The sequence below is a fragment of the Oncorhynchus gorbuscha genome, linkage group LG11, assembly GCF_021184085.1.
Source record: "Oncorhynchus gorbuscha isolate QuinsamMale2020 ecotype Even-year linkage group LG11, OgorEven_v1.0, whole genome shotgun sequence".
Taxonomy (NCBI): Eukaryota; Metazoa; Chordata; class Actinopteri; order Salmoniformes; family Salmonidae; genus Oncorhynchus; species Oncorhynchus gorbuscha.
The window spans coordinates 48,389,299-48,533,477 of record NC_060183.1 but is presented as its reverse complement, the minus strand read 5'-3'; the positions used below and the strand labels follow the sequence as shown (position 1 = coordinate 48,533,477).

Genomic DNA, 144,179 nt, shown 5'->3' with positions numbered 1-144,179 from the left:
CAATTGCACACTCCCTCAAGACTTGAGACATCTGTTGCATTGTGTTGAGGGACAAAACTGAACATTTTAGAGTGGCCTTTTATTGTCCGCAGCACAAGATGCACATACTGTATGTAATGATAATGCTGTTCAATCAGCTTCTTGATATGCCAGCTTCTTGATTATCTTGGTAAAGGAGAAATGCTCACTAACAGGGATGTAAACAAATTTGTGCACACAATTTGAGAGAAATATTATTTTTGTGCGTATGGAACATGTCTCGTATATTTTATTTCAGCTCATGAAACATGGGACCAGCACTTTACATGTTGCGTTTATATTTTTGGTCAGTATAATATATCATTGAGTACCTTTGTCATGTGTGCAACCCCTTTCTTGTGTTAAATCATGTAATGATGAACCCAAATGCTTGCCTGGCTACCCAGACTCCTTGTTCCGGCCAAATTCTCCGCAATAAGTCTGGATCTGAGTAGCCAACCCTTCACCGAATGCGAACACATTTGGAGCTGTCTGATTGGTCCAGAAACCGATGGATTGGGCCAGGACACACGTGGGTAGAGAGTCATTGGCTTTGATACTCTGATTGGTTAGAGACGATCCAATCGTTGATGTTTTTGTTTTATACAACGCCCCTCGTGCCCTTTGTCACGACAAATGACTTCAATGTTAGCAGTCTCAGTCTAAAGCATGGAGTGAACGACAAAACAGGGGGAGAATTTAGTGCGAGTCGTCAGGCTACCCAAATGCAACTTAGTCTAGAGAATTTGTCTGACGCTTGTCTGAGTAGCCTATCTACTTAGGTGAGAGAGAGGTACATGCCACCTTTGAAGGTTGGTGGTGAGTCGTGGAGGAACAAGGACTGAAGGAGTTCCTTTTGTTCTCTCTCAAGGTTAAAGTCTAGCCTTTGAAGTAGCTCTACCCCGCATCCATCCCTGCATCCCAAGAACAGAGTACATCGTCAGGACAGGCTATGTGTAACGGATGTGAAACGGCTAGCTTATATGGACGGTGCCAGTATACCAAGGAGAGGTCAGTGCACATCTTCTCTTATCGACAAGGCCTTGCCACTGATCACAGTGAGAGTGAGACAGTTGAAGACATCTGCCGCTGCTCCACGCAGACTTTAGTACTCGGGATAGCAGTCTGTCAGGTTAATACTAGGTGTACCACAAGGACTTACAATCTATCAGCGTGACACAAATGGCAATGAGTGCCATCACACACACACCCACACACACAGTCGCATACGCATACACTTATCTTCACACCAACTGGCAGGCATTCTGTATGTAGTTACTGCAGATATTTTGAGTCCATTACCTTCTTCTTTGAGTCCATAAGGAGTGTATTGGTCAACGTGGGTGAAAAAAGAAGCAGACAAAGACAGAATGTCTGTATGATTGTGTGCACGCTTTTGTGAACACTGTTTTATCAGGCGCAGCTACATACTGTAAATGTGTCTCTGCATGCATTATGGGCATGTGTCTGTTTGTGTCTGGACTTACGTACAGCCTGCCGGCTCTCAGCGAAGCCCTTGCGTAGAAAGATGCAGGCAGGCCCCAGTACGTTGTGCATGTTGCCTCCGTTCTGAGCCATAGCCACTAGAGGCTCAAGATAGGCCCCCCCAGTCCCCTCCTCACAGGACTGCACTGCTCTGTAGTTCTTCTTCTGGTCCTGGGGCCACAGACATCCAGGTTGTGGGGCCAGGGCATAGAGGTGCAGGGGCAGAGACAGGGACACAGACTGTGACTCAGCTTGTGGATGGACAACATGGAGTCAGACTACAAGAGGCTAGCTGGCATGAGGGTGGGTGGATGGAGGTGGAGGTAGAGAGGCTGAGGTCTGCTAGTCCCTGTGAGGTCAAAGGTCAGGATGGTAATAGGGCTGGTCGGGGTGTCAGTCATGTGAAAAGAACGCAGTCAGGGGCTGGGTTCAGTGAACCGGGCACTGAATGCCACCCATCCATCCATCCCAAAGATGCTCTCTGTGCAGCTGGGGACACTTATTTGACTCAGCACTCAGCACATACAATCAAAGAGACACAACAGCTAACTAAGACAATCAGACCAATCCACGCGAGAACACGCAGGAAGACGCAAACCAATATCTGCAAGCCATTCTGCTTTTAATAGACACAGTTTAGTGTTCCGTGTGACAGCGACCCCAAAAATGGTCACACTCATTACTGGTTAAAGATGTAGGGTTGTCAATACATCATTTAGTCTAATCTCCATTTAACCTTTAAATACAGGGTTTAGTTCATGATAGGAAAGCCACTTGCATATGAAAGCGATGGATGGCTTATTTGAGCTCATTCCAATTAGCCATTGTCCCAATGGAAGGAATCAAATCCATCCAGCCATTACATTATAATGACCAATTAGTCTGTGGACCACGGGGCAGCGGCAGGCCACACAATGCCCAGCCCCAATTACAGACAGAGCCTCAGGTTAATTAAAGAGGGGAACATCAGCCCCCATTGAAACCTTTACAAATATTAATCTGCACCAAGGCAAATAAGGGCCAACCTTTCTGCAGTCGAATGACAGACCAACAGAAAAGTGGCATCAGTGGACAGAGCTGAGCTGTGTTTAGAGACCGGAACGCTGACAGGCGTATGACAAAAGTGTCACTATACAAGGAACACTGAGCTGGCAACTTAAGAAGGACATGCTTCTATTTCCCCCCATTGTTTGTTTCCCCCCAAAATATCCTTTCTCAGCAGCGAGACAGCTCTCTCTCTCTATCCCTGCCCCACTATCCTTCCTTCCCTCCCTTGGTGGGATTGTAATTAGCTTGGTGGGATATTTTGGGTGACCTTCATACTCCATCTGTTGCTGTGGAATTTCTAGTGCCAGCTCCTGCCCTGCTACAGTGCACCCCATCGCACTGTCCACTGGGTAATCTGAGCGAGTGATGCATGAAGCAGTGCAGATTTTCTGAAGGTCCCGTGTGTCACCAAAACCACTACTAACGCGCAGACGTTAGAAATGATGACGTTGAAATGGCAGCTAGAACAATATTGGAATGTGAGAAGCAGTCGAGAAGTAACTTCCTATTTACCAGATGGCTTCAACTGTTGCTTGTCATATTGTACTGTACACGCTGAAGGATGTACAGCTGCCGAAGGGGATTTAAATCCCTGATGCATGGTGTCCCAGCGCTCCCACTGAACATGGAATCCTGTCTTTATTGTGCAGTTATCATTGCACTAGATAGCTAAAGAACTGTGGCTGTTATTGTTGTACGCAGACTAAGCATGTCGCGCTGGCAGATACTGTAAAACTAAGTCAAATGTATCCATTCTATAGATACATGCCGATCAGTCAAATCCAGTTTGTAGTCCACGTATGGAACAATGAACATCAGCCGGGTGCAAAAACAACCTGCGTCAACAAGGTTTCTGCTAAGATCAGGTTATGGTTCGTGGCGCTCCTGCAGGCAGGGTTAAACAGGATAGCGCCACCTGTTGGTTTGTCCGCGCCACTGTATCCCCTCTGAAGGGGTGAAGTGGTGACGCTGGTTTGGGGCTAAGTTCTTTGACTCATGTGGTTGATCTTGACATGAACCTGCTCATTGACACCACTCATCCCAGCGAGCGGGTTCCAGGACACCACTGGACACAGTCGACCACAGTTGAGTGACGGTTAAGCATCATTGGCTACACTGAGGACTCCAACACAGTCACTCCAGCTCAACTGACATTCAGTAGGGAAAAACAGTTGTATGTCCATCTGGTATATATCTATGACAAAGAAATATGGAAAAACAGACACAATACAGTCCTAATGTGTGGTGGAGTGGTACTGTCGTCCTCCAGTCCACAAATGATTTCAAGCATCACAGTCGGTATTCTATTCTGGTCAGCGGACTATTTTTAGTTACAGTGGTTCAGTGGGGTGGATGAGACAACAGCATGACACACTAGGTTGTCCTGTCTCCTCTAATATTCACAACTAGCCTATAAGAGCGGGAACACTGCTCCTCGGAACAGAAGTCTGACTGAGATGTCCCACAGTCAATACAGCAGTGTGCTCTAAAACCGAGTCTCCCACAGTCAATACAGCAGTGTGCTCTAAAACCGAGTCTCCCACAGTCAATACAGCAGTGTGCTCTAAAACCGAGTCTCCCACAGTCAATACAGCAGTGTGCTCTAAAACCGAGTCTCCCACAGTCAATACAGCAGTGTGCTCTAAAACCGAGTCTCCCACAGTCAATACAGCAGTGTGCTCTAAAACCGAGTCTCCCACAGTCAATACAGCAGTGTGCTCTAAAACCGAGTCTCTCACAGTCAATACAGCAGTGTGCTCTAAAACCGAGTCTCCCACAGTCAATACAGCAGTGTGCTCTAAAACCGAGTCTCCCACAGTCAATACAGCAGTGTGCTCTAAAACCGAGTCTCCCACAGTCATTACAGCAGTGTGCTCTAAAACCGAGTCTCCCACAGTCATTACAGCAGTGTGCTCTAAAACCGAGTCTCTCGCTCCAGTCATTACCATGAGCCTGTTCTCCACAGTGAAGGTGCCACAAACCTCCCATGACACAATCCCAGGGTCAAAAAGGTCCAGTGTGGTCCAATAACCTCCAGTCAACTTAAGGACACATAGTGAGACATGCACCACAGACAGTCAGGGGTTCAGGTGGACCACAGCCAGTACACAAAACCTTACCTTCTTGGAGAAGTGAGATTTGACAGAGTTCCCCATGGTGAAGTCCCTCTCAGTGTGTGGTGCGTCTCTAAACGTGTCTGTGTTAGTATGCCTGTGTGGTGTGTGTGCATGTGTTTGCGTGTGCGTTTGCATGTGCATGTGTTCCTATGCATGGGATAAAGAGAAAGGGGATCCAGTGGGTCAGAAACCAAGAAGAGGGAATTTAGGGGGAGCGAGAGACGCACAGAGAAAGAGTGGGAGAGTGAGGTTGCACAGGATCAACATAGGACCTAGAGGGAAGGACACTGGGAGTCACAGGAAGAGAGGGAAGAGGGGAGGTAAACCTAAATGGAGGAAAGCAAAGAAATACTACAAAGAATGAAAGATCAAAGTGACAAAGACATGAGAGGGAGAGGAGGCAGGCATGTCTTAGCGAGATGCATGCGCTCAAAGCAGAAAATGCAAGATTGCTTTATTCATTGGCTGACCGTCCTCTCTCTCTCCCATCTCTCTCTCTCCCTCTTTCCCCCCCTCCCTCTCCCATCTCTCTCTCTCCCTCAGTCTCTCCCTCTTTCCCCCCTCCCTCTCCTGTCTCTCTCTCCCTCAGTCTGTTGCACTGTTTCAAACCATCTCTGCAAAGAGAAAGTGGTGAAAAAGCTCATTAACATATTACCTTCCCCCGAACAACACACTGGAGACACTAATCCAAATACACACACATGCATACACTGGATTAAACCCACACATGCATACACTGGATTAAACCCATACATGCATACACTGGATTAAACCCACACATGCATACACTGGATTAAACCCACACATGCATACACTGGATTAAATCCACACATGCATACACTGGATTAAACCCACACATGCATATACTGGATTAAACCCACACATGCATACACTGGATTAAACCCACACATGCATACACTGGATTAAACCCACACATGCATACACTGGATTAAACCCACACATGCATACACTGGATTAAACCCACACATGCATACACTGGATTAAACCCACACATGCATACACTGGATTAAACCCACACATGCATATACTGGATTAAACCCATACATGCATACACTGGATTAAACACACACATGCATACACTGGATTAAACCCACACATGCATACACTGGATTAAATCCACACATGCATACACTGGATTAAACCCACACATGCATATACTGGATTAAACCCACACATGCATACACTGGATTAAACCCACACATGCATACACTGGATTAAACCCACACATGCATACACTGGATTAAACCCACACATGCATACACTGGATTAAACCCACACATGCATACACTGGATTAAACCCATACATGCATACACTGGATTAAACCCACACATGCATACACTGGATTAAACCCACACATGCATACACTGGATTAAATCCACACATGCATACACTGGATTAAACCCACACATGCATATACTGGATTAAACCCACACATGCATACACTGGATTAAACCCACACATGCATACACTGGATTAAACCCACACATGCATACACTGGATTAAACCCACACATGCATACACTGGATTAAACCCACACATGCATACACTGGATTAAACCCACACATGCATACACTGGATTAAACCCACACATGCATATACTGGATTAAACCCACACATGCATACACTGGATTAAACTCACACATGCATACACTGGATTAAACCCACACATGCATACACTGGATTAAACTCACACATGCATATACTGGATTAAACCCACACATGCATATACTTTATTAAACCCACACATGCATATACTGGATTAAAGCCACACATGCATACACTGGATTAAACCCACACATGCATACACTGGATTAAACCCACACATGCATACACTGGATTAAACCCACACATGCATATACTGGATTAAACCCACACATGCATATACTTTATTAAACCCACACATGCATACACTGGATTAAGCACACACATGCATACACTGGATTAAACACACACATGCATATACTGGATTAAACCCACACATGCATATACTTTATTAAACCCACACATGCATATACTGGATTAAACCCACACATGCATACACTGGATTAAACCCACACATGCATACACTGGATTAAACACACACATGCATACACTGGATTAAACCCACACATGCATACACTGGATTAAACCCACACATGCATACACTGGATTAAACCCACACATGCATACACTGGATTAAACCCACACATGCATACACTGGATTAAACCCACACATGCATACACTGGATTAAACCCACAGATGCATACACTGGATTAAACACACAGATGCATACACTGGATTAAACACACAGATGCATACACTGGATTAAACACACACATGCATACACTGGATTAAACCCACAGATGCATACACTGGATTAAACACACAGATGCATACACTGGATTAAACACACAGATGCATACACTGGATTAAACACACACATGCATACACTGGATTAAACACACACAGATGTGGGGCTATGGAGCTAAAAATACAACACACGCTCTCTCTTCCCCCTCTCTTTTTCTCCTCCCCCTCTCTCCTCGCTCTCTCCCTCCTCTTTCTCTCTTCATGTACATTTTAGTCATTTGTCAGATGCTCTTTTCGAGTGCAATTTACAGGAGCAATAAGGTTAAGTGCTTGCTCAAGGGCACATTGACTGATTATTCACCTAGTTAGCTTGGGGATTCTAACCAGCAACCTTTCGGTTACTGGCCCAACGTTCTTAACCAATAGGCTACCTCCCCCTCTCTCGTACACACACATGTACACACACAGAAGAGTGCGCTCATCACAAAGGCATGCTAAACTAGAAGGGACAGTATTGAGATCAAAGTCAAAGCTCTACAAAATATGCACGAAATGAACATAAAAGGCATGTGAATGATGGACCGACCACACACACACACACACACACACACACACACACACACACACACACACACACACACACACACACACACACCACAAATCACTGCATATACTTGCTAGACAGCTACAGGGGTCTCAGCTTTTAGAAAGCAAGCACCACAGGGATGCTGATGCTGATAGCAATCCCTGCAATCCCCTGCAGTGGCTGCCACTGGTCACATAATCAACGACATCATTTCCTGTTTGACTTTGTCAATTGTTTCCCATAGTTACACACACCAAGGTTCTATCTCTCGTCTATCCTCTCTCTTCCATTCATTTATTCTCACTCTGCCTCTCCTCTCACAATGAGCCCCCACGGAGGCTCATTGTGAACATCAGAACACATTAGAAATCAGACTCAGGAGCCGTCGGCTCTCATAATGTCAGTGCAAAGACACAGCACACACACACACAGCTTATTAAACCTACATAATGGTGACAATTCACATAAACAATAATGCTCACTGCATTCACACACCTCCTGATGTAGACTCATCCATACAAAAATCCCTCTATAATGTGTGCTAATAACAATGCACACCCACAGTCATTACACAAAGGAAAATATGTATTAGTATTTCAAGAAGCCGCACACATGCAGACACACTTGCACACACTCATACAGTTTGTCACGGGAGAGACAGGCAGCTAATTCCAATAGGAAATGTCATGTTAATAATTGCATTCGCAGTTTAAGGAAGATTTGAGCTGGGAGAGAAGGGAGAGGGGTCTGGGACTGGAAGGGCTGATAACGTCATCTCTCATGATGCCGTCATGGCATGCCTTTTCTCATTCCATGTTTGTACTATACCCCATGTACTATACTATGGTACTGTATGTGAGTGTGGGCTCATTCTGTAACCCCTATACAACAATGAACATATTAGTCTCACAGTAAAAAGGTTGTACCTCCTCCAATGACCTATAATTATTACTGTACATTATAACGCTACATTGCCTCACATAACTATTCACATACAGATGTTCTTCTGAGAAAATAGATTCATAATGTGCTTTATTCTTTGTATTTTTGTTTCATCTGGGGGGTAAATACTGAAGAATGGATAACCCTTATCTCTGTCTCTTTATGGAGGAGTGCTGAGCCTGGAAAAAAACAGTTGAATCGGGACGATGACCTTGTAGCATGTTCGCAGCCTCACAGCTCTGTATGTGAAGATCACCAGAGGAGCATTCATTCAGTGACCTATAAAAGCGCCCCAGGCAGAGAGAGGCTATGGTGACCTTCATGGTGACAGGTCATCTCCTGAGGTAAAATATAACAGTCGTTTTAATTCAAGTGTGAATAATTGATTAGGTTGAATTGGTTGTTATTTTATGGCAAGGAAACTATCATCTTTCATTTGAGACTGATTCATTCCGTGCTAGGGATAGTGAAGAGAGAAGCTCGTGACAAAAGGAGAATGGAGGGGGAGTAGTTTGCTGTCAACGTTTCAAATAGAAAAGCACATAGTATTTTATACAACCCCAGCCAATATTACACTTCTCTTTTTCTTCTGCATCTAATCTGCTTTAACCTCTGTGTCCCCTTTCTCTCTCTCTCCTCTCTCTCTATCTCTGATTTCCTCTTTCACTGGCTACAGACAGCATCAGGTTACGATGAATATTAATAATTAATATTCACACACAAACACACGCGTGCACGCACATGCGCACGGACACAGACGTCATTACACAGTCTCTTGAATTTCACGGTCTAATCCTTCCCATTTTAATGAGGATTTAACTGAATAGTGAAAACATCTAGCACCTTCACAACCATCCGTTAATGGACTGTATAAATAACCATCCGTGGCTATAAATAGTCTTTGGGCTATAAACATATTGAAAACTGAAATGACATGGTTCATACGACAATACCTACATCATAGCAGCTTATCCACACCTCCTTTCCCTTCCCCCTTTTCTCTCTATTTTCTGTCACCCACGATCTCTCTCCATTTTCTCTGCCCCCCTCTATTCTCTTTCCCTTTCAGACCTCATCAAGGTCAGTATGACCCTGGCGGGAGAGAGGGAAGGGGGAGGGAGGTAAAACGGGAGGGATGGAAAGATGGTCAGAGAACCAATAAAAAAGGGAAAGGAAGGAGACTGACAAGAGAGAGAGAGAGAGAGAGAGAGAGAGAGAGAGAGAGAGAGAGAGAGAGAGAGAGAGAGAGAGAGAGAGAGAGAGAGAAAATATGTTGATTCAGTGGAAGAGTGACAAGGGAAGGTAGGGAGGAGGGAGAGAGAGCAACAGCAGGAAAAGGGAGCAAGGGGAAAAGGAAGCCTCAGCTGTGATTTTACCAGAGAGCTGTCAGATGCTGTGACAACAGGGAGCTGAAGAGGAAAAATAGAGCCCTGTGTTTTCCTTACATAACCCAGGTCTATTAGCATGCCCGTCCACCTAGCTCGGATCCCTCCTCCTATTTATCCAATTCCTTAAATACCTGCTTATATGACTTGGTTTGACAACTGTGGATTTGCTCATGTGTGATTGTCAAAATCGTTAACACACAACACAGTTTAATAATGAGTAACTTATTAGCTCAAGCTGGATTAAGTGCAGAACCAACTCACAGCCTGTTATCAGACACGGATGTACACACAAATACACCACTCTGAATACATTGAAAATGCTTTGTGTTTGTATCCACGGTTTATAGTAATGCAAATCCTTGACACGTATCTTACAAACAAACGCACACTCTCTGTTTGACAAATTGTAAGCAGTCACCTCCATCTGGTGGTGTCATCTCAGAGGTGTTTTCTCATTGTTGAGAAACTATCGTCTATTTACTTATTTTCGAAGACTTCCACTGAATATTTTCCTTTCCTCAGAACAGGTCTCTTTAGGTCAAATAAAGTACTCAATACAGCAGTGAAAGCTGCGAATAGACTGAAAGAAGAGTTTGGCCCAATCGTGGCTAAGAAGCGAGGCAGAAGGTCATTGGTGTTAATCCCAGGTGGGACACAGACCCAATGCTGTTCTGTCCATGTCCAAGGTGCTGCTGCTACCTGGATTGGTCTATAAATGAATAGTGACGGAAAATGTAGCCTATATACTGTAATTAATGTGTGACGACATCAACATACAATCTTGCTAGGTACAACACAGATGGATTGAACGTACGAAAGCAGTTACGTGTGTGATAATTATGTTTCCCATGAACTGAGAGTGTGAGTGTGAGTATGACGTTATCATGACTGCCCAAAATGTGTGCTGTTTTATTTATTCATGCGTCTAGACCGCGATGTTGTTCTTAGATCAAGATGTTCCTCTACTGATTGGAATCATTCCTCATTAAACACTCATTAGTCTCATGACCTCATCTCCCCCCTAATTCAGTCATTCCTTCTGATGAAAACGAAAACCTGCTATTTATACGGATGCTTGAGATACTACGTTTGCTTATGCAGGAATCCCTGCTTAAGTCGCCAACTTGCAAACGGGCTTTGTCAGGTAGCGCATTAGCCAAAGGATTTGAATATTTTTACTACCACCATAAAAGGCTGCTCTCCTCTACTCTCTTATAATCAGGTCTTGGGAATGCTATATTTAGCTTCCACTGGCAGAAAATAAGTTCTGTAAGGATTGTATGCAGACCTTGATGGAAATATGAAATGTAGAATCTCAGTGGGTATAATTCTCACTCCGTATCAAAACATGTATTCAAAGTCTACTTGTACCAGTGCCAATAATATAAACACCATCAGATGTGACATATACATGTGGAAGGCAGAGTCCTCTAATAGAGTATCACAACCAAAGACCCAAACATGCACATTAGTGCAAATACACACAGAGAAGTACAAACCCACGCGCGCACACACACGCGCGCACACAGACGACCTTTGTATCAGACAAACAGAACATCTTGCAATATCTAGGCACCCAACTCTCAGGTGCATTGAAACTTTGCAACGACTTAATTGGACTCAACCATACTGCATATCCAGTTAGAGGTGTGATACCACTGAAAGCGTCTGAGAGCATTGTGACAAGTCTCTGATTTTCAGTCACTAGCATCAAGTGACACAGTCACCTTGCACACTTTTTCTACTTGAAAACTCCTCCAGCTGAGCAACTTCACAGACATGCAAGTGTTAACAGATATTGTCATTAGAGGTCCTTCTGTATTCCCATTTCAAGGCATAATGATTGGATAGAGTGATAGAGGGCTACTGTCTCACTACGGAGCAGATTGAGATAGGCAGTATAGAGCACAGCGGTGCTGCATAGATTGGGGCTTGCTGCCTGGAACTCCTGTGACTGATTAGAGCTCTGGCCTAGATTGAGTGGTTATTTCTGGCACTAATTAACACATGGGGAAAGTATTGCCTCCTGAGCTTTATATCTTCTTCAGCACTGAGACAAATATTTCAAAGCACAGAAAGGAAAACTGGATATCCTATACGAAGAGCAACAGAGGCACAGTAGGAATGAGACTATTGTATGAGGACTTTGAGGAGGGCTCTGGTATTTGTAGATGGTAGAGGAGATGGGATGCAGGAATGAAGAGATGGAGAAGCACCCTCCTTTTACCATCCACCCTCACCTCTCCATCTGCAGGTGTACATCTCCAAAGTATAGCGTAGATTATACCTTTACCTTCCCCAATTTCTCACAGTGTTATCACTGTTCAATGTCACTTTCTTTTTTAAACACTTGATGTGAGTGTGACTTACCACAAATAGCTGTGTGTGTGTGTGTGTGTGTGTGTGTGTGTGTGTGTGTGTGTGTGTGTGTGTGTGTGTGTGTGTGTGTGCGTGCGTGCGTGCGTGCGTGCGTGCGTGCGTGCGTGCGTGCGTGCGTGCGTGCGTGCGTGCGTGCGTGCGTGCGTGCGTGTGCGCAGTCGGGTGTTCAGCACAGCTACAATTTCCACAGGATTGGAAAGTTTATCCACCTGACAGACAGGATGAGAGTATCCTTATTCATACCGCTACGCATGGTGGTCTGCCAACCCCTCCATCAAACTAATTATCAGATACACGGAAGTTCAATTTGGACTCAAAATGTGCATACATTTTTAATATGGTCAGCAGGGGTGAATGGGTGTCCGGTCACATTTTGGCTTGGGTTGCTGCTCTACCTGTCCCTCACCTTTGACCCTACCAGACCAACCTGACACTGTGAAGCATTACATTTTTCTCTAGGTGTGTATATCACGCATGTGTGAGCTGTCTGAGCCATATCATCTAACTTATAGACTACTATTCATATGTCTCAAACTGTCTTGTTTCAAATATAGTAAGGCATTGGAATCTTGGGGGCAAGTTCGAGACATTGTGTAGTGCACTGTGCAGTTGGAAAAATCCATAATACCTTCTCTGTTGTCATGCGTTCTACATTTCTGTATCATGAATTACTGTTCAAAAATTGTTCAAAAACATGATTTCCTGTGATTATATATATATATATTTCCACCCTATGAGGTTGAAACAATACTGTGAAATTGTGAACATTATGATAAATAATTTTAGGTGTAAAAGAAAATACCACGTGAAATTTCATCCTGTTTTGGTGGGATGCAGTTTTGGCTTGCCTAGTGACATCACGGTAAATGTGTCAATAGACCAATAAGAAAGATAGTTCCAAACCTCTCTGCCAATAACAGCTAGTTTTCCGTTTTCCCCTCCAAACTCAGACCACTCCCAGACAGTCCAAGCAAAATTCTTGCTTGAAAGCTATTTTTGTTTATTTGACCATTTTTGACCATTTTAATTGAAAACAATCACAGTAAGGTACTTATTTGTTACCCATAAATGATTTGATATTGAGATAAAAAACAACAACAGCTGCATTGGACCTTTAAACGTGTCCCCCCCCCCCATCTCTTTGTTACACAACAAACACCTAGGCGTTTATTCATAAGAGTGCGGTTTAAACCAATGCAGTAACGGGACAACGGTGTAAATTAAGTTGAATCTTTTTGCATTTTGTTAGAGACTATCAGTTTTACAGTATAGTGATGGTGTAGCCTATGAGGGTTGTCTAAAATGACAATTAGAAATTACCCATGAATTAAAACAATACATACATTCCTATTGAATAAATAGGAGACTTCTGTCACGCGCCGTTTTTTTGGCAATGGGCGTATGTATTGATAATGACTATTAATCCCCAGTCTAATTGACTTGTTGAATCCTTGTGCTGACTTTGAATGTTTGTTCGATAGTAATCATGTGTTGTAGTTCTGTCTAGACACGGGACTACTACGTACCTGTCCGAAGACTGATTTCACTATCGGGTGCAGATTGGAGTCATGTTCAGATGGAGCTGTGCTGAGTCTTTTGGAGGTGCGGCTGGTAGCGGGGCCGGTAACTGACGTGTACGTTGCGGGTGGGACCGAGTTTAAACTCGTGGACGACCCAGTATTTATTCTGTCTTTCGATTCAAAAAAGTACGCAGTATCGTCGGATTGTTTAGTATAGGATGGAGTTGGCGAGGACCTCCGCCCCGGACGTGCGTTGCCGTGGTGATGAGCTGGCGGCAGGTCACCTCTTGAGTTGTGGTGGTGGTGGTGGTGTGGGTGTCTAGACGACTTACTGCGGTCTTTCCCGCTCCGATCCACCCGCTCTCTAACTTCTTCCTGGATGTAGCCGTCATTGTAGTGGCTGCTTTGTTGGTGGGAATGTCCCCGTTTATCACATCCATTCCTGTCTGTCCTGCCACCAGCATGCCTCGGTTGACAAAGGGGTCTGCGCGCGCTTGCCTCGCACTCATCGGTCCAACACGGCTCGTCAGGTACATCTTTACCTCCGTCGGGTTGATGGATGTGACTACAGTGGCTGCGCGACCCGTGATGCTCAGAATGTTCGGACCTCCGACTCACCGGCACGGCCGGAGCTCTCAGCAGAGAGGTGGTAGATTCGCTTTTGGGAAGAGAGGAGCTCATTGTCCTATGCCGTTCCCTTAATGTATTACTGTGTGCAGATACCAGGACTAGACAGGAGGTCGTTAAGACAGATGCACCTGTGTGGTCGTGCTGAGCATTTAGCCAATGTGTAGTCAGGGCAGCCTATTGGATCACCCCTGAGTAGCCTATTCGCGCGTCTCTAGCCTAGGCTACAATGTAAACTAGGAACACACACCTACACTCTCACTTGTGAAATGATAAAATTCTGAATGCTACCTGCTCGCGCAATTGTAAATATGTCCAGGCGATGTGAGGAATCAGTCGCTTATATAGTAGGGGACTAGGGGGTAATTACCCCCCCCCCTAAGAACAATGTCTAATTGCTGACACAAAAAAAGCTCGTTTTGAAAAAAATTGGTATGTGGATGAAGATCATGCTTAGGCGAATACAATAGTGTTTACACTTTTTTTTTGTTATTTCACGAAATGTTGTTTTTAAGAGAAGCGTCGTTACCCTGGTAGAATAATATGGCATAGAGTTTCACACAAAAGTGTGTTAAAAATCCATTTGATTTATTTTATTTAGAAATGGTTTGGTAAGTAATACTGAAAAGCTGTCTAGTTGTCTTATTTGAATGATTTACATAACATATGGGGAGGGGGTTAATGGTGTTGCACCTCACCATTAATATCCTCACTATGAGGATATTTGATGTAAAGTCCCTCTTTTTAACTCGCCTGCACATTCACTTTCTTTGTTCTTTCTTTGTTGTTCCTTTTCCATACAATCCATTATGTCCAATTGCACTAAATATGATTTGAATAATGCAAGATTTTAAATTCCAGCAGTCTTTAAAATTACATTCAGGAGCAAAAGGTTTTGAATAGTTGTTTTTAATTAATATAAAATATCTAATATTGGAATGGAATGAAAATAATAACGCTGGAATATAACATTTAATTACAATAACTAATTTACTCAGTGTAACATTGATGTGGAAACTCTATTATGCTATGCTATTGCACGATTCTAATTTTAAAGACAGGTGGTAAGGGTAGGTAACAACTTGAGGTCGACCGATTAAGATTTTTCAACTCCGACACTGATTATTGGAGGACTAAAAAAAAGTGGATATTTGATTTGATTTATTTATTTATTTGTAATAATGACAATTACAACAATATTGAATGAACACTTATTTGAACTTAATATAATACAGCAATAAAATCAATTTAGCCTCAAATAAATAATGAAACATCTTCAATTTGGTTTAAATAATGCACAAACAATGTGTTGGAGAAGAAAGTAAAAGTGCAATATGTGCCATGTAAAAAAGCTCATGTTTAAGTTCCTTGCTCAGAACATGAGAACATATGAAAACTGGTGGTTCCTTTTAACATGAGTCTTCAATATTCCCAGGTAAGTTTTAGGTTGTAGTTCTTATAAGAATTATAGGACTATTTCTCTCTATACAATTTGTATTTCATATATTGGATGTTCTTATAGGCACTATTGAGTATTGCCAGTGTAACAGTATAGATTCTGTCCCTCTCCTCGCCCCTACTTGAAACGTTATTAGCGCGCACCCCTCTAACTAGCTAGCCATTTCACATCGGTTAGACCATCCTAATCTCGGGAGTTGATAGGCTTGAAGTCATAAACAGCTCAATGCTTGAAGCACAGCGAAGAGCTGCTGGCAAACGCACAAAAGTGTTGTTTCAATGAATGCTTACGAGCCTGCTGCTGCCTACCACCGCTCAGTCAGACTGCTCTATCAAATATCAAATCATAGACTTAATTATAACATAATAACACACAGAAATACAAGCCTTAGGTCAATAATATGGTCAAATCCAGAAACTATCATTTTGAAAACAAAACGTTTATTCGTTCAGTGAAATAGGGAACTGTTCTGTATTTTATCTAACGGGTGGCATCCATAAGTCTAAATATTGCTGTTACATTGTACAACCTTCAATGTTATGTCATAATTATGTACAATTTTGGCAAATTAATTACGGTCATTGTTAGGAATACATGGTCTTCACACAGTTCGCAACGAGCCAGGCGACCCAAACTGCTGCATATACCCTGACTCTGCTTGCACGAACGCAAGAGAAGTGACACAATTTCCCTAGTTAAAAGAAATTCATGTTAGCAAGCAATATTAACTAAATATGCAGGTTTAAAATATATATACTTGTGTATTGATTTTAAAGAAAGGCATTGATGTTTATGGTTAGGTACACATTGGTGCAACGACAGTGCTTTTGTCATGAATGTGTTTGTTAAATCATCACCCGTTTGGCGAAGTAGGCTGTGATTCGATGAGAAATTAACAGGCACCGCATCGATTATATGCAATGCAGGACACGCTAGATACACATGGATGATGATATTACTAGTTTATGTAGTTAACTAGTCATTATGTTAAGATAGATTTTTTTATAAGATAAGTTTAATGCTCGCTATCAACTTATCTTGGCTTCTTGCTGCACTCGCGTAACAGGTAGTCAGCCTGCCACACAGGCTCCTCGGAGTGCAATGTAAGGCAGGTGGTTAGAGCATTGGACTAGTAACCGGAAGGTTGCAAGAACGAATCCCCGAGCTGACAAGGTAAACATCTGTCGTTCTGCCCCTGAACAAGGCAGTTTGTAATGATCTTCGTCTGTTGTTTGTAGAAAGTCAGACCGAAATGTAGCGTGTAGGTTACTCATGACTTTTAATGAAGCTAATGCAGTACATGAAATAACTGAAAAATACGAAAACAACAAACGAGTGAAACTAATTACAGCCTATCTGGTGACTAACACAAAGACAGGTACAATCACCCACGAAATACAACGCGCACTCAGGCTACCTAAATACGGTTCCCAATCCGAGACAACTAGAATCAGCTGACTCCAATTAGGAATCGCCTCAGGCAGCCAAGCCTAACTAGACACACCCCTAATAATACACGCTCCCAATTAATACAAACCCTAATACGAAATACAACATATAAACCCATGTCACACCCTGGCCTACCCAAACATATAACAAAAACACAAGATACAATGACCAAGGCGTGACACAGTTAACCCACTGTTCCTAGGCCGTCATTGAAAATAAGAATGTATTCTTAACTGACTTGCCTAGTTAAATAAAAATGTTTTTAAAAAACGGCCGCAATCAGTGTCCAAAAATGCTGATTACCGATTGTTATGAAAACTTGAAATCGGACCTAATTAATCGGCCATTCTGATTAATCGGTTGACCTTGAGTAACAACGCATCCGCCACGCTGATCCTAAGCACGGGGGCCCCTTAGGGGTGTGTGCTCAGTTCCCTTCTGTACATCCGGTTCATTCATGACTGCATGAGACAGCCTATAGGGAGGAGAACAGAGACCTGGCCATGTGGTGCCAGGACAACAACCTCTCACTCAACGTGATCAAGACATAGGAGATGATTGTGGACTACAGGAAAAGGAGGAACGAGTACGCCCCAATTCTCATCAACGAGGCTGTAGTGGAGTAGGTTGAGAGCTGCTTTGTTATCCACATCACCAACAAACTATCCTGGTCCAAACATACCAAGACAATCATGAAGAGGGCACGACAAAGGCATGGGTCCTCAGATCCTCAATAAGTTCTACAGCTGCACCATCACTGCATGGTATGGCAACTGCTCGCCCTCTGACCACAAGGCACCACAGAGGGTAGTGCGTATGGCCCAGTACATCACTGTGGCCAAGCTTCCTGCCATCCAGAACCTCTATACCAGGCGGTGTCAGAAGAAGGCCCTAAAAATTGTCAAAGACTCCAGCCACCCTAGACATAGACTCTTCTCTCTGGTACCACACGGCAAGCGGTATCGGAGCACCAAGTCTAGGTCCAAAATGCTTCTTAACAGCTTCTACCCCCAAGCCATAAGACTCCTGAACAGCTAATCAAATGGCTAACCAGACTATTTGCATTGCCCGCCCCTTTTAAGCTGCTGCTACTCTCTGTTTATTATCTGTGCATAGTCACTTTAACTATTACCTCAATTACCTCGACTAACCATTGCCCCCGCACATTGACTCTGTATTGGTACCCCCTGTATATAGCCTCACTATTGTTATTTTACTGCTGCTCTTTAATTATTTGTTACTTTTATTTTTTATATTTTACTTATCTATTTTTTACTTAACACTTACTTTTCTTAAAACTGCATTGTTGGTTAAGGGCTTGTAAGTAAGCATTTCAATGTAAGGTCAACACCTGTTTTATTCAGCACATGTGACAAATAACATTTGATTTGATTTGACCTGTAGGTCACAATTAAAGCTATCCCCAGTACAATTGGAGCTCATGAGCTCACCTCCTGCACTGCTCACACCTAATCCAGTCCTCACCTGTGACTGAAAACAGGGGGTGAGATACCAATTGAAAAGCTCTCTCTTAAAAATGTAGATAGCTATCTAGCTATATTATATAACATGCTGTGTAAAATAGCTAAATGGCTATACATTTGCATTAACTGTAAAGCTATCAGTCACTAGTGGAATCGTTTGCAACTGAAATTAAGTTACTTTATCTTTTTATTAATGTATTTTACCTCAGACGATTGCTAGCTATTACTCCTAGCAGCTTATGCTAACTAGCTAGCTGGCTAGCTTTTTACTTCTGTTGAAGTTGCTAGCTAGCAAGTTAGCATAAACAAGCACTAACTGAGCTAGTCATTGTCTAAATGACAGGTAGAAACACATTCATTACCTTAAGGGGGTAACTGGTCCCCAACACACTCATCCAACATATTACTACTTTACAAAAAAATTCTCAAAATGTTTCTCTTTTAACAAGTCGATAATTTATCTTAAGGCTTTTTTTTACTTGTATATTTAAAAAAGAATATATATATATAGATCTAACTTCATTGGAATATTTATATTGAAAACTTTCTCAAAATTGAATTTTTTTAATCAACTTAATACAAAATAATTTTGTTGAAATATCTCACAAAGTTGTGATGACACAAAGCACATTTTTTGTTCAACAAGAACAGTGACAGTCGGGGAAAGTTTTGGGTTGACAGTGATTGGTCAGTGGCAGAACACTGACCAATCACTGTGCAAAGTATTTTGGTCAGTTATTGATTATAGGCAACCTAAGTGGGACTGCATCTCTTGGACAAATACATAAGGCCTATTCATGTCAAACGAAAAAAATATACTGTAATGTTCATTCCTCTACCATAAGCTGCCTTCAATGTCGTTTTAGAGAATTTGTGTTAAGAGTAAATGAGTGAAGAGGTGTGGAGTCAGGCGCAGAGAGCAAAGGATGTGGGAAAAACAACACGCTTTAATGTCCTGGAACATAACATGTACAAAAGTGGAAACACAAATGAACAGAAATATAAACGGACAGCGTGAAACCCAAAATGCCAACAAAAATACACTCAAACAAGGAAACAGGAGAACAAGCCCGCACGAAACAGAAGCGGGCTGAACAGACTATATATAACCCTATCCTAACACTCAAACTAGAAACAGGTGCTACCAATTAGACAAAACTAAACGAACACAGAACAACGGATCGGCGATAGCTAGTAGACCGGCGACGACGACCGCCGAGCGCCACCCGAACAAGAAGGGGAGTCACCTTCGGTAATATTCGTGACAATTTGGCAGCACATCCAACTGGCGTCACAACCGCAGACCCCGTGTAACCAGTATTTCTGTCTGTAATAAAGCTCCTTCGTGGAGAAAAACGAATTCTGATTGCCTGGGCCTGGCTCCCTAGTGGGTGGCCTGACTTCCAAGTGGGTGGGCGTATACCCTCCCAGGCCCACCCATAGCTGCACCCCTGTCCAGTCATATGAAATCCATAGATTAAGGCCTAATTTATTTATTTCAATTGACTGATTACCTTATGTGAACTGTAACTCAGTAAAATCTTTGAAATTGTTGCATATTGCGTATATATTTTGTTTGGTATACATTAATATCATCACAATATTTGCAATTTCATAATGAGTCATACTGCAGGGAAGGAATTGTCTCTTCTCTCCTCTACATATTTTGTCTAGTATCTTTCAGAGGACCATCGGGAACAGGCCATTGTAGCCTACCACAGTAGAAAGTTGACAGCCTGCATGTAATTCCGAGCCAAACTCCCCTTCCCCGGTCCTATCTAACTATGTCCCAGCTTTCCATACATCTTGTATAGCCTAGCCTACACTAAACATTTTCAAATGATCGAGCTGATGAAACCCTAGAGGCTCAATGGCCTCAAAAGAAATCTCTATATATTCATTTTCATCCACAATGTCTAAATAGGCTATTACCACTCCTGCTCTTTTTCCAGTGACCTCAGTCATTCTCTGGCCTCTCCCCCTGTGTGAGCCCCCTTTCTCTCTAGGGTAAACAGATGCTCTCAAGCTGAAAGTGTTATGTAACATTGTACATTGTACATTCACCTTTCAACCCAATTACCACACTGTAAAAACATATTTATTGACTCAATTGACAACAGTTTGTTACAAGTCCAATCAGGATTTCATGTTGAGTTAGCTTAATTGAACTTGATTGAATATGTTTTTGACATTTTGAGTGAGTTGAAGTCAACTCAATTTTTGAACAAAAGATAAACTCAACTAATTTAGTTGACTTGGCTAGTTTAAATGTGTCATTTTGACTGAATCCTTATATCCTTTTTTACAGTGCATACATTTTTTTAATGGTAAACTAAAATTGACATGACTAAGACAAACCCTTCATAAAAGATGAAGTGCTATCAGTGGTTGAAATTGTGTGATCGTTTGTGGTTGCTGAAAATAATGGTGTTATAGGTAGCTGTTATAATTCAATCAATACAATATAAACTAACTGTCTTTGCAACTTTTGGAAAGCCTTTATAAAGATACAACAGGTGAGGGACAGTAGATCTGAGGCTCTTTATCAATAGCAGTTCTTCAGATAAGAAACTTATAACCTATTTCTGTTTATGATTGCATCATTACATAATGAAAGAAAAACAATGTTGTGTAGCCAGATAGTTGCAGTAAAACCTGACAGTCTTGCAAACCCATCTGCATGCCCATGGTCTTGAATCAGAGCAGATGCCCAGGGATTCAGGACAGAAGTCCATATGTGAAGGATTTTTATATAGAGACCCAATTAGACATACAACCTCTCCCTCCTAACTGTGTTTGAGTGTGCAGTCCTAATCCAGGCTCTTGTCATCTCCTTTCTAGACTACTGCAAATCTCTGTTAGCTTGTGCCATCAAACCCTTGTAACTTATCCAGAATGCTGCAGCCCACCTGGTGTTCAAACTTCCCAAGTTCTCCCATGTCACCCGCACCTCCGCACACTCCACTGGCTTCCAGTCGAAGCTTGCATCTACGACAAGCCCATGGTTCTTGCCTATAGAGCAGCAAGGGGAACTGCCCCTCCCTACCTAGGCTATGTTCAAACCCTAAACCCGAGCACTCCGTTTTTCCACCTCTGGTCTCTCGGCTGTCCAACCCCTATGGGTCAGTTCCCGCTCAGCTGGTTCCCTAATGGTGGAACCAGCTTCCCCCTGAAGCTAGGACAGCGGAGTACCTGCCCATCTTCGGAAAATGCCTGAAACCCCACCTATTCAAACAGTATCTTAAATGACCCCCTCCACACACACACACACACACAAAAATATATATATATTTTCCTACTGGCACTGACTTTGCTGATAACTATTTTGTTGAATGGAAATGTACTTGCTATGACTGTAGTATGTGTTTGTCTCACCTAGCTATTTTAAGAGGAATACAATCTGGATAAGAGTGTCTGCTAAATTACTAAAATGTAAATGTAAACTGTAAGTGGACTCTGCCTCCCCCATCTTCCCTCCCTCTGCCTCCTGTCTCTCTGACATCTGTTTCTCTGTCTCCCCCATCTTCCCTCCCTCTGCCTCCTGTCTCTCTGACATCTGTTTCTCTGTCTCCCCCATCTTCCCTCCCTCTGCCCCCTGTCTCTCTGACATATGTTTCTCTGTCTCCCCATCTTCCCTTCCTCTGCCCCCTGTCTCTCTGACATCTGTTTCTCTGTCTCCCCCATCTTCCCTCCCTCTGCCTCCTGTCTCTCTGACATCTGTTTCTCTGTCTCCCCCATCTTCCCTCCCTCTGCCTCCTGTCTCTCTGACATCTGTTTCTCTGTCTCCCCCATCTTCCCCCTCCCTCTGCCTCCTGTCTCTCTGACATCTGTTTCTCTGTCTCCCCCATCTTCCCTCCCTCTGCCTCCTGTCTCTCTGACATCTGTTTCTCTGTCTCCCCCATCTTCCCTCCCTCTGCCTCCTGTCTCTCTGACATCTGTTTCTCTGTCTCCCCCATCTTCCCCCCCTGCCTGCCTCCTGTCTCTCTGACATCTGTTTCTCTGTCTCCCCATCTTCCCTCCCTCTGCCTCCTGTCTCTCTGACATCTGTTTCTCTGTCTCCCCCATCTTCCCTCCCTCTGCCCCTGTCTCTCTGACATCTGTTTCTCTGTCTCCCCATCTTCCCTCCCTCCCCCCTGTCTCTCTGACATCTGTTTCTCTGTCTCCCCATCTTCCCTCCCTCTACCCCCTGTCTCTCTGACATCTGTTTCTCTGTCTCCCCCATCTTCCCCCCTCTGCCTCCTGTCCTCCTGTCTCTCTGACATCTGTTTCTCTGTCTCCCCCATCTTCCCTCCCTCTACCCCCTGTCTCTCTGACATCTGTTTCTCTGTCTCCCCCATCTTCCCTCCCTCTGACATCTGTTTCTCTGTCTCCCCCATCTTCCCTCCCTCTGCCTCCTGTCTCTCTGACATCTGTTTCTCTGTCTCCCCCATCTTCCCTCCCTCTGCCTCCTGTCTCTCTGACATCTGTTTCTCTGTCTCCCCCATCTTCCCTCCCTCTGCCTCCTGTCTCTCTGACATCTGTTTCTCTGTCTCCCCTGCTCCAGGGATAGGCAGCAGAATATCTCGCTTATCTTTTCGTCTCTTTCCCATCCCCTGTTTTCCTCGCCTTCTTTTCTTGTTCTTGTTCATGCTATTTCTAGTCCTCTCACCCTCCCTGTCTTTCCTGTTTCTATGTGTCCTTCTTTCTTTGTAGAAAGTCTACAACCCCCTTGGAGTACTTCATACTTTATTGTGTTGCAAAGTGGGATTAAAATCGATGTAATTGTCTTTTTTCTTCAATGATCTACATAAAATGCTCTGTAATGTCAAAGTGACAGAAGAATTCTAACATTTTGTAAAAAAATGTATGAAATACAAAACACTAATATAACTTGATTAGATAAGTATTCACCCCCATGAGTCAATATGTTAGAAATACCTTTGGCAGTGATTACAGATGTGTCTTCATGGGTAAGTTTCATAAGAGCTTTGCACACCTATATTGTGCAATATTTTCCCAAGCTCTGTAAGGGTGTTGAGGATCATGGCTAGACAGGAATTTTCAGGTCTTGCCATAGATTTTCAAGCAGGTTTAAGTGAAAACTGTAACTTTACCACTCAGGAACATTCACTGTCTTCTTGGTAAGCATCTCCAGTGTAGATTTGGCTTTGTTTTGATTCCGGGCTGTATCACAACCAGCCGTGATTGGGAGTCCCATAGGGCGGCGCACTATTCGCCCAGCATCGCCTAGGTTAGGTTTTGGCCAGTGTAGGCCGTCATTGTAAATAAGAATTTGTTCTTAACAGACTTGACTAGTTAAATAAAGGTTAAATGAAAAATTCTAAAAAAATATATAGTTATGTGTGGTGGATGATACAGTATGTGTGGATGGTGTTTGTTGTTGTCCACGTAGCCCTCTCCCTGCTGTCTGTCTCTTATAATAATAATATATGCCATTTAGCAGACACTTTTATCCAAAGCGACTTACAGTCATGTGTGCATACATTCTACGTATGGGTGGTCCCAGGGATCGAACCCACTACCCTGGCGTTACAAGCGCCATGCTCTACCAACTGAGCTACAGACCACATTTTGCACCTCCATTAACCCAGTCCCCTGGCACAGTTTGGTAGCCCTGAAACATTTATCAGTTGCTTTATTAATTAACCACACACAAGTTTATGGCATATACAATGAGGACAGAATGTGAATGGACACTCTTATCTGATACTTTGCTCCTCAGGTAGAAGCAAATCTCTATGGGTTGAAAAGACACTGAAAGTGACGTTAATACTAAGTGCCTGCATGTGCTCACAAATAATGATTACTGCAATGTAACTTACTGATTAGTTTAGAGGGTTTTAGTTTATATTGTACTATATCATGATTTATAATTGAATGAACCATTCACTTCTACTTAAAATCATTTTTTTAGTTCAGTCCTTCAGTAGCTTGTTATTTCTTTCACACTGTTTTGTGTACTCTGTTTCTCCACTGCCACAGGTTCTAATCTTTCTCTCTCTCTCTCTCTCTCTCTCTCTCTCTCTCTCTCTCTCTCTCTCTCTCTCTCTCTCTCTCTCTCTCTCTCTCTCTCTCTCTCTCTCTCTTCCCAGGAGTGACTCAATTGGGCAAATATTATTTCGGAACTATATATCCGCCTCAATGGACGAAGAGCTGATTTTTGCTCACTCATCTGTTTGGCTGTTTATCTGTTTCCAAGTACACTCGGAAGTAATGCTTGTTGGCATCTCATTAAAAAATATCCCAAATTCCCAGAAAAACAAAAGAGCAAACAATATTTTGTAAGTGTTGAAGAGAGGAGAAAGTGGTATATTATTTACGATTAACGGAAGAAGTGAAAGGGGATTGAAAACTGACAACGACAGGAGAGGTGGGTAAGAAAGGGGGGTTGGTGGAGATTTAGAATGACGCAAAGAGAGCAGAATAATAACTAGTACTATATATAGAATCACAGAGACCTTTGTCTCTCTGCTAAAACACATACTCCTACCCCATCTCTGGGTGTTCTTTTGAATGGTAAATAATGCATGGGGCTTGCAGATACCCTCGTTTTAATGATACTAGGTTAACACAGGGGCAATTCACTTTGTAATTATACTATTATAGGGGCTTAATTACAATATTTACTTCAATTGAAAGATTTTTGTTGAGCTAAATCCTACAATCTCTCTGTAAAAATGTCAGCCTTAAATTGTAAGGTGCAGATCACCATCTTGTGCATGTTCCCAATTAAAAAGCTACACACCATCTCCCCCTGGTGTCAAGATCCCATTTCAGAGTAGTCCAACAGAAAAATGCAGTATAGGTAACTGACAAAATAATGGAAACACTTGCAGAAATGAGGGCTACGAAGTATACTGACTGCAGGTGCTTCGACACAGGTGTGATTCCTGAGGTAATTAAGCAATTAACATCTAAACATGCTTAGGGTCATGTATAAAAATGCTGGGCAGGCCAATGCTTTGGCTACCATGGCTGTGCCCCCATAGGATGACATCGAACCCATCCACAGGGCACGAGTGGGCACTGAATGGCTTGATGAGCATGAAAATATCATATCCCAAGGCCGACTCAGTCAGCAGTTCTCAACCCAATTGAACCCTTGTGGGAGGTTCTGGAGCTGCGCCAGACATATCGTTTTCTACCACCATCAACAAAACACCAAATGATTGAATTTCTCATGGTAGAATGGTGTCGCATCCCTCCAATAGAATTCCAGACAATTGTAGAATCCATGCCAAGGTGCACTGAAGTTCGTTTATGCTGTTGTTGCTAGCGATATTCATATATATAATGTAATGAAAAAGGTAGGCAGCAGGTCTCGAACACTCGACCTTCTCGCCCGAGGTCCGGCGCGCTATCGACTGTGCCGCAGAGTCGATTTCCGCGCTTATAAACCCAGGGTCGTTACACTACTCCCTCCTTCCAAAGAGCGCGTCCTCGCGCTAGCTTGCGACTTTACGTCTTACAGGAACGCGCTCACCGGCCAAGCACACGCACTGTAGTGGATACAAGGTCAGATCACTTCTGACACCAGTGTAATGAAACAGGCAGGGAGCAGGTCTCGAATCCTCGACCTTCTAGCCCGAGGTCCGGCGCGATATCGACTGTGCCGCAAAAGCATGCTCGTGCGGCAGAGTCGATTTCCGCGCATATAAACCCAGGGTCGTTACACTAATATATGTATTTATTTATTTTTTCGTGGACCCCCTGCAGTGCTTCCGTCTGCGGACACCCGGTTGAACACCCTGCTTTAAAACATGGATGAAGACAAGCCTATGAAATGTATAATATGCCACATTCCCTATAAAGTCATCTAATATCTGACGTCTCAAGAGAATAACATATTTACGTTAACTTCTTAAGGACTGATTTCTTCTTTTTTTTACGCCTGGGGGAGGGGGATTTGGTGCATAGATAGGAGGGCTCATTGGCTACTGTACCACGCGCTCCTGTGACGGGACTATACAATACCATTCTCCGCTGGGCAGAAAGTGCTCTTGGGAAAGTTTTACTCCTGAAAGTATGGCCAGATATAAGCCCTGGCAGTTTGGTTGCTGTCTCTGTATTGGTTTATTGGGTGCTATAATATCCATTTGTCTCTGCATAGCCTTCGATGTATTTATCCACCGAGGATGCTCGGAGGACACCTTCAAGAACGCGGCGGTTTCTGCGGACTCTCAACTTTGCTCAGAGATTGGCAGGTGAAGTAGAGTACGGTTGCTTTGCTTAGTTAGATACGCTCTTAGAAAAAAAAGGGTTCCAAAACGGTTCTTCAGCTGTCCCCATTGGAGAATCATTTTTGGTTTCAAGTAGAACCCATTTTGGTTCCAGGTAGAACTCTTTTGGGTTCCATGTAGAACCCTTTCCACAGAGTACTACATGGAACCGAAAAGGGTTCTTCCTGGAACCAAAAATAGTTATTCAAAAGGTTATCCTATGGGGACAGCTGAAAGCACCTTTTTTTCTAAGGTACAGCTTGTGAGGTACATCTTATTTGAAGTTTTCACTGTTATCAATAGGTGTTTGGTCTAAACAGGTGGTCCTTCTGTAGCTCAGTTGGTAGAGCATGTCGCTTGTAACGCAAGGGTAGTGGGTTCGATCCCCGGGACCACCCATACGTAGAATGTATGCACACATGACTGTAAGGCATATTATATTATTATTATATTATATTTATATTATAGGTGTTTGATGGTTCGGTAACATGGCTCAACTGGTCTCTTTCGGCTACAGGTTCAAGCCATGTGCCTTATCCTGTACTGTACAACATAAATTGAAATGTCAATATTGCAGGGATACTCAATCTTTACTGCAGGCATTAGAATCTTTGTAGACTATTTATTTTTAACCGAGCCAAGGTGCAGTGAGATATAAGATGTAGACTAGTGAACTGTAAACGGATTAAGAGATTTGATAGTCTGTCATGGAGATTATGGGCTGAAGAACATTTCATTGAATTGCATTGAACCCAAGTGACTTGATTCAACTGTGACTGAACAGATCTATAGCTTTACTCGTATATAAAAATAATAAAAATCAAGTGTGCCAGTCAACGGCAATGTCTGTAAATTCAGAAAATGTCCTACAATAAACATTTGTTGTTTTTTTTTATCTGTGATTTTTCCCATGTATTTTAAGCACACAGACATGTTTTGTGTATTTAATGGCTTGAGCTTTACATTCCTTCGATATAATCCCTAACTTTGCATTACCATTTTGTTAATGTGAGGGCTACCATGGCCTTAAATAAGTAGCATCAAATCAAGCTTCAAGTCAGCTCCCCAAGCAACAAAAAATATTAAGCTTTTTTAGCTGAACAGGTAGTGGTAGAGCACACACCATGCTTTTCTGTGTAGATATGTCCCCTATTGGCGAGATGCTTCCAGCGAGCAAATAATTACAGGAAAGGAAAAATGAAGTGAGGAAAGTGTGCTAGGAAAGGTGGAAAGGAGCTAGGACAGAAAAGTAGATAAGGAAAGGGAGGAAAAGGAAGCTTGAAAAGAAAGGAGATAAGGAAAGAGAGTTGGGGAACGAGGAGAGGAAAGGGAGGCTGGGAAGTTGAAAAAGATAGATCCCATGCTTTTAAACGCTCTGGATAAATTATGTAAATGAGTTCTCATGTATGTGATAGGGATTAACCACAGCCAGTAAATGGTGATATTATAGGTTATAGTGACAGGCTAGTTTTAGTGACAGGTTGCTGCGGTGCTGCAGCTAGATACTATTACGATCGGCTGCAAAGGTTGTCGCTCTTCAGCAATCCATTTCCTTCTTCAGTTGTGTGAAACTATCTTTATCCCTCACAAACAATGAAGAAGACACTCTAGGGGTTCAGATTACCCAACATGCACCGCCTGACTGGAGGAGAGAGGTTGTAAGGACTGTTATAGTTGGACATACTTCTGTTTGGTGGGACATTTGCACTGAATGTACATGTATAAACCAAACAAGCTGTGTGATGACAACATGGCCTCAGATCCCCATACGGTCCCCTTTATTGTTGTTTAACAAAGAGAGGAAATTCAAAAGGACACAAGGCTTTTAATACCCGAGTCATAATATTTTTATGACCCTATTTTAATGACCTGGAAAAGTCCCGCCAGACATCAATAAGGGGTCCTGGCTTTCATCTGGATTCACTTTTATCATGGAAAGAACCAGTGTTCTTATTGTTCTGTATATTCAGTGTAGATGTAGGATCTGTTTCACCAGTGAGCCCATGCCAAAAATGATGTTCCATTAACAGGAAATGGCGAGAAAACAGTAGAAACAGATAGAATTGCAGTGAATGCTTCACTTGACCCTGTGTACTTAGACTGAGGAGAAAAGTCTTCAAAAGTTTTGAATTCTACTCCCATAGAGAGAGGTTATATAGGCATATTCGATTATTTTACTGGGTCCTCTTTGCTTTCTATCTGAAATATCTTTTTTTTCTGAATTCAATGACCCCCAGGCAAATTCATCAGTTGGCAAATGTTTGTCATCCTCAGTGATCATCTTTAATGTAACCCTGATCAAACCTCTGATTTAAAATATCCATATGTAAAAATAAAAAAACTCCTCAAGCGACCAAAGTGAAAACAAGGACCCATATAAAAGTAACGTGTTAGATATGATGAGAGGTATTCAGAAATCGTCGGTTTCCTCTGTTAGCTGTGCTCTGGGGGTTGAGACATGGTGCATGGCCCAAACTTGCCTCCTAGCATGGGATTTGTCATTCTGACTTTCTCTTGAACATAACTTAAGTTTCAGTGAAATGACTCAACTGCAGGAAGCTGTGAAGAGCGTGTGTGTGCATGTAGCCTATGTTCACACAGTCAGTGTTACCCTGTCAAGTATTGTTTATAGTGGAGCATTGAAGTTATACTGTAATGCAGGGTATCCCAAACTCTGTCCTCAGGACCCCAAGCGGTGCATGTTTTGTTTTTGCCCTAACACTACACAGCTAATCAACTAATCATCAAGCTTTGATCATTTAAATAAACTGTGCAGTGCGTAGTGGAAATTCGAACCAATAAGGAGAGACTTTGTTATTTCTTCAAACAATCATACTTACAACATTGATTAATTATAGAAATAATGGAGCTGGTCAACGAACCACCCCATAGATGATTAGTTGAGAGCCCGATGATACAGGAAATGCTGATGTGTTATATACTAGACCTAAAAATGCTAAGTCATGGCTCGTTCCACCCCTCCCCAGCAGACCAGGGCATCGTAAGCTACCTTGTTTTCTTCTTGTGGCTGTGTGTATCGGGTGTGTGAGGTCATAGCGCACAAACAAGTGATAACGTTAGTTCTGTTGCTCCTCTCTGTTCAAGCCAGCATCTGTTCACCTCATATCTCCACACAGAGTCTACGTGGAAAAATGCCTTCTCCTTCTTACAAGACAGTGGAAATTTACAGCACATGAGCATAACAAAGTTAACCATTAAGAAATATTAAATTCATTACATTGTCTCTGCTAAACAGGCTTAAAAAGGGTATACAGGATTTTTCTCCTTACAAGTGTTAGGGCAAAAACCAAAACATGCACCCCTTGGGGTCCTGAGGACCGAGTTTGGGAAAAGCTGCTGTAATATGTGCTGTGTTTCCAGAGACATACTGCTAGAAGGAGGGTCGGCAGTAGATGGGGCCATTGCAGCTCTGTTATGCACCTCACTGGTCAACCCTCAGAGCATGGGCCTGGGAGGAGGCTCTATATTTACTGTTAGGGATACATTTGGTGAGTCTGTTCTTCACTGTTCTTTGCTTCTGTGTTACTGTACCGTGTAGGGTTTAGACAATAATGTTTGTGGTGGAATTGTGTGACCTCTACATCTCTTTATCAATCTATTCTCAGGTAAGGTGAAAACCTTCAGTTCGAGAGAGACTGTCCCACAGTTATTCAAAGCTGACCTGCTGAAGGGCTGTCCCACATCTATCACATTTATCACAGGTAGGTAGACATGCCAATCGGTGGAGGAATGAATGAATGGCTTGACGGAAGGATCAGTATTCAGTATGAATATATAAACATTGCATGACAACAACTGATTCAAATTACTCCAAGACCACTAAAGTAGAAATGTCTTTTAGTCTTTCACATCAAATGTGAACAAACCACAAGCCCATTTCTGTAACCCTTTAATATTGCTCTCTGTCCTGGAGTGTGGCATCACATGTCTCTTCTCGCTTTTGTGCTTTACGCCTCTTCTGACTCTGTGGCCCCTGGTAGGTAGTCAATGGATTGGCGTTCCTGGAGAGTTGCGTGGGTATGAGGTGGTTCACAGACAGTATGGGAAGCTGCCCTGGGCCCGGCTGTTTGAGCCCACCATTAGACTGGCCAGAGAGGGATTCCCTCTGCCGCCCTTCCTGGGACGCCTCCTTAACTTCCCAATCATAGAAAACCTGGTGAAAGCAACATCACTCTGGTAGTACAACATCTCACACTGACACACAGGATCTCAAATGTGTTCCATTTGTTTTCATTCTAACTGTACTCCTTCCTAAAACAGGCATTTTCCCAAATTGAAAAGTCAACAAAGTTGTCTCAAAGTGCATGTATCTCAGTCAGAGAAGTCCAGATATCCTGCCAGATATCCTGTCCTATTACCCTAGCAATGAAGCTAATAATAAACTTGCTCTGCTGTAGTCTTTATCTGTTGGCTCAGACCAAGTTCTCATCCGTACGGTTGTGCGGTACTATACACAGACATACTGCAGAGGCTTTCCTAAAGCCCAGCCCTGGGATTAACATCAAAGGGGGTTGTCTCCCCTCAGCTCCCCACTCTCCTCCCCTCTCTCCTCCTCTTACAGAACAGAAGTCTAAGCAGTAGCACAAGATCTGCATAGAGAAAGTGCCCTTGGCACCCCGGCAGATGGACAGGGGGATTCACATATACTCAGGGATAATTTGAGATGCTAATGAGTTTCCACAAGCTGCTTAGGAAGGGAGATATTTATGAAATTAGGTGGTAAACAGAGATGTAATGTTTGTTGGCGGTAGCTACTTCTCTGTTCTATCTCTGTAATCCAGTGAAGTCGCTTAACATCCAAGTAATAGGCTATGGCATTGGCTACATGTGCATGTTTATGTTTGTTCTATTGTCTTCTCCCAGTTTATGGTTGCTATGGTATAATGAATGCATTCCCCTCTTCCAGTGAGGTGTTCTGCAACAAGAACAAAACGGTGCTGGGCATGGGGGACATATTGAAGTTCCCTAAGCTGGCGGAAACCATGGAAACCATTGCAGAACAAGGAGCAGATGCCTTTTATACTGGCCAAATTGGACTTGACTTGATCCAAGATGTAAAAGCAGCAGGTGGGTGAGGTTTGTATGTGTAAATGAGAGAGAGCGAGAGAGAGAAGGAAGGAACCAATTATATCCCCCAAAAATGTATATGAAAACTCCAGCTTGTTATGTTTTCTTGTCTGGATTGCTCACATGGATAGACATACTTTGTTCCCCATTATCATTTAGGTGGGACCCTAACCATGGAGGATCTGAAGTCATTCCAAGTCAGAGTGGAAGATGCCTGGACTGTTCCTCTGGGAGATTACCAGATGCACATCCCTCCACCTCCAGCAGGGGGAGCCATGCTTGCCTTTATTCTCAACATAATTAAAGGTGCATGATCAAATACTTTCTCAAGTCTTTCAACTCAAATCATCGTGGTAGCTCATCATTGAACAGTTCCAAAATGTCCCTTCATCGAGTAGTAGAGATTTTAATGGCTGTTTGTGACCTTTCTCAGGGTTTCATTTCACCCCCAGGTCCATGGAGGGGGACCAGAAGGTCCTAACCTATCACTGCTACATTGAGGCAGCTAAATTTGCTACCGGACAGAGGAGACGCGTCCGCGATCCTGTCTTCAACCCAAAAAATGTAATGATCTGAGAAGAACGGCCTCTCTTTAAGTGTAATTCTGTACTTTTCACCCACTAATTTGTGAAATATTTTTTTTTCATGTAGGATGCATCGTATATGGTGGACTCAGATTTTGCTGATCGGATCAGGTTATTGATCAGTAAAAACCGTACCTATAACAACTCCTACTACAACATCACACCTTCCCCTGACCGCTTTGGGACCACTCACGTGTCAGTCCTGGCTGAAGATGGATCTGCAGTCTCTGTCACAAGCACCATCAACCAAATGTGAACCTCTACCCTCGCTGAGATAGAGAACATTACAGAACAGTAGCTACATCCCTCTAAATAGAACACTGTCTACTGTATTAGAACACAATCTCCTTCTAAATATGAATAGGAGGACAGTCCTGACGGCAAACGAACCATCTAACACTGCAGCTTTTGGAGTTGTGTACTCTTCACTTGGCTAACAAAACAGTCTTTCTTTCTCTCCTCGCAGTTTTGGTGCAGCGATTTACTCTCCTAGAACAGGCATCATCCTTAACAATGAGCTGGCGGACTTCTGTTTTAGAGCAGAGAGAGTCAGTGCAGGTAGATTACATGTTTTTAAATGAATGTATCACTTAGGCCTACCTGTCTAACCTCTAACTGGTATTCATGGGGTGACATCTAATTATATAAGTCTATGGGTGATATCTGTGTATATGATTATATCTCATTTCTCACAGGTGAACAACCTCCCTCTTCAATGGCTCCAGCTATACTGAGCTCCAGCTCTGGAAAGAATACCCTTGTAATTGGGGGATCTGGGGGCAGCATGATCACCACCGCCATGGCCCTGGTGAGTCTAAATTACATTTCTACCAGTTTTACAAGTCTGACCGTTCCTTCTCCACCCATTACCTTCTGAAAAACTGAGAAAGGGATCCATAGGGCCTCATCAAATCCATCCATCTCGCTCTCTCTCACGCTCTCTCTCTCTCGCTCTCTTTCTTTCTCTCACCTTTCAGTCAATCATGAACCACCTTTGGTTGGGGATGAGTTTGAAAGAGGCCATTGCTGCTCCTGTAGTGTTTGTTGATGGCAACAACAACGTGAACTTTGAGCCTGCCTTTGATAAGGTAATTCCCATGTTCGTATCCTCTCAGTAAACCAATGAAAATGACAGCCAAGGTCACTGCAATTGACTGCCTGAGAGCAGTGACCATTTGAGAAATGTAAGGATCTTGTATGTCAGCCCTGTATTAAAGAACATAAATGGTTAAAGAAAAGTTTGATAAATAAAAACAGATACCAATTTCAAGAAACATTCTCTCCGCAATATTAAGCTGATCCACCTCTTAAAAAAAAACGTTTTTTTAAAAATGTACACTGACTAAGTGTTGCTTCATCGCAATCAAACCATAACGTGGAATAGGTAAGGATTGCGAGTGGTGCTTGTTTTACCCTAACTAACTAACTGTCTGTCCGTGCTTTCAGTCTGTGATAGAGGCCCTAAAGGTAATTGGACACAGAGTGACAGACTACCCATACTTCTTCAACGTGGTCAATGCTGTGGCCAAGGAGGACAAATGCATCACAGCCGTGTCAGATGGCAGAAAGCAGGGCAAAGCTGCTGGCTACTGATCAATAGAAAACCAGGACGTTAAGAGGTTCCCGGGACAAGGTGTTGCCTTACTCAGGTCTACAGCCAAATAGTGGGCCTCAGTAGATCACTGCAGTAGATCCAAGGGGATCATCATTTTAGTGAGATGTATTTTTATAGTTCATTTATTTTTAGATATTAAACCAACAGTCCAAGAGCCTTATTCTAAACCAACAGTCCAAGAGCCTCAAGAAGAATCAAATGTGCCTCTTGACATAATAGTTTGGGCTTTTGTGGGGGGGAGGCTCTCACTTTGGCACTCAAATGGATGGAGTTTCACATTTTACAAAGTACATACAGTACATATTTGTTCTTGAGGACTTACTGCACAGTACACATACAGTATAGTGAGGTCCTGAAGGAAGTGACATGGGAACAGAAGGACAGTACAGCCTGTCAGCCTGTGGTATCATGAGGCTCTTGCTGTGACCACAAGGACCTGTCAGATTCAGGCAGAACATGTAACAACACAATCCTCCAAGTTCATTTATTAGTCCTTCTCTGGAGTGTAATAGCAATACTCTGAGACTCACACATTCATTAAGATAAAACAGGTTTTCTGCAGCCCCCTTTCACAGTACATTGTAATAGAATCAACATCTGAAATAGCAAGTAAATCGGTTAGAGGGGCTGCATGAATTATGGTGCGATAGTGATTAGTGTGCAATCTTGCAAAAGCTTTAATGGCGCGTATTACCAAAATGTGAAAAGTAATGAGCACTGATATTGATACTGTGAGAGTACTGTGATAGCTTTTTATGTATTTAATTGACCTCACCAGGGCCTGTTGTCACAAATGTACAGATTTACATAGGTCCCCTCCAGGTCTATTAAAACTTCAACCAGTGTTAACTTTCAGCATGTTGTGTCTGAGATGAATACTAATTAGTTCTATTTTTTCTGTTTGCCCTAAAAGAGGTGAGAACAGACCCACCCCCCCTCCCCCCGACGGAGACAAAGGCAATAGTAATGATATGTGTTTCAATAGTGGAGCTTATGAATGAGTAATGATCTCCGAAGTGGATCCTCCCAGGCGCTAGATGTGAATTATGAAAACATGCAAATCTGCTATCCAGTGTTAGGTGCTGGTGTCTGGTGTTCATGTGGGATAATTTGGAGTAAAGGAGCTCAGTCTTTGGTATGTGGTAGAGTGTATCATCAGGTTTAGCCAAATGATAGTAAGGCTCTCGTGAATCAGACCATCTCGAACACCCGTGGAAGTGCTTGACTAAAGCCTTAATCAACTCTCCAGTGCAGCATATTCTCTGTCCAGGGCATGCCAAAGCTGTAAAATAGTTGTTAAAAGCTTTGCCTCACAGTGTCTCTTTTGTATCCTGCTCTCCAAAGGTTTAAGTGCTTTTATGGTCCTTTCCCTCCAATAATACAGTGAGAGATGTGGTATGACCCTGTCAGAGGAGACAGTATTGTTGAGGTCATGTCATGAGCGTTTACTGAACTCTTGTTGGTGGGAAATGATTGTTAAAGTCATAAACTGTAGCTCTGCAGCACTTTGCCCCTTTGTCCATAGTACGTCACATAGACTATGTCCAAAACATGACGCTAAAGACAATAGATACAGGTTCAATATTTTCTGACAGACCTTGTCCCTTTTTGTTTGCTATATTTGGTCATAGAGTATATGGTCTATGCTACACATTCACTATATCCCTGATATGGTGCCACTGAGAATAGTTTCAGGTTTGGTTTACATTCGTTTTCTTGTTATCCTCTATGCTATTATGACATAATGGTTTCATTTTTACTGTCCAAATAACATGCATCAAGTAAACACATGCAATATATAAAAACAATTAAAGTGTGGGGAAACAGCTATGTAACACTTAGCCTTACAAGATAAAAAATGATCATCAATAAATATGTTGTCATGGTATAGGCAATGTGATGCAGAAACGTTGGTGGTTTAGCAAATAGATTTCTGGTAGCTTATACAGTGCTTTTTCTCTCCACATTTCTTAACGTAAAAGCCTTGTTTAAAATGTATTAAATTGTTCCCCCCCCCCATCAATCTACACACAATACCCCAATAATGACGAAGCAAAAACAGGTTTTTAGAAATGTTTGCAAATGTAAAAACTCAAATATTACATTAGCATAAGTATTCAGACCCTTTACTCACTACTTTGTTGAATCTCCTTTGGCAGCGGTTACAGCCTTGAGTCTTCTTGGGTATGATGCTACAGTACAAGCTTGGAACACCTGTATTTCTCCCATTCTTCTTTGCAGATCTTCTCAAGCTCTGTTAGGTTGGATGGGGAGTGTCACTGCGCAGCTATTGTCAGGTCTCTCCAGAGATGTTCGATCGGGTTTAAGTCCAGGCTCTGGCAGGGCCACTCAGGGACATTCAGAGACTTATTCCAAAACCGCATTGTCTTGGCTGTGTGCTTAGTGTCGTTGTCCAGTTGTAAGGTGACCATTCGCACCAGTCTGAGCGCTCTGGAGCAGGTTTTCATCAAGGATCTCTCTGTACTTTGCTCTGTTCATCTTTCCCTCCATCCTGACTAGTCTCCCAGTCCCTATCGCTGAAAAACATCCCCACAGTATGATGCTGCCACCAACATGCTTCAGCATAGGGATGGTACCAGGTTTCCTCCAGATGTGACGCTTGGTATTCAGACCATAGAGTTCTAACTTGGTTTCACCAGACCAGACAATCTTGTTTCTCAAGGTCTGAGAGTCCTTTCAGTGACCTTTGGCAAACTCCAAGTGCTGCCATGTGCATTTTACTGAGGAGTGGCTTCCGTCTGGACACTACCATAAAGACCTGATTGGTGGAGTGCTGCAGAGATGGTTGTCCTTCTGGAAGGTTCTCCTATATCCACAGGGGAACTCTGGAGCTCTGTCAGTGACCATTGTGTTCTTGGTAATCTCCCTGACCAACGCCTTTCTCCCCTGATTTCTCCCCTGGTGGTTCCAAACTTCTTCCATTTAAGAATGATTGAGGCCACTGTGTTCTTGGAGACCTTCAATGCTGCAGAAATGTTTTGGGACCCTTCTCCAGATCTATACCTCATCACAATCCTGTCTCGGAGCTCTACGGACAATTCCTTCAACCTCATGGCTTTGTTTTTGCTCTGACATGCACTGTCAGCTGTGGGACCTTTATATAGACAGGTGTGTGAATTTACCACAGATGGACTCCAATCAAGTTGTAGAAACATCTTAAGGATGATAAATGGAAACAGGATGCACCTGAACTCAATTTCGAGTCTCACAGCAAAGGGTCTGAATACTTATGTAAATATGGTATTTCTGTTGTTTAAAATATATATATAATCAATTTTAGAATAAGGCTGTGGGCGAATCTATTTATTAGTATAGCCTACATGGTGTATTTTACCAACATAAATTAACAAATGGCAAACAAACATTGCACTTTGCAGTCGTATCATGAGAACAATTGAACCATGAAGTAAGCCCTCTGTTATTATTTTAAACTTTGTTTCTGTCTTCCTGTGTTTTCATTGTTGGTCAATGCTTATAAGATTGTTGCAGTCTTGTTAACATTACATCATAAAACTGTTATATGGGAATGGCTTGTGAATTATTAATATTGAATCTTCTCAAAAGCAACACAAATAAAATAAAAACATTTTTTTACAGAATATAATATTTGGTTTAAGGCAAACAGTGATTATAATAATCTATTATCTCAAAATGAAAATCCTGACTGAAAATCCATGAAAGATTGCAGTGAAAGATGACAGGAATCTGAATGTTTTTCTCTTGGTTTGTAATATAGTCTATAGAGTAGGGCCAGGATGATACCAGTATCGCGAAGTGGATTAACTTCTTCAGGAAAACAGCCCTAATGTTGGAAACAAATATCATTATGTTGTCATCCAGAGTCCGATGTATATGTTTTCTATCTACAGCACACAATATTTCACATACAGTACAGCAGGTTTGTAAAGGACCAAAGAGAGATCTGCTTCGTGTATTTATTTTTGCCATGGAAAAAATATTGCGATACTGGTATTGTCACAGCCTTATTGTAGAGGTGGCTTTCATCTGAATCAGAAGCCCAATCAGCCAGCCTGTCTGTGGGAGCAGAGGTGTGTGGTTTGCCTCAGTTCGTGGGAGCAGGGGTCTGTGGTTGGTCTCAGTACCCAGCAGCGTAGCCCCATTTCCTGGGGTCGGATTCAGCATGGAGCCGGTCTCCCTGGCGCACCACTGCCTGAACCACAGCCCCTGAGGCTGTCAGGAACTCTGTCTCATGGTTCTTCAAAGCCAGACCTGCCATCACCATCTGTAAGGAAAGCTTACTCATTGTGACACTCCTTTTTATGCACTGTAGAGTATGTGAATTCACTGTCGTCAATCTTCTAACCCACCTCGTCAAACCCGGGCTCTCCCAGTGTGGTGTTAGGACTCAGCTGGTTGTGGATTCTAGGATCTGCCACAGCTTTCTTCAGGTCGTAGTTAAAGTACAGCGTGTTGAGAATCACCTGCAGAATGAACAGCCAACAATTCAGTCACAGACGACAACTTGGTAGAATGCAAAGAAAGTATTAGAGTACTTTCACACAGCAATGAAAGGGCATTGTAGCCTGATGTACCGTGGCAGTTGCCGTGGTGATCTTTGTTCCTCCTGAGCCCCCCACCACCATCTTGACATTGTTGCTCCTCTTGTCAAAGAGAATGGCTGGACACATAGAAGACAAGGGCCTCTTACCTGGGGAGAGATAACAAGGCAGTTAGGCCCATCCTTATCCACCACTAAGTACCAATTTCTGCTATTAGAGCCGGGTGGTGACCGGAAAAGTGTGGCGTCTGTACAGATGGAGCCCTTACCTGGTCTGATGAAGTTGTTTGGTGAAGGAGGCACTCCAAAGCCATTGGTGATGAGAGGGGAGCTGAAGTCGTCCATCTCATTGTTGAGGAGGATTCCTGTAGATTGTGACATGACTTTGGAGCCAAAACTAAGGAGGAAATAGAAAAGAATGATAATGAGGACCAGCTCCAGTTAATTTTTCTAATGAAATGTTTAACTGGGACATGATTCCTACAATTGATTGATGGTGCTGGTGGCTGCCACTGCACTCCCGTCCTCTGCCACCACAGACAGATGTGCTGTCCCGTGGTTCTCGGGGACAAAGTACTCTGGCTCATAGTAGTTCATGTGATGGGTGGTATCATCTGTAATCTTCTGACGGAGGGCATCGGCAAAGTAGTCTGAGGTCATGTTGCGGATGAGCTGAAGAGGCGAGGGGACAAGAGAATGAGTCTCAAATGAATGCCCAATACTAAAACGAACCATTTAGAACAGTCTAGAATGATGAAGCTGTACTGGTTTGCATTTACAGAAATTCCAACACAGCACCTGTACAAATAGTCTCTTGGTAGACAGAAGTTCATTTCAATCAATAATCCAATCAACTCTCTTATATGAGCATATTTAATAAAAGGGCTTACCAAGAAAACAGGATTTCAATGTTGCTTCATCTATGATCAGGCTATTAGCTGGCCAAATGTAGGCTACATTAAAAGTGCAATACTTTTAATATAACCATAACCATGTGTTAGTGTGGGTTTTCAGTGAATTTATGTAAATCACGAAGCTCATCTGTATTTCCTTTGGTGCAGGAATAGGGGTTAAACTATGATTTTTCATTGTCCTCGTTTCCATAATGTTGCCATTATTGTTTGTGTCTCTCTGCCGCTGTTTTCACAGACACCCAAATATCACCTTTGTTTATGGGCCTATTAATCAACGAGACACCTGATATTTGTTACTATTATTCTGTGTTATTATTAGCCATTGACACTGTTATTGTTTTTATTTGATTTATTCCACCTTCATTTAACCAGGTAGAGGATTGGTACGATGGTCAGTTTTACAAGGGTATGTTTTGCAGCATGAGTGAAGGATGCTTTGAAAAAATAGGAGTTGAGTGCAATTGTTGGGTCAGTCACCTGTAACTGCTCATCCAATGGATTAAAGCTGAGAAAAACAAATCGCTGCCTTTTTTTGGTTGAGTGCTCCAACTCCTTTCTACTTCGAATTAATCCTTCTGTAAGTTTTTCTTGGCAAGCCCTTTTGTTGGATTTCTTGACATTGTTACCAAGCATCCCTCTTGTCTCTATTTATTTGCTGTAGCTCGGAGGCCTACCTGAAATCATATCCATATTAACTGTCTCCAATGAACATGAACTTATTGACCCATGACATTCCAACACATACAGTACTATGAGCCGTTGATTGAATATGATCAGTAAGTGATTGAGAGTACTATTGAATATAAACTCTGGGGAAGATGGGAGTGAGACTTACATCAGAGATATTGAGGAAGGGGAAGATGGGAGTGAGACTTACATCAGAGATATTGAGGAAGGGGAAGATGGGAGTGAGACTTACATCAGAGATATTGAGGAAGGGGAAGATGGGAGTGAGACTTACATCAGAGATATTGAGGAAGGGGAAGATGGGAGTGAGACTTACATCAGAGATATTGAGGAAGTTTGGATCTCCCAGCATGCTTCGCTTGGCGTAAGCAAATCGGAAGGCCTCAACCATGCGGTGGTACGTGAGGATCTTCTTCTCAGTGCTGGAGACACTGTCTGAGGTGAAGTTGTATCCTGAAAACAGTAACCAGTTCAACCATAGCCACCATCTTTACATGTATTAAACAATAATAGAGTACGTTCAATTTGATCAGGTGAAGTTGACATTCAAAGGGTGTTACTCTCGATATAAAAGTTCTGTTCATTCTGTTTCCCTATTCCAGACTCTCAGTGTTAGAACTGTTTTAGTTCACAGCCATAGAGGAGGAGAGGATGGGGAAAAAACGAAAGAGAACTGTAACCAAATGGAATTGTTTGATGAATTTCAGCTGACAGGCAGTAGCAGAAGTCATGGTGAACTGTCAGGATGAAGGGCTTGAGCGGGCCCTGGCATGCCAGTGTTATGTGATTCCCCCACCACTCGTCTGTGTCCAATTAGAGGTAAATTGGTCAGATTAGTGTTTGCGGTAGAGGCAGAGAGCCACTGTAAGTGGGGCGGCCAGGCAGAGGAGCCACAGGAAGAGATGGTTTAGTTTAATTAGGTAGTTTAAATACTCTGGATTAAAGTTTTCATCTAATCCCCTGACAGACACTGTCATATTATATAGCTACTGTACTGGGAACCAGCAGAGAGAGGGAGTCTGGAGGAAGTACTCTATTGACTAGATATCCAATAGACCCCGGGCATTAATGTGAAGCTGAAACAGAGCTGGGGATGAGAAGAGGAGATGTATTTTTACACCCCAATTACTGGTCAGTCAGCAGCACCACCACCGAACAGAAGGTGGTTATCTATCTGAATATGCATGGTCAAGAGAGAGAGACATGGAGCATACAGTAACGGGATGAGATAGACCAGGGCTGCTATAATGGTAATGAACAGTTCAGCATCATTTTCCGCAGTTAACAGTGCTGACGGAGCACCAGGCCTGCAGAGCAGAGTGCCTCGGGTGTGATGGCTCAGAAAACAATTCTCTTTGGTTCTTAATTACTCCTATCTGGAGCAGCTGCCACATCTCTAATACATTTGTACTGTAGCACGAGAGTGACAGGCTGTCCAAATGTGACTCAAATATTTTTCCAAACCTCCTTAAATAGAACAGCCACAGTTTGATGTTGAATTACAACTCTGTGTCATCAGGTTGAAGACTTACCATCCAGGATGTTGAGCATGAGGGACAGGACAGGGCCACTGGCTGGGGCGTTGGGCACATACATGATGTACTCCCCCACATTAGAATTGAGAGGACTCTCATCCAAAAAAGGCTTGTAGTTCTTTAGGTCGTCCAGTGTGATGATACCATCTGAAACACATACCGGTAAACAGACAATAAGACACTGTTTCTGTTAAGATGTTCAGCCAGCAGACCCTGAATGAAATTCAATCAAAAGTGCGGTTTGTTAATATTTGGTAGATATAAGGGAGAAGCCAACCTGCTGACTGAATGTCCCTCACAAGGTTCTCTGCCAGTGGGCCCTCGTAAAAAGCATTAGGCCCCTCATTTGCTATTGTTTCATAGGTGTCAGCAAGTTTAGTAAAGGTGATGGTGTCGTTTTCCTTCAGGATGGTACCATTTTTGTCACAAAACACCTCACTTAAAGAGAGACCAAAAACAGAGATGTCAGAGACAACATATGAGACACTGAGCTCTCATGCTTGGTAATAAGGGCAAAAATCATCTTAAAAGGGGAGTATCTCCTCACGTGAAAATTTGACCCTCTGTACAGTAACTCAGATCACCACTCCATATTATGCCCCCCTTATAGGCATTCTTACCATAAAGCTGTGTCACTAGTGATGGTTTTTCTGTTCTTGGCGATAGCAGTGGCCAATGCCCTGCCCAAAGGAAAGCCCTTCCGTGCCAACTGGATTGCAGGCTGGAACAGCTCTCTCCATGGCAATTTTCCATGGCGATCGTGTGCCAGCTCGTACCCACGGATCTCCCCTGGTATGGCGATGGACAACCCTCCTGCCAAACGTTACTGCCATACATTACTGCCAAACGTTCCGGTACAACTTATCTCTGTATCTTTGACTCTTATCGCAAGGCCATCACTCATTGTAAACGTACGCCTTTCAACCATTTTCTGGTGTTAGGTAACTGGTAAAACATTACCTTTCTTGGCTAACTGAGTGCTATTCCCAAACATGTCCTCTGTCGCGGTGGCGGGAGCCGTCTCCCTGGAATCAATGGTCTCTACCTTTCCTTTGAAGGAAGTCAAAATCATCTTTTGAACATCACACCAAGGTTTTACATTTCCTGTTTTTAGTTCAGGCGTCATTGTTGACATAAATAAAGATAAATATGGTGTAGTTTTAAGTCAAGGATTAGGGCTCTGACTGTACCAGTTTTGGCATCATAGATAGTGAAGAAGAGTCCTCCACCAATGCCCATGCTGTGGGCGTTCATCAGCCCAACACACAGCAAGGCAGCAATAGATGCATCCACTGCAGAGCCACCTTTTTGCAATGTGTCTCTGAGATTTACAGACACACCCACGCAGAAAAAAGTTTATATTCAGTGGCCCTAATTTGCATACAAATGCACTAGTTCATAAAGAAACAGCAGGCAGTTTACACAGACAAAATGAATTATCATGAAAAATGGGAAGGATTTGAGATGACGGATGAACATAAATAGACTCAGAAGCAGGAGCATATTTGTATGTTCAGACCAAGAAAAACTTATTAGGCCTGCTTGGAACAGCATGCTTTGAAACCGGTATCTTTGTGTCTGGATGTCTACAAAAAACATTTAAATGAGTAATTTGTTGGTGTGGAAATGTATGAGTCTGGTACTGTATATACTGTATGTGTTTGCGTGAGAGTTCTTACCTGCCGATTTCTGAGCATGGGCCAGCATCAGCTGCCACGGCAGCCCTGGAGTAGGAATGGTCATTTGAGGTCGACCTGCTCCCCAGCCCAAAGAACACACCCACGAAGGTGCTCACGGCAGCCACCAGCAGCACCACCAGACCCACCACTATGGACTTGTGGACCATCTTTCTGTCAGGGAAACACAGGACATCATATTACAGTCAATCTCAAATGAAGGGAGTTATATAAACACATAGAAACACCCCCACACAAAAGTACTCTCAAAATTGCAAAACACATGAGCAAAGGCAAAAGACAGTGCATCACAATTGTACAGTGTGAGTTGTTGGTCAATTCTTACATTCTGTTCAGATATGAAACCATGCCATTACTACTCACCTCACTCCTCACTGACACAAATGACTGATGACTGGCTAAAATTCATTTATAATAATATGATTGTGGTAGCTTTTTTGTTGGACTTCAGTGCAGCTTTTGATATTATTGCTAATAACCTATTGCTGAAAACACTTAAGTGTTATGGATTTACATCCTCTGCCTTATCATGGATTGAGAGGTAACTATCTAACAGAGCACATAAGGTTTTCGTTAATGGAAGCCTCTCTAATGCAATTACAGTTGAGTGTGGTGTACCGCATGGCAGCAGGCTTGGGCCATTATTGTTTTTCTGTTTTTACTAATGACTTCCCACTGACCTTGAATAAAGCCAGTGTGTCTATGTACACTGACAATTTAGCAGCATACATGTCGGCTACGACATTAAAATAAATAACTGACACCCTTAACATAGAGCTCCAGTAAGTTTTAGAATGGGTAACTAGCAATAGGCTGGTGCTAAATATATTTTAAAAAGGCAATGTTTTTGGAACAAATCACTCACTCAAACCTAAACCTCTAGATATATATCTAGATATATTATTGAATAATGTGGTGATTGAGCAAGTTGAGGAGACTAAACTGCTGGGTGTAACCCTAGATAACAAGATGTCATATAGACTCAATGGTTGCTAAAATGAGAAGAGGTCTGTCCATGATAAGGCTTGCTTTGCTTTCTTCACATTGCTTTCTTCACATCTCAGTCAACCTATTTTTGTTGCACCTGGCCTACTGCCCAGTTGTATGGTCAGGTGTGGCAAAGAAGGACATAGGCAAACTGCAGTTGATCCAGAACAGAGCAGCAGGTATTGCACTTAGATGTAGTAACATGAGAGTGAATGTCAGTAACATGCATGTCAGTCTCTCCTGGCTCAAAGTTGAGGAGAGATTGACTGCATCACTTTTGCTCTTTGTGCGACGTGTTGATATGTTGAAGGCACCGATCTGTCTGTTCAAGTAGTTGGCACACAGTTCGGACACTCACTCATTAAATATATTTTTATTTAACCTCTCTAGGGAAGGCGTTCTGCTAGCAGAAACCCTCCACCTTTTTCTGCTGAAAAGGCAACATGCAAAATTCAAAAATATATATTTTAAATATGTAATTTTCACACATTAACAAGTCCAGTACAGAAAATGAAAGATAAACATCTTGTTTATCTACCAATTGTAGAGCGAAAGCACAACATATGATTATGTTAGGTCATAGCCAAGTCAAAAAAACACACAGCCATTTTTTCCAGCCAAAGAGAGGAGTCACAAAAAGCAGAAATATAGATCAAATTAATCACTAACCTTTGATGATCTTCATCAGATGACACTCATATGACATCATGTTACACAATACATGTATAATGTGCATATTTATATCCAAAACCTCAGTTTACATTGGCGCCTTACGTGCAGTAATGTTTTGATTCCAAAACATCCAGTGATTTTGCAGAAATACTCATAATAAACATTGTTAAAAGATATAACTGTTATTCACAGAATTAAAGATAGACTTTTTCTCAATGCAACCACTGTGTCAGATTTTTTTTTAAACTTTACGGAAAAAGCATAATCTGAGGACGGCGCTCAGAACCCCAAAAAACCAGAGGAATATCCGCCATTTTGGAGTCAACAGAAGTTAGAAACAACACCATAAATATTAACTTACCTTTGATGATCTTCATCAGAAGGCACTCCCAGGAATCCCAGTTTGACAATAAATGACTGATTTGTTCTATAAAGTTCCATAAAGTCCTTAACTTATGTCCAAATAGCCACTTGTTGTTAGCGTGTTCAGCCCAGTAATCCATCTTCATGAGGCGCAGGCACTTTGTGCAGACAAAAACTCAAAAAGTTCCGTTACAGTCCTTTAGAAACATATCAAACGATGTATGGAATCAATCTTTAGGATGTTTTTAACATAAAACATCAATAATGATACAACCGGGGAATTCCTTTGTCTGAAGAAAAGCACTGGAAAGAGAGATAACTCTGTCGGGAGTGCGCGTCATGAGACTAAGGCCAAGGCCAGACCACTGACTCAAAGAGGTCTCATGAGCCCCTCCTTTATAGTAGAATCCTCGATCAAGTTTCTAAAGACGGTTGACAACTAGTGGAAGCCGTAGGTAGTGCAATTTTGTCCATATCTCAATGTGTTTCTAAAACTATTTTAGGTAGGTCAAGCTTTGAAAAACTTTTTCTCAGGTTTGAAAAAAAAAATCTCAGGTTTTTGCCTGCATATGATTTCTGCTATACTCACAGACATCATTCAAATGGTTTTAGAAACTTCAGAGTGTTTTCTATCCAATACTAATAATACTATGCATATATTAGCATCTGGGTTAGAGTAGGAGGCAGTTCACTCTGGGCTCGCTAATCATCCAAAAGTGGAAATGCTGCCCCAAAAAAGTTTAACTAAGTAAGTCAGTTAAGAACAAATTCTTATTTACAACGATGGCCTAGGAAAAGTGGGTTAATTTCCTTGTTCCGGGGCAGAACAACATATTTTTACCTTGTCAGCACAGGGATTCGATCTAGCAACCTTTCAGTTACTGGCCCAACACTCTAGCCACAAGGCTACCTGCCACCACAGCTTGCACTGTACTGTATAGATATTGGACAAATAGTGCATTCGGAAAGTATTTAGACCCTTCGCTTAATCCATATTTTGTTACGTTACAGCCTAATTCTAAAATGGATTAAATATTTTTTCCCCTCATCAATCTACACACAATACCCCATAATCACAATGCGAAAATTGTATTATTTATTTTTTATACAGTAATTACACAAATATTCAGACACTGTGCTATGAGACTTGAAATTGAGCTCATGTGCATCCTGTTTCCATTGGTCATCCTTGAGATGTTTCTACAACTTGATTGGAGTCCACCTGTGGTAAATTCAATTGATTGGACATGATTTGGAAAGGCACACACCTGTCTTGATAAGGTCCCACAGTTGACAGTGCACGCCAGAGCAAAAAAACAAGTTATGAGGTTGAAGGAATTGTCCGTAGAGCTCCGAGACAGGATTGTGTCGAGGCACAGATCTGGGGAAGGGTACCAAAAAATGTCTGAAGCATTGAAAGGTCCCCAAGAACACAGTGGCCTCAATCATTCTTAGTTTGGAACCACCAAGACTCTTCCTATATCTGGCCGTCCGGCCAAACTGAGCAAACAGTTGAGAAGAGCCTTCGTCAGGGAGGTGACCAAGAACCCGATGGTCACTCTGACAGGGCTCCAGAGTTCCTCTGTGGATATGGGAGAACCTTCCAGGAGGACAACCATCACTGCAGCACTCCACCAATCAAGCCTTTATGGTACAGTGTCCAGACAGAAGCCACTCCTCAGTAAAAAGCACATGACAGCCTGCTTGGAGTTTGCCAAAAGGACTCTCAGACCATGAGAAACAAGATTCTCAAGTCTGATGACACCAAGATTGAACTATTTTTCCTCACTGCCAAGTGTCACATCTGTAGGAAACCTGGCACCATCCCTAAGGTGAAGCTTGGTGGTGGTAGAATCATGATGTGGTGATGTTTACCAGAGGAAGGGACTAGGAGTCTAGTCAGGACTCAGACTGGGGCGAAGGTTCACCTTCCAACAGGACAACGACACTAAGCACACAGACAAGACAACGCAAGAGTGGCTTCAGAACAAGTCTCTGAATGTCTTTGAGGGACCAAGCCAGAACCCGAACGCTCCCGATGCAACCTGACAGAGCTTGAGAGGATCTGCAAACAAGAATGGGAGAACCTCCGAAAATACAGGTGTGCCAATCTTGTAGCATCATTTACATTTACATTTAAGTCATTTAGCAGACGCTCTTATCCAGAGCGACTTACAAATTACATCATATCCAAGAAGACTCTAGGCTGTAATCGCTGCCAAAGGTGCTTCAACAAAGTACTGAGTAAAGGGTCTGAATACTTATGTAAATGTAATATTTCCGTTTTTTTTTTTTTTTACATTTGCCACCATTGCTAAAAACCTGTGTTTTCATTTGTCATTATGGGTTATTGTGTAGATTGAAGAGGGGGGAAAACAATTGAATCCATTTCAGAATAAGGCTGTGACGTAACAAAATGTGGAAAAAGTCAAGGGGTCTGAATACTTTTGGAATGCACTGTACAGTACTGCATAGAGCTGCGACAATTTCTTGACGGCAGCAACTTCTTGATTTTAGGAATCTTTACTTTAGAATCCGAAACCATCTCCAAATGAATTTCCTGGTGTTCCATAAGTCAAAATCTTATAGTCCCCCTTTGATGCTCTTTCCATGACGAAGACTGACCAGGTGAAAGCTATGATCCCTTATTGATGTCACTTGTTAAATCCACTTCAAACACTGCAGATGAAGGGGACGAGACAGATTAAAGAAGTATTTTCAAGCCTTTAGACAATTGAGACATGGATTGTGTATGTGTGTCATTCAGAGGGTGAAAAAGATGTAAGCACCTTTGAACAGGGTATGGTAGTAGGTGCCAGGCACACCGGTTTGATTGTGTCAAGAACTGCAACGCTTCTGGGGTTTTCAATCTCAACAGTTTCCCATGTGCATCTAGAATGGCCCACCGTCCAAAGGACATCCAGGCAACTTGACACTACTGTGGGAAGTATTGGAGTCAACGTAAGCCAGCATCCCTGTGGAACGCTTTCGACACCTTGAGAGTTCATGCCCCGACAAATTGAGGAAGGTGTTTTGTACACTTTGTGTAAGTAATAACAGCAGAGCGAATAAGTAGGCAAAATTAAAATGGGGGAAAAACAGGCACTCTTCAAGTGTGACTATTTCAAATCAACCAGTCATAACCCACACTATACAAGACTGACCAAGAGATTACATAATTTTTTTTTTAAATAAGAAAAGCTTTGTTCTGTGCCCATTCAGTAACACATCTATTTTTTTGGTGTGGTTTATTGTGTTTCTCTTTGTGTTTGAAGAAGCACTTTTGAATTGCGAATAAAAAAATGTTTTATTGATTTATATTATTTGAATTAGCAGCATATGATAAGCAACATGTGATAAGCATTTTTCTTTCTTTCTTTTTATTTTTGAGCAACATGTAATAAACAACATTTATGGGGAATGTCTGCCTCTGTGTTGAATACAGAGCAGATTTGATACTTTAACAACAACAACAGTCGATGAAAATGATCTGCTCTTTATCGCTGTGTCACATCCATCGGTAGATACTAGCACCAGGTGTAGGTGAGTTACTGTTAAATGTAGAATGATAAATTCACATACAGACACATCTCAGCTCCAGTGGGCAACAGTGAACAGTCACCCACGCACCAAACTGCCCATTTAGTGTTGCCAAAAGATATGACCCATTCTAGCTGACCATAACTCTCTCACCATTGCACATGATCACAACTCACATACACAACCCCCATCGTTAAATACTGTCATCTGCAATGCTTTAAATAACATAGAAACACATTATGTTTTCAAACCCTTTTTCTTTGACAAATGTCATATTATAAGCTACTAATTACCCATCATTGTTAAGGAAGAATATTTCCACTGAGATGCAGACTTTTTACAAAGACTGACTGACACTATTAGCTATTTAGTTAAGGACATTTGGTAAATATATAGACACTGAATCATTTATTGACTTGACTGTTTCCCAGTAACAGAGAGACCTGTTAATTGTTAGAGAAGCGCGGATGTGTTGCCTGCATCAAACCCTACCTCACTGCAGAACTGTAGCTACAATATATGTGAGCACACTGTAATGCAGCACATCCCTCTCTGTGAAGCTTGTGCTGCCTGCAGCCAACAAAATTAAACCAGCAACACAAAAGACTGGAATTTCTCAGCCAGATAATACCTCCCTTCAGTGCTATGTATTTACTGCCATGCAAATTCCTCAGCCTTCAAAGCAACAGCGTTCAACGCGTGTAACATCTCTGGACACTTCCTTTAGCTTGTGTAGCACAGGTGCAGTTGATGAAAATACACAAACCAATCAGTTATTCCCTGTCCTCACTCTTTATAGCATTTTTGTTGTTGTTGTTGCCACGATTGAGCCGTCCATCACCCAAATAATAAAAGATCAGATCCTTCTCTTACCTTGGTGTCTCTCAGGCCTCTGGAACAGACTGGTTGCCAGTGGGTTTCTCACAGTCCTCTGAACAAGTTTGAGCAGTACATAGCACCATATAGGCAATAGCTCTCAATGTGTAACTATTACAATGCCATTAAACATTAACCTACGCCTCCATAAAAGCACATCATCGGTGGTACTGTGGCAAAAGCAGACAGGAACATTCAGAAAACATAAAAATAAGACCCACCTCTCTTATGAGGGAATTCATTTACAAATTAACATCAACATAAAACCATCTATGATGCTGTTTTGTTGCCCCAGATACTGGATATCTGACCAATAGGACAAATTATCTCTTTAACAAATAGACTGCTCTTGTGCTTGGCTGCACACATGAAAGATTAACCACATGAAGCAAAATGGTTGTTGGAGATGAATTCAAACAGGTTAACTGCCATGATTTGAATGTTTAATGTGCTTCTAGAAGCTCTATGCTTTAGCACATTACCAATGCAGCATTCTACCACACGAAAAGGTATAGAAGTGTGGTACACTGCCTGTAGATCTCTTCTCTTGTAGTCTTTTCTGAGAACAACACAGCTGGATTGGTTTTAATGTTTAAGTTCAATGGGTGCAACAAAGGTTGAGATGGTATAAAAATCTTTAATAACACTCCTATATTGCTGAGTTTTATAGATTCTTCATTTTTTTTAAATTCGAGAATGACATAACATCACCTCATTTCACAACAGAATTGTGGTTTTATTTCTTCTTGACACGTAGAATATATTATACAGTAACTGCATCATTGAGTTTCTCGTTAGGTTTAAACTCGCCTATTAAATGGGAATACCAATAGTTAGTTAAATTCTTTTCATTTTACATATTGACTGCATGGGAGTGTCATTACCAGCCTGATTCACGGCTCATAATAAACATTAATTGATATTATGTGAGTATGGAGTGGAAGACACGTTTCCTTTATATTGTATAGTTTGTATGCATTGTTGGACTGTATAAACAAAACAAAAACATCTACATTGATTAGCCTATGTGATAATATGGATTATGATAATTCATATCACAATTTACATTCCTGCACTCTAAAAAATGCTGGGTTAAATATAACCCAAATTGGGTTATTTGGTAACTCAGCGCTGGGTAAATTATGGACAGAACACAAGCTGGTTATATTTACGTGTTGGGGTTGCTTGGATTACCCAAACGGTTAATTTAACCAACAGTTTTTTTTACCATCAGTTGGGTCGACCCAGCAGCAAGGTCTTTTTTAATGTAATCAATCTGTTATTTTAGGGGGCGTGGCCTAGTAGGGGCGTGGCTTTCACATTATTATTTTTGGCCACCCGTAAGAGTAAATGTCATTCCTGTTCATCATTTTAAAGGTGCTACACCTAGAATCTCTCTTAATTTCTCCCCTATGTGGAAGCTAGGTGAATTGCAACAGCACTAGGCTATTTTCAAAACAAATCTCCCCCTATTCCGCCTCCTATTACCCCGTAACATGGTGGAGACTCGTGCTTGAGCCTTTTACTTTCGGTTTTGTTCCACCAGCTTCAAAAAGCTGTTAAAACTATATTTGTTGTTATTGAAAATATATTTCACAGCGATTTAGATGATACAATTATTCCCTACACTATTCAATGATTGTTTTCTCATCAGGAAATGAGTGATTTCTACATTGGCCACTCAACCTAATTTCCACTGGATAGCACAGCCACAAAGTCAAAACAGCTTTTCCATTTTGACAACAGATGCCGCGCCGGGAATATCACACCCAATCACAACACTGGCAGGTAAGTAATACAGTGAAATACTATAATTCCACTGTTACTGCAGATATATTATGGACATTTTTTTCTGAAAATACAATGCAAAATTGAATATATCCTATATGTAGCGTAGCACCTTTAAGTTTGTACACTGCAAATTTCAATTTTCCTTGAATATTTTTTCACGTTACATATTATAATATAACATTCATAACAATATTATTTACATATCCCAACACTGGGATATGCATAGGCTCCTGGGGCCCGATTCAGAACTGGAAACGTAGCGCATTTCCTATTCACGTCTTTCCTATGCACTTCCCAATAGTTGGTATTCAGACTTACCTTAACTGATTTTCTCGTGGAGTTTTTATTCAATAGGGTTTTCACTACATTTATCTAAAGCCATCCATTTGAATTTGGTGTACCTTTAATTAGAATTTTCTCACCAGACTCACTAGAATATAGGGAGAGAACGGTTCAGAATACGAGGTGAAAGAAAACAGCCATCTAAATATATGCATAGTTGTCTCCGTTTCAGCATTTCTGATTTAAAATACTCTGATCTTGTAGATTATTTGGGCAAATTTCAGGGTTAGGAAAGTATGTATGAATCATAAAATAATTATTTGGAGAGCCTTTGCGCATGACATATATTGATGAATCAAATATATTGATGAATCAAATATACAGTGGTTTGATTCATCTTGAAAGTTGCCATATTCAAGTTCAATCCATTAAATATTGTAAGGTGAAAAAAAGTACACAAGGGGTTTATAACCATAGTCCTATAAATCTGACGTCCTGTGTGATCTTATGTACGCTCCCTCTAATTCTCCCATCTCTCTCTCTCTCTCTCTCTCTCTCTCTCTCTCTCTCTCTCTCTCTCTCTCTCTCTCTCTCTCTCTCTCTCTCTCTCTCTCGGAGGACCTGAGAGCCCCAGGACCATGCTTCAGGACTACCTGGCCTGACAACTCTTGGCTGTCCCCGTCCCAAGTCCACCTGGTCACGCTGCTTTCTGCTGTTCGAAACCTGCTGTTTCGACCCTCACTCTCTCTCTCTCTCTCTCTCTTCTCCCCCGCACCTGCTGTCTCGACCTCGGAATGCTCCGTTATGAAAAGCCAACTGACATTTATTCCTGAGGTGCTGCCCTGTCGCGACCCTCTATAAGCACTGTGATTATTATTTGACGCTGCTGGTCATCTATGAAAGTTTGAACATCTAGAAGAACAATCTGGCCTTATACTCTCCACCCGGCACAGCCAGAAGAGGATTGACATGTACACTACCGGTCAAAAGTTTTAAAACACCTACACACCTATGCTTTTCCTTCACTCTGTGGTCAGAATCATTCTAAACCATCTCAATTTGGTTGAGGTCAGGGAATTGTGGAGGCCAGGTCATCTGAACTCCAGGTCATATGCGCTCCATCACTCTCCTTCTTGGCAAAATAGCCCTTACACAGCCTGGAGGTGGGATATCACTGGATGGGATATCACTCCAGAATGCTGTGGTAGCCATGCTGGTTAAGTGTGCCTTGAATTCTAAATAAATCACAGACAGTGTCACCAGCAAAGCACCCCCAGTCCATAGCACCTCCCCCTCCATGCGTCACGGTGGGAAATTCACACCAACCCAAAATCTCAAATTTGGACTCCAGACCAAAGGACACATTTCCTCCGGTCTAATGTCCATTGCTCGTGTTACTTGGCTCAAGTAAGTCTCTTCTTATTATTGGTGTCCTTCAGTAGTGTTTTCTTTGCAGAACTCGACCATGAAGGCCTGATTCACAAGGTCTCCTCTGAACAGTTGATGTTGAGATGTGTCTGTTACTTGAACTTATTTTTGGTTGCAATTTCTGAGGCTGGTAACTCTAATGAACTTGTCCTCTGTAGCAGAGGTAACTCTGGTTCTTCCATTCCTGTGGCAGTTCTCTTGAGAGACAGTTTCATCATAGTGCTTAATGGTTTTTGTGACCTTCCTGTCTTAAAGTAATGATGGGCTGTCATTTCTCTTTGCTTATTTGAGCTTTTCTTACTAATGAAGCCGATTGAGAGAATGCCAAGTGTGAAAAGCTGTCATCACGGCAAAGGGTAGATATTTGAAGAATCTCAAATATAGCATATATTTTGATTTGTTTAACACTTTTTTGGTTACTACATGATTCCATATGTTATTTCATAGTTTTGATGTCTCACTATTATTCTACAATGTAGAAAATAGTAAAATAAAGAAACCCTTGAAAGAGTAGGTGTTCTAAAAATTTTGACCAGTAGCGTATCTAAAACCCCAGAGAGCAAGAGAGCAAGCAATGCAAATGTAGAAGCACGGTGGCAAGGAAAATCTCCCTAGAAAGGCAGGAACCTAGGAAGAAACGTAGAGAGGAATCAGGCTCTGAAGTCAACCTTCAGAGCCTGGTTCCACTCTATGTTACTTACTCCCTAGGTTCTGTCTTTTCCAGGGAGTTTTTCCTAGACACCATGATTCTGCATTGCTTGCTCTCTGGGGTTTTAGGTTCGGTTTCTGTTTAAGCACTCTGTGACAGCTGCTGATTTAAAAACGGCTTTATAATACATTGGATTGATTGGTTGATTGAGGACCCCCTACTGGTGAAATAGTCATGATTCCACAAGCCTCTCTTTCACATGTCATTCCCAATAAAGGGCTTATTGGAGCTGTCATTTGTGATTGAGACTTGTAAAAGCATGCTTTAAACAATGTACATTTGTTGATTGCTAGGCCTACAAATATGATTATTTCTTGGTACATTTGACGAGATTGTGAACGACTCTTGGCGGAATGCATTGCTTGACTGCTGTGACGGTGATAAGCACAAAATCATTGGTGAACCGCAGCACCCCAAATAATTTGTTCTTGAGTTTGCGTTTGTTGAGCAAAGGCTGTGTAGGTTTAGGTTCTACAAAGCGGTGTCCATCATAATAACATTCAATAATCAATTAATTGCATTCATTCTTGCACAATGCGATCAATTATCAACCCAGAGCTTGAAGAAGTATCATGTGCAAATATTGAACAATCCAGGTAATGAATTTAGAGATTTAACCAGAAAGACTCACAGTTGTAATTGATGCCAAAGGTGATTCTAACATGCATCATGAACTGGGTGATTCGAGCCCTGAATGCTAATTGGCTGACAGCCATGGCATATCAGACTGTATAACACGGGTATGACAAAACAATTTTGTTACTGCTCTAATTACATTGGTAAACAGTTTATAATAGCAATAAGGCACCTCTGTGGTTTATGGTATATGGCCAATATACCACGGCTAAGGGCTGTATCCAGGCACTCCGCATTGGGTCGTGCATAAGAACAGGCATTAGCCGTGGTATACTGGCCTTATACCATTGTTGCTTGATTGACTCAGGGGTGTGCATACCTATGCAAATGAGATATTTCTGTATTTCATTTTCAATACATTTGCAAAAATGTCTAAAAACATGTTTTCACTTTGTCATTATAGGGTATTGTGTGTAGATGGGTGAGAAAAACGATTGAATACATGTTTAATTCAGGCTGTAACACAACAGAATGTGGAATAAATCAAGGGGTAAGAATACTTTCTGAAGGATATGTCTGACAAGACAGTTGACCGTCAGAGCACGTCTCCAGAGGAGCAAGTATAGACATGGACAAGTTACCTGACAACATCACGAAAATGATGAGTGTGCTGCAATGGGTGTTGTTGTGATTCTGGATGGCCAGATAGCTACTGTAGCAACAATTCCAAGAATCGTAGGAGGATCGTTTCAGCAAGTTTTTACCTCGTCTTGATACCATGTCTTATTTTGAGGTGTTTTGTTTGTGATAATATGGCAAAATTCGCTAGCTAGCTAACCAACAACTGTAAGGATGTATTTGAGACAAGTTCTCATTGTGCAAATTAATTTATGTTTTCAATAAACACTGACGACGAAGTATAGTTTACATATTGTCAACAATCTAAGCCAATTATGTCTGTTTTGTACCCATAGTTACGCACGCATCGTTTTTGTTGCTAAACAACCTGTCAATTAATCCTGCTGTAGAATTCATTGCAGCCAAGTAGGTCAAACAAAGGACTGAACGAGTCCCTCGGAAAACCGAATCAAACCTGTCAGTCACTAAAATGAGTTGTTCAAAACGAAGAAATCGTTCATGACCGACACATCACTACTCAATAATCCAGCGGTCTTTAAAGAAAACAGCCGAACTAAGTAACCCATAGCCTGCAACCCAGCAGTTGGGTCAACCAAACAACCAAGCATTTTTGTGTGTACAAAATGTACAAGCATCGATCTCTCAAATCGAGTTAGTTCGTCGTGAGTTAAACAACAAAATTAGCCTTGGACCTGTATGAAGAGAGAGTAATCGCGCGACCCTGATCTAGGCAGCGCGGGTTCTGATTGGACGCAAAGACCACGAGCTCCGTGTGATATTGTATTACTGCACGAGCTCTGCTGTGGCAGTGCGTGGTTATTACTGGAAGACGATGGAAACTATTTGAAGACGAATTACGAATAGAAAGCTATGCAATACTGACGGTGTGATGCTCTATATTTAATATAATAGAGAATATAGTCATTTATCAACCTCTGCTCATATCTTCTCCCTTTGTTTTCATACTGTAAAGATAAAAGTACATGCGTGCGTTACTCAATTTCCCAAGTTTAGGCTACTGTGCAACTGTTATGGCTACATTCAGCCAAACGTTAATGATACATAGTGTCAAGGAGCCGTTGTTCAAGTGAAACATTATTCTGTGAAGTAATGGGTTCTAAGTTGACCAGGCAGAGTAGTCTGGACCAAATAGAAACCACATTTTCCAAGAGGAGACGCCAGCGGCATGACAGCTCCAGAGAAACCGAGAGGAGTGGAGGCAAGGGTGGCGGGGACTTCTTGTTTACATCCCTGATGGTCAAGTCCGAAAAGCTTCCAGGGATGCTACGAAAGACCAACCACAGCCCCTACGTGAGACGGGTGGCATGGATCCGGGAAATACAGAAGCTTATCCGAGAAGAGAAACAAGAACAAGCAGTCGAAGTGCTCAAATTGCTAAGAAAGGTAAGAGAGAATGTTTAACACTGAATATTAACTTCTCAACTTCATAAGACGTGCTCTCTGTCAGTCACCTTCAGAATATGATGCTGCTTGTTCAGCAGTATCCACAGGTTGTCACTCAAGTCAGTGCCTGATAAATTATTACAAATGTACTGGTAAAAATGCTGCATCTATTATTAGTATTAGATTATTATACTGTATGTTTGTTTTTACGTTAGGCTGGGGTTCCTTCTTATTTTGGGGTTTCCCGCTTAAAATGAGTTACTGTATGTCTTTAAATATTTTGGTTCATTTCATTGTCAACCTTTATTAAGTGTCTTAGCTTTATAGTTTACTCTGCTCCAATTATTCAGTGGCTTGGCCCTTATATAATCTCAGAGCAAAGGTGTATTTGCTTTGTCAGATTGCTTGCCTCAGGCTCAGGTACAGTGCCTTCAGAAAGTATCAATTTGAACATTTTTGTTATTTAGCAGATGCTCTCATTCACACCCGTTTACTTTTTCCACGTGTTATTGTGTTACAGCCTGAATTTAAAATGGATTCTATTCAGATTTTTGGTCACTGGCCTAAACACAATACCCCATAATGTCAAAGTCGAATAATGTGTTTCATAATTTTTACTAATTAAAAATGAAAAGCTGAAATGTCTTTAGTCAATGAGTGTTCCACCCCTTTGTTATGGCAAGCCTAAATCAATTCAGGAGTAAAGATTAGCTAAACAAGTCACATAAATTGCATGAACTCACTGAAAAACAGCTTCTATCTCAAGGCCATCAGACTGTTAAATAGCCATTACTAGCCAGCTACCACACTGTTACTCAACCCTGTTAAAGTCAAATGGACGGAGGGCCAAATAAAAAATTTAGCTCAACCCTGCACCTTAGATATTTTCTATTTTAGCAAAAGTGGGCTAAATTTACTTCAAAGAAAAAACAATAATAGCAATTTTCTATCATCCACTCAACTGGCTGCTGCCCTATATACATAGACATGGAATCACTAGTCACTTTAATAATGTCTTACATACTGATTTACTAATTTCATCTGGAGAGAGTTTGCTGCACTGAAAGTAAAGGGGCTGAATAATTTTGCACGCCCAATTTTTCAGTGTTTGATTTGTTAAAAAAGTTTGAAATATCCAATAAATGTCGTTCCACTTCATGATTGTGTCCCACTTGTTGTTGATTCTTCACAAAAAAATACAGTTTTATAACTTTATGTTTGAAGCCTGAAATGTGGCAAAAGGTTGCAAAGTTCAAGGGGCCCGAATACTTTCGCAAGGCACTGTATATACTGTATTCTATTCTACTGTATTTTAGTCAATGGCACTCAAATATATATTATTTCTATATTTCTTAATTCCATTATTTCACTTTTAGATTTGTGTGTATTGTTGTGAATTGTTAGATATTACTGCACTGTTAGAGCTAGGAACACAAGCATTTCGCTACACCCACAGTAACATCTGATAAATATGTGTATGTGACCAATAATATTTGATTTGTGTGCAATAGTGTTTAACATGATTTCTGAATGACTACGTCATCTCTGTACCCCACGCATACACATTACATTTACATTACATTTAAGTCATTTAGCAGACGCTCTTATCCAGAGCGACTTACAAATTGGTGCATTCACCTTATGACATCCAGTGGAACAGTCACTTTACAATAGTGCATCTAAAACTTAAGGGGGGGCGATTACTTATCCTATCCTAGGTATTCCTTAAAGAGGTGGGGTTTCAGGTGTCTCCGGAAGGTGGTGATTGACATCTTGAAGGTCCCTCACTTGAGCAGTAAATTTCAAACACAGATTCAACCACAAACGCCAGGGAGGTCGCAAAGAAGGGCACCTATTGGTAGATGGGTATAAAAAAGCAGACATTGAATATCCCTTTGAGCAGGGTGCAGTTATTAGTTACACTTTGGATGGTGTATTAATACACCCAGTCACTACAAAGATATAGGCGTCCTTCCTAACTCAGTTATCGCAGTGGAAGGAAACTACTCAGCGATTTGACCATGAGGCCAATGGTGACTTTAAAAAAGTTACAGAATTGAATGGCTGTGATAGGAGAAAACTGAGGATGGAGCAAGAACATTGTAGTTACTAACCTAATTGAAGTGGGCGAAGTGGGAAGTTCCTGGTGGAGAGCCGGACGCATTCACCTGGATGGAACACGGGCGCCTCACTGCGGTGGATATCCGCCTGCTACCTGGAGAGCGGTAGGGAGACTAGAGGAATGAGGATGCCTTTTTGCGTAGGTGCAGTGATGATAAAGGGTAGGCTTTTCTGGTGCCACAGTGAGGGTGAGTGGTGCTGTCCTCCAGGACACACCCGCTCACACCACCAGGTGTGACATTTCCAGATCCCAGTGCTCGACCATCCAACGCTTGAACCGGAAATGGAGAGAAGAGCGGGTGTGAGGTGATGTTAAGTGAGGAGGCAAGGGCCTGGTCAATGAAATTCCCTGCGGCACTGGAGTCCATTAGAGCAGTATATACAATATATGAGGGACAGCCAGCTAGTGATATTGATACTAGAAAGGGTTTGTCGGAAAGTGAGGATGGTGGAATATTCATGCCAAACCCAGGAGAGGGATGATCACGGGACTGTCCCTCTGCTCTTGTGAACCCCGGGTTGGGACATATCGGACATGGCTGAAGCTGTGGCCCCTCTTGTCCGCAATAGGGACAGCCCCAGCTGTCTCTGGCAGTGTCGCTCAGCCGTGGGGAGGCACGTGGCCCCTACCTCCATGGGTTCAGGCTCTGACTCAGATTGGTCAACGAAGGAGGCAGAGCGGTGATGGTGGTTTCCGACGCTCCCGCAGACATTTTACAATGCGTTCTGGGTGTCACGTAACATAACTTTGTAAGTACTGTGTTTGTGAAGAATGTTTCTTTGAAAAAACTGTGTGGCCAGCTCAAACGCTGACCGTTGCATCAATCGAAACTGGACGTTCTAAATAAGCTTTCTAATCACACCGGTTTGAGTGTACGCTGCAGGGACCACTGTAGAATGATCACACCCATTTGTTGGTACATGTGAAAAGGTTCATCTTGCATTTTACCAGAGAAATATAGGCTGGCTACACGAGAAACGTATTGGAGGCAAGTAGCTTCACATCAGTCAGAGCGCTGTCTGCTGATAGAATTCTCAGTCATGAATTCTCATCCGTGTTTAGAAGTGCAAGGGAAGCACAACATTATTCTGATGCTGAGCAGAAATTACAATAAGAAGCCTTTTAGATCTGTGTTTACAAAATGCAGCAAGCTATTTTCTATGCATAAAAAAAATCCTGTGGAAAACGCAGAATTATGTGTTAACACGACCCAGAGTTTAACTTGCTATCTAAGTAATTGGCTGAATCAATAAGGTGACGGAGCATCGTATTTTGTTAGCTTTCTGCTGTGCTTGAGAAGGCAAAGCCCTTTGGATGAGTTATTTGACCAGCTGCCACTTATATCTTGATTTTCATGCAATTTTTATTCTATTTGTTCTCAGCCCGTCTGCTCTTCCCCACTCTTTTCCAAGCAGAGCAGGCCTGTGACTCAGACTCCACACAGACACAGCGTGTAGACATGCCAGTACTGCATGCATCAAAATTTTGTTTGTTTGAACAATGTCTCTCGTTCACATTTGCTTGAAAATGTCCAAAATCACAAAAAATGACATTCGGTAGTAGCTCCTACCTATATATGAAAACTTTATGAGCTTGATTGCCTGACTTTGCAATTCATTTATTTTTGTTTGGGCTTGTTAGCATATTTAGCTAGCAGCCTCCATGTAAATGTGCTATTACTTGTGTAGATTTTGTTAGCATTCTGGTAATAGATGCCAAATTAGCTTTTTTATTGGGTTTCCTGGCGCCCCCTTGTGTATTAAACCGGTAATACCATATATCCCTGGGTGAGAGAAGGACGATATGAAAATGTGGATACCGCCCAACGTTAAATCCTTCCCTAACCTTTACCATTTATCCTAACTCCTAAACTTAACCCTAACCCCTAGCCTAGCTAATGTTAGCGAGCTAGCTATACATTATGCAAATTTGTAACATAATATACATTTGCAAATTCGTAATATATTGTACATTTTGTAAATTCGTAACATATACTGTAATACGAATTGTAATTTGTGAGATATCATACGAAATGGGTGATGAATATCCTCAAATTCATACATACCATACGAAACGTAACATATACTAAATGGAGTGGGCATATTTACGTACAGAATAATACAAAATGCTCTGAGACCAGGTTGGTCACACAATAATCTTTGCCAGTGTGTGTGCATGTGTAGGCTACCTGCCCCTCGCTCTCTCCCAACCCGCAAAGTTTAAGTAGCATCTCGCGCCTACACTTGTCTGACCATCACGTATTTAAACAACTAGCATGCATGTTCCATGGCAAACTGCTCTATCCACACTGATTGGTGAAGTAATTTAATGAGCTAAATGGAAAAAGCTGTAGATTTCACAGGTTTAAAAGGAACAGAAAGGAACAATATAAACCAGTCCTTTTTTGGGGTTCAAACCAGTTCAGCACTTTATTTTGCTGGTCGGAACAGTGGAACGGTACGGAAAAATTGTGGTTCTGTTCAGAACGCTACGATTGGAAAGTTTTGGTTCCAACCCCTGATTGTGTTTCCATGCAGAATGGGTCATGTCTATTGCACAAATTAATTAACTATATCTGAGCCACGTGCCACACATCAAACCTTAGCACCAGCAAAAAGCATAACCTTGTCTAAATGACGTCACACTGACACTTCAGGATGAATCATTTACACACACCCCCTGCGCTACATTCACCCCTCAAACTTACTCAACAGTGACCCCAGCGTTGAGCTGAGTGTAACTGTAAATCCGGATCACGGCACCACTTCTTGCTTAGCCAGTACCACATCCTCCTGATTCAGCTCACACTGAGGCTCAAACCTTGGACCTCTGCCTTGCTAGCACACGAGACCGCCCTCCTAAAGCATCTTACCAGTCAGCGAGACACTTCAGGCTGAGTTTCACACATCTACATGTGCTACACTTGCACTGATCTGCTTCCCTGTAGCACTGAAGTTACATTAATTAAAACATGCTCAGCTCCATCTTCTCTTGTCAAGTCTTTACTTTTCACAGATTCGTCACACAACTAACAGTGGGTATTTAAAATCAGTGTCTGTAATTAATGAATCTGGGCCTTGCTGTGGGTTTTATTGCGCTTGGGTAACCACTTATATTGATCTTACAGGAAAGCCTCTTAAAGTTCAGAGATCAAGACAACTCCTGTTGAGAAGACTCCCTCCCATCATTAACATACCACAGAGGAGACAAATAGTACTGTACTGCCATACAGTATATGTCCTTATCTGAAGAATACTATGTATCTATTAGGCAGGGCAAACATATTATCACGATTTCACATACGGTACACTGTATATCATGACAATCAATACATTATAGCACGCTTTTTTTTGCTCATTCAGTAGTTTATACCTAATTAAGTAGTTATTATCTTAAAATAATATTTTATATTTCTAAAACATAAGTTTAACTTGATACTGTGGCTGCTTCCTGTTTTCATGAATATTACATGTATAGCCCAGTGTCAAAACACTGGTTTTAGATGTCCAAAATCAAAATCAATATGTTGAAATAAACTGTGATGTGTTGAAGACAAGGAAAATGACCCTACACACATCACACTTGTAAATTAGTACCTTGTAAACTGCTTTCACCACCAATTTTTACCAGGGGCCACTCTAGACTGGAATTGATTAGCTTGTTCTACTGTAATCAATAACGTGTGCATATTAATCACAAACATCAATATTTGTATTGAAATCAATGAAACTGGTAAAACAAAAACTGTGTAGATATGTACCGCTTGCGCTCTTCTAACAGGCAAAACTCAATGGACTTGGGTATACTACATATACCAGCAGATAAATGAGAGCCTGTTGCAGCCATTTATTAACTCATATCTCTGTGAGAATTTTTTTTTACGGCAGACAGCCAATACGAATAAGGTATCACAACACTCACTTTTTGACTGAACAATTTCAAGGGAATCAACACCTCACATTGGTTTCTAAATAGCGACAGGGGTTGGCTTTCATTTAAATGATAGCTTAACCCTCAAATCTGCAAATTCATGTGAGGCCAGAGATATTTATACATAATTTTTTCTTGCCACTATGGCCTTAAAGTCCCACTACAGATAGAAACACTGGTACTAAACCAAATACATTGATTTGTTTTTGTAAGATTGTGATGATTAGAAACTTTTATACTAACACCACCAATCTGAGGTAAAAAATTATGTGTTTTTCCTGTCATTTTTGTGTGGTGATTGTACTAAGACGTTCTGTCTACCATGGGGAATTTAGCCTAATACATTGTTTTAACGTATGTCAAAATAATTCAATATTTAGATTTAAGATTAATCACACTCACAGTTTTACATCTATTTCTTACTACTTTAACATGGAGAGAGTTTAAGAATGCTCCTAACCACAATTTAACAGGGCACTCTAGACTATAGCTTCCATAGTGATTGTGCAGCAGGCTGAACGTTTGACATCTCTATATCTATTCTGCACAACATAGATAGACAGTTAGTCTCTTCCCACTTGCTGTGTCGACCCATTACACCTTTGATCCGATGATAGATCATTTTAATGAACACATCAATGCAACTTTATAAGAAAACCGCCCACTAGATAAAAACACTGGTCCAGTCAGGTGGGAATGAAACCTATATCAACTCACACTGATCCACTTTAACAACACAGTAGTTCTTGTAGCTCTGCTGTTTTTCCTCAATGAGTGGAAAAGCTGTTTTTTCTTTCAGGGAAGGCTGGATTTGGAGTTAACACTTTGAGTCCCATGCCTGCGTGTTTTAGTGATTCAAACTCCTTTTAAATATTAAATGTTTGAGCTATAAACTGCTGCTTTTTTGCATTGGATTTGTCTATTTCTTTTGCTTCCGCGGATACCAACCATTAGCGTGTGCGATTAATAACAGGGGCGTTATTTGTGAGACAAGGGAGGATGTCCAATGATCTATGTAAAATAACCCTTACCTTCTAACGACTCGTGTGACTTGTGAGCGTCATAGAGCAAGACTGACTAGCGTGTTTTGTGAAAATCTAAAGCTGAGATTCTCACAAAACACGCACATCTGTCTTGCTCTATGACGCTCACAAGCCGCACAATGGTCGTTAGAAGGTAAGGATTCTTTTACATAGAAGATCTTTGAACATCCCATGACATAGTGTCTATCATACCGTCATGCTTTATGTACAGTACCAGTGAAAAGTTGACACCTACTCATTCAAGGTGTTTTCTTTATTTTTATTATTTTCTACATTGTAGAATAATAGTGAAGACATCAAAACTATGAAATAACAGATATGGAATCATGTAGTAAGCAAAAAAAGAGTTAAACAAATCAAAATATATTTTATATTTGAGGTTCCTCGAAGTAGCAAGCCTTTGCCTTGATGATAGCTTTGCAAACTCTTGGCATTCTCTCAACCAGCTTCATGAGGTAGTCACCTTGAATAAACTTTGATTAACTCTCAACTTCTTTGGGATAGGGGGAGTATTTTCACATCCGAATGAAAAGGTTGCCCAGAGTAAACTGCCTGCTACTCAGACCCAGAAGCTAGGATATGCATATTACACTCTGAATTTTCTAAAACTGATTGAATGATGTCTGTGAGTGTAACAGAACTCATATGGCATGAGAAAACCTGAGAAAAATCCAACCAGGAGGTGGGAAATCTGAGGTTTGTAGTTTTTCAAGTGATTGCCTATCCAATATCCAGTGTAAATGGGATCAGATTGCACTTCCTAAGGCTTCCAGTAGATGTCAACAGTATTTAGAAAGTTGTGTCAGGCTTCTATTGTGAAAGGGGAGCGAATAAGAGCTGTTTCAACAAGTGCTCAGCCTGAAAGCCATTAGTTGTGTCTCGCGCGTGAGCGCGACGGTCATTCTCTTTCCCTTTCTATTGACAAAGGAATTGTCCGGTTGGAATATTATTGAAAATTTATGATAAAAACATCCTAAAGATTGATTAAATACATCGTTTGACATGTTTCTACGAACTTTAATGGAACTTTTTAAAACTTTTCATCTGGACTTCGTGCCCGCGCTTTGTGCATTTGGATTAGTGAACTAAACACGCAAACAAAAAGGAGGTATTTGGGCATAAAGACTGACTTTATCGAACAAAACAAACATTTATTGTGGAACTGGGTTTCCTGGGAGTGCATTCCGATGAAGATCATCATTTATAAAGCTATTTCTGACTTTTGTTGACTCCACAACTTGGCGGGTATCTGTATGGCTTACAGCTGAGCGCTGTACTCAGATTATCGCATGGTGTGCTTTCGCCATAAAGCTTTTTTGAAATCTGACACAGCGATTGCATTAAGGAAAAGTTTATCTTTAATCCTATGTATAACACTTGTATCTTTCATCAAAGTTTATGATTAGTATTTCTGTAATTTATGTGGCTCTCTGCAAATTCACAGAATGTTTTGGAGGCAAAACATTACTGAACATAACGCGCCAATGTAAACTGAGATTTTTGGATATAAATATGAACTTTATCGAACAAAACACACATGTATTGTGTAACATGAAGTCCTATGAGTGCCATCTGATGAAGATCATCAAAGGTTAATGATTAATTTTATTTCTGTTTCTGCTTTTTTTTACTCCTTTCTTTGGCTGGAAAATGGCTGTATGTTTTTTTTGTGACTAGGCGCTGACCTAACGTAATCGCATGTTATGCTTTCGCTGTAAAGCCTTTTTGAAATCGGACACTGGTTGGATTAACAAGAAGTTTCTTTAAAATGGTGTATAATACTTGTACGTTTGAGGAATTTTAATTATGAGATTTCTGTTTGAATTTGGCGCCCTCGCAATTTCACTGGCTGTTGTCAAATCGATCCCGTTAACGGAATTTGATCCGTAAGAAGTTTTAACAGGTGTGCCTTGTTAAAAGTTAATTTATGGAATTTCTTTCCTTTTTAATGTGTTTGAGTCAATCAGTTGTGTTGTGACAAGGTAGGAGTGGTATACAGAAGATAGTCGTATTTGGTAAAAGACAAATGACAATCTGTAGCTCAGTTGGTAGAGCATGGCGCTTGTAACGCCAGGGTAGTGGGTTCGATTCCCGGGACCACCCATACGTAAAATGTAAGCACACATGACTGTAAGTTGCTTTGGATAAAAGCGTCTGCTAAATGGCATATATTATTATTATTATTATATTACAATCCCTCATTACTTTAAGACATGAAGGTCAGTCAATGTGGAAAATGTCAATAACTTTGCAAGTTTCTTCAAGTGCAGTTGCAAAAACCATCAAGCGCAATGATGAAACTGGCCCTTTATGAGGACCGCCACAGGAAAGGAAGACCCAGAGTTACCTCTGCTGCAGGAGATAAGTTCATTAGAGTTACCTGCACCTCAGATTGAAGCCCAAATAAATGCTTCACAGAGTTCAAGTAATAGACACATCTCAACATCAACTGTTCAAAGTAGAGGTCGACCGACTATGATTTTTCAATGCCAATACCGATTATTGGAGGACCAAAGAAAAAGCCAATACCGATTAATCGGCCGATTTGTATTTATTTGTAATAATGACGATTACAACAATACTGAATGAGCACACTTATTTGAACTTAATATAATACATCAATAAAAATCAATTTAGCCTCAAATAAATAATGAAACATGTTCAATTTGGTTTAAATAATGCAAAAACAAAGTTTTGGAGAAGAAAGTAAGAGTGCAATATGTGCCATGTAAGAAAGCTAACGTTTCAGTTTCTTGCTCAGAACATGAGAACATATGAAAGCTGCTGGTTCCTTTTAACATGAGTCTTCAATATTCCAAGGTAAGAGGTTTTAGGTTGTAGTTAATATAGTACTCATAGGACTATGTCTCTCTATACCATTTGTATTTCATATACCTTTGACTATTGGAATACCTTATAGGCACTTTAGTATTGCCAGTGTAACAGTATAGGTTCCTTCCCTCTCCTTGCCCCTACCTGGACTCGAACCAGGAACACATCGACAACAGCCACCCTCGAAGCATCGTTACCCATCGCTCCACAAAATCTGTGGAAGGGGAACAACTACTCCAAGTCTCAGAGCGAGGGATGTTTGAAACGCTATTAGCACGCACCCGCTAACTAGCTTGCCATTTCACATCGGTTACACCAGCCTAATCTCGGGAGTTGATAGGCTTGAAGTCACAAACAGCTCAGTGCTTGTAGCACATTGAAACACATGAAAGTGCTGTTTGAATGAATGCTTACGAGCCTGCTGCTGCCTACCATCGCTCAGTCAGACTGCTCTATCAAATATCAAATCATAGACTTAATTATAACAACATAACACAGAGAAATTAGGCTTTAGGTCATTAATATGGTCAAATCCAGAAACTATAATTCTGAAAGCAAAACGTTTATTCTTTCAGTGAAATACGGAACTGTTCCGTATTTTATCTAACGGGTGGCATCCCTAAGTCTAAATATTGCTGTTACATTGTACAACCTTCAATGTTATGTCATAATTATGTAAAATTCTGGCAAATTAGTTCGCAATGAGCCAGGCGGCCCAAACTGTTGCATATACCCTGTCTTTGCGTGCAATGAACGCAAGAGAAGTGACGCAATTTCACCTGGTTAATATTGCCTGCTAACCTGGATGTCTTTTAGCTAAATATGCAGGTTTAGAAATATATACTTCTGTGTATTGATTTTAAGAAAGGCATTGATGTTTATGGTTAGGTACAGTCGTTCAACGATACGGGCTTTTTTCGCATATGCGCTTTTGTTAAATCATTTACATTACATTTAAGTCATTTAGCAGACGCTCTTATCCAGAGCGACTTACAAATTGGTGCATTCACCTTATGACATCCAGTGGAACAGTCACTTTACAATAGTGCATCTAAATCTTAAGGGGGGGGGGTGAGAGGGATTACTTATCCTATCCTAGGTATTCCTTAAAGAGGTGGGGTTTCAGGTGTCTCCGGAAGGTGGTGATTGACTCCGCTGTCCTGGCGTCGTGAGGGAGTTTGTTCCACCATTGGGGGGCCAGGGCAGCGAACAGTTTTGACTGGGCTGAGCGGGAGCTGTACTTCCTCAGTGGTAGGGAGGCGAGCAGGCCAGAGGTGGATGAACGCAGTGCCCTTGTTTGGGTGTAGGGCCTGATCAGAGCCTAAATCATCCCCTATTGGCGAAGTTGGCTGTCTTTGTTAGGAAGAAATAGTCTTCACACAGTTCACAACGAGCCAGGCGGCCCAAACTGCTGCATATACCCTGACTCTGTTGCAAGGGAAGTGACACAATTTACCTAGTTAAAAGAAATTTATGTTGGCAGGCAATATTAACTAAATATGCAGGTTTAAAAATATATACTTGTTTATTGATTTTAAGAAAAGCATTGATGTTTATGGTTAGGTACACGTTGGAGCAACTACAGTCCTTTTTCCGCGAATGCGCATTGCATCGATTATATGCAATGCAGGACATGCTAGATAAACTAGTAATATCATCAACCATGTGTAGTTAACTAGTGATTATGATTGATTGATTGTTTTTTACAAGATACGTTTAATGCTAGCTAGCAACTTACCTTGGCTTCTTACTGCATTCACGTAACAGGCGGGCTCCTCATGGAGTGCAATGTGAGGCTTGTGGTTAGAGCGTTGGACTAGTTAACTGGTTGCAAGATTGAATCCCCGAGCAGACAAGGTAAAAAAATCTGTGGATCTGCCCCTGAACAAGGCAGTTAACCTACCGTTCCTAGGCCGTCATTGAAAATAAGTATGTGTTCTTAACTGACTTGCCTAGTTAAATAAAGGTGTAAAAAAATAACAATAATAAATCAAATTCGGCCAAAAATACCGATTTCCGATTGTTATGAAAACTTGAAATCGGCCCTAATTAATCGGCCATTCCGATTAATCGGTCGACCTCTAGTTCAGAGGAGACTGCGTGAATCAGGCCTTCATGGTTGAATTGCTGCAAAGAAACCACTACTAAAGGACACCAATAAGAAGAAGAGATTTGCTTGGGCCAAGAAACAGGAGCAATGGACATTAGACCGGTGGAAATCAATCGTTTGGTCTGATGAGTCCAATATTTGAGATTTTTGGTTGCAAACGCCTTGTCTTTGTGAGATGCAGAGTAGGTGAACAGATGATCTCCGCATGTGTGTTTCCCAACGTGAAACATGGAGGAGGAGGTGTAATGGTGTGTGGATGCTTTGCTCGTGACACTGTCTGTGATTTATTTAGAATTCAAGGCACACTTAACCAGCTTGGCTACCACAGCAATACGCCATCCCATCTGGTTTGCGCTTAGTGGGACTATCATTTGTTTTTCAACAGGACAATGACCCAAACATTTCTCATGAAACTGGTTGAGAGAAAGTGTGCAAAGCTGTCATCAAGGTAAAGGGTGGCTGCTTTGAAAAATGTGTTTAACACTTTTTTGGTTACTATCTGATTCAATATGTGTTCTTTCATCTTTTGATGTATTCACTATTATTCTACCATGTAGAAAATAGTAAAAATAAAGAAAAAACCCTTGAATGAGTAGGTGTCTCCAAACCTTTGACTGGTACTGTATATATATATATATATATATATATATATATATATATTAGGGGCACTGTAGATGTTATTTATCTCTCTATACTGCTCCTATGGAATGCTAGCCTAGCCATAGCAAGCTAGCTAGGCGGCTAGTGGTGTCCTGTTAGTGAGAAGGTAGTGAGAAAAACTCAGGACAGGAGGTGTAGAGTGACACAACAACAGATATAAGGTTCTCGAATAATGTTGGTTTACTGACAGATGCGTTGGTACAGAACGTCTTGCACTAGTATCACGTGTTATCACAGATAGACCGTGATCAGAGCTAATGCGAGCACACACCATTATTGTTTCATCAACCAGATAAGGGGGCCAACATCACACCCGGAAGGTGAGTAATCAAACACACATGTAGTCCCACTGTAACAATACTGTAATACGTTCACATAGTTGCTATCACAAACTCCACACAGTTGTCACTGAGTAGTTGGAAATAAATATCCAACTTATCCAACCATTTCTGTACTTACAGCATTCTTATACATTTATTTTCTATCAGGTTTTTGCTTGGCAGACCTTATTTTTAGATTTACGTTTGTTAATAAAACTCATGAATGCAACTGTTTATGTCAAATTGGTTTGTGTTCTACTTTTAGCCCTGGTTGTCTAGAAAATAAAATGGTAAAACACTTCAATGTGAGGCTAAATGAGGGCAGAGCAAGCAGATAAATGAAAGTAATGAATTTCAGGTTTTTCACTTCGGGATTGCCTGGGTTTAATAAGGTTTTAATCTACTTGAGATGGTGGATGATATTGGAGCATACTTGATGTCTCCTTCAGAGCACAGCACAGGAAGTGATTACACAGAGGAGATGCACAGAGGAATCAATGAGACCGGACTCTTATCTCCATCTCCAATCTCTCTTCTGGGCTATTATTGTTAATTACTTTGGACTTTTCTCTATGTTCATAAACAAGGAATCAGCAAGCAGGCATTAAGATTAAAAGCATTAACACAGAACATGTTTAGTGATTTTTTATTTATTTTACCTTTATTTAACCAGGCAAGTCAGTTAAGAACACATTCTTATTTTCAATGACAGCCCAGGAACAGAGGCAGAACGACAGATTTGTACCTTGTCAGCTCAGGGGTTTGAACTTGCAACCTTCCGGTTAGTAGTCCAACACTCTAACCACTAGGCTACACTGCCACCCCAGTGATGCAGGAAGCAAATACTAAAGTGCCCCTGAGGTTATAAAAGGCCAGGTAAAATGACCATTGGAATGAGACTTAATAGTTCATTTACTACCTCAGTTGTGTTTGAGAGGATTAGTGAGTCACCGTTGTTTGAAACGTAATGTGAGGTGCCACTTCTCCTGATAGTTCGATGTTAAGGAATAGGCTACCTTGTTATGCAGGTGAGTGAGGACCCAAAAGCGACTTAACAGAAACTGAGTTTATTAAAGTCCAAACAGAGAAAACATAATCCTCAATCCTTAACAGGAAATGTCCAAACAGGGAAAACATAAATCCTCTTAGTTGGGGAGAGTTGCAGGGCTTGCGGCAACAGACTGCAGGTCCCTCCGGGTAGGCGCGGGCCGTAGAGGATAGAGACACCTGCTCACACGCAGTATCTGAAGACGAGGCAGAATACAACAGAACGGAACAAGGATACAGCAAACGGCAAACAAGAATCCGACAAGGACAGAAGCAGAAACAGAGATAGAAGTAGAGACTTAATCAGAGGGCAAAATAGGGGACAGGTGTGAAAGAGTAAATGAGGTCGTTAGGAGAAAGAGGAACAGCTGGGAGCAGGAAAGGAACGATAGAGAGAGAGAGGAATAGAGAGAGAGAAAGAAACCTAATAAGACCAGCAGGGGGAAACGAAGAGAAGAGAAAGCACAGGGACAAGACATGACAATACAATACATGACATACCTACCAATAATGTATTATACATATGTACAGGTAATTCGGAAATTATTCAGACGCCTTGACTTTTTCCACATTTTATTATCTTACAGCCGTATTCTAAAATTTTATGAATTACGTTTTCTCATCATCAATCTACACACAATACCCCATAATGACAAAGTGAAAAGTTTTTTTTATTTTTTAAAGTTTGCACATTTATTACAAATAAAAATACAGAAATACCTTATTTACATACTGTATATCATACACTACAGTTGAGGAACAATTGGAAAGTAATTCTGCTTTGAAAGTTGACACATTTGTAACCTCTCTTTTAAGAACATGGTTCTTTTGGTACCTACTGGAGAGCTCTTTGTCTACACCCATTCAGCATCGTTCACACCCTCTTAAGCTTTAGCCCCACCCATCTCTTTAAGGATTCACATGTGAGGCTATGTACTAAACAACCAAAGATTTCAAGACTAAAGGCTGGTTTATACTACGTATATACACACCGTTTGTAAATTTGACCTGGAGTGCCAGAGTGTGCTCTGGCCTTTCGTAAACTCAGAGCGATGTCAGATTGTCTGTTCCTAAATTCAGTGTGTTTTTCTCTCAGAGCGTTCAGAGCACACACTGGACACTCTGGCCTAGGAGTAAGGTTGATCCGAGCATTCTGATCTAACAGCAGTCAAGCTAACGTTGGCTAGTTTGCTACCTATTTCCAGACACAAATGAGAAAACAGCTCACCATTTTACTCGCATTAGCAGAGCTGCTTTGGCTATTTTTATGTTATTCAGAGTGTTGGTGATTGCAACTGTGCTGCTGGCAACAATTTCATTGCGCTTTTTTCCAACGTTTACTGACACCGGCCATATTCAACGGGTGTTGAGCGTTCGTAAATGTGTCAGTTATTCTGTGCTCTGGCACAATCAGATCAGAGTGCTCTGAAATCGGAGTAGATAGCAAGAATTGACCAGCTACAGCAATCGACAGTTGTCGCAGTGACATCATAAACATTCTATTGAAATAGTTACTAGCATAGCGGAGTCTTTTGTTTAGACATGTAGCTAGCTAGCTAAACAGTGAACCATAATCCCAACTCATAATGTCTGCATGAATCTGCAGGTAGATAACCAACCGGGTTCAATGTTAGCTAGCTAACATTAGGCTATAACTAACAATGCAAGTGGCTCTGAGATACAACTACTATTACTACACAGATCTTACACGTAACATTAGATAGCTAGCCAGCCAGCTAACATTAGCTAGGTAGCTAACAGTACACTTTAACTTGAAATTAAAACAACTTTCTGACGAAATTAGAAATGTGTAATATCTGAAAATGTAGCTAGCTACACTATCTTACCCGTATGCATGAATGGACACTTCTCACTTACGGATGTCATGGTAGCCCTTAGTTTGAAGATGTAATCTGGAGACAGGTGTTTTATACAACAGCCTTCGGTGTGTTCTCTTTTCGACTCTTGATTGCAAATATGCAGACAACGCCATAATTTTCATAGCTATCATACTCTTTCAAAACTCAGTCCTCCAGAAAGTGAAGAGCAACACTTATGCAGTTGTACTACGTGAGATTGTTCAAAAAAGCAGTGTTAAAAAGGATCACTTACACATACTGGCCAGCAGTGTTGTAGAGAGGAGCGTGCTACATGGCAGACCAATCCAAACTCATCTCTCGCATGTCCAGCCCACTCATTATCTCAGCCAATCATGGCTAACGGGAAGGCTGCTGTCTTTTTCTGTAGCTAATCCATCTAGGTTCTTAATTTAACCTTTTTGTTCTCGTATTTACAGATGGCATACAAGTTTGTTATTAAGGAACATGATAGTTCATATGTTCCAGAAGGCATTTCTGCCAAAAAACTAATTTTACATTTAAAAAAAAAGTTTACGTTGAAATGGTGCTTCTGTGAATTCATGTCACGTTCGTCGTAACGATGAGACCAAGGCGCAGTGTGATAAGAATACATTCTTCTTTAATTAACAAAGAACACTTAAACAAACTAACAAAACAACAACAAAACTCTATGATAAACCAAGTGCTGACATGCTACACATAGACAATAGCTACACATAGACAATAACCCACAAAACCAAAATGGCAAATGGCAACCTAAATAGGATCCCCAATCAGAGACAACGATAAACAGCTGTCTGATTGGGAACAAATTCAGGCCACCATAGACCTACAAATACCTAGACATACCAAAACCCAATAGAATTACAAAAACCCTAGACAAGGAAAAACACACATACCACCCTCGTCACACCCTGACCTAACCAAAATAATAAAGAAAACAAAGATAACTAAGGTCAGGGCGTGACAAGTCGTGACGTGCCTCGTTTCCTGAAATGAGTCACAAATGAGATATTTCAGTTGTTGTTTTTATTATTATTTTGATAACATTTCTAAAAACCTGTTTTAGCTTTGTCATTATGGGGTATTGTGTGTCAATTGATGAGATAGAAAATATAATTGAAAACATTTAAAAATAAGGCTGTAAGTAACAAAATGTGGAAAAAGTCAAGGCTTCTGACTACTTTCCGAATGCACTGGATATTAAACATCTACATTATACATCTCTCATATAGAGGCCAAATTGGACTGGTGTGGAGATTACGCCTCTTGCCCTCTTCTATGTTGCACCACAATCAGTTACATTAAATTCCTTGCTCTAATTATTTGGTAGCCTTCTGCCATTCATCCACAATTAAAGACTTGGGTGTATGAAAATGTACTCTTTCAGAACACAGAAAGTGTCACAGTGTTTATGTTTTTATTCCCTTTTATTCATAGTTTTTGAAAGGCAAGTGTTAGATGTGAGCAATTTTAGAGGATTATTATGTTTAATAATCCCACTTGTCAAATTGTCAAAGAAAACTCAAAGCAGGCAACAGACTCCGGGACTGGTTGTGGGGCTCTATGCAATACGTTTTAATAGGTTCCTAATGAGCTGTGGATGTGGGATGGGTGTTCTCAAATTCCAAACTCTCAGCACTCAATTCTTGGTTGAAAAGACAGCAATCATATTAGATATGCAGGCAGCCTACGGAACAGGCTTTGTGGAGTGATCTGAAGACAACTTTCATGCAGAGACGGCGACGCAGACACACTGTCAGTGACAAAATGAAACACCCTTCACACAGAGATGGTGGAACATGAGAGACGCAGTGGCATGTCAGTTATTCTGTCAGATTAACCCATGCAGACATCACACAATGTTGTTTACTGTGCACCCAGAGAAAAAAACATACCTACCGTAATAGATTTAGAACCATGCCATTTTCTTCAAGGCTGATGACTGCTGGGTTTCTTCCAATATTACACAAAATTGGTCATAGTTGACCTACTTGATGATTGAACACATTTTCAACATACTAATTTGAAAATGATCGACTATATAGGCCTATCTCTATGCTGTTGTTGTTTGGGACTTGTTTACTGTATTTTCTTGGGGTATGTTTCCCTGTCATAAAGGGAGCACTGGAGAATGGACCGGAGTCAGGGAATCCCAGAGAGCTCAAGTGTAATAAATCAGCCAGAAAGCTGGAGGAGGAGGAGAAAGTGCTGGTGGGAATTTGCCTCAGAGATTTCACTGTAGCCTTCAGTGTTTGGCCTGTCAGACTGTAGGTTCTGCTTAACATAGCATAGAGTCCCCAGCCTCCTCCTATACAGCCTCTTTACAGCAGCTTACATGTATAGCACTAAGCCCTCGCCTGATACTATCTCACGTTGCATGTCCAGCAAGTAAACAGATTTACAGCAGCTTTGCACGTACTGTAGAACAGAAGAGGAGAAAATAATATTTAGTATAATTTTTCTTGATATTATATAGCCCCCATATTTGACGCTGAACACATTAGCAAACCAAGTTATAAGCAAGAGGAGGAGAAATATTTTCCAAATTTCATTTTTGTCCTCTGCTCTACTCCGCCTTAACCTTTCATTGTGGTGGGGTTTTGTTTTTGAGCCTCTCCTTCACATATTGCCTGTGGTTTCAGCTAATTTGTTTCAGGACTTGCTGTGTCTGTTTGGTTGATGTCATCCTCCTCGGGTAGGGCAGGTGGGTGAGGGCTACGTCGAAGACCCTTTGATGTGTCTCAAAGCGTTACATCTCAAACTCGGGCTCCGAGATGACATCCCTCACCACCAGCAGCCCTCAGAGCATTACCGGAAGTTGCAGATTCCTTTGCCTCAATATATTTACACTGTCACTGCAAATAGCAGCCACCCTGCAAATTATACTAGTAAGAACAACCTCTGGGGATGTTTTCTCATTCCTCATTTTTATTAAACCAGTCTGCACATCACACCCGCCTGCCATTTGAATTCCAGAGAAGACGGTGACGAACTGGAGGTCTGTAGACTTGAACCATTTCTCTCTAAGTGCCTGCATGGTGTTTTTAGAGGTTTTTTAGAGGTTGTTCTTAGATAACTGGAGTGTGTTCAGTGTTGTATGTGTAAAGACCCAGGGCTTTCGGGTGAATGACGGTACAGCACATCACTTTAGTTGTTATGTATCTGTTGGAATGTTATTTTGGGAGAAATTGTCCTGCTTTAACCCCACATACCCCTCATGCCACATCCCAGCCCTCCCTGTGCCTTGTCCCATGTGACACTCTTACTGTAAAATCCTCTCGGCTTGAAAAGTGAACATCATGAGGCAAGTGGATGATGAAATTATTATGTAAATACATTCTGCTACCATTAAGCAGTCCACGTCACGTCAGTTTCATGCCTAACGATTCATGACTTTCACTTTAAAAAATATTGAAATTCACGCTCTGTTGGACTTTGGAATGATTGAAAGAAAACACAGATGATTGATTCTTCTCTCCTTCTCTGTGTTCCCACAGGATTTGGGACTCCAGGGAACATCCCTTAATGATATCCTCTATAAGAATGCAGCCTTTCTCAACCTGGTGGATCCAATCTCCCATGAGCTCCTGCTCAGCCTGGCCAAAGACATGCAGTGCCCAAAGAGGGTAAGCCCATCGTACCGTCTGGCTGTTGATCTCGACCTCCTCAGCCGTGCTGTTGTCAGGGAACATCAAATGAGATCAGGCACAGACAATAGAACGTTTAGGAATCCACAGCTGCAAGGGTCAATTCAAGAGCATGTACATGACGGTCAGTCTTTTTGAAATGTGACTCCTAGGCTACTTGGTTTGGTTCTAGCCTTCCAACTGATGCCAGTATCCATACAGTCGTTATGATTAGTCTCTAAACGATGATGCCTGTGTGTGTGCACGTGTTCACTCTTGGGGTGCCCGAGACATCGGCACCTATTTATAACTAATGGCCAGAAGTAGGTCAGTCACAGTGTGGTGTCATTTCAACAACGTACACAACTTACAACACAGTATCTTCTGTTGCTTACTTTTTCTTCCTTCAGTATTCACTTGCATGACAATAGGTAATAGTGTACAATTGATCTAAAATAATGACTTTACTGCCAAGAAAAAAATTAAGCAGACAGTAGCTCATATAGAGTTTTCGGCCAAAAGTGTTTGCTCCTTCCTAAAATACTTTTTCATCATCTTCTAGTCTAAATGAATTAACTGGGAGCTTGAATCTCTCAGATTGATGTGGTTGACCTTTCCCTTGCTTTAAAGATGTACCAGGCATCTTTTGATAAGCTCTTTTCCCAATAAATGTCTTCCTATGGGAATATGCAGCGAAGGGGCACACTTTCCAATAATAACAAAGACAGACAGCTGTGCCCAGCTAACAGGCTCATCTTGTTTAAACTGGTGCCCAGAGAGATCTAGCAACACATTGTGAAATACAGTAGATAGAAAAGTTGAACTTTTAAGCACTTCTTCTCTTTAACAGTTTATGAAAAGTACTTTTGAAAAAAGGCTACTTTGAAATCAGATCTTTCAATAAACGCAGCATACCTAGGGTGGTGTGTATTGGATTTTAGTTTTTTTGGGAGGGGTGAGTGGGTCATGAGGGGTTGGCAGGGGTGTTATCCGCTGTGACCGCCTGGCTTCCTACTGGGAACAAATTGGTTGAATCAACGTTGATGCAACGTAATTTGTCAACGTATAATGACATGGAATCTATGTGTCATCATGGTAACCAAATTTTAACATAGACAAATAAAATATGTTACATTTGTACCTTTAAAACAACGTGAGATGTTCAACATTAAATCCATAATCAGAAGGAAAAAAGAAGAAGCTCAGCAGCACCTCGTGCTGGAGAATTGATCTATCTACAGCTACCCTTTGGCCTCCCATCCAGGGAATTACCCAGGTCAAATGAAATGTGATCATACTGCGTTTTCACATATGACATTTGATACCCTGGTTTGGTTTCCTGAAGCGTTTGTGAGAATTCTACAGTATACTTTTCACATCAAAGAGAAGAACATATAATGCCTATATAGCATTTGCAAAGTCATCAACAGCTATTGTTTCAATTCAACCCAGAATTCAACAACAACAAAAACAATACAATAAACCTAGGGTTTAAACCCCTGATTTCAAATGTTATGATTTTCAGTGATATTGAATTGTGTTTGGTTGTCAACGCAACCAAATATCAACATTTGAAGGAGATGTATCTTCTGCTTGGATTGTTCCATCTGTTCCACTGACTTATTATAGCTTTAATTCCAGTTTGTCTACAAATTCATAATTGATACGTTGGAGTAATTCAAATCCAACTTGATTTAAAGTGCATTTAAAGTTTGATTTCGTTAGATTTATTCCAATTCTTTAACTTGGATTTTTGGTTGAGATGGAGACATGATGTTGAAATGTTGCGTTGTCAACCAAACACAATTCAATATTACTTTTGCATATTACTTTTGCATATTACTTTTGCATATTACTTTTGCATATTACTTTTGCAAATACAGTAAATGGCCTAAAGTTAAGACAAACTACAAACTAATGTAACATTCAACCTTAAAATAAGTAACACATCCATGGTCACATTTTGAGATTACTATACATTTCTTCTTATGTAATCATCTATGCATGTTCAGGACAGCATGCATAGGTCATCGTAGGTCAGAGGAGAGCTTCACAATTGCTGTAATAATCTGCACAGAATTTCGAACGGCATTGATCACATGTAATCTCAACTGCAATCCAGGTCATTTGGTTCTGCTATTAGAAGCACAGTGATAACACATTAAGCTGTTGTATAAATAAACAAATATCTGATTTGAACTTTTCTGTGCTTTTAAATGGTTGAAAGTGCAGTGATAGATATGTGGGTGACCACTAAACCAGAAATCTGACATTGTTTATCCATTGGAATTTGGTTGTGCTTTTAGATGGTTGACTGCATAGTGACAACACACTGGAAATTCAACAAACTTTTGGCTGTCTTTTTGAGTGGGAGTATATATGTTGTAGTCTCATTGATGAACGTCTCGACCAAAAAAATGACATAATTATCTTGAAATGACGTGGTATGCCTAGGGGGTGGTGAAATGTGACAGGGATTTAGTGAGTTGGTCTGCTGTGCCTCAGGGCCTCAGCTGCAGGTCCAGTCACGGTTCTTCCTCCTTCACCTCTATGCTTCAAGGGATTGACAATCAAATGCAAAAACAACAACTCATCAACACGTTTGACTGCTTCATTACTATTGTTGTGCATTCAGCTATAAAACTGTATATAGAACTGTATATAGAACTCTATATCTAACTCAAGAGCCTTGTGGTCATCTAAGTCTATGAATATTCAGAATCGTGTTTAAATTTGAGTGAAAAACATGTTTTGAACAATGTTAAACAGATGCCATGTTGACATTGCCCGAATTCACATCAAAAAGAAGAACATGTTATGTCCAGATTAGAGTCAATAGCTTGTCTACGACTACTTCCATTCAGTTAACCCCTTTCCCACCAAGATTTAACATAACAAATACTGTAATGGTGTTCTCACTGTCGTTTCATTGCCTGAAACGAAACGCTGGAAGGTTTGAAGTGTATGAGGCATGTTTTGTGCCACACAGAGTGGGAGGAGTGGGAATGGTTAATCGCCTGAGGTAAATTGCCCCTGTCTTTCTTCTCTTTTGCTGCATTGCCTCTTTCTTGTTGTTGTGTTGTACCATTAATTAGATTTACCCTGCTCTGCTCAACCCAATCCGTTTAAAGTCTTTGACAGAGGAAGGGAGAGCGAGAGAGAGAGAGAGGGGGGGGGAGGAGAAAAAGCAAGGGAGAAAGAGCTGGAGCGAGACCAAGGAGGAGAAGAGAGGGAGACTGACAGAGATGCTAAAGCATATTTTTATGTATAAAATGCTCGAGGCAACCATGTTGGATGGACAAATGAGAAGAGCCTTGAGATCATTTGGTGAAAGCAGTCAAAAGGTTGGATTGTTTGTAGAGTGATAAGTGAAGGGGATCAGACAATTATAAATAACTACCTTTTAAACCAACATTCTAGGAACAAAGTAAACAGCCTCCTCTCCACAGCTCAATGTGTCATAATAGGGGTTACAAGGCCGTAAGTGATACAATGGTCCATTGAAATATGTGTATCCAAGGTGTTCTGCCTTTGGCTTCTAAATGTATAAATTCATTCTATGGAGTCACAAGTTTACCTGTTGTGCTACATGTGGTTAAGACTACCTTGAAATCAGAACAACAGGTGCATTTGTTGTAAACACATTCCTAAGAGTTTTCAATCTCTTGCAAGATATTCAGCACTGTATAATATGGATACGGTCATTCGATTGGATATGATTTAGTAAAGTTATGTACTTTTACCTATACAATGTACATCACCTGGGATATTCAACCAATTCTCAACAAAGGGGTCAAATTCAGTTGTTCATGATGTCGGAAAGGAAAATAAGCATGTTTTCGTTACATTAATTCACTTCAGAAAGTCAAATAGAGCAATCATTTGATTATTCCTCTATTTGAATGCCAGACACTTTTTAAGCCCTTTGAAACCTTTTGAGGCCTTTTTTCAGCTGTAGCCGCCAGCAGAAGAGATTAAAGTGTGTGGGTTTGTGTGTTTTTGTATATGTGTGTATTACAGGAGAAGGACACCCTGAAGTCGTCCGACAAGATCTGCAGACAGCTGATATTCCACCTGACCCCTCACTCCAAGTGGATGAGACAGAGCGTGCCCAGGAGGAAGTCGCAGGCCTGGTGAGTCCGTCCGTCTGCCTGCTTGCACATCCACACACCGGGACAGCTACTGCCATAACACCAACGCAAACGAATAAACAGCTAACAGCAAACTGACATCAGAGCAGTGATACGGTGCGCATGCCCTAGAACCTTCAAAACTCACTAGCATCTCTAAAACAAGACAGTCTCGTGTTCAGTGTGTGTCAGAGATAAGTCACTCCTGACATTGGGCTAAGGCGCTTTACTGTACAATACCTGCTAGGATTTAATGTGCTAGATCAGGGCTCTCCAACCCTGTACCTGGAGAGCTACCCTTCTGTACGTTTTCATTCTAACCCCACTTGTAATGAACCTGACTCAGCTTATCAACCAGCTAATTTGTAGAAGCAAGTGCCCTAAATTAGGGTTGGGAGTGAAAACCTGGAGGATGGTAGCTCTCCAGGAACACGTTTGGAGAGCCTCGTGTTAGGTAATTATACAGCAGCACTAGCTGCCACAAAGTCTAATAAGTTATTGTATTGGGGTCCTGTAATATAGACCTGTGTAGTAGCCTATTATTGGGGGCAGGATATCATGTTCACTTGGTCAGTTTCAGTTTCTTGGGGAGTGTACAGTCGCCTCACTGCACAGCTTGACAACTGCCATGGTGCTGTAGACTTATCTCACCCAGAAATAAATGAACAAATCAATCATAATGAATAACAGAAATGTTTTAATGAAATAAAACATCAGACAGATTCAGCTCGAAAAATGCTGTGTAAAGAATAGACAGAACTGCAAATGCTCTCCAGCTCTAATTGCCAAGCAGGTGCATTTGAGGGGAAGAAGGAAGGAAACAATCTAATGTTCTTCATGTGTTTCTATCTCCCTGAGCAATTAAACTCGTTTGTGAGATGTTTGACAGCCCCAGTCGAACCTCCTAGCCCGTCTCCTTGTTGCAACGTTTCAAAAGATGTGTCAACAATAACGAGGCTGGCTCTCCCACTGTGTTCATTAGCAGACTCTGCTCTGGCAGCAGGCTCCTTGCTGTAAACCGTTCTTCTTCTCATTGCTTCAACCCTCTTACCAGACAGCCTCTCTTCTCACTGCCTCAACCCTAACGAACTATCCAGCCAGGCAGCCTCTCTCCTCACTGCCTCAACCCTAACTAACTATCCAGCCAGGCAGCCTCTCTCCTCACTGCCTCAACCCTAACTAACTATCCAGCCAGGCAGCCTCTCTCCTCATTGCCTCAAACCTCTTACCAGACAGCCTCTCTTCTCACTGCCTCAACCCTAACTAACTATCCAGCCAGGCAGCCTCTCTTCTCACTGCCTCAACCCTAACTAACTATCCAGCCAGGCAGCCTCTCCTCACTGCCTCAACCCTAACTAACTATCCAGCCAGGCAGCCTCTCTCCATACTGCCTCAACCCTAACTAACTATCCAGCCAGGCAGCCTCTCTCCTCACTGCCTCAACCCCAACTAACTATCCAGCCAGGCAGCCTCTCTCCTCACTGCCTCAACCCTAACTAACTATCCAGCCAGGCAGCCTCTCTCCTCACTGCCTCAACCCTAACTAACTATCCAGACAGGCAGCCTCCCTCCGTACTGCCTCAACCCTAACTAACTATCCAGCCAGGCAGCCTCTCTCCTCACTACCTCAACCCTAACTAACTATCCAGCCAGGCAGCCTCTCTCCGTACTGCCTCAACCCTAACTAACTATCCAGCCAGGCAGCCTCTCTCCGTACTGCCTCAACACTAACTAACTATCTAGCCAGGCAGCCTCTCTCCTCACTGCCTCAACCCTAACTAACTATCCAGCCAGGCAGCCTCTCTCCTCACTGCCTCAACCCTAACTAACTATCCAGCCAGGCAGTGTCTCTCAGTACTGCCTCAACCCTAACTAACTACCCAGCCAGACAGCCTCTCTCCTCACTGCCTCAACCCTAACTAACTACCCAGCCAGGCATCCTGTCTCATCACTGCCTCAACCCTAACTAACTATCCAGCCAGGCAGCCTCTCTCCTCACTGCCTCAACCCTAACTAACTATCCAGCCAGGCAGCCTCTCTCCGTACTGCCTCAACCCTAACTAACTATCCAGCCAGGCAGCCTCTCTCCTCACTGCCTCAACCCTAACTAACTATCCAGCCAGGCAGCCTCTCTCCTCACTGCCTCAACCCTAACTAACTATCCAGCCAGGCAGCCTCTCTCCGTACTGCCTCAACCCTAACTAACTATCCAGCCAGGCAGCCTCTCTCCTCACTGCCTCAACCCTAACTAACTACCCAGCCAGGCAGCCTCTCTCCTCACTGCCTCAACCCTAACTAACTATCCAGCCAGGCAGCCTCTCTCCTCACTGCCTCAACCCTAACTAACTATCCAGCAAGGCAGCCTCTCTCCGTACGGCCTCAACCCTAACTAACTACCCAGCCAGGCAGCCTCTCTCCTCACTGCCTCAACCCTAACTAACTACCCAGCCAGGCAGCCTCTCTCCTCACTGCCTCAACCCTAACTAACTACCCAGCCAGACAGCCTCTCTCCTCACTTCTTCAACCCTAACTAACTACCCAGCCAGACAGCCTCAGCCATACTGCGATGGAACCCGTCAACCAGGGTTCCGTTAGCTGGTAGTAGCCTCATTTTGACCGATAAACAAATAGAAAAGCCAATAAATAAAATTGGTGCCGACCAATTGTCTGGGAGAAGAAGAAAAAATCTAATTGCGAAATTATGCTTTTTAGCCTATTCATTGATGGAAATACCAGTCAATGTACTTTAAATACATTTGACTGGTCATGCTTATTGGTGTAGAGGTTAATTTGCATAATTTAGTGGAATTAAATTGGCACGTGTACAGTATATTCGTTATGTATCTTATTTATTACATGCATACAGCATGCAAATACAGAGCCGTTGAATGGAAAATCTCAAACAGCAAATGCATAGGCAACAGAAGGCATGCTTCATCAGCGCTTCACACACCACTTTGCAATGAACTGGAGGCAGTATGCATTTTGAAAACATATACTGAATATACTGAATCGTTTGAAACCTTATCGTACATACATAATCTCAGCAAAAAAAGAAATGTCCCATTGTCAGGACCCTGTCTTTCAAAGACAATTCTTTGAAAATACAAATAACTTCACAGATCTTCATTGTAAAGGGTTTGAACACTTTTTCCCAAGCTTGTTCAATGAACCATAAACAATTAATGAACATGCACCTGTGGAACAGTCGTTAGACACTAAGAGCTTACAGACGGTAGGCAATTAAGGTCACAGTTATAAAAACTTAGGACACTAAAAGAGGCATTTCTACTGACTCTGAAAAACACCAAAAGAAAGATGCCCAGGGTCCCTGCTCATCTGTGTGAACGTGCCTTAGGCATGCTGCAAGGAGGCATAAGGACTGCGGATGTGGCCAGGGCAATAAATTGCAATGTCTGTACTGTGAGACACATAAGACAGCACTACAGGGAGACAGGACAGACAGCCGATCGTCCTCGCAGTGGAAGACCACGTGTAACAACACCTGCGGGACAGGTACAGGATGGCAACAACAACTGCCCGAGTTACACCAGGAACGCACAATCCCCCCATCAGTGCCCAGACTGTCCGCAATAGGCTGAGAGAGGCTGGACTGAAGGCTTGTAGGCCTGTTGTAAGGAAGGTCCTCAGACATCACCGGCAACAACGTCGCCTATAGGCGACGGATCTCAATCCCATTAAGTACGTCTGGGACCTGTTGGATCGGAGGGTGAGGGCTAGGGCCATTCCTCCAGAAATGTACGGGAACTTGCAGGTGCCTTGGTGGAAGAGTGGGGTAACATCTCACAGGAAGAACTGGCAAATCTGGTGCAGTCCATGAGGAGGAGTACTTAATGCAGCTGGTGGCCACACCAGATTCTGACTGTTACTTTTGATTTTGACTCCCCCTTTGTTCAGTGACACATTATTGAATTTTGGTTAGTCACATGTCTGTGGAACTTGTTCAGTTTATGTCTCAGTTGTTGAATCTTGTTATGTTCATACAAATATTTACACGTGAAGTTTCCTGAAAATAAATGCAGTTGACAGTGAGAGGACGTTTCTTTTTTTGTTGAGTTTATGATGAGGCATGTCTTACCTTGCTTTCAAGTAACCTAGCCAAAGTCATACCATATCCGTGGACAATGATTTAATATCAACTTTTCTTTCATTGTCTTGTAGCCAAAGGCAGAATACTTGTCCTATTAGCAACAAGATGCTAGTTGTTGCATATTAGATCTCCCCTCTTTCTAAATGATATCTCTGTCACATGAAACCACTCACATGCACTGTGTTTTCCCGCTAATTGCATTATGGAACAAACATTGCAGTGTGCATCACTGTGCTTAGCTATAATGCTATAATGTGAAGAAAGTATAGTTTAGCAACATTTTAAGCTAAACGTTCTGATCTGTTGCATCAGATTTGTTGCTTTTTAATATTTGATATGTAACCTAGGCCTACTGGTTGTATGAATTTGGGCACTATCGTCCCACAACTGTTTCAGAGTCTGTTTGGAATAGGCTATTTCTTTCTCGACAAACTGACCAATAGAATAGATCGATTTTGTTCTATGGGGGATAGTAGATTGACATAGGCTAGTGATTTTGCTGTTCATTACTCATCTTCTTGGCTGGGGAAAAGGAATTGTGGAAAGGAATTCTAACATCTTCAAAGTGTACATCAGAATTCAGTTAGAAGTATCGCACATCGTTGCATCCTCCACTTGTATGTCCTGTTCATATGAATTACCATAATTAAAATGTGATTTTTGTTATTCTGAGCACCCTGGATGAACGCCCTAATCAGGTTACGCACCAAATGCATATGGGTCTGGTAGATTTCTCAAGTTTGAGGTAAATGAAAATGCTGCTGGGCAAATATCCGGCGCCACATTTTTCTAACGGAAACCCTGCCGTCAACCCATTTCTATTCAAGTACATTTCCAGGCTTAATGAAACATCTCAGAAGACTTTGAAAGAGTTTGTGCTGTGAATATACTAGTAGCATTTAGAATTCATAATGGTTTCACTGTTTCAATGATAATAGGTATTTAACGATGTTTGATAATGGGTATACTTTACTTAAAGTGATGCTTTTCCTCAATTGATGTCTTTATGATTTTGAGTAATCCTTCCTCTGTTATCCTCTTTATCTCTCACTCTCTCTCTCTCTCTCTGTTTCTCTCAAGCTCTCTCTCTCTCTCTGTTTCTCTCACGCTCTCTCTCTCACGCTCTCTCACTCTCTCTCTCACGCTCCCTCTCTCACGCTCCCTCTCTCTGTTTCTCTCACGCTCCCTCTCTCTCACGCTCTCTCTCTCACGCTCTCTCTCACTCTCTCTCTCACGCTCCCTCTCTCACGCTCCCTCTCTCTTTATCTCTCACTCTCTCTCTCTCACGCTCTCTCTCTGTGTTTCTCTCACGCTCCCTCTCTCTCGCTCCCTCTCACTCCCTCTCACTCTCTCTCTCTCTGTTTCTCTCACGCTCCCTCTCTCTCGCTCCCTCTCACTCCCTCTCACTCTCTCTCACACTCCCTCTCTCTCGCTGTTTCTCTCACGCTCCCTCTCTCTCACTCCCTCTCACTCCCTCTCACTCTCTCTCACTCTCTCTCTCTCTGTTTCTCTCTCGCTCCCTCTCAGGTTGGTCCTATTTTAAAATCCTTTTTCTCACATCGATTTTGTTCTATTTTTTCTTTCTTTTAAGAGTCCATTTTGTTCAACAGTTGCCTCACAGAGAGAACAGAGCAAGTATGCGGTCTGAGCTGGGGCTCTAGGGAAAACCTTCTGTCATAGAGAGAGGAGAAGAGAGATGAGGGAGGGAGAGAGCGAAGAGAGAGGAAGAGAAAGAGAGGGAGGGTGGGTGGGTGGGAGAGGGGGGGGCACTACAAGGTTACCCATTAGAACCCCTGTGTTTCTTTCATTCCTCCCACCTCGTCTTACAGTAAATAGGTTACAGCTATAGATCTGTTCTCTCATGTATAGGAAAGAAAATACTTATTACATGTGCAGTAGTATGCTTTCCAGCCACAGAAAATGTCATTATTTTCACAGAAGAGAAGGAATAGAATCCATTGTATTCGTTTCAGAGCTCATGCATAAAATGTATTACTTCAGTCAGCTCAGTCCTAGACCACTGTGTAAGGTGCAGAGACGTTTTGTCCTTTAATGTTTGGAATCATGTCCCAGGAGAGTTGAACGTCTATTTGATTAGTGTCCGCAATAGCATGTTATAGTGTCCTCCTTATAATAAATGACTGAGTCCCCCTGAACATGTTTATAATCTTTTCTACATCTGCATTGGATTTCACATTAATCAACTCCATATTCTTTAATACCCTGAAATTGCTCTTCCAGCACAATCGGAGGAGAATTCGCTCATATAGCAGATGTTATTTCATTACTTATCTTTACTTCCAGGCAATCACTGACGCCGTCATCTGAGGTCTTAATAACAGCATCCAATGATGAATCTAGCTCAGTGAAAATAGGAAGAAGCCCTGCCTGCAGCCAATTTAGTAGATACTAAATTGTAGTAATAAATGCATTGCTCAGTACTAGCTGATGAGGGTTTGGAGTTACAAAGGAAGTCAGTGGATATGAGTTAAATGCTCTATGCTGTGTGTGCATGCTCAGTAAATAAAAACTACTTCCACTTCTAACCCAATTGATACTTCTTTTTTATCATTTTATATGGTACTACACTCGTATGAAACTCATTCAGAAGCATTATCAGCTGCATGGGCCAACGGTTATCCAAGCAGATCAATAGAAAGCAGTATTAGCTTTAGGTGAATGGTTAAAAGAGTAAGATACTGGTGTTGAGTGCTTTTATGGCTGTCGTGCTGTTAGCAAATCAAATCAAATTGTATTGGTCACATACAGATGGTTAGCAAATGTTAATGTGAGTGTAGTGAAATGCTTGTGCTTCTAGTTCCGACAGTGCAGTAAGGTCTAACAAGTAATCAAACAGTTCCCCAACAACTACCTAATACACACAGATCTAAAGGGATGGAATAAGAATACGTACATACAGTTAAAGTCGGAAGTTTACATACACTTCGGTTGGAGTCATTACAACTCGTTTTTAACCCACTCCACAAATGACTTGTTAACAAACTATATTTTTGGCAAGTCGGTTAGGACTTCTACTGTGTACATGACACAAGTAATTTTTCCAACAATTGTTTACGGACAGATCATTTCACTTATAATTCACTGTGTCACAATTCCAGTGGGTCAGAAGTTTACATACACTAAGTTGACTGTGCCTTTAAACAGCATGGAAAATTCCAGAAAATGATGTCATAGCTTTAGAAGCTTCTGATAGGCTAATTTACATAATTTGAGTCAATTGGAGGTGTACCTGTGGATGTACCTCCAAAGATGACTTAAGGACAACAAAGTCAAGGTATTGGAGTGGTCATCACAAAACCCTGACCTCAATCCTATAGAATATTTGTGGGCACAACTGAAAAGGCGTGTGCGAGCAAGGATGCCAACCAACCTGACTCAGTTACACCAGCTCTGTCAGGAGGAATGGGCCACAATTCAACCAACTTATTGTGGGAAGCTTGAGGAAGGCTACTTGAAACATTTGACCGAAGATAACCTCTCTAGGGTAGGTGAGACGCTAACGTCCCACCAGGCCAACATCCGGTTAAACTGCAGAGCGCTAACATTCTAAATACACCATTCGTTATATTAAACATTCTTGTAAATACATGTATCTTACATCATTTAAAAGATGAACGTCTTATTATTCCAGCCGCTGTGTCAGATTTCAAAACGGTTTTACTGCGAAAGCAAACCATGCGATTTTCTAAGGACAGCGCCCGCACACTCAAGTATTACTAACATTTTCCAACCAAGCATTAGCGTCAATAGCGTCAGAAATAACAATAAAATAAATCGCTTACCTTTGAAGATCTTCCTCTGGTGGCAATGCCAAGTGTCCTAACTACACAGTGAATGTTCATTTTGTTTGATAACATCCATTTTTATAGCTTAACACGAAACATTTGTAAACCGCTTGCGTCGTGATTTCAGTCTCATTCAACTTTGGACGAAGCGTTCGTGGTAATTACACACACTAAACAAACGTTTATCCAGACATGGTTGGTTTCATTGCAATCCTTTGGTTGTTATTAACACATCCACACTTGATGGTTCTTTCACCGGGACGTATTGACCAAAACAAACCGATTTGAAGACACCAATCAATGACCTCATTGCGCACCAATGGTAGGACCGGTCTATCGTTGATTGACTGTATTTTGGCCCAATGACCACTGATCATCTTGAAATCTAGCTTGGAAGATAGCCAATGAGCTGGGGTAAACGGCAATATGTAATGGTTATACGTTCGAAGACCAGCCTTTGTTGTAAACTCTAGCGTAAAATAAGTTCATTCGCCATTGCAAATCCTACTTGACGGTTCCACGAGTGTTACGCATAGCAGTACATAGTCAATAGCATTTTCGGCAAGTTTATATATTTAAATTATGGCTAATAAATCAGGAAAAGCTAAAACAAAGTCCAGGTATACAGATTTAACCCAAATTATAGAGTAAATTTATAGAGAAAGCGAGACCGAGTTGCTTCAGGAAGATTCATCTTTCAGTTTTGCTACCGGTAATGGACTGAGTTCTGATTCCATTATGGAGTTAATGGATTTTCAACTGCTGGGGAAAGGCTACAAACTGTTTGTGGACAACTTCTACATAAGCCCTACCCTGTTTACAGAGCAGAGGAAGCGCGATGTGTGGGCTTGTGGCTCCATTCGGACCAACAGAGTGGGCTTTCCAAAAACAAAGGTGAACGACGTGCCTAAGCGGGCTGAGCGGGGTACCATGCGATGGATTCATGAAAATGGCCTGCTCTTTGTGAAGTGGATGGATATCAGAGAGGTGGTCATGTGCACAACTATCCACAAGTCCTTCAGTGGCGATCACGTCGTCAGGCGTGTGAAGGACGGTATCGGGGCATGGACCACAAAAAATTTCGCCATTCCAGCTGCTGTGAAGGACTACAACAAGGGCATGGGAGGTGGGCACCTGTCAGATGCACTGAAGTCCACAAGACCATGAAATGGTGCAAGACATTTTTCTATCATTTCATTGACAATGCTGTGGTGAATGCCTTCATCCTCCAGAAGGAAATGGCCAAGAGCTGTGGACAGCCCCCCATCTCACAGCTAGCCTTCAGGGAGCTGCTCATCCAGGAGCTTGCTAGCTACAGCAAGTCCACTGTAGCACCTTCTGTCCCCTCTACCTCTGTCCCTTCTGCTCCAACCAGTGGTGTTCACCTGCCCAGATTCATCTCTGCAGGCATGAATGTGCCTCAGGGCAAAAAGGGCACTGTAGGGAGACGTTGTTGTGCCCTTTGTCACAGGAAATGTCCCATCACCTGCACCACATGTTCAGTAAACCTCTGCTTTACAGCAGAAAGAGACTGCTATGGGCCATGGCACCAGCAGCACAATATTGTGTTGAGGACTGAGAGTCTTGACAATATTGTAAATAGAAAATGTGTAAATAGTTACCCTTGATATTTGTTTATGTTTAATTATTATTATTATTATTGATTTATTTTTAATATTTTTAATATATATTTTGGGGGGGGGGTGTTAGAATAGCATTTATGTATTTTTATATAGTTCTTTCCTTCCAAATGTATCACTGTACCAATTTGGCCACTTGGGTACATTTGGGTACATTTGTGTGGGACACCTTGTCATGTTTTGTCATTGATTGTCATGTCTTGTCCCTGTGCTTCCCCTTCTATTCGTTTCCCCCTGCTGGTCTTATTAGGTTCTTTCCCTCTTTCTATCCCTCTCTCTCCCCCTCCCTCTCTCCCTCTCTCTCTCTCTCTCTCTCTCTATCGTTCCGTTCCTGCTCCCAGCTGTTCCTCATTCTCTTAACTACCTCATTTAATCTTTCACACCTGTCCCCTATTTTGCCCTCTGATTAGAGTCCCTATTTCTCCCTCTGTTTCCGCTTCTGTCCTTGTCGGATCCTTGTTTGATGTTTGCTGTTCTGTGTCCTTGTTCCGCCCTGTCGTGTTTTTGCCTTCTTCAGATGCTGCGTGTGAGCAGGTGTCTAGATCAGCTACGGCCTGGGCCTTCCCGAAGCGACCTGCAGTCTGTGGTCGCATCTCCAGTAGTTCCCCTCTACTGACTAGAGGATTTTCAGTTTTCCTGTTTTGACTATACCTGAGAGATTTCCAGGATTATCGTTTTTGTTATAGACTGGAATAAAGACTCTGTTTCTGTTAAGTCGCTTTTGGGTCCTCATTCACCAGCATAACAGAAGGATCCGACCAAGAATGGACCCAGCGACTACGGATTCTCGCAACTCAGCCGTCGAGATCCAGGGAGCGATGCGCGGCAGACACGAGCAGGAATTGTCTGCTGCTCGTCATGCCGTTGAGACCCTGGCCGCTCAGGTCGCCGACTTCTCAGGACAGTTTCAGAGTCTTCGTCTCGTGCCACCAGCTGCTTCCTGGTCTTCCGAGTCTCCGGAACCTAGGGTTAATAACACACCATGTTACTCTGGGCAGCCCACTGAGTGCCGCTCCTTTCTCACCCAGTGTGATATTGTGTTCTCTCTCCAGCCCAACACATACTCAAGAGAGAGAGCTCGGATCGCCTACGTCATATCACTCCTTACTGGTCGGGCTCGGGAGTGGGGCACAGCTATCTGGGAGGCAAGGGCTGAGTGTACTAACGAGTATCAGAACTTTAAAGAGGAGATGATACGGGTTTTTGATCGTTCAGTTTTTGGGAAGGAGGCTTCCAGGGCCCTGGCTTCCCTATGTCAAGGTGATCGATCCATAACGGATTACTCTATAGAGTTTCGCACTCTTGCTGCCTCCAGTGACTGGAACGAGCCGGCGTTGCTCGCTCGTTTTCTGGAGGGACTCCACGCTGAGGTTAAAGATGAGATTCTCTCCCGGGAGGTTCCTTCCAGCGTGGATTCTTTGATTGCACTCGCCATCCGCATAGAACGACGGGTAGATCTTCGTCACCGGGCTCGTGGAAGAGAGCTCGCGTTAACGGTGTTCCCCCTCTCCGCATCTCAACCATCTCCTCCCACCAGCTCAGAGACTGAGCCCATGCAGCTGGGAGGTATTCGCATCTCGACTAAGGAGAGGGAACGGAGGATCACCAACCGCCTTTGCCTCTATTGCGGTTCTGCTGGACATTTTGTCATTTCATGTCCAGTAAAAGGCCAGAGCTCATCAGTAAGCGGAGGGCTACTGGTGAGCGCTACTACTCAGGTCTCTCCATCAAGATCCTGTACTACCTTGGCGGTCCATCTACGCTGGACCGGTTCGGCAGCTTCCTGCAGTGCCTTGATAGACTCTGGGGCTGAGGGTTGTTTTATGGACGAAGCATGGGCTCGGAAACATGACATTCCTCTCAGACAGTTAGGGGAGCCCACGCCCATGTTCGCCTTAGATGGTAGTCTTCTCCCCAGTATCAGATGTGAGACACTACCTTTAACCCTCACAGTATCTGGTAACCACAGTGAGACCATTTCCTTTTTGATTTTTCGTTCACCTTTTACACCTGTTGTTTTGGGTCATCCCTGGCTAGTATGTCATAATCCTTCTATTAATTGGTCTAGTAATTCTATCCTATCCTGGAACGTTTCTTGTCATGTGAAGTGTTTAATGTCTGCTATCCCTCCTGTTTCTTCTGTCCCCTCTTCTCAGGAGGAACCTGGTGATTTGACAGGAGTGCCGGAGGAATATCATGATCTGCGCACGGTCTTCAGTCGGTCCAGAGCCAACTCCCTTCCTCCTCACCGGTCGTATGATTGTTGTATTGATCTCCTTCCGGGGACCACTCCCCCTCGGGGTAGACTATACTCTCTGTCGGCTCCCGAACGTAAGGCTCTCGAGGATTATCTGTCTGTTTCTCTCGACGCCGGTACCGTGGTGCCTTCTTCCTCTTCCGCCGGAGCGGGGTTTTTTTTGTTAAGAAGGACGGTACCCTGGGCCCCTGCGTGGATTATCGAGGGCTGAATGACATAACGGTTAAGAATCGTTATCCGCTTCCCCTTATGTCGTCAGCCTTCGAGATTCTGCAGGGAGCCAGGTTCTTTACTAAGTTGGACCTTCGTAACGCTTACCATCTCGTGCGCATCAGAGAGGGGGACGAGTGGAAAACGGCGTTTAACACTCCATTAGGGCATTTTGAATACCGGGTTCTGCCGTTCGGTCTCGCTAATGCTCCAGCTGTATTTCAGGCATTAGTTAATGATGTACTGAGAGACATGCTGAACATCTTTGTTTTCGTTTACCTTGACGATATCCTGATTTTTTTACCGTCACTCGAGATTCATGTTCAGCACGTTCGACGTGTACTCCAGCGCCTTTTAGAGAATTGTCTCTATGTGAAGGCTGAGAAGTGCGCCTTTCATGTCTCCTCTGTCACATTTCTCGGTTCTGTTATTTCCGCTGAAGGCATTCAGATGGATCCCGCTAAGGTCCAGGCTGTCAGCGATTGGCCCGTTCCTAAGTCACGTGTCGAGTTGCAGCGCTTTCTCGGTTTCGCAAATTTCTATCGGCGTTTCATTCGTAATTTCGGTCAAGTGGCTGCCCCTGTCACAGCTCTTACTTCTGTCAAGACGTGCTTTAAGTGGTCCGTTTCCGCCCAGGGAGCTTTTGATCTCCTCAAGAAGCGTTTTACATCCGCTCCTATCCTTGTTACTCCTGACGTCACTAAACAATTCATTGTCGAGGTTGACGCTTCAGAGGTGGGCGTGGGAGCCATTCTGTCCCAGCGCTTCCATTCTGACGATAAGGTCCATCCTTGCGCTTATTTTTCTCATCGCCTGTCGCCATCGGAACGCAACTATGATGTGGGTAACCGCGAACTGCTCACCATCCGCTTAGCCCTAGGCGAATGGCGACAGTGGTTGGAGGGGGCGACCGTCCCTTTTGTCGTTTGGACTGACCATAAGAACCTTGAGTACATCCGTTCTGCCAAACGACTCAATGCACGTCAAGCTCGTTGGGCATTGTTTTTCGCTCGTTTCGAGTTCGTTATTTCTTATCGCCCGGGAAATAAGAACACCAAGCCTGATGCCTTATCCCGTCTCTTTAGTTCTTCTGTAGCTTCTACCGACCCCGAGGGGATTCTCCCTGAAGGGCGTGTTGTCGGGTTGACTGTCTGGGGAATTGAGAGACAGGTAAAGCAAGCACTCACTCACACTGCGTCGCCGCGCGCTTGTCCTAGTAACCTTCTTTTCGTTCCTGTCTCTACTCGTCTGGCTGTTCTTCAGTGGGCTCACTCTGCCAAGTTAGCTGGCCACCTTGGCGTTCGGGGTACGCTTGCTTCTATTCGCCAGCGGTTTTGGTGGCCTACTCAGGAGCGTGACACGCGCCGTTTCGTGGCTGCTTGTTCGGACTGCGCGCAGACTAAGTCAGGTAACTCCCCTCCTGCCGGTCGTCTCAGACCGCTTCCCATTCCTTCTCGACCATGGTCTCACATCGCCTTAGACTTTATTACCGGCCTGCCTTCGTCTGCGGGGAAGACTGTGATTCTTACGGTTGTCGATAGGTTCTCTAAGGCGGCTCATTTTATTCTCCTCGCTAAGCTTCCTTCCGCTAAGGAGACGGCACAAATCATCATTGAGAATGTGTTCAGAATTCATGGCCTCCCGTTAGACGCCGTTTCGGACAGAGGTCCGCAATTCACGTCACAGTTTTGGAGGGAGTTCTGTCGTTTGATTGGTGCTTCCGTCAGTCTCTCTTCCGGTTTTCATCCCCAGTCTAACGGTCAAGCAGAACGGGCCAATCAGACGATTGGTCGCATATTACGCAGCCTTTCTTTTAGAAACCCTGCGTCTTGGGCAGAACAGCTCCCCTGGGCAGAATACGCTCACAACTCGCTTCCTTCGTCTGCTACCGGGCTATCTCCTTTTCAGAGTAGTCTTGGGTACCAGCCTCCTCTGTTCTCGTCCCAGCTCGCCGAGTCCAGCGTTCCCTCCACTCAGGCTTTTGTCCAATGTTGTGAGCGCACCTGGAGGAGGGTCAGGTCTGCACTTTGCCGTTACAGGGCGCAGACTGTGAGAGCCGCCAATAAACGTAGGATTAAGAGTCCTAGGTATTGTCGCGGTCAGAGAGTGTGGCTTTCCACTCGTAACCTTCCCCTTACGACAGCTTCTCGCAAGTTGACTCCGCGGTTCATTGGTCCGTTCCGTGTTTCTCAGGTCGTCAATCCTGTCGCAGTGCGACTGCTTCTTCCGCGACATCTTCGTCGCGTCCACCCAGTCTTCCATGTCTTCTGTGTCAAGTCTTTTCTTCGCGCCCCCATTCGTCTCCCCCCCCGTCCTTGTCGAGGGCGCACCTATTTACAGGGTACGGAAGATCATGGACATGCGTTCTCGGGGACGTGGCCACCAGTACTTAGTGGATTGGGAGGGTTACGGTCCTGAGGAGAGGAGTTGGGTTCCATCTCGGGACGTGCTGGACCGTTCATTGATTGATGATTTCCTCCGTTGCCGCCAGGGTTCCTCCTCGAGTGCGCCAGGAGGCGCTCGGTGAGTGGGGGGGTACTGTCATGTTTTGTCATTGATTGTCATGTCTTGTCCCTGTGCTTCCCCTTCTATTCGTTTCCCCCTGCTGGTCTTATTAGGTTCTTTCCCTCTTTCTATCCCTCTCTCTCCCCCTCCCTCTCTCCCTCTCTCTCTCTCTCTCTATCGTTCCGTTCCTGCTCCCAGCTGTTCCTCATTCTCTTAACTACCTCATTTACTCTTTCACACCTGTCCCCTATTTTGCCCTCTGATTAGAGTCCCTATTTCTCCCTCTGTTTCCGCTTCTGTCCTTGTCGGATCCTTGTTTGATGTTTGCTGTTCTGTGTCCTTGTTCCGCCCTGTCGTGTTTTTGCCTTCTTCAGATGCTGCGTGTGAGCAGGTGTCTAGATCAGCTACGGCCTGGGCCTTCCCGAAGCGACCTGCAGTCTGTGGTCGCATCTCCAGTAGTTCCCCTCTACTGACTAGAGGATTTTCAGTTTTCCTGTTTTGACTTTACCTGAGAGATTTCCAGGATTATCGTTTTTGTTATAGACTGGAATAAAGACTCTGTTTCTGTTAAGTCGCTTTTGGGTCCTCATTCACCAGCATAACACACCTGGGTGACTTCATGCTCAATGTCATGTAGCTCGCTCATTTTTGAAGTTACCTGTCTAAAGTTTTGCTCAACTAATGTTGCCATCTTATGTTCTTCATTCAAACCATCCCCAGCATCCTATCTGTATGTTTGGCTGTTCTTTTTCCTTTGAAAGAGGATGCAGCAACAATAAAAAACAGAAAACGTATGTTTATTTCCTTGTATTTTCTTCAACAAGATCTATTGTGTTATATTCTCCTACATTCAATTCACATTTCTACAAAATTCAGAGTGTTTCCTTTCAAATGATACCAATAATATGCATATCCTTGCTTCTGGCCCTGAGCTACATACAGGCAGTTAGATTAGGGAAAGTCTTTAGGCGGAAATTGAGAAGAAGGGGGGGTACCCCAAAGAAGTTAAACAATTTAAAGGCAATGCTACCAAATACTAATTGAGTGCATGTAAACTTCTGACCCACTGGGAATGTGATGAATGAAATAAAAGCTAAAATACATCATTCTCAATACTATTATTTTGACATTTAAAATAAAGTGTTGATCCTAAAACAGGGAATTTGTACTAGGATTAAATGTCAGGAATTGTGTAAAACTGAAAACTTTAAATGTATTTAGCTAAGGGTTATGTAAACTCCCGACTTCAACTGTATGAATATATGGATGACCGATGGCCTGCAATAGATGGTATAAGGTACAATATATACATATGCGATGAGTAATGTTAGATATGTTAACATTATTAAAGTGGCACTGTTTAAAGTGACGAGTGATATATTTATTAAAGTGGCCAGTGATTTGAGTCTCTATCTAGGCAGCAGCCTCTCTGAGTTAGTGATTGCTGTTTAGCAGTCTGATGGCCTTGAAATAGAAGCTGTTTTTCAGTCTCTCGGTCCCAGCTTGAATGCACCTGTACTGACCTCGCACAGGTCTTATCAGCTGTGCATGTGAGTGAATATATCCACTCTGACTCCATCTGTCTGCTACACGTGAGGCTGTCCACCAGAGGCTCTGATATCTGACACAGGCTACAGAATCAGACGACACGGCTACATATAGTACCAACCATTTGACAGCCTGTTCCTCACTGCTATCCCAAGCACACTGCTGGCACTCTTACCTTTGCACACACAAACCTTTGCACCCACACACCCACACATCTAGACACTTCCACATACACTCTGGCTGTGACATGAGGTAACAGGTTTATCCAAGGCAGGTGGAGTAGGTAGGATTTCAGTCAACTCAGCACGTGCCAAGCCCCGTTTGATTGACTGTCAATTTCACACTGATCCAAAGGTGTGAAACGACTTGATACAGTGCGAAGAAAAAGATACCGCCAAGGTTCCTTTTGCACATCCCATGCAATGTAACTTCATTGGTCTTTCTGGCCTATTTTTGTCCCTTGAATTCACTCATACACTCGCGAGGACATTGTAGTATGCTTTTCATTGGCTTGCTTGTTCAGCTAAGAATGCAGTATTGTATACAAGTTGACGTCGGTTTACCCTGGCAGTTCAGGTTAATTAGCTACCCTGCTCAGGAGCACAACAGCGGTCTGTCATTCTATTGCTACCACTACCTGTGGTGTCGCTACCATTGTTCAGTGACTCCAGTAGACTTGTGAGTCCAGGACAAAGTTGTTCATGATCCTGAAGCACTTCTACTTCATTTATTTCTTGACATCACTCCTCTGCCTGTTTCCCCAGTGTCGGCTGTTTCAATGTATTTAACCTATTTCCAGGGAGTCTCGGCAGGCATCCCCTGAGGTCTCTCTACAAAAAGGTCATGACAACTCTGACTCATCCCTCCTGACCCTTTAATAACCTGAGAGGCATGCTCAAGGTGAGAAAAGGAGGTGAAATGAGTAAACAACATGTGGGAGGAAAATATACATCTAAATATAGACTTCCTTTTAGAGTCGAGTGAAATGCTTACTTAGAATGAAATAGAGGATGAAAAAGGGAAATGTCTTAGCAGGTAACAGAGTGGTATGTCATTGTAAGTACCTTATCTGTGAACATTGCCTCATGTTGTCCCTCCCTTACCCATTTGATTGGGTATAAAAGTCTCCTCCTCTCATAGATTAAGTAGTCGGTCTAGTTTCTTGTATACGCTAGGTAATCCAATCAATCTCTCATTGTTCTTTGCCAGCAACATACCGCCCTGCATCCCACTGCTGGCTTGCTTCTGAAGTTAAGCAGTTTTGGTCCCTGGGTGGGAGACCAGATGCTGCTGGAAGTGGTGTTGGAGGGCCAGTAGGAAGCACTCTTTCCTCTGGTCTAAAAAAAATATCCCATTGCCCTGTGTAGGTTTGCTGTCTTTTGGATGGGACGTTAAACAGGTGTTCTGACTCTCTATGGTTACTAAAAAGCCCATGGCACTTGTCGTAAGAGTAGGGGTGTTAACCCTGGTGTCCTGGCTAAATTCCCAATCTGGCCTTCATACCATCATGGTCACCTAATCATCCCCAGTTTGTAGTTTCCCCTGTAACTATTCCCCAGGTGATTGCTATAAATGAGAATGTTTTCTCAGTCAATTTACCTGGTAAAATAATAGTTTAAAAAATGTCTAGCCTCCTCCTTGTAGAGAAACTTAAGGAGTCATCCATGGTCCTTATCCATAATGAATGGCACATTTCCCAATGAGCTCAGCATTGTAGGGCCTCTTTACACTACACTTCTTTGACGACACAAACTAAGTCCAGGAGAGATACTTGTGTAGTCTAAAGAGACAGATCTAGATTCAAATCTCTCTCAAAGTGATGTCGCCCACACTACCTCTGGAGATAGTGTGGGAGTCATCTACACCACACATCCCCTCTGAGTGGTAGGGCTCTCCCACACCACATGTACCTGCAAGAATGACCTTGATTACCTACAGCATTTCTTCTCTGTTAGACAAATTCTAAATTAGGATATCCATATTCTCTGTGGTTGTGATCCATTGATTATATCTGTGAAAACATATTGATCTGATATTAGAGCTTTTGATTTGGGCCTTGCATAGAAAAAAAAACATTGGGGATTACAGGAAAATATGGAGGGAGAGAAAACCTGAAGAATGAATCAAAGAGTGTTTTTGTTGCTGCCTGGTCTGACGTTTACACAGAGCAAATCCCCATTGCCTCCCAACTGCCATCAAGCACCACCGTGTCCCTTTGCAACACTGCACTTTGACATTGCAGACAGGGGCGCAGTCTTCCATGATTTAGTATTCAGTATTTTATCAGGATAAAGCAGCAGCTACTTTTCCTGGTGTCCAGTTACAGTTATGTAACGCAAACTCTTTTCCATGGAAACTAAAAACATGGCAAATAATACACTTCTGGAATAGTTTTTGTTTTAGTAAAAAGGGTTCCAAAGGGGCTCTTTGGCTGTCCCCATAGGATAACTCTTTTTGGTTCCATGTAGAACACTCTGTGGAAAGGGTTCTACGTGGAACCCAAATGGGTTCTACCTGGAACCAGAAAATGGTTCTTCAAAGGGTTCTCCTATGAGGACAGCCAAACAACCCTTTTACCTTTTATAGCTAGCACAAGATTTTTCTAAGAGTGTAGAATACATGCGCACAGAAATATGTCTTAACACCTGTAAATCAAATCAAATCAAATGTTATTTGTCACATACACATGGTTAGCAGATGTTAATGCAAGTGTAGCAAAATGCTTTTGCTTCTAGTTCTGACAATGCAGTAATAACCAACGAGTAATCTAACCTAACAATTCCACAACTACTACCTTATACACACAAGTGTAAAGGGATAAAGAATATGTACATAAAGATATATGAATGAGTGATGGTACAGAACGGCATAGGCAAGATGCAGTAGATGGTATCGAGTACAGTATATACATATGAGATGAGTAATGTAGGGTATATAAACATAAAGTGGCATAGTTTAAAGTGGCGAGTGATACATGTATTACATAAAGATGGCAAGATGCAGTAGATGATATAGAGTACAGTATATACATATACATATGAGATGAGTAATGTAGGGTATGTAAACATTATATTAAGTGGCATTGTTTAAAGTGGCTAGTGATACATTTTTACATCAATTTCCATCAATTTCTATTATTAAAGTGGCTGGAGTTGAGTGAGTATGTTGGCAGCAGCCACTCAATGTTAGTGGTGGCTGTTTAACAGTCTGATGTGTTTTTCAGTCTCTCGGTCCCTGCTTTGATGCACCTGTACTGACCTCACCTTCTGGATGATAGCGGGGCAGTGGCTTGGGTGGTTGTTGTCCGTGATGATCTTTATGGCCTTCCTGTGACATCGGTTGGTGTAGGTGTCCTGGAGGGCAGGTAGTTTGCCCCCGGTGATGCGTTGTGCAGATCTCACTACCCTCTGGAAAGCCTTACAGTTGTGGTTGTTGATACAGCCCGGCAGGATGCTCTCGATTGTGCATCTGTAGAAGTTTGTGAGTGCTTTTGGTGACAAGCCGAATTTCTTGAGGTGCTGCTGCGCCGTTCTTCACAACGCTATCTGTGTGGGTGGACCAATTCAGTTTGTCCGTGTATGCAGAGGAACTTCACTTACTACCCTCTCCACTACTGTCCTGTTGATGTGGATAGGGGGGTGCTCCCTCTGCTGTTTCCTGAAGTCCACAATCATCTCCTTTGTTTTGTTGACGTTGAGTGTGAGGTTATTTTCCTGACACCACACTTCGAGGGCCCTCACCTCCTCCATGTAGGCCGTCTCATCGTTGTTGGTAGTCAAGCCTACCACTGTAGTGTCGTCCGCAAACTTGATGATTGAGTTGGAGGGTACTATGGTATTAAATGCTGAGCTGTAGTCGATGAACAGCATTCTCACATAGATATTCCTCTTGTCCAGATGGGTTAGAGCAGTGTGCAGTGTGGTTGCGATTGCGTCGTCTATGGAACAAATTGGGGCAGTATGCAAATTGGAGTGTGTTTAGAGTGTCAAGTAGGGTGGAGGTGATATGGTCCTTGACTAGTCTCTCAAAGCACTTCATGATGACGGAAGTGAGTGCTACGGGGCGGTAGTCATTTAGCTCAGTTACCTTAGCTTTCTTGGGAACAGGAACAATGGTGGCCCTCTTGAAGCATGTGGGAACAGCAGACTGGGATAAGGATTGATTGAATATGTCCGTAAACACACCAGCAAGCTGGTCTGCACATGCTCTGAGGACACGGCTGGGGATGACGTCTGGGCCTGCAGCCTTGTGAGGGTTAACATGTTTAAATGTTTTACTCATGTCGGCTGCAGTGAAGGAGAGCCCGCAGGTTTTGGTAGCGGGCCGTGTCAGTGGCACTGTATTGTCCTCAAAGCGAGCAAAAAAGTTATTTAGTCTGTCTGGGAGCAAGACATCCTGGTCCGCAACTGGGCCGGTTTTCTTTTTGTAATCCGTGATTGACTGTAGACCCTGCCACATACCTCTTGTGTCTGAGCCATTGAATTGTCACTCTACTTTGTCTCTATACTGACACTTAGCTTGTTTGATTGCATTGCGGAGGGAATAGCTACACTGTCTGTATTCGGTCATGTTTCCGGTCACCTTGCCCTGGTTAAAAGCAGTGGTTTGCGCTTTCAGTTTCACGTGAATGCTGCCATCAATCCACAGTTTCTGGTTTGGGAATGTTTTAAACGTTGCTGTGGGTGTAGCATCACCGATGCACTTTCTAATGAACTCGCTCACCGAATCAGCATTCGTCAATGTTGTTGTTGGACACAATGCGGAACATATCCCAATCCACGTGATCGAAGCAGTCTTGAAGTGTGGAATCAGATTGGTCGGACCAGCGTTGAACAGACCTGAGCGCGGGAGTTTCTTGTTTTAGTTTCTGTCTGTAGGCTGGAAGCAACAAAATGGAGTCGTGGTCAGCTTTTCCGAAAGGAGGGCGGGGGAGGGCCTTAAATGCGTCGCGGAAGTTAGAATAACAATGATCCAGAGTTTTGTAGCTCCAGATACTGAGTAAGCAACTATCAATTATTCACTTTATTAATGATTCACTTTATACATTCAATGAAAAAAACAACCTTTGTGAACTTAGTACAGATACAGTAGATCCTATTAGGCAGGAGAGCAAGGGAAACAGCGAGTGTGGGAGAAAGGTTATTACGGTTTATAGTTCATGGCTTTGCTTTACCTTGAATTGTGTTATTGTACGTGTGTTCCTTCATGTTGTGTTCTGATCCCTCACGTTGTTGTATTGTGATGCGTGTCGTTGCACACTGAGCTGAGCTGCCACTCCAGCCTGTGTTAGGGGAACCCGGTGGCGTGCTGGTGCCAGGAGGGCCCATGAGAAGTGGCTGATTGGCGTATTAGTGGAGGGAAGGAGGCGTTGGTTGGCACTGATACAGTCTGCTCCTCCCCTCCCTCTGAAACCTCAGTGCCCTTCTCTGGGCTAATTAAAGCACCCTGGCATACACCTGTGGAGAAGCCTGGGGGGTCTCATAGAGCTGGATCATGAAGGGTTGGTGGGAGGATAGGACTCCTTCAGAGGCTGTTGGAAGAGACTTACTTAGCGGTGGGTTTAGGGGAGAAAGCCTGTGTGTGTATGTTCATATGCGTGCCCAATCGGAATGATAGCTTGGCTCAAACCAAACATGTTGCTGAATGTTAGCTTCCAAGGCCCTGTGGCGAAGTTCTAAATCACTGCATGCACATCCATTTGTGCAACGGGCCCAGCTGCAGTACTAAAATGTTGTCAAATATTTTCACTCTGAAAAGCTTCTCTGTGGTGTCTCCTTTTAAAACCACCCAGGCCTGGGAATCTGTGCCCTATCTCGCCAATAGACATGACACAGACTGAAAGAAAGAACAACATACAGAACAACGAGAGAATTTCAGACCTGGTTTGGTGTTGAAAGAATAGATTAGTTAGCAGAAAGCCCTGGTTCTCACAAGGCTCAGCCAACCTAGACCATCCATCATGTTTAATACAGATACCCAGACCATCTATCATGTTTAATACAGATACCCAGACAATCCATCATGTATAATACAGATACCCAGACAATCCATCATGTATAATACAGATACCCAGACAATCCATCATGTATAATACAGATACCCAGACCATTCATCATGTATAATACAGATACCCAGACCATTCATCATGTATAATACAGATACCCAGACCATTCATCATGTATAATACAGATACCCAGACAATTCATCATGTTTAATACAGATACCCAGACCATTCATCATGTTTAATACAGATACCCAGACCATTCATCATGTATAATACAGATACCCAGACCATTCATCATGTATAATACAGATACCCAAACAATCCATCATGTATAATACAGATACCCAGACCATTCATCATGTTTAATACAGATACCCAGACCATCTATCATGTTTAATACAGATACCCAGACAATCCATCATGTATAATACAGATACCCAGACCATTCATCATGTTTAATACAGATACCCAGACAATCCATCATGTATAATACAGATACCCAGACAATCCATCATGTATAATACAGATACCCAGACCTTTCATCATGTATAATACAGATACCCAGACCATCCATCATTTTACATTTACATTTAAGTCATTTAGCAGACGCTCTTATCCAGAGCGACTTACAAATTGGTGCATTCACCTTATGACATCCAGTGGGACAGTCACTTAACAATAGTGCATCTAAAACTTAGGGGGGGTGGGGTGAGAGGGAATCATGTTTAATACAGATACCCAGACAATCCATCATGTATAATACAGATACCCAGACAATCCATCATGTATAATACAGATACCCAGACCATTCATCATGTTTAATACAGATACCCAGACCATTCATCATGTTTAATACAGATACCCAGACCATCTATCATGTTTAATACAGATACCCAGACAATCCATCATGTATAATACAGATACCCAGACCATTCATCATGTTTAATACAGATACCCAGACAATCCATCATGTATAATACAGATACCCAAACAATCCATCATGTTTAATACAGATACCCAGACAATCCATCATGTATAATACAAATACCGAGACCATTCATCATGTTTAATACAGATACCCAGACCATTCATCATGTTTAATACAGATACCCAGACCATCCATCATGTTTAATACAGATACCCAGACCATTCATCATGTTTAATACAGATACCCAGACCATTCATCATGTTTAATACAGATACCCAGACCATTCATCATGTTTAATACAGATACCCAGACCATCTATCATGTTTAATACAGATACCCAGACCATCCATCATGTATAATGGGGCGGCAGGGTAGCCTAGTGGTTAGAGCGTTGGACTAGTAACTGGAAGGTTGCAAGTTCAAAGCTGACAAGGTACAAATCTGTCGTTCTGCCCCTGAACGGGCAGTTAACCCACTGTTCCTAGGCCATCATTGAAAATAAGAATTTGTTCTTAACTGACTTGCCTAGTTAAATAAATAATACCCATGTATAATACAGATACCCATATCCTGAATAAACAACTCAGGACCAAAGTGTTGATGAAGCAGACATTGATCCAGCTGGATCCACCGGACCTCTGGGATAGCATCCACATCCGATATTTCTCAAGTGCCTTTATTTAATTCGGCTGACATGAGTCACGTGTGTCTTTGCATTGCTCAGCTGAAGTGTAACCGCCTGGAGGATTCTAATTAGTATTACCTAGTTAGACGCAGTTCCCTGAGAGACTCACATAGTGCATATTATTTATGCCTGAGCACCTTTTCGAGCATATTGCTGGAGTAACCTGCTACGCTGGCAGGTAGCCTAACAGTTAAGTGTGTTGGGCCAGTAACCAAAAGGTCACATGGTTGAATCCCTGAGCCGACTAGATGAAAAATCTGTCTGTGCCCTTGAGCAAGGCACTTAACCCAAATTTTTCCTGTAAGTCGCTCTGGATAAGAGCGTCTGGTAAATGACTAAGTGTGAGTTTCTGTAGGTCCACATCCATCACAGCGACTCCTTACATTTACCATATGAGACTGAGTCATCCCACCATTTAGAGTAGATTTGGATATTGAAGTGCACAAAAACTGGTCAGTAGGAATTAGTCTATATCCACTGAAACACTATAACTTTACTCCTAGACTCTCTATGCTGATTTATGGGGTTAGATGAAGTTTTGAACATGTAATTTCGTACAAATGTGTATTCTATGTGGTTGGACAGATTTCAAGATTCCCTCGACATTTGCATGTATCACTCACCACCCACCCCCAGACGCTTTAGGTTTTGTGCGAAAAGTGTCTGGTAAAAGTTCACCACATTTCTTTCCAAATCAAGTTTTTAGTAGTGACAGAAATGTTCATCCCCCACTTTCCCATTTGAAGATAGGTTGCGTACCTTGAGAGAGTTAAGTCGTGCCAGGGTTTTCCCAGGGAGAAATAATTGGGAGGGACAAAGAAGGCCAACGCTTATGACCACTTACCTTCTGTCCACCAGGAGAGCAGCTACACTGAACATAGCCGTTAGCCTCAATGGGTCTAAAATGACCCTGACAGACAGTAGTAGTGTGGTAGAGATTAAAGGAGAGGATGAGAAAGGGTGAAGGTAAAGAAATAAATCAATGAGTCCGCTAAGGTCTTTACTGGAGTTGCTATCACCACAGCCAGGGAGAGTTTTAAGTGACCAGAATGAACTCAACTACCAGAGTGTAAAAGCAACACTTACACAGTACACAAATACACATGCTAACCAACATCCTGAATACAAATTTACAGGAATGCTGATGTGCTCTGAAATAGGGAATAGGGGTTGCATGAAGAGAGCTCCTCTGGCTGAGACATGAGTTGACGTCATGCTATCTGTGCTGTCGCGGCCCGCTCTGTAAATCTCTGGATTTGTGTCGGCAGGTCTGGAAATGGATGTTGCCATAACTTAGCCTGTATGATCTCAACCCAGAGCTGTTTAAACTGATACTAAATCACAGGTGATGGCCTCTCCCTATTTCACTGAATGGATTGTTTGTTCAGAGCTTTTGAAGCTGATAAAATCTGTCTTTAGTTCTGGCCTACCGTCTCAGCTTTATACACCAGTGTTTGAGGATATTTTACCGTAGACTCTACAGCCCTATTCCTCAATAGATAACATAGATTGTCATATAATGAGAATGAGTGCCCATAGACATCCATATTAAAAAGAGGATTATTTCCTATAGGAAAGAACAGCTATGAAAGGCAATCAGCCAGAGCAGCTGTTAAATGTTAACCTGTAAAATGTAATATCAAAATGTAGATTGTAGACATAACCAATCATTTTTTTATCATGAGAGGGCCGTAAACAATACCAAGTAATGCTTATACTGCCAGAAAGATTGAATTGCTGAGGTGTAGTCACTTTTGAGGACAGAAGCTCAAGAACACAGTACAAATATGAAAATGTGAAAATCGTATGATTTTTTTCTTTTCCTATTCAGCAAAAGCGGGGGAATAGGGCTTGAAATTATTGAAGTGCTTTCTAGTTATATTTGTTTATACTAATTGCTCAAAGAAAGACATTTGTTTCAGAAGTAATAAAAACACGGTGGGGTTCCAAATTATTGACACAAAATGTTAGTATTTATTCCTAGCACGCAATGATTACATGAATGTCGTCTCTGTTACTGGTAATGGTGAGATCTTAGCATAAATACTTCTAGATAACAAACTGGCTTTATTTACAAACTAGTAACAATGTCTCACCGCATGGCCTTTTTCTCACTCATTTTCCATGATTTGAAAACAAAATCATCTCCGAAATAATGTTATTTTTTAAACAAAGCGATTATTATTATTATTAATTTAGAATTATATAAAAGCCCATTGGATATTTTCACAGATTTATGATTAACCCTGTTGTAACTGCATTCAGAGGTGAAAGAAGGATTGGACCAAAGCGCAGCGTGGTAAGTGTTCATCTTTCTTTTAATGAAACTGAACACTTCAAAAACAAAACAACAAAGTGACAACCGAAACAGTTCTATCTGGTGCAGACACACAAAGACTGAAAATAACCAGCCACAAAACACAAAGGAAAACAGGCTACCTAAATATGGTTCTCAATCAGGGACAACGATAGACAGCTGCCTCTGATTGAGAACCATATCAGGCAAAACACAGAAATAGAAATATAGAAAAACTAACACAGACTGCCCACCCCAGCACACGCCCTGACCATGCTAAATAAAGACAAAACAAAGGAATAAAGGTCAGAACGTGACACCTGTTATTAGCAGGACAATATATCATGGCTGCCGAGTGGCGCACAATGGTTTTGCCTTGCAGTTCTCCAGCTGTATCCACTGAAAGCACGCGAGGTTCAAGGCACAAGGGCAGGGGGCACAGGATGGGCCACAGAGCCGCGCACATAAGACAGACCTAGCCCATCGGGAATGGAGGGGGAGGGAGGGTGGACCCCCACCCCGCCACACTGGTAGTACAGAGCAGCACTTTATGGGGCATTGCACTAATAATGGCACTGACTAGGGAAACATTCCGGCTGTGCTTAGTGCCAGTCTGCACATTCAAACTAAAACAATGTAACTAATAATGGCATCTTTATGCTTTTGTTAATGAAATAATGATAAAAATACTCTTTCAAAATAACAATGTTTATTTAGTTATGGACCCCATGTATGTATTATAATATAATGTATTATGGGCTATTAGCAGGACAATATACCTTTACCAGCACCTATCTGTATTTTGATACTTTTTTGCTCCGGAGTGGAGCCCCCGTCACCACATCGCAATGAAAAATGTGTTGCTACAGATAACCGTGCCTTCAACTATTTTAGCACTGTTTTGCGCTGCTGGTCTTGATAAATCAAATAGATTTTTATTTTCACTGAATCTCTGTTTGAATATTGGTTATACTACAATTATAAAATTAGGGTGTATAAATGTTATGCTCTTAGTGCAACCTTTACTTAACTAGGCACGTCAGTTAAGAACAAATTCTTATTTACAAGGACAGCCTAGTCCTTCCTCCGCGTCACGGAATTGAACCCCGGCCTCCCACATGCCCGCACAACACGGAGATTCTTTAGCTTAATAGCCAAGTACTGTAGCCTACTCCCGGCTGTCACGTTATACAGCGCCATATTTTCTGATCTATCCTAATGGAAACCCAGAGGGTTAGAAACACCATAATTTGAATCAAATTAACGAAGCAAAACTTCTTTAAATCAGTCCCATATACTATGTTCTTACAAAAAAGGTTTTAAATTCTCTAGTACAGCCACTATTGAAGTGGCTGCTGCCAGCACACTGACTCAACTCCAGCCACTTTAATAATGGGAATTGATGGAAATTGATGTAAAATATATCACTAGCCACTTTAAACAATGCTACTTAATATAATGTTTACATACCCTACATCATTCATCTGATATGTATATGTATATACTGTACTCTATATCATCTACTGCATCTTTATGTAATACATGTATCACTAGCCACTTTAAACTATGCCACTTTGTTTACATACCCTGCATTACTAATCTCATATGTATATACTGTACTCGATACCATCTACTGTATCTTGCCTATGCCGCTCTGTACCATCACTCATTCATATCTTTATGTACATATTCTTTATCCTTTTACACTTGTGTGTATAAGGTAGTCGTTTTGGAATTGTTAGGTTAGATTACTCTTTGGTTATTACTGCATTGTCGGAACTAGAAGCACAAGCATTTCGCTACACTCGCATTAACATCTGCTAACCATGTGTATGTGACAAATAAATTGGATTTGATTTGATTTGAAGGCTATCAAATGCTTCTCAAAGATGCCCTCTGGTGGTGAAACTAGCACTAACTAGCATTAATGTTACCAGTAGTTGGCACTTAAATAATGTGCCATAGAATTCTGCGGCACCATGCAAGCTGCGCCGCAGTACGATGCAACTTTTAAAGGACAAACCACTGTAGTACATCCTCCCAGCGAATAGCAGAAATGTTGGTTGTGTTTCAGATTATGTTGTGCCCATTAGAAATGAATCGTAAATAATGTATTGTGTAATTTTGTAGTCACTTTTATTGTAAATAAGAATATAATATGTTTCTAAACGCTGCTACATTACTGTGAATGCTACAATGATTATGGATAATCCTCAATGAATCGTGAATAAGGATGAGTGAGAAGAGGGTCAAAGATCATACCCCCAAGACATGCTAACATCTCACCATCTCTCGCCATTCAAATGGTTGATGACTCGATATAATTTTAGCTTTAAGCACAAAGGGATTTCATCCCTCTGTGACCAAGAGAAAGTGGTCTTGTTTCAATTTGACAAAATTATTTGGTAGTTCTTAATGTTGTGAGCTCTAAATCCATCTGAGAACATTACAGCGAGATGAAACCACTTTATCTGTAATCGCTAGGCTCCTTTTCATATGCAGTATTGCAAGCGGAACTGCAAGGTTCACAGCCAGAGGAAATCCATCATTTGTCTGGCTATGCCAGAAAATGTGACGTGTCGCTCCCTATGTAAATGAGGTGTCAGATTTCACATACTGCATCTCAGCTGAAAGCGGAGAGCGGCATGAGATGAGGGACAACCAGAGCTTTCACGGAGTTCATTTACAGAGTTCGATTGATGTTGCGCCGTTCACAGAGAGCTCTGTAGACAAAAATGTTGTCCGGAACCGGTTCAGAACTGCTCAAAGTCCTCTAAATAAGGGACTTAACCAGCTAATATCGAAGGGGACTCCATTCTCATTTAGGTTCCTGTGCTGCATAATCAAATCCCTCTTGCTGGAGTGGATAAATGGATATCCCTCGCTCATTTGCTGTTAAATGAGAACTAATACAGGAAAAGCTCAGTGTTCTTGAGATGCATCTAGCTTATTATGCAGACAGAATCTGGCTGCCTTTGAAGTCCTTTGTTTATGTTGTAGAAACTGCAGGTCCAAGTAAAATGATACTGCTGGCCACAGGCAAAGTGGGTACATGAAATTAGAACAAGAGAGAAGACATTTGTAGTTATTTGATCTTTTCATGGTAACGGGCAGTGAGAAAGGTTGGTTGTGCCCATAAGTCTGAACCAAGCGGAGCCCTAGGCCTGTGGGTGGCATTCTGCCCACCTTGCTAGGAGGCAGTGGATTTGGATGGCGGTCTGAGACCGTCTCTGCTTCTCAGCCTCATTAAAACAATAGTACAGAGAATATTGCCCTACACCACCCACACGCCCCGTCGCAGTCGAACTGGAACAGGCTCTTTCTTTCCTTCTTTATTTATCTCTCTCTCTCACTCGTTCCCTCTCTCGCTCTTTCTCTGTACTCTCTTTTTCGCTCTTCCTATCCCCCTTCGCTCTACTCCCCCTTCTCTCTTTCCTATCTCTTTCCTCCCACACAATGAGGAGAGAAAGCAGGCTGCTCCAGCAGGAACTGGGAAATACCCACATCCTCTGAGCCCTCAAGCTGCCAAAATACAGAACAACACAAAACGAAAGTTGATGCATGGCTCTGTTGGCTCAGAAAGTGTAGCCTACATCTTGCAGATCTTGCACAAAGCAAAAGCCCCAGAGCCACTCTGCTGAGGAGAGCTAGGGAGAGACAGATGGGGCTCCCTGGCATTTAGAGGGGAGAGTGAAGGAGCAACCAGTCAATGCCAATGACGTTAATTACCATATAGAGGTGGTGCAGAGTACACCTTATATTTCTGTGGGGAAATCAGCTTGCCATTCTAATCCTTAGGGGTTGTTAGAGAGAAAAGGGTAGCAAGATAAAAATAGATCTTACAACATACAGAGCAAAAAACCTGACACAGCCCAGACTGGGATTGCAGAGGAAGGGAGAGCGGGATGGATGGTGATCGAGGGAAGGAGGGAAAGCGAGAGTAGGAAGTAGAGAGAGGGAGTTGAATTATAGCCCACTCGAGGAATCAATAACTTCACAAATCTGAGCTCCAGTTAGCTGCTGCAGGCCTTTCCCTGGCTGCTCCAGAGCAGAGAGGCTGACAGATGTGAGGACCACAGGCAGCCCATTTATGAAGCTCCTGCTCCCACACAACCTAGGAGCAGGAGGGGAGAGGAGAGGAGGTTCAAATCCCAGGAAAGCAGGACTGACAAAGAGGAGAGGGGGTTCAAACCCCAGGCAAACAGGACTGACTAAGAGGAGAGGGGCTTCAAACCCCAGGCAAACAGGACTGACTAAGAGGAGAGTGGGTTCAAACCCCAGGCAAGCAGGACTGACTAAGAGGAGAGGGGCTTCAAACCCCCAGGCAAACAGGACCGACTAAGAGGAGAGGGGGTTCAAACCCCAGGCAAACAGGACTGACTAAGAGGAGAGGGGCTTCAAACCCCAGGCAAGCAGGACTGACTAAGAGGAGAGGAGGTTCAAACCCCCGGGCAAACAGGACTGACTAAGAGGAGAGGGGGTTCAAACCCACAGGCAAACAGGACTGACTAAGAGGAGAGGAGGTTCAAACCCCCAGGCAAACAGGACTGTGACTAAGAGGAGAGGGGGTTCAAACCCACAGGCAAACAGGACTGACTAAGAGGAGAGGGGGTTCAAACCCCAGGCAAACAGGACTGACTAAGAGGAGAGGGGCTTCAAACCCCCAGGCAAACAGGACTGTGACTAAGAGGAGAGGGGGTTCAAACCCCCAGGCAAACAGGACTGACTAAGAGGAGAGGGGCTTCAAACCCCAGGCAAACAGAACTGACTAAGAGGAGGGGGGGTTCAAACCCCAGGCAAACAGGACTGACTAAGAGGAGATGGGGTTCAAACCCCAGGCAAACAGGACTGACTAAGAGGAGATGGGGTTCAAACCCCAGGCAAACAAGACTGTGACTAAGAGGAGAGGGGGTTCAAACCCCAGGCATACAGGACTGACTAAGAGGAGAGGGGGTTCAAACCCCAGGCAAACAGGACTGACTAAGAGGAGATGGGGTTCAAACCCCAGGCAAACAGGACTGTGACTAAGAGGAGAGGGGGTTCAAACCCCCAGGCAAACAGGACTGACTAAGAGGAGAGGGGGTTCAAACCCCAGGCAAACAGGACTGACTAAGAGGAGATGGGGTTCAAACCCCAGGCAAACAGGACTGTGACTAAGAGGAGAGGGGGTTCAAACCCCCAGGCAAACAGGACTGACTAAGAGGAGAGGGGGTTCAAACCCCAGGCAAACAGGACTGTGACTAAGAGGAGAGGGGGTTCAAACCCCAGGCAAACAGGACTGACTAAGAGGAGATGGGGTTCAAACCCCAGGCAAACAGGACTGTGACTAAGAGGAGAGGGGGTTCAAACCCCAGGCAAACAGGACTGACTAAGAGGAGATGGGGTTCAAACCCCAGGCAAACAGGACTGTGACTAAGAGGAGAGGGGGTTCAAACCCCAGGCAAACAGGACTGACTAAGAGGAGATGGGGTTCAAACCCCAGGCAAACAGGACTGTGACTAAGAGGAGAGGGGGTTCAAACCCCAGGCAAACAGGACTGTGACTAAGAGGAGAGGGGGTTCAAACCCCAGACAAACAGGACTGTGACTAAGAGGAGAGGGGGTTCAAGCAAACAGGACTGACTAAAAAGAGAGAAGGGCTAATGTATACATTTACATTACATTTACATTTAAGTCATTTGGCAGACGCTCTTATCCAGAGCTGACTTACAAATTGGTGCATTCACCTTATGACATCCAGTGGGACAGTCACTTAACAATAGTGCATCTAAAACTTAGGGGTGGGGTGAGAGGCATTACTAATCTCATATGATTACTTAACCTATCCTAGGTATTCCTTAAAGAGGTGGGGTTTCAGGTGTCTCCGGAAGGTGGTGATTGACTCCGGTCCTGGCGTCGTGAGGGAGTTTGTTCCACCATTGGGGGCCAGGGCAGCATCTGAACAGTTTTGACTGGGCTGAGCGGGAGCTGTAAATGCTTCCTCAAGGGAGGCGAGCAGGCCAGAGGTGGATGAACTGCCCTTGTTTGGGTGTAGGGCCTGAAATCAGAGCCTGGAGACTGAGGTGCCGTTCCCCTCACAGCTCCGTAGGCAAGCACCATGGTCTTGTAGCGGATGCGACTTCAACTGGAAGCCAGTGGAGAGATCGGAGGAGCGGGGTGACGTGAGCAGAAATGTTGGAAGGTTGAACACCAGACGGGCTGCGGCGTTCTGGATGAGTTGAAGGGGTTTAATGGCACAGGCAGGGAGCCCAGCCAACAGCGAGTTGCAGTAATCCAGACGGGAGATGACAAGTGCCTGGATTAGGACCTGCGCCGCTTCCTGTGTGAGGCAGGGTCGTACTCTGAGGATGTTGTAGAGCATGAACCTGCAGGAACATGCCACCGCCTTGATGTTAGTTGAGAACGACAGGGTGTTGTCCAGGATCACGCCAAAGGTTCTTGGCGCTCTGGGAGGAGGACAAATGGAGTTGTTTCAATTTGACAAAATGGATTTGGCAGTCCTTCCCCGGGAGGAAGAGCAAATCCGTCTTGCCGAGGTTCAGCTTGAGGTGGTGATCCGTCATCCAACTGATATGTCTGCCAGACATGCAGAGATATTGCCACCTGGTCATCAGAAGGGGGAAAGGAGAAGATTAATTGTGTTTGTCTGCATAGCAATGATAAGAGAGACCATGTGAGGTTATGACAGAGCCAAGTGACTTGGTGTATAGCGAGAATAGGAGAGGGCCAAGAACAGAGCCCTGGGGACACCAGTGGTGAGAGCGCGTGGTGAGGAGACAGATTCTCGCCACGCCACCTGGTAGGAGCGACCTGTCAGGTAGGACGCAATCCAAGCGTGGGCCGCGACGGAGATGCCCAACTCGGAGAGGGTGGAGAGGAGGATCTGATGGTTCACAGTATCGAAGGCAGCCGATAGATCTAGAAGGATGAGAGCAGAGGAGAGAGAGTTAGCTTTAGCAGTGCGGCATAATCGCCTCCGTGATAAGATGGAGAGCAGTCTCAGTTGAATGACTAGTCTTGAAACCTGACTGATTTGGATCAAGAAGGTCATTCAGAGAGAGATAGCGGGAGAGCTGGCCAAGGACCTTTGTTTACGTTCAAGAAACTTGGAGAGAAAAGAAAGAAGGGATACTGGTCTGTAATTGTTGACATCGGAGGGATCGAGTTGTAGGTTTTTTGGGGTGCAACTCTTTCTGAAGACGGAAGGGACGTGAGCCAACGGTCAGGGATGAGTTGATGAGCGAGGTGAGGTAAGGGAGAAGGTCTCCGGAAATGGTCTGGAGAAGAGAGGAGGGATAGATCTGAACCAAGCGGAGCCCAAGTAGGTCAAGCGGGCAGGTTGTTGGGCGGCCGGCCGTCATTAAAACAATAGCGAGATTTCATCTGGAGAGAGAGGGTCGAAAGAGGTCAGAACAGGGTAGGGCAGTGTATCAGAACCAGCGGTGTCGTTTGACTTAGCAAACGAGGATCGGATGTCTACTCGACCTTCTTTTCAAAATGGTTGACTCATCTGCAGAGAGGAGGAGGGGGGAGGGCGGAGGATTCAGGAGGGAGGAGAAGGTGGCAAAGAGCTTCCTAGGGTTAGAGGCAGATGCTTGGAATTTAGCGTGGTAGAAAGTGGCTTTAGCAGCAGAGACAGAGGAGGAAAATGTAGAGAGGCTCTGGGTGAAAGGATGCCAGGTCCGCAGGGAGGCGATTTTCCTCCATTTCAAAAGCTGCCCGGAGCCCTGTTCTGTGAGCTCGCAATGAGTCATCGAGCCACGGAGCGGGAGGGAGGACCGAGCCGGCCTGGAGGATAGGGGACATAGAGAGTCAAGGGATGCAGAGAGGGAGGAGAGGAGGGTTGAGGAGGCAGAATCAGGAGATAGGTGGGAGAAGGTTTGATCCTTAGGAGGGAAGAGATGATAGGATGGAAGAGGAGAGAGTAGCGGGGAGAGAGAGCGAAGGTTGGGACGGCGCAGATACCATCCAGAGGAGGGGCAGTGTGGGAGGTGTTGGATGAGAGCGAGAGGGAAAGGATACAAGGCAGTGGTCGGAGACTTGGAGGGAGTTGCAGTGAGGTTAGTGGAAGAACAGCATCTAGTAAAGATGAGGTCGCAGCGTATTGCCTGCCTTGTGAGTAGGGGGGGAAGGTGAGAGGGTGAGGTCAAAAGAGGAGAGGATTGGAAAGAAGGAGGCAGAGAGGAAAGAGTCAAAGGTAGACGTGGGGAGGTTAAAGTCGCCCAGAACTGTGAGAGGTGAGCCGTCCTCAGGAAAGGAGCTTATCAAGGCATCAAGCTCATTGATGAACTCTCCGAGGGAACCTGGAGGGCGATAAATGATAAGGATGTTAAGCTTGAAAGGGCTAGTAACTGTGACAGCATGGAATTCAAAGGAGGCGATAGACAGATGGGTAAGGGAGAACAGAGAGAATGACCACTTGGGAGAGATGAGGATCCCCCAGTGCCACCAGGACGCTGACCAGATGCTCTCGGGGTGTGCAAACACGTGGGCGGACGAAGAGAGAGCAGTAGGAGTAGCAGTGTTGTCTGTGGTGATCCATGTTTCCGTCAGTGCCAAACGAGGGACTGGAGGGAGGCATAGGCTGAGATGAACTCTGCCTTGTTGACCGCAGATTGGCAGTTCCAGAGGCTACCGGAGACCTGGAACTCCACGTGGGTCGTGCGCGCTGGGACCACCAGGCAAACAGGGTGGCCGCGGAGACGCGGTGAGGAGCGTTTGCATGGTCTGTGCAGAGAGGAGAGAACAGGGATAAACAGACACATAGTTGACAGGCTACAGAAGAGGCTACGCTAATGCAAAGGAGATTGGAATGACAAGTGGACTACACGTCTCGAATGTTCAGAAAGTTAAGCTACAGCAAGAATCTTATTGGCTAAAATGATTAAAATGATACAGTACTGCTGAAGTAGGCCAGCTGGCAGTGGGTGCAAACACTACACTAATCAAGTCATTCCGTTGAGTGTAATAGTTTCTGCAGTGTTGCTATTCGGGGGCTAGCAGGCTAGCTAGCAGTGTTGTTTACGTTACGTTGCGTTAAAAGAACGACAATAGATGGCTAGCGAACCTAGAAAATCGCTCTAGACTACACAATTATCTTTGATACAAAGACCAGGCTATGTAGCTAGCTAAGTAGCTAGCTACGATCAAACAAATCAAACCGTTGTACTGTAATGAAATGAAGTGAAAATGTGAAACAACCTGTGAATGCGACCGGGTAGTTGAGTTCTATACAGAAGACGTTGGCTAAGCGTTGGCTAGCTGTTGGCTAACTAGCAGAGTCACCTACAGGACGACAAATAGCTGGCTAGCTAACCTCAGGTAAATTAAGATAATCACTCTAAGACTACACACTCTAAACCTAAACAACACAATTATCTTGGATACGATGATACGATGATACGAAGACAGCAAAGACAGCTATGTAGGTAGCTAACACTAAACTAATCAAGTCGTTCAGTTGAGTGTAAAACCCTCAGTGCAGCTAATCAGTGGACGTTAGCTAGCTGGCTAGTGAAGACTACGTTAGGAACGGCAAAATACGATAATTACGCAATTATCTTTGATACAAAACAGGCTATGTAGCTAGCTGAGAAGAAATTGCTAAGATAAGACAAATCAAACCGTTGTGATATAATGAAATATAATGAAAAAGTTATACTACCCGTTGGAGCGACGTGCAGATGCGACCACTCGCTCCAACCGGAACCGGAACACCACTCAAGTATACACGTCTGGAGTGTAACCTAGTACATCCTCCCAGCGAACTACAGAAATGCTGTGTGTGTATGTAAATCTCTCTCCATTCCCACATTGTCATTGTCAATTGTTTTAAAGACTTCCTCCCCCTGACTTCCTCCTACTGTAATGTCCTACTGGAGGCTAGAGAAAGGAGCTCAACCCTCTCCCCAAATCCATAACATATTCTTCCATGGCACATCTAGAGTCCTGCACTCCAGTGCCACCTCCGCACGGTACAGCTGCCTCGGAGCTTTCAAATGAATTTTTAATCAGACTATGGCAGGGAGCAGGTTTTTGTTTAGTGCTTCTATTCTGCCTAGTCTCAGAGCTAGTGAGGGATGTGATTATTCACCATGACAGTGTCAAAGGCCCAGTAGCACCACACTTGGAACTCTCCATATACTTGGAACTCTCCATACACTTGGAACTCTCCATACACTTGGAACTCCCCATACACTTGTAACTCTCCATACACTTGGAACTCTCCATACACTTGGAACTCTCCATACACTTGGAACTCTCCATACACTTGGAACTCCCCATACACTTGGAACTCTCCATATACTTGGAACTCTCCATACACTTGGAACTCCCCATACACTTGGAACTCTCCATACACTTGGAACTCTCCATACACTTGGAACTCCCCATACACTTGGAACTCTCCATACACTTGGAACTCCCCATACACTTGGAACTCTCCATATACTTGGAACTCTCCATACACTTGGAACTCTCCATACACTTGGAACTCCCCATACACTTGGAACTCTCCATACACTTGGAACTCCCCATACACTTGGAACTCCCCATACACTTGTAACTCTCCATACACTTGGAACTCTCCATACACTTGGAACTCTCCATACACTTGGAACTCTCCATACACTTGGAACTCCCCATACACTTGGAACTCTCCATACACTTGGAACTCTCCATACACTTGGAACTCCCCATACACTTGGAACTCTCCATACACTTGGAACTCTCCATACACTTGGAACTCCCCATACACTTGGAACTCTCCATACACTTGGAACTCCCCATACACTTGGAACTCTCCATATACTTGGAACTCTCCATACACTTGGAACTCTCCATACACTTGGAACTCCCCATACACTTGGAACTCTCCATACACTTGGAACTCCCCATACACTTGGAACTCCCCATACACTTGGAACTCTCCATACACTTGGAACTCTGGAACTCTCCATACACTTGGAACTCTCCATACACTTGGAACTCCCCATACACTTGGAACTCTCCATATACTTGGAACTCTCCATACACTTGGAACTCTCCATACACTTGGAACTCTCCATACACTTGGAACTCCCCATACACTTGGAACTCTCCATACACTTGGAACTCCCCATATACTTGTAACTCTCCATACACTTGGAACTCTCCATACACTTGGAACTCCCCATACACTTGGAACTCTCCATACACTTGGAACTCTCCATATACTTGTAACTCTCCATACACTTGGAACTCTCCATACACTTGGAACTCCCCATACACTTGGAACTCTCCATACACTTAGAACTCCCCATACACTTGGAACTCTCCATACACTTTTATTTTTTATTTCACTAGTCCAGTCATTTGAAGATTGGTATGATCATTAAATGCCATATTCTTAATTTGCCATCACCACAGATCCCATCCTCTTTTAAAACAGATTGCTCTTCTACTATATGCAGAGATAGAGTTGAGTAAATCATGTTCTCGGTAGTGCCAGTTTGATGCCTCTTTGCCCTCTGACAGCTCTGTTGAAAAGGGACATTATAGCCAATGTCAGCCGTGCCCTGTGGAAAGTGACATTTTTGTCATTTTTTGGGCTGTTCTGAAGGAAGAAGGGAGGGAGAGAGAGAAACACACACGAATATATGACATTCACCAAAAACACTTCTCAAAACAATTCTCCCAGTTCCCTTATAATCTGTTTTTACTGCCTGGTTGCAGTGGGACCTCTGATCCCATGTCAAGTTAAACAACATCCATAGTCCCCCATAACAGGGCTCTCTGTACATCGATAAAGACAGGATCATTAAGTTAAGATAATTTGTTTTTGCACGCTAGAGGATACCTAACGGCCAATATAGGATGCTTGGTCTCAGCTTTGTAATCATGTATACTAAATGGCTATTCTGTGCTCTAGAGTCTGAGAACCAAAACAACTTGCAAACAATATTGGCTTTTCAATTCTATTCTCTGTGTAGTTTCTAACAGTCTCTGGTCTTTCCTTTCACAGTCTTAAAACCACACTGAAGAAGAAACTGACCAACGATGTGGTCAACCTGTCTGGCATCCCTCTGTCTGGCCGAGACATCCACCGGGTGGCCTTCTACCTCCGAAGTAACTGCGACTCTGTGTCGGCCGTGGACCTCAGCTTCACCGAGCTGCAGGATGAGAGCCTGCGTCTACTGCTGCCCTACCTGGGCTCCATGCCCAAACTCACCACCCTGGCCATCAACGGCAACCGTCTGACGGTGGGCGTGCTGAAGGACCTGACGGAGATGGTGAAGAACCCCCTGCAGTTCCCCAGCCTGGCCTGGGTGGACCTGGGCAACAATGTGGACATCTTCACCGTGCCACAGCCTCTCCTAGTGGCCCTGCGCAGACGCTTCGGCCTCCGGAGTAGCCTGCCCACAATCTATGAGTACAGTGAGGTGCAGGCCTATAGTAGTTATACCTTGGAGACCTCTATTGAAGAACACAGCCTGTATGAAGAGGAGGAGGGGGGAAAGAGGGAGGAGGAGGAAGGAGAAGAGGATGAGGATAAGCTGGAGCTGGAGGCGTGGGGTGTTGGGGAGACGCTTGGGGGGAAGGTTGTATCCACGAATGTGGCTCTGCACTACTGTGAGAGGTGAATGGTCAGAGGCTGCATTGTGTATTGACAAATCTTTGTACCCTACTGTACCCTCACCTTGCCCTGAGTGCTGCCTCCTGTGTCAGCATGCGTCATCATGACAGGAGAAGCCTGGGGTCACCAATTTCATAAAACACCCACTAGGAGAAAACACTGTGTTGTGTTGTCTCTTTGTATGTTCCGATTGCAGAGAGCTAAAGACAGTTTCAGGAAAATGTACAGTTCTTTTGTTGGTACAGACGTTGTTATCCTAGGAACTGCAGTGACGTTGTTACTGTGTCGTCCTCCGAATGTCATTATTTATGAGCAAAGGAATCTTAAACAACAGGAACAAGACAGATTAGATTTCACCTGACTGTTTTGGCTTTCTAATGTTTTGGCTTATCTTATGTATTTGAGGTACTTTCATGTAGCACATGCAGACTGGATCACACAGTGGGAGGGTTTGTTTGCATAAATATGCTGCTGTGTTTTATTGCACAACACACAACATTGACTAAACGCTGATTTCAGAACAGATGGTTTTAATTCACCAGAATCCCATTCATGAAAGAAGAGTTTTTATTTTCCAAGTAGAGCAGCCCCGATGAGGCTGTGAACCTCTGAGTGAGCCTCAGCCGGCGAGTTCTGGGTCGGGTTGCCCTGGGCTGGGAGCTGGGGAGAGGACACACAGTCTGTCTGTCTGGGAGGGTTTGGGCAGCTGATGAACTGATTGCCTCCTCTGTCAGGACGTGTTAGTGGTGACCAGAGACAGATGCTGAGGAGATTAACCATTTTTCTCAAAGCAAAACGGAATGATCTCTCGAGTGCATCGTCCACCGTTGGTTATATGGAAGATTATATTTATGAATCGTACCATAAATAAATAAGATGTGCCCTACTTGTTCAAATGAAAGGCAAACATGTTGAGATGATGAATGAATTCGTTTTTTCTTTCCTCTGTACTGATGTTTGCACACATAAATGGACAGAATTGTGAATATGAGGATCAGAAGAAGCATGTTACAGGTGTCCATCACCTGTTCTCTTTAGATGTTCTGTTCAGTGTTTATTTTGAGCATTATTTTGTATCTTTTTTTTTTTAACTGACATGACTGTTTACTGCAGCTCAACAATAGTCTGCAGAGATAAAGTTTTAAATAAATGATTTATAGTGTGTTTGTGCACTCGTGTGGTTGTCTATGTCTGTCTGTGTGCACAGCTGTGTGGGTGTGGATGTATGTGTTTGTGAGTGCTCTGGACATACCTGGTGTCCTCTAGAAACGGTTGTTTAACTCGTTCGCACTTTAAATACATGTACAAGTCAATGCCTGTTTAGACTGGCTCTAACCAGTCACAACTCTCTAAATGAATGTCCCCTAGAATGGATTGATCTTCATCCAAACCGCTAGAGTCACTATGGCTTCCAACATACTGCATTTGTCTCTGCTTCCCACCTCCGTCTACTCTACAGTAACATATTATAGAATACATGTTATGACTGTCCTTGCTTACTGTAACAAAATAAATACATGTCACAGTTCCATGCATGTGGTCATTGTTGTTGGTTGTTGTTGAACTGTATAAACTGACGTCATCTCCCACCAGGCAAGAACATAGACCAAGAAGTTGAACACTCATATTCTGTGCATAGGGCAGTGGCGACCTCTTTTTTTAAATCGGGGGGGCTTGCCTGTTTTCCATGTTATTTTGGCATTAATTCATGTCACATATCAGTTTGCAAAAAATGTCATTTTTGGGGGGGGGGGTCATTGAGTTAATAAAGCCACATGCAAACAGGCAGCTCCAAATGCAGGTGTTTCAGCCTAGCTCAGTGCTTTCTGTTGTGGTGGGGCTGGCCAGCAGAAAATAGGAGCATTGCACTATGATTGGCTCAACATTGCACCGTGATTAGCTCAGTGTTCTGTCACTCATGGGGACACTACATTACCCCCCTCCCCTTTAGTAAGAGTAGACATAAAGAATGTGAGCCCTTTGGGTGCTGCCATAGAGTTACATTAGAAAGTGCCCTTCCGAGAAGGCTCAAGGTCGTGGGCCACAAATAAAATCACGTTTTATTTGTGGCCAATGACCTTGAGCCTTCATGGAAGGGCACTTCAAAATCATCGACAGTAGCTTTCATTGGGCTGAACATCATACTTTCAAAATCTTAGCTAGCCGTCATCATCATAAACCAAGTAGACAATCTCCTGGCAAATCCTTTTTAATCCTTGTCATGTGAAGATAAATAATGAAGATAAATTATAGATAAAACATATCAACCATTTGACATAAACAACAAGTTGGATATCGCAAATTCAACAATGAGTTGTTTGGAAGGAATCGGTGATAGTGGCTCACCGCAAGCATTGCAACTGGGAGGCCAGACTGTTGTTTGGAAGGAATCGGTGATAGTGGCTCACCGCAAGCATTGCAACTGGGAGGCCAGACTGTTGTTTGGAAGGAATCGGTGATAGTGGCTCACCGCAAGCATTGCAACTGGGAGGCCAGACTGTTGTTTGGAAGGAATCGGTGATAGTGGCTCACCGCAAGCATTGCAACTGGGAGGCCAGACTGTTGTTTGGAAGGAATCGGTGATAGTGGCTCACCGCAAGCATTGCAACTGGGAGGCCAGACTGTTGTTTGGAAGGAATCGGTGATAGTGGCTCACCGCAAGCATTGCAACTGGGAGGCCAGACTGTTGTTTGGAAGGAATCGGTGATAGTGGCTCACCGCAAGCATTGCAACTGGGAGGCCAGACTGGAAAAATCCATTTTGAACGGTCATCCAACTCGCAATTGTAAACTTTCTTTTGATGACTAAACTTGCTGACAAAGGACCGCCGCACACAAGGTGAGTCCAAAAATGTCTTATATGTTGCTGCATAAATGATGTTATATACCAGGGAGATATGGTCGGCCATATCAGCTATGTTTTTTTTAAGGCAGTAAACGAGGCTGAATGAATTGTTTCGCTGCCAGACAAGGCTCCACTGATAGCCAGGTGTAGCAGTGGTAAAGATTCACTGTATTGTGCTGGAGAGAAAGCTCTGCTGTTGGGACAGCTTTATTTAGGCCCTAACCGTTTGTGGGCACCATTTGTGGCCTTTAAAGTGCAATTAATGTATTGTTTAATGTTGTGTTGTGTAATGGCTTTGCTGGCATGCATCTTCTTGAGTTTGCTCCACCAAGATTTACATACTAAAATTGTTACTGGTATAGAGTGACCACATTTAAAATACCCAAATGCGGGACAAAGGGATGATTTTGCGGGACAGTGTCACCTTTCATTCATCATTTTTGGGGGCAGCAAAAAATCCCCTTTCCGCTGCACCGAAAATAATTGACAGGGGCCTATAGGCTAATCCTTTGCCTCGTGCAAAATTTGGTCGTACAGAAACGAGAGACCAAATGTTGGCTGTTATATGAACATCTGGGAATACTTGGCCATGGTACCATTTTTGGTTGGTTTCAGCAAGTGCAAAACAGTTAGGAAGGGGAGACTTTGAAAACCAGATTGAGTGAGTAGAAAATATATTGACGCAACTAATGAGCATGGAGAGCCTCACAAGCAGTGGCGATTTCAGAATGTAAATATTGGTGTGGCAAACTCAACATAAAAAATGTAAATGCATGCCAGCAAAGCCACTATACAACACAACGCTAAACAATACATTAATTGCACTGTAACAATGACAAAACGTGTACCACACTGTTAGGGCCTATATAAAGCTGTCCCAACAGCAGAGCTTTCTTTTCAGTACCATGGACTGAATCCTTACCGCTGCTATACCTGGCTATCAGCGGAGCCTTGTCTGGCAGCGAAACAGTTCATTCAGCCTTATTTACTTCCTTTTAAAAAAACATAGCTGATATGGCTGACTTTCTTAAACAAATGTGGTTCCTACTGACAATTGAGATGTACAAATTATGGCATAAGGGGATGACGAGCGGCAGAATTCAGAACATGGGCCGTTGTTACAGTATTTTTCCTGTACACCAAGTCAGAACTGTAGGATAAATAAAGGGGGCATATAAGCAGATAATGATAAATGCTCTTACAATATTCAATAATATTAGCCTAACAAACCATTATAACTCTGTTATTGTCGTTAAACGCTTGCGCCAACATTAGCTTAGCTTATATTATTGAGAATTTGACACTATAGAAAACTCGCTACAATGTAAAATCCAAACTCACCTCTTTTACCAAATGAATTTGATCCAAATCAACCCCACCGCAGTGCTGACCTCCTCTGTCCTGCGTTTTACCCGGTGTAGATTATTCCCTGTACTCCAGCTGACAGTGGCACTCACGGATAAAAACTGTTTTATTGTAAATTAACAAAGATGTAAAGAACTCATTCACTCGTGCTGTATTCAACCTTTTCTGGCCCATGGTGTTGCATGTAAATGTTTATCCGTTTAAGCTTGGAAGAGAGACCCTTAAGACTTCAGCAGTCTTAGGCACCACAATCACAAGATGTCCTGTGTAGCTCATTTGTTAGAACATGGTGCTTGCATTGCCAGGGTTGTGGGTTTGATTCCCATGACGGACCAGAGATAAAATGTCTACACTCGCTACTTTAAGTTGCACTTGATAAGAGTGTATACTAAATGACTAAAATGTAAATGTCATTACAGACCTGGGTTCAATCCCAGGCTTTGTCACAGCTGACCGGGAGACCCATGAGGCAATGCATAGTTGTCCCATTGTGCAAAGAAACCACTACTAAAGGACTTGATTGTACCAATAGCAATGGACATTAGACCAGTGGAAATCTGTCCTTTGGTATTTGGTCTGATGAGTCCAAATTAGAGATTTTTGGTTCCAACGCCATGTCTTTGTGAGACGCAGAGTAGGTGAACAGATGATCTCCGCCTTTGTGGTTCCCACCGTGAAGCATGGAGGAGGAGGTGTGATGGTGTGGGGTGTTTTTCTGGTGACACTGTCTGTGATTTATTTTAAATTCAAGGCAAACTTAACCAGCATGGCTACCACAACATTCTGCAGCAACATGCCATCCCATCTGGTTTGTGCTTAGTGGGACTATCATTTGTTTTTCGACAGGACAATGACCCAAAACACACCTCCAGGCTGTGTTAGGGCTATTTGACCAAGAAGGAAAGTGAGGAAGTGCTGCGTCAGATGACCAGGTCTCCACAATCACCCGACCACAACCCAATTGAGATGGTTTGGGATGAGTTGGACTGCAGAGTGAAAGAAAAGCAGCCAACAAGTGCTCAGCAAATGTGGGAACTCCTTCAAGAATGTTGTGAAAAGCATTCCACATGAAGATAGTTGAGAGAATGCCAAGAGTGTGCAAAGCTGTCATCAAGGCAAAGGGTGGCTACTTTGAAGAATCTGAAATGTAAAATATATTTTGATTTGTTTAACACTTTTTTGGTTACTACATGATTTCATATGTGTTATTTCATAGTTTTGATGTCTTCACTATTATTCTACAATGTAGAAAATAGTACAAATAAAGTAAAACGCTTGAATGAGTAGGTGTGTCCAAACTTTTGACTGGTACTGTATATCTTGTCAAAAGCGAAGCGTGAAGGCAAATAGAGATATGTATATAATGACGAGAAGCTCACGGATGTCACCTGCGGGAAGGAAGGCGACAAGTTTAGTTCCAAAATAAGCCCACGGAAACGCATTGGGCTTATTTTGGACAGATTTTGGCGAGTGAAACCTCTCGCTTCACTTCTTCCTCTCTGCTGCAAAAGAGACAGGTTGGAATGTCTGACTGAAATACAGGACAAATCAACCTTTTTCGTAAATGAATGGTGTTTGAATGTGTTGGGACATAATTGTTTGGTCGTGGGACAAAAGGCCAAAATGCAGGACTTTCCCTCACAATGTTGTCACCCCTATCTGTCCATCGAGAGAGGATATCCCTCTGTATAGTTCTATGGCTTTCCAATACATCAGCTGGATTCTCAGCCACGGTTTGTGTTCTGTGTGAATGAGCAGATTGCAACGAGATGGAGGCGAGGCCCAGTCCTATATGGACCTGCCAGTGGTAGAGTAATATCACTATAGTGCTGACTGTGACTCACTGCTCTGCTGGGTATGCAGCTTTCCCGTTTCATAGGGATAGTACCGGTATGCAGGGCCATCCATCTTCTGCTCTTATTAGGCCTGTAGAAATTCATGTTGGAGCTCAGTGTCAAATAACAGGAGACTCTGGGCCAATTTGCAGCTGACATAAATCTCGCCAGCTTGTCCTAAAACCTGGAAATGAGTTACCTCTGGTTCGTTCGGCCGTCCCTCTGGCGGAAATTAATGGGGAAAGAATAGGGTTTTGGGATAAACGATGAAAATAAGTTCTGAGGTTAACACAGGTTTAGGAAATCTTATACGTTTTGTTCTGTGAGATATTATCAGTCAGTTAACATAACCTTTATGAATTATGAAGTCTTTATGTGGTTTATGTGCTTTTTTAAATTACATATATTCTTAAATTCACAAAAAAAAGTGACTTTAGCTGATGAAGATTATCTCATAGTACAAAACATATAGGATCTCCTAAACCTGTGTTAACCACAGACCATATTTTTTGAGTTTATGCAAAATACCTACAACAACTCCATTAATTTCCCCATAGGCTTTAACCAATAAACCATGGCGGAGTTAGTGCCGACAAAAATATGTCATTTTTAAAAATGTAACCTTTATTTGCAAGTCAGTTAAGAACAAATTCCTATTTACAATTACAGCCTACCCCAGATGACACTGGGCGTCGCTCTATGGAACTCCTAATCACGGCCTAATGTGATTCAGCCTGGAGTCAAACCAGGGACTGTAGTGACACCTCTTGCACTGAGACACAGTGCCTTAGACTGCTGCGCCACTGGGGAGCGCAGGCATTATCAATCAATCAGTCAATCAATCAAATGTATTTAGAAAGCCCTTCTTACATCAGCTGATGTCACAAAGTGCTGTACAGAAACCATAGCCTAAAACCCCATGTAGAAGCATGGTGGCTAGGAAAAACTCCCTAGAAAGACCAGAACCTAGGAAGAAAGAGAGGAAGCAGGCTCTGAGGGGTGGCCAGTCCTCTTCTGGCTGTGTCGGGTGGAGATTATAACAGAACATGGCCAAGATGTTCAAATGTTCATAGATGACCAGCACGGTCAAATAACAATAATAAATGTCAGTTGGCTTTTCATAGTCGATCATTCAGTATCTCTACTGCTCCTGCTGTCTCTAGAGAGTTGAAAACAGCAGGTCTGGGACAGGTAGCACATCCGGTGAACAGGTCAGGGTTCCATAGCCACAGGCAGAACAGTTGAAACTGGAGCAGCAGCACGACCAGGTGGACTGGGGACAGCAATGGCGTCATCAGGCCAGTCCTGAGGCATTGTCCTAGGGCTCAGGTCCTCCGAGAGAGAGAGAGAGAGAGAGAGAGAGAGAGAGAGAGAGAGAGAGAGAGAGAGAGAGAGAGAGAAGAGAAAGAGAAAGAAAGAAAGAAAGAAAGAAAGAGAAAGAAAGAAAGAAAGAAAGAAAGAAAGAAAGAAAGAAAGTGAGAAAGAAAGAAAGAAAGAAAAGGAGAGAGAGAATTGGAGAGAGCATACTTAAATTCACACAGGACACCGGATAAGACAGGAGAAATACTCCTGATATAACAGACTGACCCTAGCCCCCCGACACATAAACTATTGCAGCATAAATACTTACTATTGACCCAGGCAGACTATCGTATAGAAAACCACATTCCTTCTAATAGCATCTCCAAGGCAAAGAGCTCATTCCAACAAGGTATTTTGACAAAAGCTCTGCTGCAAGTACAGTAGCTTAACACATATCCACATTGGTGTACTGACACATCTATTTAAAAAAATAAAAAATAATTTAACCCCCTTTTTCTCCCCAATTTCGTGGTATCCAATTGTTAGTAGCTACTATCTTGTCTCATCGCTACAACTCCCGTATGGACTCGGGAGAGACGAAGGTCGAAAGTCATGCGTCCTCCGATACACAACCCAACCAAGCCGCACTGCTTCTTACACAGCGCATCCAACTCGGAAGCCAGCCGCACCAATATGTTGGAGGAAACACTGTGTACCTGGCAACCTTGGTTAGCGCGCACTGCGCCCGGCCCGCCACAGGAGTTGCTGGTGCGCGATGAGACAAGGATATCCATACCGGACGAGCCCTCCCTAACCCGGACGACACTTGTCCAATTGTGAGTAGCCTCACGGACCTCCCGGTCACGGCCTGTTACGACAGAGCCTGGGCGCAAACCCAGAGTCTCTGGTGGCACAGCTGGCGCTGCAGTACAGCGCCCTTAACCACTGCGCCACCCGGGAGGCCCTTAACCTCTTGGTCCTACCTGGCACGCAGGTGTCCCATCTAGAGATCTGGAAATGCAAATGCGCTACGCTAAATGCTAATAGTATTAGTTAAAACTCAAACGTTCATTAAAATACACATGCAGGGTATTGAATTAAAGCTACACTCGTTGTGAATCCAGGCAACAAGTCAGATTTTTAAAATGCTTTTCGGCGAAACATGAGAAGCTATTATCTGTTAGCATGTAACACCCCAAAAGACCCGCAGGGGACGTAAACAAAATAATTAGCATAGTCGGCGCTACACAAAACGCACAATAAAATATAAAACATTCATTACCTTTGACCATCTTCTTTGTTGGCACTCCTAGATGTCCCATAATCACTATTGGGTCTTTTTTTCAATTAAATCGGTCCATATATAGCCTAGATATCGATCTATGAAGACTGTGTGATAAATGAAAAAAAATTGCGTTTCATAATGTAACGTCATTTTTTAAAATAAAAAAAGTTGACGATAAACTTTCACAAAACACTTCGAAATATTTTTGTAATGCAACTTTAGGTATTAGTACACGTTAATAAGCGATAAAATTCATCAGGAGGCGATGTAAATTCTATAGGTGTCCGTCTGGAAAAAATGTCAGGAGAAATCTCAACCAAAACATCCGGTCAGAGACTGGAGGGAATCGGTTCCCTTGTGTCGGTTTGACCAAGAATCAAAGCCGAAGCAAATGACAAGACTCTAGACATCGTGTGGAAGCTGTAGGTACTGCAACCTCGGCCTCATTTAATCCGGTTCACCTTTAACAATCCCTGGAAGTGGCACATGGATATTTATTTCCATTTTCAGTGATCAGATTTTCCTGCACTTTTCGATGAAACGCACGTTCTGTTATAGTCACAGCCGTGATTTAACCAGTTTTATAAACGTCTGAGTGTTTTCTATCCACACATACTAATCATATGCATATACTATATTCCTGGCATGAGTAGCAGGGCGCTGAAATGTTGCACGATTTTTAACAGAATGTTCAAAAAAGTAGGGGGTAGGAGTAACAGGTTAAGGGCTCTATTTTAACAAACCTAACACAACAGTAAATCTTAGCACTGTGAGTGTGTGTCGGAATTTTTACAAATATTTTCACAACCAGAATTATGGGCACAGTAGCTGATTAATAAACAAGTTGTAGTTGTGGTGAGACTTGACCTCTCACTGGCCAATCAGAACGGGGTTCAAAGCGAAATATGTAGTTGCTTGACGTTGTGTATTTACAGTCTTTTATATTGCATTGTCATCAACTCCAATTTGAATGTTAGTCGGTTACAGCCTAGTTTGTTAAATAACCTACAGAAAGAAAATAACAAACTGTATGTAGGCACATCCCATCTTTGCTAAATATGTTGAACATGTTTGCAGTCAAAATGATAAGAAACCTAATTGCATGACTTCAATATGGATTTTCTTTGTTAAACATAGCATTCCCACTGTTATGAGGGCTGGGCCTACTTTAAATTGCATTATGTCTGCCATGTCTAAGCAATGGACATGCCTAAGGTTGTCAATAAGCAGGAATAAATGTACTATTGATAAGGCTTCAAAAGACCCACTGGTTGAGTCAACATTATTTCCACATAATTTCAATCAAATTACGTTGAACCGAAGTTGAATTGATGTCTGTGCCCAGTGGGGAGAGTGAATAATCACAGGGGCACAAGTTTGGTTTTAGAAGTGGGGGGGGGCATAATTATTATTATTTATTTATTTTATTTATTTTATCCTATCAGATAGACACTCCAAACAGTCCCCCCATATTCATTGAAAGTTGCGCCCCTGGTCAAACACCATAATTGCCCCCTGTGGGCATATAATATTAAGGTAGACTATGGAGGCGTTTACGAACATCCAAAATAATAAGGGGAGCTGGCTAGAATACTGATGGAAAGAGGATGTCAGCTCACTGTGTTGCTGCTCCCAAACTTGATCTTTTAATAAGCTATGGTCATTCATATTCATTTCAAAGCAGTCTCACAAGCAAACCCCTTTTATTGAGAGACTGCTATTTGGCAATTACATTGGGAAGGACAAAAATAAACTGCCTTTATTGAAGGGAGGGGAGGGGAGGGGAGGGGAGGCTATGCTTGGTGTTTATTCTACACAGCAATATTTCTAATTAGGATGGGGTCAGAAGCTTGATATCATGAATTGCATTTCTCGTTCCATGACACTCTGTGCACACATAGGCCTACATTTCTTTACGCATAACATATATGCGTCAATAAAAAATACTAGGCTCCTGTCAACTGTATAGTTGCTTATGTGCATTTGACACTTGTACCTCCTTGGAGCCATACATACCACAAAGAAAAGAAGAACATTTCTATCCACCTTGATTAGAAAACTTTCAAACAATTTGAGTTCATTGGAAATTACATCTGTCTCTGTCTTTGTTGTCTCTCTCTCTGAGGCTGAGAAGAACTGTTCTTAGGACTGTTCTTTCCCCATGTCTCTCTCTGAGGCTGAGAAGAACTGTTCTTAGGACTGTTCTTTCCCCATGTCTCTCTCTGAGGCTGAGAGGAACTGTTCTTAGGACTGTTCTTTCCCCATGTCTCTCTCTGAGAGGAATAGGACTGTTCTTTCCCCATGTCTCTCTCTGAGAGGAATAGGACTGTTCTTTCCCCATGTCTCTCTCTGAGGCTGAGAGGAACTGTTCTTAGGACTGTTCTTCCCCAATGTCTCTCTCTGAGGCTGAGAGGAACTGTTCTTAGGACTGTTATTTCCCCATGTCTCTCTCTGAGGCTGAGAGGAACTGTTCTTAGGACTGTTCTTCCCCAATGTCTCTCTCTGAGGCTGAGAGGAACTGTTCTTAGGACTGTTCTTCCCCCATGTCTCTCTCTGAGGCTGAGAGGAACTGTTCTTACGACTGTTCTTCCCCCATGTCTCTCTCTGAGGCTGAGAGGAACTGTTCTTACGACTGTTCTTCCCCCATGTCTCTCTCTGAGGCTGAGAGGAACTGTTCTTAGGACTGTTCTTTCCCCATGTCTCTCTCTGAGGCTGAGAGGAACTGTTCTTAGGACTGTTCTTCCACCATGTCTCTCTCTGAGGCTGAGAGGAACTGTTCTTAGGACTGTTCTTTCCCCATGTCTCTCTCTGAGGCTGAGAGGAACTGTTCTTAGGACTGTTCTTCCCCCATGTCTCTCTCTGAGGCTGAGAGGAACTGTTCTTAGGACTGTTCTTTCCACATGTCTCTCTCTGAGAGGAATAGGACTGTTCTTTCCCCATGTCTCTCTCTGAGGCTGAGAAGAACTGTTCTTAGGACTGTTCTTTCCCCATGTCTCTCTCTGAGGCTGAGAGGAACTGTTCTTAGGACTGTTCTTCCCCAATGTCTCTCTCTGAGGCTGAGAGGAACTGTTCTTAGGACTGTTCTTCCCCCATGTCTCTCTCTGAGGCTGAGAGGAACTGTTCTTAGGACTGTTCTTCCCCCATGTCTCTCTCTGAGGCTGAGAGGAACTGTTCTTAGGACTGTTCTTCCCCAATGTCTCTCTCTGAGGCTGAGAGGAACTGTTCTTAGGACTGTTCTTTCCCCATGTCTCTCTCTGAGGCTGAGAGGAACTGTTCTTAGGACTGTTCTTCCCCAATGTCTCTCTCTGAGGCTGAGAGGAACTGTTCTTAGGACTGTTCTTCCCCCATGTCTCTCTCTGAGGCTGAGAGGAACTGTTCTTACGACTGTTCTTCCCCCATGTCTCTCTCTGAGGCTGAGAGGAACTGTTCTTAGGACTGTTCTTTCCCCATGTCTCTCTCTGAGGCTGAGAGGAACTGTTCTTAGGACTGTTCTTCCACCATGTCTCTCTCTGAGGCTGAGAGGAACTGTTCTTAGGACTGTTCTTTCCCCCATGTCTCTCTCTGAGGCTGAGAGGAACTGTTCTTAGGACTGTTCTTCCCCCATGTCTCTCTCTGAGGCTGAGAGGAACTGTTCTTAGGACTGTTCTTTCCACATGTCTCTCTCTGAGAGGAATAGGACTGTTCTTTCCCCATGTCTCTCTCTGAGGCTGAGAAGAACTGTTCTTAGGACTGTTCTTTCCCCATGTCTCTCTCTGAGGCTGAGAGGAACTGTTCTTAGGACTGTTCTTCCCCCATGTCTCTCTCTGAGGCTGAGAGGAACTGTTCTTGGGACTGTTCTTCCCCCATGTCTCTCTCTGAGGCTGAGAGGAACTGTTCTTAGGACGGTTCTTTCCCCATGTCTCTCTCTGAGGCTGAGAGGAACTGTTCTTAGGACTGTTCTTCCACCATGTCTCTCTCTGAGGCTGAGAGGAACTGTTCTTAGGACTGTTCTTTCCCCATGTCTCTCTCTGAGGCTGAGAGGAACTGTTCTTAGGACTGTTCTTCCCCATGTCTCTCTCTGAGGCTGAGAGGAACTGTTCTTAGGACTGTTCTTCCCCCATGTCTCTCTCTGAGGCTGAGAGGAACTGTTCTTAGGACTGTTCTTTCCCCATGTCTCTCTCTGAGGCTGAGAGGAACTGTTCTTAGGACTGTTCTTTCCCCATGTCTCTCTCTGAGGCTGAGAGGAACTGTTCTTAGGACTGTTCTTTCCCCATGTCTCTCTCTGAGGCTGAGAGGAACTGTTCTTAGGACTGTTCTTTCCCCATGTCTCTCTCTGAGGCTGAATAGGACTGTTCTTTCCCCATGTCTCTCTCTGAGAGGAATAGGACTGTTCTTTCCCCATGTCTCTCTCTGAGGCTGAGAGGAACTGTTCTTAGGACTGTTCTTCCCCATGTCTCTCTCTGAGGCTGAGAGGAACTGTTCTTAGGACTGTTCTTTCCCCATGTCTCTCTCTGAGGCTGAGAGGAACTGTTCTTAGGACTGTTCTTCCCCATGTCTCTCTCTGAGGCTGAGAGGAACTGTTCTTAGGACTGTTCTTTCCCCATGTCTCTCTCTGAGGCTGAGAGGAACTGTTCTTAGGACTGTTCTTCCCCCATGTCTCTCTCTGAGGCTGAGAGGAACTGTTCTTAGGACTGTTCTTTCCCCATGTCTCTCTCTGAGGCTGAGAGGAACTGTTCTTAGGACTGTTCTTTCCCCATGTCTCTCTCTGAGGCTGAGAGGAACTGTTCTTAGGACTGTTCTTCCCCATGTCTCTCTCTGAGGCTGAGAGGAACTGTTCTTAGGACTGTTCTTCCCCATGTCTCTCTCTGAGGCTGAGAGGAACTGTTCTTAGGACTGTTCTTTCCCCTCTCTCTGAGAGGAATAGGACTGTTCTTTCTGAGGCTGAGAAGAACTGTTCTTAGGACTGTTCTTTCCCCATGTCTCTCTCTGAGGCTGAGAGGAACTGTTCTTAGGACTGTTCTTCCCCATGTCTCTCTCTGAGGCTGAGAGGAACTGTTCTTAGGACTGTTCTTTCCCCATGTCTCTCTCTGAGGCTGAGAGGAACTGTTCTTGAGAGGAACTGTTCTTAGGACTGTTCTTCCCCATGTCTCTCTCTGAGGCTGAGAGGAACTGTTCTTAGGACTGTTCTTCCCCATGTCTCTCTCTGAGGCTGAGAGGAACTGTTCTTAGGACTGTTCTTTCCCATGTCTCTCTCTGAGGCTGAGAGGAACTGGGACTGTTCTTTCCCCATGTCTCTCTCTGAGGCTGAGAGGAACTGTTCTTAGGACTGTTCTTTCCCCATGTCTCTCTCTGAGGCTGAGAGGAACTGTTCTTAGGACTGTTCTTCTCCCCATGTCTCTCTCTGAGGCTGAGAGGAACTGTTCTTAGGACTGTTCTTCCCCATGTCTCTCTCTGAGGCTGAGAGGAACTGTTCTTAGGACTGTTCTTTCCCCATGTCTCTCTCTGAGGCTGAGAGGAACTGTTCTTAGGACTGTTCTTCCCCATGTCTCTCTCTGAGGCTGAGAGGAACTGTTCTTAGGACTGTTCTTTCCACATGTCTCTCTCTGAGAGGAATAGGACTGTTCTTTCCCCATGTCTCTCTCTGAGGCTGAGAAACTGTTCTTAGGACTGTTCTTTCCCCATGTCTCTCTCTGAGGCTGAGAGGAACTGTTCTTAGGACTGTTCTTCCACCATGTCTCTCTCTGAGGCTGAGAGGAACTGTTCTTGGGACTGTTCTTTCCCCCATGTCTCTCTCTGAGGCTGAGAGGAACTGTTCTTAGGACTGTTCTTCCCCCATGTCTCTCTCTGAGGCTGAGAGGAACTGTTCTTAGGACTGTTCTTTCCACATGTCTCTCTCTGAGAGGAATAGGACTGTTCTTTCCCCATGTCTCTCTCTGAGGCTGAGAAGAACTGTTCTTAGGACTGTTCTTTCCCCATGTCTCTCTCTGAGGCTGAGAGGAACTGTTCTTAGGACTGTTCTTCCCCCATGTCTCTCTCTGAGGCTGAGAGGAACTGTTCTTGGGACTGTTCTTCCCCCATGTCTCTCTCTGAGGCTGAGAGGAACTGTTCTTAGGACTGTTCTTTCCCCATGTCTCTCTCTGAGGCTGAGAGGAACTGTTCTTAGGACTGTTCTTCCACCATGTCTCTCTCTGAGGCTGAGAGGAACTGTTCTTAGGACTGTTCTTTCCCCATGTCTCTCTCTGAGAGGAACTGTTCTTAGGACTGTTCTTCCCCCATGTCTCTCTCTGAGAGGAACTGTTCTTAGGACTGTTCTTCCCCCATGTCTCTCTCTGAGGCTGAGAGGAACTGTTCTTAGGACTGTTCTTTCCCCATGTCTCTCTCTGAGGCTGAGAGGAACTGTTCTTAGGACTGTTCTTTCCCCATGTCTCTCTCTGAGGCTGAGAGGAACTGTTCTTAGGACTGTTCTTTCCCCATGTCTCTCTCTGAGGCTGAGAGGAACTGTTCTTAGGACTGTTCTTTCCCCATGTCTCTCTCTGAGAGGAATAGGACTGTTCTTTCCCCATGTCTCTCTCTGAGAGGAATAGGACTGTTCTTTCCCCATGTCTCTCTCTGAGGCTGAGAGGAACTGTTCTTAGGACTGTTCTTCCCCAATGTCTCTCTCTGAGGCTGAGAGGAACTGTTCTTAGGACTGTTCTTCCCCATGTCTCTCTCTGAGGCTGAGAGGAACTGTTCTTAGGACTGTTCTTCCCCAATGTCTCTCTCTGAGGCTGAGAGGAACTGTTCTTAGGACTGTTCTTCCCCCATGTCTCTCTCTGAGGCTGAGAGGAACTGTTCTTAGGACTGTTCTTCCCCCATGTCTCTCTCTGAGGCTGAGAGGAACTGTTCTTACGACTGTTCTTCCCCCATGTCTCTCTCTGAGGCTGAGAGGAACTGTTCTTAGGACTGTTCTTTCCCCATGTCTCTCTCTGAGGCTGAGAGGAACTGTTCTTAGGACTGTTCTTCCACCATGTCTCTCTCTGAGGCTGAGAGGAACTGTTCTTAGGACTGTTCTTTCCCCATGTCTCTCTCTGAGGCTGAGAGGAACTGTTCTTAGGACTGTTCTTCCCCCATGTCTCTCTCTGAGGCTGAGAGGAACTGTTCTTAGGACTGTTCTTTCCACATGTCTCTCTCTGAGAGGAATAGGACTGTTCTTTCCCCATGTCTCTCTCTGAGGCTGAGAGGAACTGTTCTTAGGACTGTTCTTCCCCAATGTCTCTCTCTGAGGCTGAGAGGAACTGTTCTTAGGACTGTTCTTCCCCCATGTCTCTCTCTGAGGCTGAGAGGAACTGTTCTTAGGACTGTTCTTCCCCCATGTCTCTCTCTGAGGCTGAGAGGAACTGTTCTTAGGACTGTTCTTTCCCATGTCTCTCTCTGAGGCTGAGAGGAACTGTTCTTAGGACTGTTCTTTCCCCATGTCTCTCTCTGAGGCTGAGAGGAACTGTTCTTAGGACTGTTCTTCCCCAATGTCTCTCTCTGAGGCTGAGAGGAACTGTTCTTAGGACTGTTCTTCCCCCATGTCTCTCTCTGAGGCTGAGAGGAACTGTTCTTAGGACTGTTCTTCCCCCATGTCTCTCTCTGAGGCTGAGAGGAACTGTTCTTAGGACTGTTCTTTCCCCATGTCTCTCTCTGAGGCTGAGAGGAACTGTTCTTAGGACTGTTCTTCCACCATGTCTCTCTCTGAGGCTGAGAGGAACTGTTCTTAGGACTGTTCTTTCCCCATGTCTCTCTCTGAGGCTGAGAGGAACTGTTCTTAGGACTGTTCTTCCCCATGTCTCTCTCTGAGGCTGAGAGGAACTGTTCTTAGGACTGTTCTTTCCACATGTCTCTTCTGAGAGGAATAGGACTGTTCTTTCCCCATGTCTCTCTCTGAGGCTGAGAAGAACTGTTCTTAGGACTGTTCTTTCCCCATGTCTCTCTCTGAGGCTGAGAGGAACTGTTCTTAGGACTGTTCTTCCCCATGTCTCTCTCTGAGGCTGAGAGGAACTGTTCTTAGGACTGTTCTTTCCCCATGTCTCTCTCTGAGGCTGAGAGGAACTGTTCTTAGGACTGTTCTTTCCCCATGTCTCTCTCTGAGGCTGAGAGGAACTGTTCTTAGGACTGTTCTTCCACCATGTCTCTCTCTGAGGCTGAGAGGAACTGTTCTAGGACTGTTCTTTCCCCATGTCTCTCTCTGAGGCTGAGAGGAACTGTTCTTAGGACTGTTCTTTCCCCATGTCTCTCTCTGAGGCTGAGAGGAACTGTTCTTAGGACTGTTCTTTCCCCATGTCTCTCTCTGAGGCTGAGAGGAACTGTTCTTAGGACTGTTCTTCCCCATGTCTCTCTCTGAGGCTGAGAGGAACTGTTCTTAGGACTGTTCTTTCCCCATGTCTCTCTCTGAGGCTGAGAGGAACTGTTCTTAGGACTGTTCTTTCCCCATGTCTCTCTCTGAGGCTGAGAGGAACTGTTCTTAGGACTGTTCTTTCCCCATGTCTCTCTCTGAGGCTGAGAGGAACTGTTCTTAGGCAGAGAATAGGACTGTTCTTCCCCCATGTCTCTCTCTGAGGCTGAGAGGAACTGTTCTTAGGACTGTTCTTTCCCCATGTCTCTCTCTGAGGCTGAGAGGAACTGTTCTTAGGACTGTTCTTCCCCATGTCTCTCTCTGAGGCTGAGAGGAACTGTTCTTAGGACTGTTCTTTCCCCATGTCTCTCTCTGGGGCTGAGAGGAACTGTTCTTAGGGTTCTTTCCACATGTCTCTCTCTGAGAGGAATAGGACTGTTCTGAGAGTCTCTCTCTGAGGAACTGTTCTTAGGACTGTTCTTTCCCCCATGTCTCTCTCTGAGGCTGGACTGAGTCTCTCTCTGAGAGGAATAGGACTGTTCTTTCCCCAGGACTGTTCTTTCCCCATGTCTCTCTCTGAGAGGAATGAGAGGAATGTCTCTCTCTGAGGACTGTTCTTTCCCCATGTCTCTCTCTGAGGCTGAGAGGAACTAGGACTGTTCTTTCCCCATGTCTCTCTCTGAGGCTGAGAGGAACTGTTCTTAGGACTGTTCTTTCCCCATGTCTCTCTCTGAGGCTGAGAGGAACTGTTCTTAGGACTGTTCTTTCCCCATGTCTCTCTCTGAGGCTGAGAGGAACTGTTCTTAGGACTGTTCTTCCCCCATGTCTCTCTCTGAGGCTGAGAGGAACTGTTCTTAGGACTGTTCTTCCCCCATGTCTCTCTCTGAGGCTGAGAGGAACTGTTCTTAGGACTGTTCTTTCCCCATGTCTCTCTCTGAGGCTGAGAGGAACTGTTCTTAGGACTGTTCTTCCCCATGTCTCTCTCTGAGGCTGAGAGGAACTGTTCTTAGGACTGTTCTTTCCCCATGTCTCTCTCTGAGGCTGAGAGGAACTGTTCTTAGACTGTTCTTTCCCCATGTCTCTCTCTGAGGCTGAGAGGAACTGTTCTTAGGACTGTTCTTTCCCCATGTCTCTCTCTGAGGCTGAGAGGAACTGTTCTTAGGACTGTTCTTCCCCCATGTCTCTCTCTGAGGCTGAGAGGAACTGTTCTTAGGACTGTTCTTCCCCCATGTCTCTCTCTGAGGCTGAGAGGAACTGTTCTTAGGACTGTTCTTTCCACATGTCTCTCTCTGAGAGGAATAGGACTGTTCTTTCCCCATGTCTCTCTCTGAGAGGAATAGGACTGTTCTTTCCCCATGTCTCTTTCTGAGGCAGAGAGGAAGAGGACTGTTCCTTCTCCATGTCTCTCTCTGAGGCTGAGAGGAATGGGACTGTTCTTTCCCCATGTCTCTCTCTGAGGCTGAGAGGAACTGTTCTTAGGACTGTTCTTACACCATGTCTCTCTCTGAGGCTGAGAGGAACTGTTCTTAGGACTGTTCTTCCCCCATGTCTCTCTCTGGGGCTGAGAGGAACTGTTCTTAGGACTGTTCTTTCCACATGTCTCTCTCTGAGAGGAATAGGACTGTTCTTTCCCCATGTCTCTCTCTGAGAGGAATAGGACTGTTCTTTCCCCATGTCTCTCTCTGAGGCAGAGAGGAATAGGACTGTTCCTTCTCCATGTCTCTCTCTGAGGCTGAGAGGAATATGACTGTTCTTTCCCCATGTCTCTCTCTGAGAGGAATAGGACTGTTCTTTCCCCATGTCTCTCTCTGAGGCTGAGAGGAATAGGACTCTTCTTTCCCCATGTCTCTCTCTGAGAGGAATAGGACTGTTCTTTCCCCATGTCTCTCTCTGAGGCAGAGAGGAATAGGACTGTTCCTTCTCCATGTCTCTCTCTGAGGCTGAGAGGAATATGACTGTTCTTTCCCCATGTCTCTCTCTGAGAGGAATAGGACTGTTCTTTCCCCATGTCTCTCTCTGAGGCTGAGAGGAATAGGACTCTTCCTTCTCCATGTCTCTCTCTGAGAGGAATAGGACTGTTCTTTCCCCATGTTTCTCTCTGAGGCAGAGAGGAAGAGGACTGTTCCTTCTCCATGTCTCTCTCTGAGGCTGAGAGGAATGGGACTGTTCTTTCCCCATGTCTCTCTCTGAGGCTGAGAGGAACTGTTCTTAGGACTGTTCTTACACCATGTCTCTCTCTGAGGCTGAGAGGAACTGTTCTTAGGACTGTTCTTCCCCCATGTCTCTCTCTGGGGCTGAGAGGAACTGTTCTTAGGACTCTTCTTTCCCCATGTCTCTCTCTGAGAGGAATAGGACTGTTCTTTCCCCATGTCTCTCTCTGAGGCAGAGAGGAATAGGACTGTTCCTTCTCCATGTCTCTCTCTGAGGCTGAGAGGAATATGACTGTTCTTTCCCCATGTCTCTCTCTGAGAGGAATAGGACTGTTCTTTCCCCATGTCTCTCTCTGAGGCTGAGAGGAATAGGACTCTTCTTTCCCCATGTCTCTCTCTGAGAGGAATAGGACTGTTCATTCCCCATGTCTCTCTCTGAGGCAGAGAGGAATAGGACTGTTCCTTCTCCATGTCTCTCTCTGAGGCTGAGAGGAATAGGACTGTTCTTTCCCCATGTCTCTCTCTGAGGCTGAGAGGAATAGGACTGTTCCTTTTCCATGTCTCTCTCTGAGGCTGAGAGGAATAGGACTGTTCTTTCCCCATGTCTCTCTCTGAGGCTGAGAGGAACTGTTCTTAGGACTGTTCTTCCCCCATGTCTCTCTCTGAGGCTGAGAGGAACTGTTCTTAGGACTGTTCTTTCCCCATGTCTCTTTCTGAGGCTTAGAGGAACTGTTCTTATGACTGTTCTTTCCCCATGTCTCTCTCTGAGGCTGAGAGGAATAGGACTGTTCTTTCCCCATGTCTCTCTCTGAGAGGAATGGGACTGTTCTTTCCCCATGTCTCTCTCTGAGGCTGAGAGGGATAGGTCTGTTCTTTCCCCATGTCTCTATCTGAGGCTGAGAAGAACTCTTCTTAGGACTGTTCTTCCCCCATGTCTCTCTCTGAGGCTGAGAGGAACTGTTCTTAGGACTGTTCTTTCCCCATGTCTCTCTCTGAGGCTGAGAGGAACTGTTCTTAGCACTGTTCTTTCCCCATGTCTCTCTCTGAGGCTGAGAGGAACTGTTCTTAGGACTGTTCTTCCCCATGTCTCTCTCTGAGGCTGAGAGGAACTGTTCTTAGGACTGTTCTTCCCCCATGTCTCTCTCTGAGGCTGAGAGGAATAGGACTGTTCTTTCCCCATGTCTCTCTCTGAGAGGAATGGGCCTGTTCTTTCCCCATGTCTCTCTCTGAGGCTGAGAAGAACTCTTCTTAGGACTGTTCTTCCCCCATGTCTCTCTCTGAGGCTGAGAGGAACTGTTCTTAGGACTGTTCTTCCCCCATGTCTCTCTCTGAGGCTGAGATGAACTGTTCTTAGGACTGTTCTTCCCCCATGTCTCTCTCTGAGGCTGAGAGGAACTGTTCTTAGGACTGTTCTTCCCCCATGTCTCTCTCTGAGGCTGAGAGGAATAGGACTGTTCTTTCCCCACTGTTCTTTCCCCATGTCTCTCTCTGAGGCTGAGAGGGATAGGACTGTTCTTTCCCCATGTCTCTCTCTCTGAGGCTGAGAGGAATAGGACTGTTCTTTCCCCATATCTCTCTCTGAGAGGAATGGGACTGTTCTTTTCCCATGTCTCTCTCTGGGGCTGAGAAGAACTGTTCTTAGGACTGTTCTTTCCCCATGTCTCTCTCTGAGGCTGAGAGGAATAGGACTGTTCTTTCCCATATCTCTCTCTGAGAGGAATGGGACTGTTCTTTCCCCATGTCTCTCTCTGAGGCTGAGAGGAACTGTTCTTCCCCCAGGACTGTGTTCTTAGGACTGTTCCCCATGTCTCTCTCTGAGGCTGAGAGGAACTGTTCTTAGGACTGTTCTTCCCCATGTCTCTCTCTGAGGCTGAGAGGAATAGGACTGTTCTTTCCCCATGTCTCTCTCTGAGAGGAATGGGACTGTTCTTTCCCCATGTCTCTCTCTGAGGCTGAGAGGAATAGGACTGTTCTTTCCCCATGTCTCTCTCTGAGGCTGAGAGGAATAGGACTGTTCTTTCCCCATATTCCCTGAGAGGAATGGGACTGTTCTTTTCCCATGTCTCTCTCTGAGGCTGAGAGGAACTGTTCTTAGGACTGTTCTTTCTCTCTCTGAGGCTCAGAGGAATAGGACTCCCCCATGTCTCTCTCTGAGGCTGAGAGGAATAGGACTGTTCTTTCCCCAATAGGACTGTTCTTTCCCCATGTCTCTCTCTGAGGCTGAGAGGAACTGTTCCTAGACTGTTCTTCCCCCATGTCTCTCTCTGAGGCTGAGAGGAACTGTTCTTCTGTTCTTTCCCCATGTCTCTCTCTGAGGCTGAGAGGAACTGTTCTTAGGACTGTTCTTCCCCCATGTCTCTCTCTGAGGCTGAGAGGAACTGTTCTTAGGACTGTTCTTCCCCCATGTCTCTCTCTGAGGCTGAGAGGAACTGTTCTTAGGACTGTTCTTCCCCATGTCTCTCTCTGAGGCTGAGAGCAATAGACTGTTCTTTCCCCATGTCTCTCTCTGAGAGGAATGGGACTGTTCTTTCCCCATGTCTCTCTCTGAGGCTGAGAGGAATAGGACTGTTCTTTCCCCATGTCTCTCTCTGAGGCTGAGAGGAACTGTTCTTTCCTCATGACTGTTCTTTCCCCATGTCTCTCTCTGAGGCTGAGAGGAATAGGACTGTTCTTTCCCCATGTCTCTCTCTGAGAGGAATAGGACTGTTCTTTCCCCATGTCTCTCTCTGAGGCTGAGAGGAACTCTTCTTAGGACTGTTCTTCCCCATGTCTCTCTCTGAGGCTGAGAGGAACTGTTCTTAGGACTGTTCTTCCCCCATGTCTCTCTCTGAGGCTGAGAGGAACTGTTCTTAGGACTGTTCTTCCCCCATGTCTCTCTCTGAGGCTGAGAGGAACTGTTCTTAGGACTGTTCTTCCCCATGTCTCTCTCTGAGGCTGAGAGGAACTGTTCTTAGGACTGTTCTTTCCCCATGTCTCTCTCTGAGGCTGAGAGGAACTGTTCTTAGGACTGTTCTTCCCCATGTCTCTCTCTGAGGCTGAGAGGAACTGTTCTTAGGACTGTTCTTCCCCATGTCTCTCTCTGAGGCTGAGAGGAACTGTTCTTTCTTCCCCCAGGACTGTTCTTTCCCCCATGTCTCTCTCTGAGGCTGAGAGGAATGTAGGACTGTTCTTCCCCATGTCTCTCTCTGAGGCTGAGAGGAACTGTTCTTAGGACTGTTCTTTCCCCATGTCTCTCTCTGAGGCTGAGAGGAACTAGGACTGTTCTTTCCCCATGTCTCTCTCTGAGGCTGAGGAACTGTTCTTAGGACTGTTCTTTCCCCATGTCTCTTTCTGAGGCTTAGAGGAACTGTTCTTATGACTGTTCTTTTCCCATGTCTCTCTCTGAGGCTGAGAAGAACTGTTCTTAGGACTGTTCTTTCCCCATGTCTCTCTCTGAGGCTGAGAGGAATAGGACTGTTCTTTCCCCATGTCTCTCTCTGAGAGGAATGGGACTGTTCTTTCCCCATGTCTCTCTCTGAGGCTGAGAGGAACTGTTCCTAGGACTGTTCTTCCCCATGTCTCTCTCTGAGGCTGAGAAGAACTGTTCTTAGGACTGTTCTTTCCCCATGTCTCTCTCTGAGGCTGAGAGGAACTGTTCTTAGGACTGTTCTTCCCCATGTCTCTCTCTGAGGCTGAGATGAACTGTTCTTAGGACTGTTCTTCCCCATGTCTCTCTCTGAGGCTGAGAGGAACTGTTCTTAGGACTGTTCTTCCCCATGTCTCTCTCTGAGGCTGAGAGGAACTGTTCTTAGGACTGTTCTTCCCCATGTCTCTCTCTGAGGCTGAGAGCAATAGCACTGTTCTTTCCCCATGTCTCTCTCTGAGAGGAATGGGACTGTTCTTTCCCCATGTCTCTCTCTGAGGCTGAGAGGAATAGGACTGTTCTTTCCCATGTCTCTCTCTGAGGCTGAGAGCAATAGGACTGTTCTTTCCTCATGTCTCTTTCTGACTGTTCTTTCCCCATGTCTCTCTCTGAGGCTGAGAGGAATAGGACTGTTCTTTCCCCATGTCTCTCTCTGAGAGGAATGGGCTGTTCTTTCCCCATGTCTCTCTCTGAGGCTGAGAGGAACTGTTCTTAGGACTGTTCTTCCCCCATGTCTCTCTCTGAGGCTGAGAGGAACTGTTCTTAGGACTGTTCTTTCCCCATGTCTCTCTCTGAGGCTGAGAGGAACTGTTCTTAGGACTGTTCTTCCCCATGTCTCTCTCTGAGGCTGAGAGGAACTGTTCTTAGGACTGTTCTTCCCCCATGTCTCTCTCTGAGGCTGAGAGGAACTGTTCTTAGGACTGTTCTTTCCCCATGTCTCTCTCTGAGGCTGAGAGGAACTGTTCTTAGGACTGTTCTTCCCCCATGTCTCTCTCTGAGGCTGAGAGGAACTGTTCTTAGGACTGTTCTTCCCCATGTCTCTCTCTGAGGCTGAGAGGAACTGTTCTTAGGACTGTTCTTCCCCCATGTCTCTCTCTGAGGCTGAGAGGAACTGTTCTTAGGACTGTTCTTCCCCATGTCTCTCTCTGAGGCTGAGAGGAACTGTTCTTAGGACTGTTCTTCCCCCATGTCTCTCTCTGAGGCTGAGAGGAACTGTTCTTAGGACTGTTCTTTCCCATGTCTCTCTCTGAGGCTGAGAGGAACTGTTCTTAGGACTGTTCTTCCCCATGTCTCTCTCTGAGGCTGACAGGAACTGTTCTTAGGACTGTTCTTTCCCCATGTCTCTCTCTGAGGCTGAGAGGAACTGTTCTTAGGACTGTTCTTTCCCCATGTCTCTCTCTGAGGCTGAGAGGAATAGGACTGTTCTTTCCACATGTCTCTCTCTGACTGTTCTTCTCCCCCCATGTCTCTCTCTGAGGCTGAGAGGAATAGGACCCTTCTTTCCCCATGTCTGTTGTTCTTCCCCATGTCTCTCTCTGAGGCAGAGAGGAATAGGACTGTTCTTCTCCATGTCTGAGGCTGAGAGGAATAGGACTGTTCTTTTCCCCATGTCTCTCTCTGAGGCTGAGAGGAACTGTTCTTAGGACTGTTCTTCCCCCATGTCTCTCTCTGAGGCTGAGATGAACTGTTCTTAGGACTGTTCTTCCCCCATGTCTCTCTCTGAGGCTGAGAGGAACTGTTCTTAGGACTGTTCTTCCCCCATGTCTCTCTCTGAGGCTGAGAGGAATAGGACTGTTCTTTCCCCATGTCTCTCTCTGAGAGGAATGGGACTGTTCTTTCCCCATGTCTCTCTCTGAGGCTGAGAGGGATAGGACTGTTCTTTCCCCATGTCTCTCTCTCTGAGGCTGAGAGGAATAGGACTGTTCTTTCCCCATGTTCTTTTCCCATGTCTCTCTCTGAGGCTGAGAAGAACTGTTCTTAGGACTGTTCTTTCCCCATGTCTCTCTCTGAGGCTGAGAGGAATAGGACTGTTCTTTCCCCATGTCTATCTCTGAGAGGAATGGGACTGTTCTTTCCCCATGTCTCTCTCTGAGGCTGAGAAGAACTGTTCCTAGGACTGTTCTTCCCCCATGTCTCTCTCTGAGGCTGAGAGGAACTGTTCTTAGGACTGTTCTTCCCCCATGTCTCTCTCTGAGGCTGAGAGGAACTGTTCTTAGGACTGTTCTTTCCCCATGTCTCTCTCTGAGGCTGAGAGGAACTGTTCTTAGGACTGTTCTTCCCCCATGTCTCTCTCTGAGGCTGAGAGGAATAGGACTGTTCTTTCCCCATGTCTCTCTCTGAGAGGAATGGGACTGTTCTTTCCCCATGTCTCTCTCTGAGGCTGAGAGGAATAGGACTGTTCTTTCCCCATGTCTCTC

At 43.4% G+C, this 144,179-nt stretch overlaps 4 protein-coding genes across 6 annotated transcripts in view; 2 read left to right on the top strand and 2 right to left on the bottom strand.

The window, feature by feature from the left end:
* The window catches only part of LOC124048823 (calcium-binding protein 1-like), a 22,138-nt gene extending 7,427 nt beyond the window's left edge, over positions 1 to 14,711 (bottom strand). Inside the window, exons 1-3 of one of the 3 annotated variants that reach the window (XM_046369930.1) lie at positions 13,801 to 14,711; positions 1,510 to 1,674; positions 1,321 to 1,326 (exon numbers count right to left, since the gene is read on the bottom strand). In XM_046369930.1, coding sequence (XP_046225886.1) covers positions 1,321 to 1,326; positions 1,510 to 1,674; positions 13,801 to 14,475 — 846 coding nt within the window. In that variant the 5' untranslated portion in view covers positions 14,476 to 14,711. Of the gene's footprint in view, positions 1 to 1,320; positions 1,327 to 1,509; positions 1,675 to 4,670; positions 5,115 to 13,800 lie in introns of those variants that run through there. The other 2 variants (XM_046369932.1, XM_046369931.1) reach the window with 2 other exon arrangements.
* A 12,067-nt stretch (positions 14,712 to 26,778) lies between these two features.
* ggt5b (gamma-glutamyltransferase 5b) lies at positions 26,779 to 35,245 on the top strand. Its single transcript, XM_046369929.1, has 12 exons — positions 26,779 to 27,017; positions 30,414 to 30,541; positions 30,659 to 30,754; positions 31,034 to 31,229; positions 31,960 to 32,120; positions 32,280 to 32,426; positions 32,554 to 32,684; positions 32,772 to 32,956; positions 33,171 to 33,262; positions 33,400 to 33,512; positions 33,682 to 33,792; positions 34,151 to 35,245. The coding sequence occupies exons 1-12, from the start codon at positions 26,839 to 26,841 to the stop codon at positions 34,295 to 34,297; spliced, it is 1,686 nt and encodes a 561-aa protein (XP_046225885.1). The 5' UTR covers positions 26,779 to 26,838; the 3' UTR covers positions 34,298 to 35,245.
* Positions 35,246 to 37,628: 2,383 nt separating this feature from the next.
* On the bottom strand, positions 37,629 to 50,284 carry ggt1b (gamma-glutamyltransferase 1b). The gene is made up of 13 exons (XM_046369928.1): positions 50,128 to 50,284; positions 43,675 to 43,845; positions 43,186 to 43,316; positions 42,956 to 43,045; positions 42,616 to 42,808; positions 42,273 to 42,433; positions 41,993 to 42,142; positions 40,777 to 40,913; positions 39,344 to 39,531; positions 39,129 to 39,256; positions 38,894 to 39,009; positions 38,669 to 38,782; positions 37,629 to 38,583 (listed from the first exon to the last, which is right to left on the bottom strand). The coding sequence occupies exons 2-13, from the start codon at positions 43,839 to 43,841 to the stop codon at positions 38,437 to 38,439; spliced, it is 1,722 nt and encodes a 573-aa protein (XP_046225884.1). The 5' UTR covers positions 43,842 to 43,845; positions 50,128 to 50,284; the 3' UTR covers positions 37,629 to 38,436.
* A 6,051-nt stretch (positions 50,285 to 56,335) lies between these two features.
* On the top strand, positions 56,336 to 120,407 carry lrrc75bb (leucine rich repeat containing 75Bb). Its single transcript, XM_046368170.1, has 4 exons — positions 56,336 to 56,959; positions 76,383 to 76,511; positions 80,532 to 80,644; positions 118,632 to 120,407. Exons 1-4 carry the CDS (start codon positions 56,666 to 56,668, stop codon positions 119,248 to 119,250), a joined length of 1,155 nt encoding a protein of 384 aa, XP_046224126.1. The 5' UTR covers positions 56,336 to 56,665; the 3' UTR covers positions 119,251 to 120,407.
* The last annotated feature ends 23,772 nt before the right edge of the window (positions 120,408 to 144,179 follow it).

Coding starts and splice junctions, on each gene's coding strand:
- ggt5b (XM_046369929.1), top strand. CDS start 26,839: ATGGCCAGATATAAGCCCTGGCAGTTTGGTTGCTGTCTCTGTATTGGT. Junction 32,427..32,553: donor TATTCTCAACATAATTAAAG/GTGCATGATCAA, acceptor GACCTTTCTCAG/GGTTTCATTTCACCCCCAGG. Junction 33,263..33,399: donor AGCAGAGAGAGTCAGTGCAG/GTAGATTACATG, acceptor CATTTCTCACAG/GTGAACAACCTCCCTCTTCA.
- ggt1b (XM_046369928.1), bottom strand. CDS start 43,841: ATGGTCCACAAGTCCATAGTGGTGGGTCTGGTGGTGCTGCTGGTGGCT. Junction 39,257..39,343: donor ACCAGCACCATCAATCAATT/GTAGGAATCATG, acceptor TTTCCTCCTTAG/TTTTGGCTCCAAAGTCATGT. Junction 39,010..39,128: donor AAACAACTTCATCAGACCAG/GTAAGGGCTCCA, acceptor ATCTCTCCCCAG/GTAAGAGGCCCTTGTCTTCT.
- lrrc75bb (XM_046368170.1), top strand. CDS start 56,666: ATGGGTTCTAAGTTGACCAGGCAGAGTAGTCTGGACCAAATAGAAACC. Junction 76,512..80,531: donor ACATGCAGTGCCCAAAGAGG/GTAAGCCCATCG, acceptor TGTGTATTACAG/GAGAAGGACACCCTGAAGTC. Junction 80,645..118,631: donor AGGAGGAAGTCGCAGGCCTG/GTGAGTCCGTCC, acceptor TTCCTTTCACAG/TCTTAAAACCACACTGAAGA.